General features: G+C 35.5%; 4 protein-coding genes and 1 pseudogene across 12 annotated transcripts; 2 read left to right on the top strand and 3 right to left on the bottom strand.

Moving 5' to 3' along the window:
• Positions 1-3,285: 3,285 nt before the first annotated feature.
• On the bottom strand, positions 3,286-75,845 carry IMPG2 (interphotoreceptor matrix proteoglycan 2). Of its 4 annotated transcripts, none has more exons than XM_087937352.1 (19): positions 75,453-75,845; positions 73,675-73,914; positions 66,536-66,702; positions 60,635-60,666; positions 50,251-50,300; positions 49,821-49,903; positions 48,129-48,290; positions 45,803-45,861; positions 41,598-41,615; positions 40,734-40,972; positions 38,893-38,957; positions 37,433-37,733; positions 35,404-36,362; positions 33,747-33,966; positions 32,664-32,874; positions 32,002-32,190; positions 31,068-31,266; positions 30,728-30,816; positions 3,286-4,662 (listed from the first exon to the last, which is right to left on the bottom strand). In XM_087937352.1, the coding sequence occupies exons 1-18, from the start codon at positions 75,529-75,531 to the stop codon at positions 30,733-30,735; spliced, it is 3,357 nt and encodes a 1,118-aa protein (XP_087793478.1). In that variant the 5' UTR covers positions 75,532-75,845; the 3' UTR covers positions 3,286-4,662; positions 30,728-30,732. The 4 variants fall into 4 exon arrangements, with proteins under 4 accessions (XP_087793478.1, XP_087793479.1, XP_087793477.1 ...); XM_087937351.1 differs by lacking the exon at positions 3,286-4,662 and adding an exon at positions 25,631-25,960; XM_087937353.1 differs by lacking the exon at positions 30,728-30,816.
• A 5,351-nt stretch (positions 75,846-81,196) lies between these two features.
• SENP7 (SUMO specific peptidase 7) lies at positions 81,197-121,522 on the bottom strand. 5 transcript variants are annotated; one of them, XM_087937354.1, is made up of 25 exons: positions 121,456-121,522; positions 116,444-116,490; positions 116,032-116,139; positions 113,812-113,891; positions 109,847-110,044; positions 108,527-108,724; positions 104,276-104,379; positions 102,831-103,000; positions 101,321-101,669; positions 100,709-100,872; positions 97,647-97,784; positions 95,923-95,956; positions 95,162-95,341; positions 94,349-94,407; positions 94,154-94,270; positions 93,485-93,618; positions 91,921-92,037; positions 91,428-91,547; positions 90,519-90,611; positions 89,782-89,999; positions 88,764-88,813; positions 86,461-86,501; positions 85,981-86,049; positions 83,184-83,334; positions 81,197-82,475 (listed from the first exon to the last, which is right to left on the bottom strand). In XM_087937354.1, the coding sequence occupies exons 2-25, from the start codon at positions 116,480-116,482 to the stop codon at positions 82,338-82,340; spliced, it is 3,069 nt and encodes a 1,022-aa protein (XP_087793480.1). In that variant the 5' UTR covers positions 116,483-116,490; positions 121,456-121,522; the 3' UTR covers positions 81,197-82,337. The 5 variants fall into 5 exon arrangements, with proteins under 5 accessions (XP_087793480.1, XP_026556614.1, XP_087793483.1 ...); XM_026700829.2 differs by having other exon boundaries at positions 94,154-94,407; XM_087937357.1 differs by lacking the exon at positions 121,456-121,522 and adding an exon at positions 121,075-121,149 and having other exon boundaries at positions 94,154-94,407.
• A 3,195-nt stretch (positions 121,523-124,717) lies between these two features.
• LOC113436227 (putative protein ARB2BP) lies at positions 124,718-125,841 on the top strand (annotated as a pseudogene).
• A 4,275-nt stretch (positions 125,842-130,116) lies between these two features.
• Positions 130,117-132,632, bottom strand: TXNL4B (thioredoxin like 4B). The gene is made up of 3 exons (XM_026700827.2): positions 132,341-132,632; positions 131,587-131,738; positions 130,117-130,564 (listed from the first exon to the last, which is right to left on the bottom strand). The coding sequence occupies exons 1-3, from the start codon at positions 132,470-132,472 to the stop codon at positions 130,399-130,401; spliced, it is 450 nt and encodes a 149-aa protein (XP_026556612.1). The 5' UTR covers positions 132,473-132,632; the 3' UTR covers positions 130,117-130,398.
• On the top strand, positions 132,501-136,863 carry TRMT10C (tRNA methyltransferase 10C, mitochondrial RNase P subunit). Of its 2 annotated transcripts, XM_026700825.2 has the most exons (2): positions 132,501-132,733; positions 134,978-136,863. In XM_026700825.2, exon 2 carries the CDS (start codon positions 135,022-135,024, stop codon positions 136,264-136,266), a length of 1,245 nt encoding a protein of 414 aa, XP_026556610.1. In that variant the 5' UTR covers positions 132,501-132,733; positions 134,978-135,021; the 3' UTR covers positions 136,267-136,863. The 2 variants fall into 2 exon arrangements, with proteins under 2 accessions (XP_026556610.1, XP_087793484.1); XM_087937358.1 differs by lacking the exon at positions 132,501-132,733 and having other exon boundaries at positions 134,948-136,863.
• The last annotated feature ends 7,316 nt before the right edge of the window (positions 136,864-144,179 follow it).

Raw genomic sequence — 144,179 nt, forward strand, 5'->3', positions numbered from 1 at the left:
TTGCTAACCTTACTGCCTCTTGTACAGTTAATAAGGTGATACTATTTTTTGTCTTCCACTGAAAGAATACCACAAAGCCAGATGTCTTTCTTGTCCTTTTAAGGCTGGCAAACTCAAAAAGCAAGAACCATGGGATTTATAGAATGAATTTCATTGTCAATAGGCAAAGGTAACAGAATCCTTAAAGCCTTCCAAAGCAATTCCTAGATCGGCTTAAAGTGAATTGAAGAAAGCAACATTCCCCGACTCTTTTCCCAAGATTCCTGCCTATAGACTGTCATTGTATTGCATTCCTCTACTGATAGTGGGCATTGGATTGTGTATTTATTTGTTAGATTTCTATGCTACCATTCATTCAGGAGCTCATTGTAGTGTGCTTCCTAATCCCATTTTAGCCCAAGCAGCAACAATGTGACATAGGTTGCGTTGAGAGAATGATGACCAAAAATCACCCAATGAGCATCCATGGTTGACGGTGAACTCAAACTAAGTCTAGTCTTATGTTTTAGCACTACATCATATTGATTGTCATAAATTGTTTCCAGTTTTTAATGTATGTTCTTATTTAGTAACAACATTTTTATCCGTGCTCCTAATCCCCAATTCACAGGGATATTGTGAAGCCTATATTTTCTGTGTAGGGATTCATCTTCCTTCCCCTGTCCTTAACATTTACTATAGAGGGATGATCGAGTGTATCCTGTCATATTGCATTACTGTTTGTTTTGGAAACATTACTGCTTCAGACAGGAAGGCAGTACTGAGAGTGGTGAGGATTGCAGAAAAGATCATTGGCAATTCGCTTCCTTCTATCCAGGACATAACACATAAGTGATCTTGAGCAGAGCATATGTATATGTGTGTTATGTATGTGTTTGATAGCTATACACTTTATCTTGAAAACAGGCAATAGAATTTCATTTTTAATGTGGGCCAATGTGGGCCAATGTGCTTGCAGTAAAACTAAATGACAATAAAAGTTATCTTATTATATTGAAATAAAGATGGGGTATAAATATACTAAACAGAACTTTTTCAGCATTGTTTTGTTCATAGCCGTTTTTTTTAACTGACTTACAGTATTTCTCTTTTAAAGTGGCTATTTCAAAATATAGTTATTTTACTGCTTTTAGCTGATATAAGAAACAAATCTTAACATTATGATTAATCAAAAACATCAAGTAAACTTTATTTCTAAAATACTATAAACTCTTATGAGATTTTTACATGTAGCACAGATTATCCAAATCTAATTGAAACGGCACATTTCCTCAGCTGACGAGGTAAGGTAAAGGTTCTGATCTGTTTGTTCCCTGCATAAAGGACATTCTGTGTTGCTGTGTCAAAGACATGGATGAATACAATTTTGAAATGTCTGGCTTTTGTTACAAACCTATTACACTCTAATAAAAACACGAGAGCTTTTTTCCTTTCCTAGAGAAATGAACATGAAAGACTATTATGAAGAAACAAACATCACTTGAAGGAAAACAATAGGATTTTTGGAATCCTTTATTTCTGAAAATTAAAAAAAAAAAGAATATTCTTCTCACTAAATAAAAATGTGTGTAATTTATAGTCATCACTATTTTTTCTGTTAAATGAATCATTTCTCTCTGTGCCTTCTTTTTGATGTGCCTTTCGATTCTTTATATAAATGTTTCTTCGCATCACTTCAGTTTTTGGTCGATGACATTTAAAGTTCTTTCCATAATAATTCTGTTCTCTTTATGTGTAGTAATCATGTTAGATTGACATTAAAAATACACTGACTAGTTTTCCAGAATTATACTATAACTCCCATGAGTCATCAATAACATAAAGAACATAAACATCAATAATTTAAGGAAATGTATTTATTTATGCATATTTATATTTATTTGTATCTTGCCCATTTTCATGGATTCAGGGGTATAAATAAATAATACAGTTCATGTAGAGCACATCAAAGTAACTAGAAGACCTCCAAGGTCCTTTCCAACTTTGTTATTCTATTCTATTCTAAATCATTATAAACTCTATCTTGCTTGGATTTTTTTCTGAGTTGTTACATTACAACTTAATGACTCCTCATAGACTCACAGACTCTAGACATGTGTCAGAAACCCCATAGCACCTTTAGAATAGCTTGGGGTGTCAGTTGATTGTCAACACATTGATTATGCCTTACTCCAAATTTATTTATTTATTTTAATTTATTTATTTAATTTGTCAATCGCTTACAAGATAATAGATATAGGTATAAACATGAGTAAGAATACAGGAAATAGGTACAAATAAATGGGGACAATAGGACAGGGACGGTAGGCACGTTGGTGCACTTATGTATGCCCCTTATAGACCTCTAAGGAATGGGGTGAGGTCAGTAGTGGTTAGTTTGAGGTTAAAGGAGTGGGGCTTAGAGGATGTAACAACAGAGTCAGGCATTGACACTCTGTTGCTGAAGTCATACTTTCTGCAATCAAGTTTGAAGTGGTTTACACTGAGTTTGCATCTGTTGTGTGCTATTGTATTGTTGTGGTTGAAACTGAAGTAGTCATTGACTGGTAGGATGGATAACCTTCCCCTGTAGATTCACATAAGAAAAATGGCTGGTATCTGTAGACATATATACTGGAACTCAGTCATCCCTCCCTCACATACATTAGTTAGAACCATCCATTTCAGAAAAAGGATAAACATTGCAAAATGGAATTTTCAATATTAAATCTTTTCAAGTGGTTCAGAAGGATCACATCAAGATATCACATAGAAGCAGGAGGCTCTAGGTTGCTATCAGAGGTTATGTACTAGAGCAACTAATGCTGTTTCTGTTCTGAACTTAGGACCAAATTTCAACTAAAAGGTATCATTTCCTCTTCTAGGATGCTCTAAAATTGGAATCCTAACCTCTTTCTTTAGTATCTTATTGAATTATTGAATTCAATTTCAATAACTGTTTAAAAGCTTTAATATTCTGATCAAGAAAGGAAAGATTAGAGATTAGTCATATATTAGCAGTATTTCATCATATAAGTGTAACCATATAAAGTTTTGCTTAAGAGTTTTGTGAAAACACAATAGCTGACCTGTTCGTATTCAATTATCTTAATTTTTGTTAATCTTGTTGTTAATGTTAATTTACATGTTTATTATTTATTGTAAACTGCTCAATTTACTGTCAATTTGGATAGTGAAACTGAGGCCATAAAAATTTAATTAATAAATAAACCTTGTTTTTTCTGTACACAAAAATTATTAAGCATTTTTAAATACCTTGCAGAGAGAAAAAGTGATGTTTGTAACACTGTGGATGAAACATGTGAAGAGAAGGAGAAAAGCATGAAAATATAGTTGTAAATTCCTGTCATCGTACTAGATTCCTCTCATTTATGTAAGCAGCCAAAAATAAAAATGCTGGGTAGTGCAGTGACAGAAGAAAGAAAATAAGCTGGAAATCAGTATGATAACACAATATGTGTGACGGGGCTGCTTCTAGTCCAAATGATACCAGTCATAAACCTAAACCTACATCTTATATGTTTGCAATTTGCCTTTCATCTATCTTTTATCAATAATAATCTTTGTTTTAAAAAATCTGATATATTTTGTACTGTAAAATCTGAAAGCACATTTATGCCAGGTGTCAGCAAATAGGGATGAGTGAACTCTGGCCAAGTGTGGACATCTAAATAAACTTCCCTTGCTGCCCTGTGCAAATGTGAAGCAACCAGGGTGGGATAGAAACATGTCTAGAGATATTTAATTTGGAACCACTGAAAAATAATCTCAGTTTCTTCAAATTTTCCCCACTGAACAAAAGCAAGGGACAGCATAGTTCCATGTCTTTCCTGAGTATCCTCCTCTGACAATATACTGTACATTCATTGATAAGGGAAATTTCTTCTATACTAGGCACAATCTTTTAATCAGGTAGAGTTGGAGACTAGCTCTTTGAACAGTTGAGAATAGTAGGATGAGAATATGTCTTGGGATGGTAGGCTAGATAACCTGGTCAAGTGGACCAAATATCCTTGTAATTGATCTAAAGGGCTGATGTAAAGTAGCAAGAGATTCTTATACTGAATTCTATTTCTTCTGAATTCTATTTCTTCTGCATTGGGAGAGTAATTGTTAGAAATTTTTGTTACACATCAGTGCAAAAAACAAAACAACCACAAGAAAAACAGACTTTGGACCATCTCATAAATCAACTTTAACAAAAATAAAAATATAAGGAAAGTAAAATAATTATGGCATAACTTGCTGGGAAATGCAACGTTGATGTTTTATTTTGATAAGTTTACCAAATCTTGAAGGCTTTATTAGAAAAAAACTTATCTTTGCAATAGACATTTGTAAAACCATATTATAGGTTGACATATTTCATGTTGTTTATTTGCTTACTTGGTGGCTCTTGAATAGCTTATATATTCTAGGTATACAGAATGAATAATGATACAGGAGATAATACCGGAGATGAATAAAACTCTGTATTCATGAATCTCCAGGTTACAGGAAGAAGCAGCAGCAGCACCCACAAGACATGTTGAAAAATTCAGGTTTTTTATGGCTTTTTGAAAACCCAGCAGTTTTGGTGTCTTTCATCCTGTTCCCAGTCTATGTTGTTTCAGCTGTTTCATGTGGATTTGTTCCATAGTACCTTTATTCCTTGTACTTTACCTACAAAAATAATTAAAGCTTAGAAAAATACATACTTGATCTTTTTCATTGCAAGATATCTGTATTTCTGAACATACACTAGGTAACCCCTAAAGTGATGATATATTTACAATGGATTTGGCAGCTTCCCACAAGGAAACTCAGTGGAAAAGCCAGGAAGTTGGAAATAGCCCCTGCTGCTTTTTTACACACCCGTGATTATTCAGTTTAGGTAAGGAAATGTCTCTGAAATGATATTAAAGTGGGTCTAGTAATGATTAAACCTTATTCAGATTGAAGTACAGCACACCTGCAGGGTCAAATGTTGCTGTCCGTGATTTAGAAAAATCCTGATGCTAAAAAAAAACCCAACCCATTCTTCTAGCAGTCCAGCTCTGGAAAGCATCCTATAAACTGAAGCCTTGATAGTGTTAATTTGCTTGTTTCTGAAGCAATATTAGATTGCAATTCCCTCCTCTTGCTTTTCTGTAAGGAAAAATTAGCAAATTTATAATGGAAAATATTCCACACAACTCTTTAGATCATTATGCTGTGATTTAGGTACAAGCTTGATATTTTAAAAAGAATATAGAGGGTGAGTGTTTTCTCTGAAATGACTGTCTGCTTAAGTTTAGTCTTCTTTTGTTTGACAGTCCTGCAAATTATTCTGCCTTTCAAAAGATCTTTTTTCCATAGATAAAAAAGTTTCCCAGATTTTTCAACAAAAACATATTATTCCCATAAAAATTAAATTTAAAATAAATGTATGCTTAAGATTCACCAACTAAGAATGTCATTGCTAGACAATGTTAGCAAGCCCTACATCTCCTTACATGTCTGAAAAGTGTAACATAAAAATTGTCAAGACTGCTTGTCTCCCACAATCCTGAGACTAATAATATTACTTCAGCTTTAATTTAACTCCCTTTTAAAAAATTGAATGGATATTTCTGAGCCTATTTGGCAATGGTCTACTGTCTATTGGCTCTCACTTCCTTTGTGAGTTTCTGTCTGCAAATGTGTCTGTTAATTTATAAATCTACTTACATATGGTAACAGGATAATCTTTTCATCTTCTTTAACCTTATTTGCCTCTATGAGTTCTCCTCCATGATTATTCTTTATCATCCCAACGTTAATTATAAACTTTTTTGTGATTTCTCTGAAGCTCTAAAAGCATTTCTCACTTCCCCTTCTTGGTTTTTTTTATTTGTTGTTGTTTTTATTTTAAAAATTGTTCCTTGTACTTTCTTGCTTGACAACTGAGTTCAGTTGTTGTACATTCTTGTTGCCCAATGTTTCCCCTGGTATTATACTACTAGCTTGCTATATAATCAACATGTCTCTATTAAACTATAATAACATTTTTCTTCTGTTTTCTCATTGTTTCTTTATGACTTAACTTCTTTTAACTCTTCAAATTCACATCTCTAAAAATTATATGTGCGAGATATAATATATATTATATGTGAGATTTTTCTCTTATATTTATCTGAATATATTTTTTCCTGATCAAGTCTTTAATCATGCTTTAATTACTGCCAATCTCTTAAAAGTTCATTTATAATATACAATTTTTCAAAAAATGTTAGTTCGTACAATTAGTTCAATACAGTTGAATACAAGACAGTTCATTAACCAGAATTTATTTATGACCCGATACATATTTTGTTGTATAGATAAATACTCTGGATTTTAACATCTATATCAGCTAAATTATCACTATTAACTGCAATTGTTACAATGGGGTATGACTATTTCAATTAACTTGAACATGGAAGAGCAATTTTTTTGTAAATATTCTTCTTTCTTTTGATCAACTGTAGTAAAACCGATGTGTCAAAAAGCTTATATCCAGCCATTAAAATTGCAGAATATAAAAATTTTGATTCAGGGAAAAATTATATTTATGTCAGCTTTTCTCTTGAGAATCAGTCTAACCATTTTTTTCCAGCAATAATGCTCCTATTAATGTCAAATGTCATATTTCAACCACTCTTTGTCATTACCCTAGTAGAATTCCTGGGAACTATCTCCATTGCCCATGAATATCTGTTAGAAAGGGCTTGCAATGACTGATTAATTTAGTCACTTCATAATAGTGAAAGGGGTTTGGATGTCAAATAAGTGCAATTTTCTTCTGATATCATATCAACTATGGAGGATTCATAATGTTCACAAAACAGACTATTTCTATCTTTAAAATAGTTATCAGAAGAGGTTTCTTTTATCCATATGTGATGTATGCCTGCTTAAAAATGTATTTTGCTGATAGATAATTGTGACATACGCTGTTTAATTTATAGTGTTATTTCTGCCTTATATAAAATGAAAACTTCTATTTTTTAAAATATATTCTTTTATTTTATTCTGGCTAAAAGCAACAACTTTCCAAGGCAGACTACAACTATTTATATATATAAAGAACATAATGGAGCAATCCTGAGGATGTGTCAGTAAATTACATAATCATCCTAATTAGTGGGATAGAATAGAATAGAATAGAATACTTTATTGGCCAAGTGTGATTGGACACACAAGGAATTTGTCTTGGTGGAAATACTCTCAGTATACATAAAGAAAAGATACATTTGTTAAGAATCAATCATCATAACGTACAACACTTAATGATAGTCATAGGGTACAATCAACAATCAAATCATACTAGGAAACAGTCAATATAAATCGTAAGGATACAAGCAAAAAAGTTGCAGTCCTACATCCACAAGTGGGAAGGGTGGGTGATAAGGAGTGATGAGAAGATTAACAGTAATAATAGCTACACTTTGTAAATAGTTGAACAGTGTTGAGGGACTTATTTGTTTAGCAGAATGATGGCTTTCGGGGAAAAATTGTTCTTGTGTCTAGCTCTGGTGTGCAGTGCTCTATAGCGTCATTTTGAGGGAAGAAGTTGAAACAGTTTATGTCTGGGATGTGAGGGGTCTAAATATTTTCACAGCCCTCTTTTTGACTCTTGCAGTATATAGGTCCTCAATTGAAGGCAGGTGGGTAGAATTGTTTTTTCTGCAGTCCTAATTATCCTCTGAAGTCTGTGTCTGTCCGGTTGGGTTGCAGAACCAAACCAGGCAGTTATTGAGGTGCTACATAAGATTAGGTTAACAACTCTTCATGCCTTTTTGGCTATGTAGTTACACTGGGCTCTAGCACTTAGGTCATTTGAGATCCTTGACAGAGTTTGGATCATCAACAAGGTCTTGACTATTCAGCCTGTATTTTATTTTCTGATTTTTTTTACCAATATGTAGGACAGAGCATTTATTGGTTGAGATTTGAAGTTGCCATTTGTTTGACCATTCTGATACATAGTCGTGGTCTTTTAGAAGGGTAGCAGTATTGTCTGTGGTGTTGAATAGCTTTACATCATCAGTGAAAAGAACGCAGTTGCTCTTGATATGATCACAGAGGTCATTTATGTAGAGTATGAAAAGAGTTGGTCCTAGAACACTGCCTTGGCGGACACCACTGTTGACAGGTACAGAATTTAATAGGTGTTCCCAATTTTGACCATTTGTTGTCTATTTGACAGGAATGCTTCTATCCAGTTATGCAAGTGTCCAGAGATACCGTAAGATTTTAATTTTAGGAGTAGTTTGTTGTGTACCACTGAATCAAAGGTTTTACAGAAGTCTATGTAGATTGTGTCAATTGCTTTGCCCTGATTGAGTTGTGTAGTCCATATGTTTTTGCAGTGTAAGAGTTGCAGATTACATGATAGTTTTTTCCTAAAACCAAATTGTTTATTAGAGTGTAAGTTGTTTGTTTCTAAGTGGAGGATGATGGATTGGTTAATAATTGATTCCATGACTTTACAGCTGACTCAGCATAAAGAGATTGGTCTGTAATTTTCAACTAGACTGGGGTCTCCCTTTTTGAAGATGGGGATGACCATGGCTTGTGACCATAGTTTTGGCAAGGAGATGGTCCTGAAAGATTTTTCAAAGATTATGCTGAGAGGTTAGGCTATGGCAGTGGATAGCTTTTTAAAGAAGTAGGCACATATTCCATCCAGTCCAATAGATAGAGACGGTCTTAGATTGCATAGTGCTTTTTCAACATTGTTTTCTGTAAAATCGATATGTATTAGATCACTGTAGTTGTCTGTGATTTGACTAGGAAATATTGGGCATGATCCATTGCTGTTTAGAAATACTGAGCCAGAGAATGTGTTAAAGAGGTTGACTTTAATAGTGTCGTCGTTGCAGTCTTTACCATTAGGTCCTTTCAGGGGTGGGATGGACCTTGAGTCTTTAGTTTGTTGTTTACAAAATTGTAGAAAGTGCGGGTGGAATTGGTGCATAGAAGGTTTTCTTCATGTTTAATGTGATAATTGGTGCATTCAGTCTTTATCTGGTGGCATAAATTTTTGTATCAGCTTTTGAAGTTGGCAATGTGACCAGAATAGTTTTTCCACCAAAGTGATTTTTTTGTTTTGTTTGAAGCTTCCTTATTGTTATGGGTAATTTGTTTTTTCTGGTTTGGGGAGTTGTTATTGGTACATATCGTTTGATGACTCTTTTGACTTCAAGTAAAAATATGTTGTAATGGTCTTCTACAGTATTGCATCCAGTGAATAGAAATTGCCAATCAAGGGATGAGAAATTGTTGTCTATTGCGTAGAAGACTGCTGTTATTCATGTGATGATATAGCAATGGAATGGAACAGCAATAAAAGCAGATAATATTGAGATTAGTGAGTGACTGATAAAATGAAAAATTACATCAAATATGTAGTTAATGCATGTCTATTCTTATGGCAAATATAATCTTAAACCATAGCTGATTTGATTGTTTAAGATGAAAGAGGTTCTGAATGTGGTAAAGAGGGTCTTGACAGTGTCAGAAGTAGATCTTGGCAAAAATAGACATGGGGTGGAGGGAAAGGACAGATGAGAAAGAAACAAAAATAAAAGTAGAGAAAGCATGAATCCTACACTTCAATAGCATTAAAGATGATTTAATCTCCCAAGACAATAAATGGAAAGTAGACTTCAGAAAGAGCATATGGGAACTGCTTATAAAAATAATTACACTATTAACTGCCAAAGAAGTACATAAAATTACACTAATGGGAAATATGTAAACTTGCACTTAATGGAATGACAAAGCAAAAAGATCTAGATGAGAAAATTGCCTGTAAAAAAATAAATGTAAAAAGGAGAATGAGAAAAACTTTTATATATTGCATATTCAGGGGGAAATAGTGGAAAGTAAACAGTGAAAGGAAGAGAAAAGAATTTTGTGGATTAAAGCAAGGATAAAAATGTATACAATAAAAATTGTTTTGGAAATGACTGAAGATTTGCTGCTTGCTGTTTAATTCGGATCGAAAAGAGTGCGTGTTGATTAGAAATAGAAAGTTCTTGGATCCAGAAGGTAAAGATTTGATATTTGTGTGGCATGGATACCTATGGTATGATAAAGCTAAGATAAATGTAGACTTTAAAAACCATTATGTGAGATAAATATCGATTCAGTATTTGCTTTATGGCTTTCAGCATAATTTTATAGGTGAGAAATGACGGTTAACCTATTAAGATGTATTAGAATTTTCTCAAGGGGATTGTGAAGTGAAATCCGGAAAACATTTGATAATGTAAAGATATTCTTGCCAATGGTTTTCTTATGTACAATTGATAGAAAGGTTTAAAATGGGTAAAAGATTTTATAGTTTGAACAAAATAAGTCTAGATTTGAAATATTATTATGTGCTAATAATCAACATGTTATTGCTAAAATCTGAAATATGAGATAGATGAACAAGTGAAAGAAGAAACAAATCTGTACCAGACAAATTATTTGGAATTTATAAAAGTATATTTTATCATGTTTGGTGTACATGTAAAAAACATTTATGAAAATTCAAACATTTTGCATACTGAGTTGCAAATATACAACTCAGAACTGTGTGGTTATATAAATCTGATAAATAAATATGTTGAAATCCACTGCTATCTTCTCAATACCTTATTGCAAAACCAAAACCAAGTCTTTTCTGAACAATAACAATTCAGTAAGTATTACAATAACTCTGTAAATTTAGTTTCATTCTGGTCTGGAAAAAATCTAGTACATGTTCAACATGTTCTCTTGAAAATTGTAAAACATTAGCTGTTGACATAGGGATTAACTTTTCCAAAGACTGCCTTTTCACACAAAGTAGCAACTAATTTTTTTTTTAACTCTGGATGTTTCCAAACCTGTTAAATGTTGACATTATATAGTTCAATAGGTCTGACTTAAAAGTAACTTTTAAAATGCCAGAATCAAGAATTAATTACTTGACCTATTATTTATCGTTTTTCCTCACTGGTAGATCCATATACTTTTATTCAGAATATTTAAATGTCTACATCACTATCATCACTCTAGAATGGTGTTTACTTTTACTTTCCATTTTGTTAACATAATCGAAAGATTTTCACAAGTGATCAGTATATTAATATATGTCACTTGCTTTGTTACACACTGTGCATGTTCCAATCTGTGCTTCTGGCTGTTAGGATTTTTCTTTCCAGACAATCCTCTTTCCTAAATCTTGTTGTATATAATGTGATAATAATATAATATTTTATATTTCATGTCTGGGTCATAGTTCACATCCATTATGTAGAGTAGAAATAATTTAATTTACAACACCTGTCCTGTCAAGCTTCACAGCTAATGCCTCATTCCTAGTTTAAAAAATTGTCTTTGTTCTTCCAAATCCCAAATCATCTATAGTATTACATGGTCTAATGAAAGACAGAAATTGAAATAATATTTATGCTAGAAATGTTAACAAATCTCAAATGAATGTCACATTCATTTGCTTCTCCAAGCAATAGCAATTATCACTCATTCAATGTTGATCCAAACACACATATTTAATCATAAAGAAAAGGGTGTTTCAAACCATTTGGGTTTGATTACACAGCTGGGACCTTTAATGCATATTAAAAAAAATATTACTTCTACCCATTAAAAAAACCAAATAAGGGGACAAATTTTGAATTTGGTGAAGTTTACATTCAATTATCTAAATTAAACCAATTCAACTTAAGAAATTGGTTCAAAACATTATATGGATTGCATCACAGTTCAGTACAGTACTGAACAGAGTATTAAAGTTGATTTATATACCTCTGTATATTAATTTTTTTCTATTCAATCTCAGAAAGTTGGCCTAATTGGTCTCTGTCTAACTGATCTAAAATCTTCTCTATTTCAATGCATAAAAATAGTAATTATATATGAAATGTGATTCCATCTTATGCTACCGTATTTCTAAGATTAATAACACAAATGCACTTTTTGTCTAACATTCCCACTATTTGGAATTAATATGGATATTAAGGACTATAAACTTTTCACACATGGGTTCATGCCACAATTTGTTATAGAGAACTGGTATATTTATTAATTGAAATAATAGATTGTTGATATATGTTACCTGTCAATATCTACCTGAGGAGGAGTATAATGTATACTGATATACTGTAAGGAAAAGGAGGAAGTTTAGTCAATATTTATGGAGTTGTTTTATTTTGCTTTTACATTGTATAATTGACAGTGTGATATATGAATTACTGTAAGTAGAATATTTTAAAAAATGAATGTAAAGGGACACACTATTTTGTCTTTTGGAGAATTATTATTATTATTATTATTATTATTATTATTATTAATAATAATAATAATAATAATAATAATAATAATAATAATAATAATAATAGCTACTATTTTTATTCCTTTTATATCTCCATACCCTCGCAAAATATCCTAAACCATCAAAATTCATTTTTAAAAATCCCACTAAAATTATATGGCAAAATGTTTCAGTTTTTATTTTGGCGATATATAAAACAAAGATGATTGTATGCAACCCATCCAAAATTTCCGCCAAATTTCAGAAATGTGCATGATACCTCACCATTGCAACAGCTCTAAATTTCCTGGAATTCTTGTTAAACAAATCTATTTTTAAAATGCAGCCTTAGAAACAAGAGGGTTGCTGAACTTTAGAATACAGGGATCTCTTTCTCTCTCTCTTTCTCTCTTGTATGTATGTGTGTGTGTTGTATACTTTTCTCATGTATAACTTGCCACATTAAAATTTTTTATTTAGCAGCAACTTTTGATGCAGGGCAACACATTCAACTCTTTATGGCTGCATGAAATTCTGAGCTTTATCTTGGTTAGTCCTGATAAAAGGTGATGAAAAACATACTTACATATTATTCTTGATGATGGTAATACAATATTAAGTAAGATGAATAGGATAGGTTCAATACCTGTCTTCCAATTACAGCACATTCAGTAGTTTTTCTTTGCTTGTTACTGGCATTGAAATATCACTGCTGGAAATTCCCAACCTCCATTTACTTCAGCTATTTTATTATTGGGAAAATATTATAAAGTTATCCCCTTCTCCTTGCTAGTTGTATCAGCGTTAATTCATGCAGATTATTCTTATCCAAATTTATTTGCTATTAGGAATAGAATAAAGGAGGAATATAATGTGATGCTCATTATTGAAATAAAGGCTGAAAACTGCATATAATAGCTTACTGGGAACCAACAATTATCTGCAATAGAATCATGAGTTTTTGATTGAATAATTGATATAAAATTCTATTCTATAGTTAGAATTCTGACCATTCAAAGCATCAAATGCAGTATCATATCTAGTGAACGAATTCCTGATTAAAGTATATTTGCCAAAGTATGTCTGCCAAATGTTTATGCCTGAAGGCTTCCTGCAAAAGAGACCTCATCTCTTCTTTATGGTCAACTTTTCTAAGTAAAAAAAAATCATTGCAGTAATATTGCTTCATCATAAAAATAACGTTAAGAGTTTTTATGACATTTTTATATCTATTCTTCTTAATATTGGAGTAATTTCTCACTGGAACAGCCACATGGGCAGATGTTTTCCCTTGTGCGCTATTCGTGCCATAGTCAGAATAACTGAATCTGAACTATAACTGAAAAGACAAATGTGCACAATCCATTAGCACATGACAAAGTCCTAAACTTTGGATGATCTTTTGGAAAGAAACATAAAATGGTATTTGTTAGTGATGGCTTGTACTGCTCTTTAATGAAGATGAAAGATGTGCTAAAGAAGTGAAGGAAAGTGACATAGATAGACAGGCATGGCTTCTTGTCATTTGTTTTATTTTTTAAAAACAAAATCCTAGATTGCCTATTTTTCTCTCTGTGGATATGTCTGAGAGTATAGAGAAGCACACAATGGCATATGCCTATGTATTAATTAAATGTAGTATGTTTTATTTATAAGCAGTTCTAGACAAAATGACATAAGCAGTTCTTCACAAACTGAAATTTATATTGTACAAGTTAGTAGTTCCCACAAATAGGATTAGTTCTTCCATTGTTTCATCTGCTGTTATGCACAATGGAGAAATAGTTGGTGAAGAAGATGGTAAAATTGACTTGTCTGATTAGGGACAAAACAAGAAACTCACTCATTAGTGGCTGTAAAGGCCTTATGGGCCTTTTGTTGAAGAAAGAAAAATAAAATTTTGGTTTATAAGTTTGATGCTTGATATACTATGGAAATAAGGAAAATACAATGTAATATTATAGAGAAGATAGAATAGAAATGCTACTGTTAAGAAGATCAAAAGTTGCTTCTTTATAATTTGTCTTTTCTTCCCCCCCCTTTTAAAATTTTTTATATCTATTCAGTATTTTTATTTATTTTCCTTATTTCTTCTCTAAAAGGTGTATTGTTTTTAACCTGTTAAAATTTTCTTTAATAAAAACATTATTTCATCTGCAGAACCAGTTTTGCCATCAGGTTAGAAAGCAAAAGACAGAGAGTTCAAGTTCTGCCTTAGACATGAAAGCCAGCTTGGTGACTTTGGGCCGCTCACTCTCTCTCAGCCCAACTCACCTCACAAGGTTGTTATTGTGGGGAAAATAGGAAGAGGAAGGTGTGTTTGATATATTCACCACCTTTGTAAAAAATAATACTAGCATTTAGCAATCAGACTTATATACCACCCCATAGTACTTTATAGCACTCAGTGGGTGATTTACAATTTCAGCATATTTCCCCCAACAATCTGGATCCTCATTTTACCAACCCCAGAAAGATGGAAGGCTGAGTCAACTTTGAATTCCATCAGGCTCAAATTCCTGACTGTAAGCAGAGTTAGCATGCAGTACTGCATTCTAATCACAGCACTACCAGGGCTCAGGAAAATATTTCTACATCATAGCCTAAACTAACTGATATTTGATTTTGTATTCACCTTCTATACTTTTGACGGTCTCTGTAGATTGGAACAATAGTGTTTCAGGTCAAAAAAATCTAATTTGCAATCTCCTCATATATAAGTACTTTCAAAAACATTTCCATTGGTATGTTTTCCCTTTTTTCCTGATCATTAAATTACGCACTAGTGATTATATCATCTTTAGTTAATATTCTCCATCTAGTTTCCTTTTTCCTCTCTTTTTCTCCAGGTATTTTCCCATTATCTTTTGCTACAGGTTAGTGGCTATCTTACATTCCATAAGATTATTTTTTTCTCACATTCTCAATTCTGGTCATATCTTGTCTGGATTACTATAATGCACTCTACATAGGACTACCCTTGAAATCCATTCAGAAGCTTCAGCTGGTGCAAAGCGTGACAGCAATACCAGTCGTTGAGGCGCCTAGATGGCTCCTATTATGCCTCTTTTCCTCAAACTTCATCGGCTACCAGTCTGCTTCTGAGAGCAGTTCAAGGTGTTGGTTATGATCTTTAAAGCCTTTAATAGCAAAGATCCAGGCTACCTGATAAACTTGCTTGTTGGTCTAGGACAAGCCTATCCTACTCAGGCTGGCAGAGTGGTCCTACTATGAATCCCATCAGAACTCCAATTATCAGGATCTGGGAGAAGAGTCTTCTCTGCTGCAGCATCTATCCTTTGGAACAACCTACTTTCTAGGGTAAGATCTGCCCCCAATCTTCTGAAAACCTGGCTCTACCAATCGACCAGGGGACCAAATGGGGGAGTTCCATGCTGGAGCTTGGTGCTGGATTGATTCCAGACTTCAACTCTCCCCCAAGTCACTTTGCATACTATTCTCCACCCATCTATCTTCTTAGTTATAATGTTGTATTTTTGCTGTTTTGTTTTTCATTGTTTCTTTTATTGTTCTATTTTATTTACCTTCAGTTTAAACTCTTTTTCTTTATTTTTTTCCTTTTTATGGTTGAAGCCATCTGAAATAGTCCCACAGTGAGATAGGTGACAAATTTAATAAATGGGTAAATAAATATTTCTAAAAGATGATAGGTTTAAATATTGTAATGTGTATACTTGTAGATATTATCACCTGATATCTAGAAAATTTATGTTTGTTTTTATAAATTTCTTTATTTATTCATCACATTTCTATACCTCCCATCTCATCTAAGTGACTCTGGGCAGCTTACAATAAAAATTTGAAAAAGCTTATTATACTGTCAGATTGTAAAAATCATTGCCTAATTATATGGGAACAACTAAAGAACTTGCTATGATCAAAATAAACTTGACTGAGGGGTTTTTTAAATCATTTATTTGCTAACCTTAAGCCCACCCTTAAGTGCACGTAGACGGAGAAGAAAGATTGCATAACAGTAAGGAATCTAGAACAGTTTCCCTCTTTGTTTTTGTGCTTGGGATGATTTAAGTTAACATTATAATAATTGTATGATTACATAAAAAAGAATAACCACATTCTTATTTAGCACAAGTTAAGACAAAGTAATATGTCCTTAAGTCCCCTTTGCAATCATGTACTCATGTTACTTACTGCAAAACAGTAAAAAGAAATTTGAGTTAAAAGGTTTGACAACACAAGAATTTTCCATTCTATATCTCAAATCCATGAAATGCTTATTGTTTATAATGTGGTGCAATATAGAACATAGATGATAGAAAATAGATTAGATAGATAGACAGACAGACAGATAGATAGATGTAATAGATTGGTAATATCGGGATTCTGGTTATGAACTAGCATTGTCTATTAAAAGTTAATTATGGAATATGCATTTGATAGAGATTGATAACAAACATTTTAATGACAGCAACTGGAAATTTTCTTTAGAGGACAAAGAAAAAAACATACACTTTATAAACTGGGTTATTTTGAAAGAGAAAAGTGGATGTTCAATTTATTTATCTCCTTTTGTAAAAAAAAAAAAAAAGATGTGATGCTGAAAAAAAGATCTGCTTCTAGCACTAAGTCCAAATAAGGCTATAAAAATTTCTCACAGAAATCTATTTTTCTTTTTGGAAAGCTAAAAGTAATCATTTATATTTATAAATATATTCTTAAAAATTAATGGTAGTTCCAAACAATTAAAACATTATTTTTAAACTAAAGAATGGGTAATAATTCGTGGTGTAGACTCATAGTGCTATCTTTTGCAAAGACCAAGAACCAATAATGTAAAAGGATGGTTATGTCATGTGTACATACTGTGTTTCTCCAAAAATACGACCTACCTCCAAAACAAGCCTTAGCCTGATTGACACGCCTGTGCCTAATATAAATCCTAGTCCAAAACAAGCCCTAGTTAAGCCCCACCCTCCAAGTTAGGGCGGGGTGGGTGGGGGGATGGAGCTTCCCCATGCACCCTCATACCTTAGGATCACCACATACAAGCCTCCCACACATCAACACGTCACGAAAGAGGATGGAAAGAATGAAGTGACAAAGTAAGCTCCTATATAAAAAATATGCTTTATGGAACTTGACAATGGAACATATGGAAATTGACCATGAGATCTCTGTACCATAACTGTCAGGCTTATGGCAAAGGAAAATGAAATAGAAAAGAACCCACAAGAAGGAAAAGAAGAATAGACAGTCTGTATTTCCTATCCAGATTCCTTTATTCATTGTGACTGCTTGTTTTCTCTGAGGTAAAATAAATGGCCTTATGGAAGAAGACTGAGATTAGAAATTAATTTATTCTAATTTGTTTGAATCACCTGTTTAGTTTTACAATCTTACTGAAGGAATGGAGCTTAAGTCAGCATATTGTGAGCCTCTTCTGCCACCTAGAGACCATTACATTTTATTTTAAAAGCACTTTCAAGCCCAAATTTATCAAAACTCAAATTACAAATCTTATTAAAATTATCATGATTACAGCATGCAACTTTTTCATATTGTCAATCACAAGGAAGGATGTAACTCACAGAATTTGTCCTGATATAAAATTACATATTTCTTCTCTTTTCCGTACCTTTGCCTGTCTTTTACATCCTTAAAGATTAAACTGCTCAAATATTGTTTAAGATTAAATATGAAATCCTGACTTGGGATTCTCATAATGGCATTTGTTGTTGCTGTTTAATGATGTTATTGATATGGCTGAATGTTTATTATTAGTATTGTTGTTGTTGTTATTATTTTCTATTTCTGACAAACCCCAATGGAATCAGACTGGATTCGTGAAGTGGCTGCTGACATACTGTAGAAGCAGCCTATTTTTAACCTGCTGTTGGTCATCAAAGAGGATAAAGAGTTTCATCTGACTTTGGAAACCTTATAAGATATTTTTTCACAGATATAGAATAGAAGGCTTGGAGAAGAGACTTAGAAATCCTAAGTAACAAATATATGTTTGATTTAATCCACAACTTGATAATTCTTCAATATCTTCTTTGTTTCTTTTAAACTGAAAAAGAAGCAGAATCTCTGTCCCTTGATCTTCACTCTATTATGCTCACTGTTTTAATAGTCACTTAATAAGAGCTTAATCTGTTTAAGCCAAAGATCCCGAATGACCTAATTGTTCAGGATACTTGGTTTGAAACCACTCTTAGTAACATACCGTTGATGTAAAACGACTGGGTCAGAAGGTGAGCGGCAAATCCTTTTACAAGTATTTAATTAAGTCTATTATTCCATACCACAATATGCCACTCAATTTAAAACCATCTGAGCAAAATATAGATATGTTATTTTAAGAAACATTACAATATTCCTTCATGGTATTTACTAATTTCAGGACTAAACTGGGATCTTTTAGATGAAAAAGCTTGCAATGATAACCAAAAGTACTAAAATGTTTGACATCTAAGGTAATTTGTCTGGCAAGTTGGGTGCTGGACGTTGCAGAAACACTGCTGTCATACATTTGGCAATTTTCTCATACTTACTACTGCAGAGTCAGTTTAACCTTCCACCACCCAATCTCTGCTCTTTTGGACATCTTGCATAATGGCAGTCCGTGGAAGTGATTTTGAGGCTACAATAGAGGCTCAGAGCCTTCAGCACTCTCACTCAACCAAAGCTGCTCTCCTCCTCCTTCAGACCCAGAGCTGCTGCCACTGCCAAGACTGCCGTTGTGCAGGGCAGCCAAAACTACAGGAAGAGATGGGGGAGATAGGCTGCGGGGAGATCAACAGTTACTTTATCAAGTCATGAGACTGGTAGGGACCAAGATGTGAATGGCTTGGATCAGGGTGGGTCCTCATCATCAGTTCAAAATTTTTTACTACCGGTTCGGTGGACATGGCTTGGTGGATGTGGCGTGGCTTGGTGGGCATGGCAAGGGAAGTTTACTGCAAATTCCCATTCCTTCCCCGTGCCACTAACCTGCTTTCCAGCTCTGTTCTCCTGTGCAGGGCAACAAAAGAAGACCCATCTGATCAGCAGACAATAGATGGGGGCGGGGCCAGTCAGAGGTGGTTTTTTCTGGTTCTCCAACTACTCAAAATTTCTGCTACCGGTTCTCCAGAACTGGTCAGAACCTGCTGAATACTACCTCTGGTCCTCATCTAATGACCGGTGGGATTGATGGAAAGGATTGTTGTTGCTGAGGGATGCAGCCATATGATCTCATGCTTTACAATTGCATCACTTAGTGACAAATATTCCAGTGTCAATTACTGTTGTAACTCAAGGACAATTTGTATCAAATTACATCCTCGTTGCATTATATTAGAAAACTGTTTTTATTTGTACCCACATCACTACCCACAGTTGGGCATACTTTACTTCACATTTTTTTAAAAAAGAATAGATTATTCCATATTTTATTCCTTTTCATATCAGCAAACACTTTAATGAAAGAGATGATGAAATTAAAATTTATATATCAGTGATGAGTTAGTTAAAACAAAGTCAGCATTTCTAATCTGACATTATAATGACTTTTGTCTGCTAGCCCCATATTATCTGATAGGGCACAGAAAAACAGATGGGGAAAACCAAGTACAGATATGGGTACATATACATCAACCTGCATACAGAAACTAGGATATGATTATTCACCTCTGACCCCTTGCCCTTTTAACCCAACCCAACCTTAATGGTAATTAATCAGATTTACAGCTTGCATTATTCAGTTTCAAGGCCACTGTCAAATTATGTGCCTATGTGTAGTTCTTCTGAAAAACAAATATCAATAAACTATCCAATTAGAGTATCCTTCAAATCAATTGGAGAATAAAGTAAATACAGATAATGACAGCATTAACAATGCTAAACTGAAACAAGGATCAAAGATCTATAGACCTCTAGATCACTATTTTTCTTTAATGGAAAATATCTGTTGAGATTGGGAAAATATATTGAATAATTGTTCTCCAGAACAACAAACATGCAATTAATGAAAATCTCTCCTAGAATTTTGAACTGTTTAAACTTGACATACATAATGCTGTTATAGCTATCTAACCATTCTAAACTGGATGAAAAAGTGCCTTCAGTTTACAACTCTTACCTCCAGTCTTGTGTTTTTAATTAATCGATAAACAGCTGTAGACACTGTATTGGCATAAGTGGATCTGAGCCAGTAATTTGAAGAAAAAAGAGTCTGTACACTAATATTAATCCCTGGAATTTGCAGCATCTAATAGTACCTATTCTTTATAATTAGTTAATCCCTATATAATATCTTATAATATTTCATATTAATCCATATTAATCTTATAATTTGTTGAAAATACCATCAAGAAAATGTGTATGCAAGTATATGTAATGTATATATGAATCTATGTGTGTGTATGTGTATTTGCTGACAATTGAAATTCTGGAAATTTAGTGTCAGAAGTAATATGTTAACAGGTTTTGATCTTTTCTACATGCCTGCTCATTTTACTTTAGATTAATATGTTGCATTACATTTTCCTGTTGATTTTATCTTTTTTCTTATCCTGTTTTTATCTGTCTTATTGCTTTATATTTTATTTTTATTCACTATTATTATTTACTCAATTATATCCTATATTTCAGTTCAGATAGACTGGAATGATGCATTCTTATTATAAATATACTAAACTTTTAGAGATGGTTTGGTTTGGCATCTTTAAGAAAGAAGCAACCTGAGAGGACAGAGCTAGCGTCGTGACGATATGGCATGCGATCTTGGAGGTCTGAGATCTCTGCCAATATCTTTGTTCCTGGACGGTCCTATCGGATCTAAACTGTCCCGAAGAGACAGTGAAAGTGAAGAGCACATCCTGTTGATCCCAGGGATACCACAAAGTCCCTGGTAGATCCGGGAGAAGCTCTTCTTGCCAGCGGCAAAGAGCCAGCCATTAAAGCTGCTGAAGTCGGGACAGCTCTGAAATGGAAAAGAACAGAGAGAGTGTGCCAGTTTGGTGAGAACTTTTTTTTTTACTCTAAGATCTGAAAGGACACCCTAAGGAAAAGAAAGAATCTGTAAAAGTTTTGACAGAAGTGATTAAGTGGCAATTTTAAACAGGAATGTCAAAGTAATGTTTTTTTTTCCTCCTCATTGCTGGATTTTCTATATATAATCTTGTATTTTGAAACTGGACTGTTTTTTTCATTTATATCTATTTTTTTCTTCTCCCTTTTGATTTTGTGATATTTTTGGCTAGAGGCTTCCTTTAGTTATTTCATTTTTAAAAAATATCTTTTTCTTTCTTTTTATTAATTCTTATTATATCCTGCTCAGAAAAGGAGGGGGAAAGTGAGAGCAAAGAAACTTTGTAACACTGCCAACTAGAGGCTTTAAAATATTCTATTTCCCTGTGACCAGACATAGCTGAGAAAGAAAGAACTGAGACTCTTTTTCAAGGACATTGCTATTTGATAAGAGGGAAAGAGCATGGGAGAGTATTATTGCAGGTGCTCTTCTGGGTTTCTATCAACAGCTGGAGTCTGGTGTTGAAACTTAGGGGGGGAAAAGGTGATAAGCCTTTGGAGAAGAGAGCTATAATAAGAGCCTTGGATAATTAAACAAAGTGCAGTGTGCCCTTTTTATTTTTCCTAAGTTGTGCTATCCCTCCTCACCAGCTATATTCTATTTCTTTTTATCTTTTTTTTTGTAATAACTATATGGGTTTTGGGCTTTGTTGGAGCTTGTCTTTGTTTTTCTTTTTTTCTTTGGAAGTCCAATCTCTACATTTGCTTTTTATTTTAAAGGGAAAGCCTTAAAAGCCTTTTTTCTTCCTTTCCTGGTATTTTTGTTTTTTCATCTACCTTTCTGGTTTATTCCTATGTACTTTTTTCTATTTGAGACCTTTCAATTGGATTAAGGTGTTGAAGAATTTTTCCTTTTCCTTTTTTTCTTTTTTTTTTCTTAAGCCTTTTTTTTCATCCAACTATTGATTGGATTAAGGTATACAAGAACCTGAAGAAATTTTGTCCTCCCTTCTTTTTTCTTTTATTATTATTATTGGGCTTCTTTTTTCTACTATTTTTATTTTGAACTATAATTGGTTACTTCACAATTGGATTAAGGTTTAGAAGAACCTGAAGATTTTGAATTGTTTAAAATGAGTAGGAAATTTACAGCTCCTGGTTCTTCAACGTTTACTTCTTGCTCTCCACCATCTGGAGGACAACATTCAATACAGACAATGTTAAAGCAAGAAAAAGAACAAGAAAAAGTGACTCTGCAGATGATTATGCAAGGAATTCAAAATATTCAAGCAAGATCAGAGAATATTGAAAAGAGAATAGAGAACATCAAACAAAGAACAGAGAACATTGAACAAAGAACAGGGAAAACCTATGAAAAAAGTGGAGAACATCCAACAAAGGATGTTGAAGTATGATGAGAGATTCCAAAAAATTGAAGAAGAAGATAAACGAAGAGACAAGAAGATTGGAGATATTGATAATAGATTAACGGTGGTTGAACAAGATAAAAGTGGTACGTTGAGATGGGAGATGCATAGATCAGAATTCTATCTTAGATTCCAAAATGTAGAGGAAGAAAAAGGACAAAACGTAGCTGAGATAATGATAGAAATACTGGCTGAAGCTTTGGAAATAACTCAAGAGAAGATGATGGATGGAATAGATGAGGTTATCGAGTTTTCACAAGATATGTGACTAGAAATAGCTTACCAAGAGAAGTTCACATTAGATTTACAAAGAAAGCCATTAAAACGTAAATATTGCAAGTGGCAAAAGAGAAAACATTGAAATACAAAGACAAGGAGATTGTGGTCTTGAAACAAATACCCAGAAGAGTGAGAGAGATGAGAAGAGATTACCTATTCCTGACTAAAATGCTACTTTAAAAAGAGGTGAATTATAGATGGCTGATTCCAGAAGGTTTAATGTTCACATGGCAAGAACAGAGACATAGAATTGACTCAATTGAGAAAGCGGAATTATTTTATACAGAATTTTTTGGAGGGAAAAAGGAAGAGGCAGAAAAAGAGATCTCACTAACTGAATTCCAAGAGGACTGCCAAATGGCGACTGAAAAAGAAGAAGGTGCAGTAGGTGGAAAGGTGGAAGCCAAAGAACAACGTGAACTAAGATCTACAAGAGCTGCTAAACCTAACTATAAAATATAACCATGGAAGAGAAAAAATTGATTACAATTAATATAAATGGACTTAACTCAGCCGTTAAAAGAAGGAAAACCTTTCATAAATTAGAGAAATTAAAATTTGATATAATTTGCCTACAAGAAGTACATGTTAAAAAACAATATGAACAATTGTTGGTACAGCCAAAATTAGGGAAAATATTTACTTCCTTGACACAATGTAAGAAAAGAGGAGTGGTTTTATATATTAAAGAGACCACCCCAGAAAAATTGATCTATACCAATGATGATGGAAGAATACTAATGGTGGAAATAATGGACAATAATATGAAAACACTCCTGATTGCAATTTATGCTCTGAATGACAAACAAGAAGAATTCTACAAAAAATTACATATGAAAATAATCGAACTGGACTATGCTAATATAGTTATGATGTGAGATTTTAATGGAATTGTAGACAAAAATTGGACTATACAGCACAGAAAGAATGATATATGTACGTTATTCCAGAACATGACAAAACTCATTGAGTTTTTTAATCACTGAATATATATTTATAGTTAAGATTGCCAAAATTCTTATTCAGATTTTGTGTTTTGCTTAACATAAACGGTGTAACCCCAGCCAAGGAGCTAAATGAATATAATTAATGCTTATAATCATGCTACTGCGTAGCGGTGTACATTGCAAATGTACCTTGTTGTTTCCATTGGATCCTCGAAGAGTCAATTAGTAGAGTTCTTCGGAGACATGAAGGTCTTAAAATCATCTGTTCCACAAAAAACAATTTCAGACTTTTCAAAGACCTGGTATGACAGATTTGCAATGCCTTTTGAGGATAAAATTGAATGTTTGTGCTGTTGTAAGGCTGCTGTCAATTTGTTATTGATTGATAAAACCAGTGCATCATCTAATATGAGATCACTTTCAGATTATGAGAATTGATGATATGTACTCTTGGACATATCCGATCTACAACAGGTTTTCTTGATTTCCGTCCATCTTGGCAAATTTGAGATAATCCTGGGGGACTAATTGGGTGTGTTTGGGAAATGATGAATCCATCTACTGTATGTGTAATGGAGTTGGGCTGCCTGCTTTTTGCCAACTATTATCCAGTCACAAATATCCCTTTGGGGGACAATATGCTTGGCAGAGTGGTGCCTCTACAGCTATATATGTTCTTAAAAGATAAAAATTATTTCAACACTGTTAGCTTTGGTCAGGTCTGTTTCTGGGACAGAATCAAGCTGCTTGATCATTCTGTTGGATTATCTTGCACAGCAGTAAAGACACAAAGAAAGGCTGATTTTACTAAGCTTGCATGGATCTTTCAGTACTCTTTCAGTTGGGAGCACCATGTTACTCTATTCCTTGTTAATATTAATATTCTATATTAATTCTATTCTTTTTTTCAGGGATAGTTTAAGTTGGGTGAGTGTACCTCTGGCAGCGCTGCAAAGCAATTTCTATCCTTGATATTATTTAAACTTGATATGAATTTGCTAAAGATGGACATTAGGAGTTTTGAAACTAGATGCCATCAGTATATTGATCATGCTTAGTTATGTCTCTAACATCAGTATCTAAATGCGGTGTTGGAACAGAGGAAGATTAATTAATTGTAATTTAATCCTGACAAGATAGAAATGTTGTGAGTAATAATTCCCTGAGATGGGTATTGAGGAGTATACTCATTTTAAATGAAATGAACTTGTCTCAGGAAAAAACAAAAATCAGGTATGTTGTGAGTTGGCTGCTCCTAGACTTATCACTTTTATTAGAGGTCCAAGTGATCTCTCTGGCTAGAAGTGTACAAATTTGGGGGATGAAGAAAGGAAAGAATCACAAAAGTAATTTCAGATAATTTGAACTTGGATAGTATCCATCTACTGAATCAAATAAATAAAATATTTGAATTTTAATTATAACATAGAATTGTTATAAAAAGAACAAGAAAAAAGTATATTTATAAAAGCTATATCAAAAGTACTGACAGCTTAATTGTTGTCATTTACTCTTTTTTAAAGAAAATTTTTAAGTATATAGAATATTTTAGTTCTATCTAAGGTCATTTTTTTCTATTACACATGTAGAAAACTGGTGCACACCCAACTGACAGAAAAAAAATAACCTCAGATATTTAGTTCTATTTCTATAAATACCTTGGGAACCAATAATAACACTAGTGGAAAATGAGGAAAGTGATCAATATTCTTTATTATATTACAGTATATTCATATAAATGCAAAATGAAGTAACACTGACTTGTGGAACGTAATTCCAGAATAAACACTATGGGCTATGGGACTGTAAATTTGGGACAATTACATCAAATAATAATAGTTATTTCTAATTTTTCCATTCAAAAGAATTCAGGACAATGGAATCAATCCAGGCACATTAAGATCCATACACATCACTTAAAATACCAAAAGAAAGTTTACAACCACTTCTATGCCATCACTGTAGCAACAGTGTTCAGTTTTATCTCCTATGTCCATTGTACTGAATCCAGCTTTTAAAGCAATTTCCTGAAAAAAATAAAGCATCAATTGTTTAAATCCTTGGCAACACTGTGCCATGATCAAAAGAAGGAAAATGAGAAAATTTGATATAAAGGAAACTTTATTAAAACTGAATCCAAATATATGTTGAAGGATATAGTGTATCTTTGTCAGAAGACAGAAATGTATATAAAAAGCATAGTTTTAATACATTAAACGTACAGGATTATAGGGATGAATAGAACACAGATACAATACAAATTAAATAATTTAAATAAGTGAGAATTATGTACAAAGAAAATATAGAGTGAGAAATGGGAATGGGATAGCTACACAAGACAGCATTAAATGAATGATAAACAAATGGATATTGTCAAGCAAAGTGAGATTCTATGTTGCAAACAAATTCATGATGACAGATTAAGTGCTACTTGATTCTCGCACTAAAAGAAAAAAATTATGCAAACTGCCCCCCCAATAAAGCCTAAATTTAAAAATGCAAAGAGTGAAAAAAAAATATGGAATGAGAATATCTGTTCCAAGTCTCACAAACAAGAAACTGAACAAAATACTGAGAATAAGAAGGCATCATGAACTGGCAAGAAGTAGTGTTGTTAAAATGAGAACACAAAACTAATTTCACTCAAATTTGAAAATCATATAAAATTATTTAAAATTCAAAAACACAATACTATTGGAATTGGACAAAACTAAACATAAAAAAGTGAAGGAATACAAAAGCAAATGTAATAACTACATTAGGTTGTTGGAATAACTACAAAACTTCACGGAAAAGAAATCCACAATTATATTGAAAATTTGACAACAACATAAACTGGATACTGTCAAGTAATGAATATAAAGTCCCACGTTAGTCTAATAATGTCAATAAAGTCACAATGGAAGTAGAAAAGCATAGAACTGGATTACAAAAAAAGTGTCACCACCACTTTGACATTGTGTTTAGCAACTCATTCCTATGCTGCTTGTCTTTTAAATACTGTAATGTTTCAGTTGTTTTTCTATTGAAAGAAAATTCATGTTTATGTTCTATAACCAACTAAAAGATATCTTCTTTTGTTACCACATATTTCAGTACAATGATTCACAACAGGTTTTCTTTATCTTGATACTCTATACCGAAATGTAGTTTTATGCCAGACTATACAACATTGAAATAATTTCCAGAAGAATATAACTTGGATATTCTTCTGGAAATTGTTTCAATGTTGTATAGTTTGGGCGTAAAACCACATTCTGGGATAGAGTATCAAGTTAAATGAAGCCTGTTGTGAATCATTGTACTGAAATTTGGTAACAAAAGAAAATGCCCTTTGGTTAGTTATGCAACATTAATCTCTTAACTCTTATTCCAAGAAATTCTTATAAATAAAGCTGAAAATATTTTCTGCAATGCATATTTAAAATACCAAACATATTACAATGAACCATACAGTTGTATTTTGTTCAAGATAAATGTATCTTTCACGTCACTTCAATTTGACATATTGGATGAATCAATAGCCATCATAAAGGTTTTCATTAATCATTTGATAACTCCATTCTGAATGGGCAATTAAGAATGGCCTTATTTTTAAAGGATATTGCATTTTAATATTCATCATATTTCATAAAAGAGATATTTAACTGAATTTGTATTTAACATGAGAACTAACTTGGAATGAATTAAATTATAGCCAAAACTTGTATACTAGTTATAGACCAATATATTAAATTAATCTGAATTCTTTTAATAAATTTCTATCAAAGATACTAAATAGATACTATTGGCACTTGAAACAACCCACTGGAATGATTTGTATACAATTTCCAGTGCTCACAATACTAGTTGTCATATTTTGATTATTGACTGAAAGTTATTTATTTGTTACCTAGATAGAGGACTAATTCATAGGATTTATTTCTGACAGCTTTCAAATTCCTATTTTAAGGGGGAAACTGCTAGTTGTAAATAAGCAAACTGAACAGTCTGTTTGATATCTTATTCTATCTAGCCTTGAATACAGGAGTGGTGGTTAAAGCTGGATATTTATTATATTATTGATTTTGGGGTGATTGTTGTTATAGGTAAATGGGGTTGGAAATAAAGATGGGTTGGCCTGAGGCAGAGATCCCAGGGGAAGATCACACTGCAGTTATGAGGACTGGAGGACATTATTTGTACACTGATGAGCAGGAGTGGCTATGATAGGAAACATGAGGATGGCCCGCCCTCAAGAATGCCAGGAATATTCTTGGAGATAAATCCCAACATCCTGCTCTCACTATTTACTATTAGGATCAGTTTAATGGATCTTTGGCTGCTGCTTCTGAATGCAAAGTTGGTATGTAGTAGATCTGGCCATTATCTAACAATGGATGAGTGTTGGCCTGGTATGCATGTGCCTTGGGGGGTCCTGAGGAAGGTTCACTGTTTGGAATATACCTACCTGGGTTTTGGGTTTTGAATCATCAAGTCCCTCAGGAACGTAGGCGCAACATACATTTTTTATGCCAACCATCATGGAACAAGTGGATGTAATCACAAAGAGGTAGTCCCTCAAATAATCCAGCCTCATGCTATAAAGGACTTTAAAGGTTAAAAACAGCACCTTGAATTGGACAAAGAAGCAAACTGGCAATCACTGCAACTTACAAAATAGAGGTATAACATGTGCTATTCTGTGGCACATCCTGTATCATCTGAAACTTTTAAATATTCTTCAAGGGCAGAGGACAATACAGTAGTCCACGAATCATTATGAGCAGAGCTTCCTAATTCAGGAATGGGCACAATTGGTGCATAATACAAAGCTGGGCAAAGGCCCTTCTAGTCATGATGGTAACCTGCTCTCTGATATTCACTTTGGGTCTAATTGGAGCAGTGCAACTCCATCCAGTATCAAAGATGGCAGAGTCCCAAAATTGGCAGGGCCAAAAACCCAGAGCAATTCAGTCCTTCCAGGATTGAAGCTTTTTGTTCCCCATCCAGATTTTCACCATCTTGAGGCATCAATAAAACATCAGTGGCATCACTTAATTTACCAGTGGCATATATAACACCAATGATTCCCCACCTTATATTGAGCACACCAAAATGCTTCATGTATTAAAGAGAGAAAACCATACCCTCAGCTCCCCACAGAGTAGCAATCAAAGGCAGGATCTTTCCTTCACCCCACCCAACTGGTATTGACCCCAGAGAAAGAAAGACAACCAGCACAATACAATGCCACCTATTCCAATTCCCAGAGCCTATTCAGAAAAGATATCAGGATTGATGGTATCAAAGGCCGCTGAGAAATCAAGCAGGGCTAGGATGGATGGACAACCATCACCCCATGCCTGCTAGAAATCATCTAAAAGTGCAGTCAAGACCAAATTCTGAAAAAAAGGGGTCCAAATAATCCACTTGGACTAAGGTTAGATGTTATTTAGTGATGGGAAATCCCCAGGCTGCCCATTTCTCAAAAATGTTAATTTTTAAATTTAAAATATTGGTAGCTGCTGGAATATATTTGTATCACACAACTTGAGATTTAAAATCTTCCTGCTAGCAGCTTTTTTGTCAATCCAACATACAGGATCTGGTTTTTTGGCCCTCTTCCCTTCCCCTGGTTTTTTTTGGTTTTTTTCTCCTTGTGGCTAAAAGTCCATTTATAACTCATAATTACAATACAATAGACATAAGTATCCCTTGTATCATCTATATACATTTGAATTGTCTTTCAGAAATTCAAATAATTTGACTCTCTGGGCATTGTTTGTATAATGTCCTTGATCATTATCTTTTGGTAGAACTACTACACTAGAGAAGACATAGATATCTATAAATCCCAAACCTCCTGTTTCTTCTCAAGAAAACCTGAACCTACATCTCATTATTTCATAGCCTTATGATTATGATATCATAACACAGATATCAACAACCATTTTTATACCATGCTTTCTGTCGGCTTTTAATAGGATGCACTAGGTCGCATTCTAAAAAATGTAAAGCATTCTAAAGTGTAAAGGGTTTCATTTAAGCAAAAACAGAATAACAATTGAATGAAAATAATTAGATGCAGGTAATATGGTCACATATGAAGTACTGAATATTTCTTTTTTACTCTTAACAATTACAATTCAAGAGCAATAAAGCACTGAATTCTATATAATCAAAGCACTGAAAAGCTGAACTATCTCTAGAATAATAAATTAGCGCTGGACTAGAGAAGAAGCGACTGCCTCATATTTAGATACAAGACACTTGGCTTTCGTTTATTTAAAGATGATAGTTTGTCTTTATTAAATTGTTATTATTAATTTTATATAACTTGCTAATTTTCTGCCCTTTCCTAAATGCTTTGGACAATTCAGTTCTATAAATAATACAGAAACTAAATGAAACAAGACCAGAAGCATAATATAAATTTAAACCGTCAAAAGGCCACAGTGAAATTCAACTTCAGTACATGCAATAGACCAGAATGTCAAACTGGCGGCCCACGGGCCAGATGCGTCACATACAGGCCATATCCACCAAAGCTCCATGAATGGGAAAAACCTAGTGAAACATCACATGACGACAATGTGACTCCGCAAGTTTGACACAGTAGACCAACAGAGAATATGTACAACATAATAGGATGCCTTAGTTGTTAATAAAGTAGCCAACCAACTTCAAACAGAATGATACTCATTTCACTATGTAAAGAAATAAAATTACATTTTACATGCTTTCTTCTGAATCAATCATGCTGCATAATAAGCAGGTTCAAATAAAGAAAATTGTGTGAAGGGGGGAAATACCTAAGTCACATTTGATGTCGTTTTACAAAGTCTGCAAACTGATGATCCTTGGCATACAGTTCTATAATCCTTATTCGGTCCTGAATCTCCTGAAAAAGTAGGGGGGAAAATTATATCAACTATAAATAAAGCCCTATGGTTCAGAGTAGGAGTGTTCTGTACCTATTTCAATATAAAATCACAAAATAGAAAATGCTATATGATGTCCTTTTAAAATTGTTTCATCAAATTTGAACCCCACATTTTGACCAGAAAATATGTATTCAACCAGCATTATTAAATCCTTGGGATGCACAAAGTGAAAAATGAAACAAATATAAGTTGATAAGTAGTTACATACCTCCTTACTTAATTCTCTGTTATCATAAATATGTTTGATCTCTTCACTGCTATATTCAGTGGATGTCTCATTGCTTGTGGAGCTGTATGAAGTTAGCTGTGGACATCTCCGATAATAGTGGCTATATCCAGTGGTATCACTTTCATACATTGGGTTGTATTTTACTGCATATTCAATGGATGAAAGACTATCTCCTTGCCTATAAGAAAACAAATGGAACAAGTGTCAAATGACACTGTTTGTACAGTATAATATTTCCCCAAACAGTTGACAATAGTTATTCCTAGGCAATCAGAAAAAAATGAGTGAGGAGAACAGAAATGATGCTTCTGTTCTTCACCCCAATTTCCATATGTTGACTGGAAAATCTGAAAACAAAGTATAGCTGAATTTGAATGAGCTACATTCCATTTTCCATCTCATAAATAAATTTCCCATGGAAGTCTGTTTTAATTCATTTGGTAAACTTGTTGCATCAATACTGAAAGACTTGAGTGTCAGGGACATGGTACAGTGCAGAGTTCTTCTGTGTTTTTTAAACACCACCTGAAATGAGTTATCTATCATTCTGAGCAATAAATAATCGGTATCTGTGCTGGAAAGGGTTCTACAAATTAGAACTTCATAACAAAGCAAAAAAGAATAAAACAGTGCCCCCAGTATTGTTCAGGATTTTCAGCATATCCAGTAGTGGAGACATAAAGCTGCCCAACTGGAAGACATATATTTTCTCCTTCGTTTATGAACCCACTATTTATAAACAAACTTATTTTTAAGCTTTTGATACTATATAATTTTGTCCAGAGGAACAGTAAGATCCGATCTTAAAAAGGTACTGGTTCACAAATTTATGCAACATTTATGCTCTGTGTACTGTGTGTTTCTTCAGCACCAGTGAGTAAATAACACAAAATAACTTTCAGTTGATACTTACACAAAGGAGTCTTCAATTTCACTTTTTGTATTCTGGTCTCGAAGGGTTCTGGCCAGGAAGAAAGTTACAGTACAGGCTATGAGAAGAAAGACAGCTACTGATGCTATTGCAATTCCCACAACAAGTGGCTCTGAGACATACTCTTCACAGCGCTCTCCTCTATACCACCAGTTTTCACCTACACGGCATCTATCATTTGTTCATGCCAACAGGATAGAGAAAAAGAAAAACAGTGATGAGTTACTTGTTCTACCATCACCATAAATGACAGAATGTCAAATGCTAGTCTGAGCTAATGCAGGATAACAACAGAGCAATTGCTCATATGTTATACAATTATACAATCATAACTAAAGTATTGAGAGCCAGTTTGGGCTAGTGGTTGAGGCACCAGATTAGAAATCAGAAAATTGTGAGTTATAGTCCTGCCTCAGGCATGAAAACTGGCTGAGTCACTTTGGTTTAGTCTTTCTCTCATAGCTCAAACCCTCTCACAGGGTTATTATAGCCAAAATAGCAGAAGGAAGGAGTATTAGGTCTGTTTGTCACCTTCAGTTATTTATAAAAATAATAAATATGAGATAAAAATCAATAAAATTAAAAAGAGTATAATAACTGTGATTTTATTCATTTGAAAGCCAATGGAATGACTATGCACTTACCTACATATTGCTCCTTGCCCTGGGATTATGTCACATTTGCCATCATTTTGACAAAAATTACGTTGCAGAAGACAAATGCTATTACATGGCAATCCGTTAATGCTTAGATAACCAGGATAACAAACACACTCAGCTTCTCCACTCCACTGGTTTACCAAACACTCTGAAAACTCATTGCATGCCTGGAATTTGCAAGGGTCAGCCTGGACTCCTGAAAATGATGAGAGAAAATGAATAAATAGCAGAAGAGTACACAACTTTCCCTGTAGAAGTAGATTTTTAAAAAATATATAAAGATATATATTTTATAAATATATTCCACTGTTCTATTTTGGGACAAACTTTATCCAAAGTGAAAATGAGATTTAAGAAATTAATTATAATTTTATAATTTTAAAAACCAAAAACCAATCTTTAAAATATAGTTATTACCTCAAGGGAACTGACACACTTAAAACATTGGGAACATGAGAAAAAACTGTGGGGGAGGCAAGTATGCAAGTTAGTCAGCATTCTCCTAAGAGGCTCATAAGGTACACCAGTTGTGTCAAACTCATGGCTCATGGGCTGGATACATCACGCATTGGCCATGCCCACCCCTGGTTTAATGAAGGAAAAAAGTTGCGATGTGTCCCATGATGACATGACAATGTGAGTTTGATACCCCTGAGATACACACAAGAGGTCTATAAACAAGGCCTCCTTTGTCACTAGATTCCATGCATCAAATATATAGAAGTAGACTCTCCTATGCTTTGATGTAGAACCAATAATCAAAGCTTCATTGCTACATTGGTTCTGTATATCAAGCCATTATTTATTCTTGTTAAATGGAACAGAATAAAATCTGCACAACAGCAGTTATCTCTAGTCCTGATCTTATTTTGTATCATGAAAAGTCTGAGATCTGAAAAAAATTGACATGGAATGATACTTGCATACAAATGGAGTGAGATAAAAGGGTTTTGATAGCATTCAGTTATTTGAATGCTGTTGTGTTGTTCTTGTGATCTTAAAGTCTGTTTGGCAAAAGTCTTCTGCCTCACTGAAAATAAGCTAATGGAACAAAAATTATTTTAATACCTGATTCAACATCAAGAGAGTACTTATCAATAGCCAAGTTCATAGTCTGATAGGCTGTGTTGCAAAAATCTTCCAGAATCATGTACACAGAATTAGTGACATTGCGAGGCACAGGTCGTGCAAATTTCATTCGGCTGTTGACCACAATACTACCATTCCTGAAGTTCAGAATTTCCAAATTCTGGAAGCCAGTTAGGTTTGATTGTAAATAAGGAACCAGCTTTAAAGCAGAAAAAACAATATATAAATGAAATATAATTAAACAAATATAAATTAAATATAAATATAATTCATATATTTATATTCATTCTAACCCATTGCTCTAAACTATAATGGAGTTAATTAGATCTGCCTTAATATGATGCATGAACTTATCTTATCTTGATTGTACATTATAAATTATGTTTTTATTTAGTATCGTGTGTGAAACAGGCTGCTCAAAAAAAAGGTTGGTCAACAAATCATCAAACACTGACTTAATACAATGTGAGATTAATCCGTGAGCTCTACATGATAATGTATGTATGTACCATATATTTTGTTCCATAAGACACATCTGACCATAAGACACACTTAGATTTAGAGGAGGAAAATGAGAAAAAAAAATCTAAACCGGAGTCTGAGAGGACCACATATAGGTGTTCTCCCATGTGCCAACTCTGCCTATTGACTCCTGCACTGCAGAAAAGAGACAGAAGAGGTGGGCAATGACAAAGACAGAAGAGGCGGGGTTCAGCACTGTAAAAGGACCCCACCATGGTGGCCTGGCTGCTATTCACCAAAGGACTGGCTGCTATTCTCCAAAGGACTGGCTCCATGACTTTGGGATGGGGAGAAGTGCATCTTATGGAGTGAAAAATAAGGTATATTCCTGGTTATATATATATATATATTTAAAATAGTAGTATCAATAACTGTGCCACTTGTGGAAAAAGCTATTTAATGTTATAATCGTGCATATGAATTAATTTTTACTGGTGGCAGATATAGTGACAAATATAAAGTACTTTTCCATTATTTCTAAATAAGACAGATCAGGATATTCTAGGAAAGGGAAGTGATCAACCAGCAGACCTCAAAAGGAACAAAATATCATATTTTTTTAAGAAAGTGGGCAAAAAAGTAAAATTAAACCATACAATGCTGCTATGTTTGTTTATAAATATCATAACCATTCCAAACTTAGTATCTGTTTCTACAGATAGATACAACAATTTTTGCTGAATAAACTTTTTCCTTTATCTGCTAACCCCTTTTACTCATTGTTATACAATGCACATGATGGGCAATGTATGTTGATACTAAACAATAAAGCACATTCCAAAGCTTGAGTTAACTAATACAACAATTAAAATAAGAATATGTCTGTAATTTCAGTTAATTTTAGTTCATTGAATTGCTATAGACAATATTAAGTTGCATATGAAGAAGATAAATCTGATTGTTTGCATTTTTCCTTTTACTTCATAACTGTGTGAATTGTCTGTGAACTGAAATGAGCATAGGAAGTCAAAGTGCAAATTAGTCATTGCATTTCATTAAATTAAATGTTACTGTTTTATAAACTCTCCTTTAAAAACAGAATCAAGTATGCTCCTCCAGTGATCACATATTCTAAAAACAATAGTAACCAGCAAAAATAATAATGATTTCTTACCAGTTCTAGAAATCTTTGCTCCAGGGCTTTATATTCAGGGGAATTTTTGTTAAACAAATCCTCTGAAAAAATCATGTTAGTAACTCGAAGGCTAAAGAATACAACTAAAGCACGTGCAGGGATAGTTACATTGTTGGGATTTTCAGGAGTAATCCCAGATATCCCTACCATTTCAGTAGAATGGGCATGGGTTGGTAATTCTACATGACTGTCAATTCCTTCTTCCTGGTTCATTTCATGGGAATAATAAGTTGTGACTTCATAGGCTCGATCTGTAACTTCCAGTTCTTTTGTAACCAATTCTTTTTCAAGTTCAGGCGATTGGATCACTGGGCTTTCCACAGTAGAATATGCTGATAAAATTATTTCCGGCTTTTCTAATGCTTTTATTGTAATGGTTGTATGTGACTGATTTTTTGATGACTGTTCTGTTAATATTAAGTCATAGATTTCTGTTACTTCAGAAATGATTTTATGCTCCTGAGTGGAATGCTCTAATTTTATTGTGCTGTATGTTTCAATAGATGTCATAACTCTTTCATCTAAGGTGATTTCTGTGTCAATAGATGATTGGGAAATAGTTACAACTTGTATATCCTTTATATCATCCTTTGGAGAATCTGGTGTAAAGTATGTTTCATTATAGTCGTGCATACCAGATCCCTCAGTTTTCAACCAGGTCTCTAAGTTGGCTTGTGGCTGTTGTCCTGAACCAGAACCATAATAATCAGTAGTATCCTTTTCTTTATTTATAGAAGATTGCTGAGTTTCTTCTTTTAAAAAAGTTGTAGGTAATCCTTCATCAGTGCTAGGCTCTATTGCTAAAACAGAAGCTGCTGGTGATGTAACACTGAGAGGAATTGCAGAATCAATTGTAGGTAGAATTTCTTTTGGCACAATGTGAGGGAAAACAGTTGAAGGCACAAGCAAACCTTCCAACTCTTTCTCTTTTTCAAGTCCTGGAAAAAAAATCAATGAATAGTTAAGATTGCATTGGATGCACCTTATGGGATTTTGCTTCTTAAGAAACCTGAGGTTATCCTTTGTTGCTCAGCAAATACTACAATGTCTTTAGGACGTATTCACTCTTGTATCAATGACATAAATTCTTCTGTAGTTGCATTAAAACCAGATCAAAGTAAATGCAAGGATTTTAAAAGTGTATATCCCTTTCATTAAAAAAATGCTTCCAATTTAATTTTAAGAATAAAATATGAAATATACAGATATCTCAATTAATTCTAAAAGCAGCAATCAATAACAAGTCATTGACGTAAAACAGAATGGGCGGGGCAATGAAAAACCAATTGGAATTGTAATAATAAAAGAGCAAAAGCAAAATTTATATGACAAAAGAATTGCAAATCTGTTAACCAAGTTAATTTTAATTTAGCTAGAAACAAGCTAGTAACCTATGCAGATCAATCAAAATTTCTATAATACATCTTGTAAATCCTAACAATTACATTTGCAAACTTCAGTAGGGATTCCCCTCCCCTCAAGACAGACTTATGGAGTACATTACACTAATCTACTTGTTGGAATTTAGAACATGGATGACTGCAGAAGAGTTATATTGAGCAGCTTTAAACATCTAAATAAATAAATGTCAGGATTCAGTGGTGTATTTCCTAACATCACAGTTTCTATTATGTTCTGAGAAATCAAGATTAAAGCAAGGGGATTTGTACAATTCCTAAGAAAATATATTATACTGTATTACTGTATATATTCAAGAAAGATGGGCAGTGAACAATATGAAAAATAAATAAATAAAACATTCCTGCACAAGACCTCAATTATAAATGTGACTCCTCTGTCAATGCAATTAAAATATTTTCCATCATGGTGCCAACATTTGGCAATGTCTGATTGTGAAAAGTGTTCATTTCAATTAATTCTTGGGGATCAATTCTGAAGTAGCCAAACAAGAACTCTGGCAAAAAATGCTCTGTCCATATACACATCTGAAAATATATATTATCCTAAGTCTTATAATTTATACAAACAACAAGTCAAAATAACTTACCAATGTCTAACAAAGACAAATTAGAATGACTTTCCAAGTCTATATGGGAATCAGTTTCAAAGAACAATGGTGTTTCAGGATGTATTTTTTGTTTTTCATCCATAAAAAGCAAATCTTCTGGAGAAATGGTAACATCAGTTTTTGAATTGAGAATACTTTCAGAGTCCATGAACCCATCTGGTTTTATCCACACATTATTATCACTATCAAAGATAAGATCTGTCCCTGGCAAGTCAAAGGGCAAGATGTTGCTTGCAGATGACTTATCAGCAGAAGGCCACTCAGATACTATGGCATGATCCTAAAATATAGAGCCATAATGGTTACAAACAATGATGGTAATAATAGTGCCTCAAATTACCTTTTGGTTCACTCCCACATCCCATTATTTGTACAATTTCCAACAAACCTATGGGCAAATTCAGAACTCTAAATATATCATAGGTTTTGACTGCTGAAATATTTCATCCAAGGCATCTGCAGGAATAGTGGTGGCAAATGACAAAAGCAGTATCACACTGAAGTGACAGTCTTACAGAGTAGACTAGACTAAGAAACCAGTGCCATGTAAATCAGAATTACTCAAAGATTTTCAAATCATTACAAAAATATAATATTTTGGGCATATTTTAGATTCTTTATCAGTGGTGGGTTGCAAAGTAGGTTTGGTGGGCGTGGCGTGGTGGGCGCGCTTTGCGTGCACGCACACACTTTGCGCAGTGCACACCAAATGCACACTCTGCACACACACAGAGGCTTTCCTACTCACCTCCTGCAATCCTGCACTCTCCCTGTAGTTTGACACGCGGCAATCTACTGTGCTGCGCAAAGCAGCTGTGCTTCAAAAGCAGGGAATAAAGGTTAGTATGGGAGCCCGGGATGGCAGTTGGGCCCAATAGTAGCTCCTCAAAGAGAACCTATTCGGTCTCCGCTGAACTTTGGCGCTACTGGTATGCCAGAACCAGGTCTAACCAGTAGAATAGCACCACTATTCTTTATACACACACACACACACACACACACACACACACACACACACATTCATTCATACACATACATGTTAAATATGTATATTTAAAAGGCTATTCTGAAAAAAACAAAATATTTCACAAAATCTTTTGCCAGTAATGCAGCAAATTCAGTAATCTTTATACTGAATTTGTGTCAAATAAATAAACAAAAGAATTAAACATAAAATCTACTTTAAATAATCAAACCTACAGGTTAAAAAAGCACTTGAGAATCTTTGGAATATTGTTGAATTTTATCTTATCTTACACTGAAGCAGTTTGGATGATTGGGTAAATGTATATAATAGTAAGAACTTCTAAAGTATTTTTTTAAAAAACTGAGATATGAAATTTTCTAAATTATGTAAATTGTAATCCAATAGTCCATTGAGCATCCAATTGGGGAACATTGTTCTGGAATAAAATGGCAATACAGAAAAATCAACTTACATCATCAATTGGTTTAGCAGTAATCCATGATGGGATTTCAATCATAGAAGTGGCCACTTCCTTTACTAAGAAGGAAAATATTAAATAGTAATTATGAAACATGTGGGTCATTAAATTGTTTGCAGTCCTATTTCTAATCCTAACTCATTAAGGGAGCATATGCAATTTAACACTGCCAATAAAAATTTATAGATCTAGAACAAATATATATAAAATTCAGTGCTTCATAGAACACAAAGGATGTATTGAGTATATTATACCTATGATCAGAGCAAATAGAGCCACTAAAAATTGAATAGATAGTTTTTCTTTTTTGTGCATGTTATTTAGAATTTCACATGTTCCTCTTAGAGACTATAGAACATAGGAATTATACAGCATTTATAATTGAGCCTCGGTGGTACAGGGGTTAGAGCGCAGTACTGCAGGCTACTTCTACTGACTGTTGGCTGCCTTCTATCCTTCTGAGGTGGCTAAAATGAGATCACAGAGTGTGGGGACAATATGCTGACTCTGTAAACCACTTACACAGGGCTGGAAAGCACTATGAAGCAGTATATAAGTCTAAGTGCTATTGCTATTTCTTAAGCATGCACATAAAGAACTCAAACACAAAGAGGTTACAAATACTGGCAGAAAAAGCTGAGAACAAAAAGAATAGGTATAACAATCAATATAAAAAGAATAAGAAAAGTAGATATAGCATTGTTTGTATGTATTTTATATTATGTTTTCAAAGTTGGTTTAGTGGTTAAGGTACCAGACTAAAAAGCAGGAGACATCAATTCAAGTCCTGTCTTAGCCATGAAAGCCAGCTGGATGACCTTGGGCCAGTCTTATTGCCCAACAAGTAAGACTCTCCTGCTTTCTAATCTGGTGCCTTAATCACTAAATCAGGGGTATCTAACTCATGTCATCACAACGGCATCAAGTGAGGTATCAGGATTTTTTACCCTTTGCTAAACCAGGTGTGGGCATGCCCAGTAAATGACACATCCGACCTGCAGGCAGGGAGTTTGACAACCCCGCACTAGACCAAACAAAACACTAAAGCAATGCTGTACCTACTTTTCTTATTCTCTCTTAGCATAACTGACCTCACAGAGTTGTTGTACAGAAAATAGGAGAAAGAAAGTGTAGTAGATGTGTTTGCTGCCTTGAGTTATTTGTAAAAATAATAAAGGTCGGATACAGATAAAATAATGATAGTCTGTTGGTTGTGTCTGAGGTGTTTTTGATGTATGACGATGCTTTTCAGACCTTGTGCTGCTTGTGCTATAATAGGTTGAATAATCAGGCACTTTTTGGTAAATAAATAAAAGCAGGGGAAATACTAAGAAAGTTGTGGTTGATAAACACATCCAAATAAAACAAAGTTTTAAGAACACCAGGCAAGTGTTATATGAAAATGGTAGTTGCAGGTAAAATTATAGTGTTGATATGAAGTTGTTTCAGCTATATTTCCCTCTTTTCCCAATCTCATGTTTTTTATATTTTTATAATCTTTTTCTCCTTGTCTGCTTTTTGCTTAATGTTGCATCCCTGAAAGGCAAAAATAGTGCAACCCAGATTTTTTAAAGTTATAAATCCTGAATTAATTCCTTTAAATCTTTCTTTTATACTCTTACAGTGGAGGTTCAAATATCATCTAAATCCATAAGCTCTATAACACAGATGCAATAATAAGAACCAGATAGCCAACCATTAAAATAAAATATACTTTTAGAAGAGAAATGAGGGTATTTTTTGGTACTATCATCTATCAAATTCTTAAGAAAAAAATATTTTTGCTTATTTTAAGACTGAAATCATTTGAGTGAAATGAAACAATATTTATATACCATTAATAAGTTGGAGAGAACTAGGATCCAAGGGCAATGAAGCATTTTCAAATAGAATGTTCTTATGGAGGATCTCAGCAATGTAATGTCTGAAGTCACTATCTGTATAAACTGTTGAGTTGTCTTCAATTTCTGAAAAGGAGTTCTGTTCCACTTTGTTCGGCTGGAGGTTAACCCAATCCCAGATAACATTGCTCATAGCTTTCCTGTCAAAAACCACAACATACAGGACTTCTACCCTGTTAAAGGGAGAATTAGAAAGATGAATATTGTCATTTAAACCTTTACAGTTTATGTTTTGTTTACAAGTCATGAAATATATTTCTTTGCATCCCTTCTGATAATGACTAATTTTATGTAATTTAAGCATCAATCTAAATACTATTCTTATTGTCTATGGACAGCAGTTATATCGATTATATTGCTTAAGATGGTTTTTACACATGCACAGATTATTTATATTAACTGTAATTTCTCTGAAAATAACCCTTTCTAATTTGCAATTAGATTCAGAAGAAAGTCCAATTGACATCAATAATTATTAATGGGTTATTTCAATGTATTTAGTAGTATAAACTCTTCTAGTGTCAGGATTTCTGTTAACTTCAAGAATGAGGAACATATTTTTAAAGAACTATTTACAAATCCTTGGTTGATTAGTTGAATTCTATCTCACAACATCTACCATAACATTGAATTTATTATAGAATGCTAAAATTTATTGAAACAGCTTTTTGCTGATTCAAGATATAGGAAATTTTCCTATAAATCCTATAAATTTCCCCAGATATGGACCACATCTGATAAAAAAAGAAACAAGTAACTATCATTATGAAAAAAAAGTATTTAAATTTTTTTCTTTACCTGTTATCCTGAGTTGACCTAAATGTAAAGGTAAGATAGAGAATACCTCTTATAAGTTAGAATCCTCCCATAAACAAGAAAAGAGAAGCTTTAATTAATGGCACATACATTGCTTAGAATTTAAAGTTTAGTGTATTATTCTGAATTCAAAACAGGTCTTTTGAGTTGGAAACAATGCTTTATAATCAATATTGACTGTTTCAATCATTTTGGAAGTAAAGATTGAAACAGTTCATTTCAAACACAACAGCAGCTTTGAACTTGAAACAACTCATTCAAATTCAAAATCAGGGTGTTTTAAATTCAAAATGATATGAATGAAACCATTGGAAACCCCTTTTAATAATGATTCTGATTTCATGCTTGCTGAAGGTTTGAAAAAAATGTAAGTACTATATTATTCAATAAACTTTTTTAAAAACATTAATAAATAAAGCCCAAACATGCTTTCCTTGCTGTATGATAAACTTAGAAAGGTATGAGTTTAGGAGCCCCTTAGATCTTTTCTTTCTTTTCTTTTTTTTGCCTGTTCACATATCAGTTCTGACTTGGCTGTTCCCATGTAGTTGGCTCATTTCAAGGTTGGTTTGGCTTCTAAAATAGAGATCTACTATGCTGGCTTTTCAAAACTAAATCAGATGTAAACTACTTCTTTGCAACATAGGAAAGTATGAGTTGCTTGTTTTTCTACTGCTTTGATCTTGCTCCCTGTGGCTTCCAGCTGTGGCCAAAAGCAAGTTTGTTTGTTTATTTGTTTATTTATTTATTTATTTATTTGGTTTGCCAATTCCTTACAAGATAACAGGTATAAGTAAAAACATAGTTGTGAATACATGGATACATACAAGAAAGAAAGAAAAAGAAACAATAGGACAGGGACAGTAGACATGCTGGTGCGCTTATGCACGCCCCTTACAGACCTCTTAGGAAAGGGGTGAGGTCAATAGTAGACAGTCTAAGGTTAAAGTTTTTGGGGTTTGGGAAAAAAAACATAGAGTCAGGTAGAATATTCCAGACATTGACCACTCTGTTGCTGAAGTCATATTTCCTGCAATTAGGTCTGGTGCGATTAACCTTGAGTTTGTATCTATTATTTGCTCTTGTATTGTTATGGTTGAAGCTGAAGTATTTATTGACAGGTAGGACATTGCAATGTATGATTTTATACACTATACATAGATCAGACCGAAGGCGGCGTAGTTCTAGGTTTTCTAGGTCTAGAATTTTGAGTCTGGTGGCATAAGGTATTCTGCAACGAGTAGAGGAATGGAGAACTCTTCTTGTGAAATATTTCTGGACTTTCTCAACTGTGTTAATATCAGATATGTAATGTGGGTTCCAGACTGATGAGTTGTATTTGAGTATTGGTCTGGCAAATGTTTTGAATGCTCTAGTTAGTAGTGTATTATTACCAGAGAAAAAGCTACATAAGATTAGGTTGACAACTCTTAACACCTTTTTGGCTATGTAGTTACAGTGGACTCTAGCACTTAGATCATTAGAGATGAGTACTCCAAGATCCTTGACAGAGTTTGGATCATCAACAAGGTCTTGACTATTCAGCCTGTATTTTATTTCTGATTTTTTTTTTTCCAATATGTAAGACAGAGCATTTATTTGTTGAGATTTGAAGTTGCCATTTGACCATTCTGATATCTAGTCATGGTCTTTTTGAAGAGTAGCAGTATTGTCTGTGGTGTTAAATAGCTTTACATCATCAGCGAAGAGAACGCAGTTGCTCTTAATATGATCACAGAGGTCATTTATATAGAGTATGAAAAGAGTTGGTCCTAGAACACTGCCTTGGGGGACACCACTGTTGACAAGTACAGAATTTAATAGGACACTCCCAATTTTGACCATTTATTGTCTGTTTGACAGGAATGCTTCTATCCAGTTATGCAGGTGTCCAGAGATCCCGTAAGATTTTAGTTTTAGGAGGAGTTTGTCATGTACCACTGAATCAAAGGCTTTACAGAAGTCTATGTAGATTGCGTCTATTGCTTTGCCCTGATCGAGTTATGTAGTCCATATGTTTTTGCAGTGTAAGAGTTGCAGATTACAGGATAGTTTTTTTCTGAAACCAAATTGTTTATTAGAGAGTAGGGTGTTTGTCTCTAGGTGGAGGATAATGGATTGGTTAATAATTGATTCCATGACTTTACAGGTGATTTTCAACTAGGCTGGGGTCTCCCTTTTTGAAGATGGGGATGACCATAGCTTGTGACCATAGTTTTGGCAAGGAGCTGGTCCTGAAAGATTTTTCAAAGATTATACTTAGAGGTTCGGCTATGGCAGTGAATAGCTTTTTTAAGAAGTAGGCACACATTCTGTCTGGTCCAATAGATAAAGATGGTTTTAGATTATGTAGTGCTTTTTCAACATTGTCTTCTGTAAAATTGATATGTATTAGATTATTGTAGTTGTCTGTGGTTCGACTAGGAAATACTGGGCATGATCCATTGCTGTTTAGAAATACTGAGCCAAATAATGTATTAAAGATGTTGGCTTTAATGGTGTCGTCGTTGCAGTCTTTACCATTAGGTCCTTTCAGGAGTGGGATGGACCTTGAGACTTTAGTTTGTTGTTTACAAAATTGTAGAAAGCGCGGGTAGAATTGGTGTGTAGAATTTTTTCCTCTTGTTTAATGTGATAATTGGTGCATTCATTCTTTATCTGGTGGCATAAATTTTGTATCGGATTTTGAAGTTGGCAATGTGACCAGATTTGTTTTTCCACCAAAGTGATTTCTTTTTGGATTGAAGCTTCCTTATTATTATGGGTAATTTGTTTTTTCTGGTTTGGGGAGTTGTTATTGGTACATATAGTTTGATGACTCTTTTGACTTGAAGTAAAAATATGTTGTAATAGTCTTCTACAGTATTGCATCCAGTGAATAGAAATTGCCAATCAAGGGATGAGAGATTGTTGTTTATAAGATCATAGTTGCCTTTTTTGAAGTTATAATTGGGGATTCCATCGTTGTGATGATTTTTGTGTGGACGTATGTTGAGGCAAAAGTCAATCATGTTGTGTTCACTGTTGGAAAAGGGTTCTTTAATTTGTATTCCATAAATTGAATTCAAACAATTGCAGAAAATGAGATCGAGGCAGTTGTTAAGTCTAGTGCTGTTGGTTACTAGTTATTCGTCCATACCTGTATATAATGTAACTATTCTAGGGAAGAAATATAGATATAGCTTTTCTGTTGGGCTTAAGCTTTCCTTTTATCAAAACCAATTCCACTTGCGCAAGGAGCAGTGTGATGTAGATTGAGATTTGGGGATTTATTCTGGGTCTCCTCATAGCTTTTATTCTGCCTGGTCTTTATCTAGGAGGCTTCTAAGTCTCAGAATCTTGCAACAAACTCTTGTTCTCTCTCATAATATAATGTAGCCTGCTAGGTTCTAGTTTTGCATATTCTGTATTTTCATAAATAAATCTACTAAAATTATAACCTTGCTTGATTAATCCTTGCCCAGATTATACTCCTGCTCTTAGGAATTTGTGCACAGGAATCTACAGTATGGCTTCAACCTTCCTCTGGCTTTAAGCAAGCCACAACCATCCCATGCATAAAAGGCTTTTATATTGCAACCAATGATGATTTCTTAGCCTTAGAACTTTTGTTAAAATATCTTATTGTAAAAATACTTTCTTGCTATCCTTTCAGTTTGATAGCTAGCAGAATATTTTAACAGTACAAAAGAAATTGCACATTTAGATCAGGCTGGCTTTCTCCATAGCAATTTTCATATTTTTACAATATGAAATGTTTTTAATATATTTAAATAGGCATAAATTATGGGACCAAATTATGCATATAATTGTTTTGTGGTCCATGTAATTATTTGAAAACATATGTGGGAAACCAGTATTTAAATAAAACAAAAGAATACTGTCCAACCTATAAAATAGCCTTTAGAGGAGCAAACTAAACCAATTTTGCTTCTTTGATATATTTATATTTCATTACTCATAATCATAGTTATATGATTAATGTAAGTATGGAGCAAAGATACTGTTATTTAGTGTTCATAACATATTTTAAGTTTATCAACTATATTGTATTCCTTAATTATAATAAATTTTGCAACACAAAGAGAGGAGACGGATGTTTTTTAAGCAAGGAGGCAAAATATGAATTTTCATATTGACAATGTTAAGAATAAGATGGTTAATTTTCAAAGCTTAAAAAATTATACCTGAATTCAGTTACATGGATATTCTTGTATCCAGGCAGTCCTTCATATGCATTCTGAATCTACATGAAAGATAGAGACACAAATTCTCAAAACCTTTTATTTTCAGAACTAACTCTCTCTCTCTCTCTCTCTCTCTCTCTCTCTCTCTCTCATCATAATTCAGTATACTCAATTGTTGTGCAGGTTCCAGTTGCATTCCATATAGGAATGCTTTGTCATTGCTTTTCCTTGATCAAACTCCTGGAGGAATGGAATTTATGCACTCAACATGCAAATGTAGCATGAAGTGCAGTTATGAAAACACCATAAACGCTAGTTTAACATAATTGGTAGAACATTAATTTTAGCAGTAGAAAATCCAAATCTGGAATCTGTCAATGTACCAAGAAGTTAGAATAAGATTTATGGAAGAAGAACTGGATAAAATAATAAGGCAAACTATTTTGGATTCTTTGCAATGAGAAGCACCATAGAAATATAATAAATTAATATAGTGAAATGGGTTCACTGGCCACATAATTATAAAGTCACATAACTTGTCCCCCCATGCATACAAAATTTGCAAATTTTTGAAAATCATTAGACTGTGATTTGAAGGCTGGCCATTTGTACTTACTAAATATTCCTTAATAAATACTTCTCTTTTTTTTTCTTCCAAAGGTGACAAATCCAATCTTTTCCGTTTTCTAAAATTCCACAACATTCATTAATTTTTTGCATGTTTTATTTAAAAATTATATTTTTTAAGATGAAAACTACTGTTTCCTCCTTGTCTAAATCACTTGTTTAACTACCATGTGGTTATTTTTACTCTGAATTCAGTGCTCATTAAGTTAAATAAATTATAATGAAGGAATTATGTAATCCACATCACACATCAAGAATGCTTCATTGGCAGAAAAATAATTTGACTATCTCAATATTCCTTTTTTTCTCAATAAAAATCTTGGATGTACTTATACTCTAGCAATAATCAAAACATTCTGCAGTAGGGAAAGATTATCTAAGTACTGTGAGGACATGGCAAGAGATGAAGGGGGAAAACTGTAGCCAAGTTGCCAATCTGATCAGGCATTTATATTATGGCATGGCTACTTGGCTGTACAGTTAGAAAAATGATGCTGACTAGCTTAATCGAGCCCTATAACAGTTGCAATGATTTTTTGTGACTACACTATAGAAATTCTTCTCCATATGAAATGCTGTTGGAATACTAAATATGTCTATTCATGAGCTTGTAAAAATATTGTAACCATTATTCCATAGGTTACTCAGCCCATGTTCTATTAAGTTGAACAATGGCATATATAAATAAACCCAGATTAAAAATTTATCTGACATTCAGATTCAGGCCTGGTATAAAAATCTGTTTAGATCTATTTTTTAAAAGAGGAAAAGCAAGATTTAAAACCACTGCCTTAAGCAGATTATAATATAAATAGTTGCAGCATTATGACCAAGGCCAGAAAATATGAAGAGTCAAGGATTGTTTATAGTTACAGCAAGAATAACACATAGAGGGGGCAAATGCTCTCTTCTCAAATAACTGTGCTAAGCACCTGTGACCATTATTAATTCAAATCTGGTTTAGGAATGCTGGAAAAGCTGGATAAAACATACAGTTAATGTTTCTCTTTTTACTTTTTAAAAACCAAAATATGATAAATACGATTGGTTACCCTGCATTTCTCTGTTGGCATTTAGCATGCTTACTCTGGATAGGAATAAAACAGGAATCCTTTCTTTAACAAGGCATATTTCACAGAGCACTTGAAGCAGATATAATGAAGCTTGAGCAGCAGCAAGAAGCATTAATTGACTAATATTCTTAGATACATTGGGCTGCCATTTTCAGTGTTCAACTATTAGCTAACTTCAATTGAGTTATCATTTTTTTATTAAGACCTGGTAAAAAGATTGCTTAGACAAGCCATTTACTCTTGCATATTATGAGACAACAAATTTCCTGCTGTAATACCAATTAGACAATGATTTCCAATGTTTGTCTTAGCAAGGGCTCAATACCTTAATCTTCACTAATATATAATTTTTTCTTGCTTTTGCCTAAACTAAGCAATTCTCGAGTTAAGTGGGAGAGTTTGAAGGGCCTCATGTCCAAGGATTGCCCACCTCACCACAATCCAGAGTAATTGTTGTCCTTAGAGGAGGATGAATTTTTGATGCTGTAAGTATAGGAACCATTTTAATAAATCTTTATTAATGTTAAGCATCTTGGTTCATTTCCTAATGTTCATCTTTCCTGATCTCCAACCTGCAAAAGCAACTCTTAAAGTATATAGCAAAAATGTATAGGTAGCATAATTACTTCAGAAATAAGTTGTTGAGACAATTGTTGATATTCCTCAGTGGAAGGGTCACTTAGCTCATTGATGTATTTCTCTTCAGGAAGAAGAATACTGAATACAACCAACTGCTCATGAGCAGGCTTCATTAGTTTTGTATAATCTCTTGTTATCTCATTACTGACCTGGAAAAGCAAACAAGCAAAATAATAATTTGATTTAATGAATTCTTAGTCACAAACATCCCAGAACTATATTTCTATGCCAAATAAATTTGTATGCTAGTTTCCTTCATATATTACACATGATACTGAAGTTCTCTGCTGGTTATTGGGCATAATTAATTTTTCTCCTAAATTAAGTGTCTTCTCCAGGGGTGGGATTCCACCAGTATAAATAACCAGTTCAGTGATCGCGTACTTTTTGCTGCATTAAAAGGAAAAAAAACCCAGGGACTGTTTGTATGATGATCTTAGGCAGAGGTGGTATTCAGCAGTTCTGGAGAACTGGTAGCGGAAATTTTGAGTAGTTTGGGAAAACGGCAAATGCCACCTCTGACAGGAGATTTTACAGTATGCCGTGCCCACCAAGCCACGCCCACAGAACCAGTAAAAAAAATTGAATCCCATCACTGATCCTAGGTAATTTGTTGTTAGGCTTCACATTGAAGAAAGAAAGAAAGAAAAAAAGAAAGAAAGGAAGGAAGGAAGGAAGGAAGGAAGGAAGGAAGGAAGGAAGGAAGGAAGGAAGGGCATGATGCACAGCAGCTACGAGACTGTTTCTCCCTCTCCCTCCCTCTCTCTCCTTCCCCCCACTCTGTCTTTGTCTTTGTCTTTGTCTCTGTCTCTCTCTCTCTCTGTCTCTTTCTGTCTGTCTGTCTCTGTCTGTCTGTCTGTCTGTCTCTCTCTCTCTCTCTCTCTTTTATTTTGAAGGACAGCCTCAACTTGCCCCATCAGTTTTGGGAGCAAGAAGATGGGGAAGGTCAGTTGCAGCAGGAGAGTGCAGGTCAGGAGACGCTTGGGATGCAAGGTGCAGCTAGGACTGGGCTATCTGAGGCTTCCTTCTCCTGCCGAGATTGCTAAGTGATGCAGTCAAATTACATTTTTTTATAATTGCATTATTTATAGAAATTTCAGCCTAAATTGTGGTCATAAGTCGAGAATGTAGCAGAAAAACTATTGTGGAAGGAAATGGCTAGGGAGAAAGATAGATTGTAAAGTTGTGTGAGCGTGTGGGTTCACAGCAGGAAAGGAAGAAGAAAATTAATTGGTGAGTTCTATGGAGGAAGGGACATCTCACCCAACATCCAAAATAAGAAGGAAGGAAACAGTTGGTTATGGATATAGCTGAAATCATGGAAGTAGATAGTGACCAGAGAAGAGAACCATGTTTTGTTTTTATTAATGGGTTTTTTTTATACCATTGTATATAAAGTTGGATTTTCAATTCCTTTTAAGAATTTTCTAGCTTACTATTAAATGCAGCAGAAATAAATTCATTTTAAACAAACTTGAAGAATTTTGAATAAAGAAATGTTGAACTAGTAGGCAGAGATATTCAATATTCTTCTAATATTGGTTAGTCTTTGAAGTAAGAAAAATAAAGAACCATTTCTTAAAAAACTTGGATGAAGTTATTATTGCTCCAATACCTCCAGTGTCTATCAGGCAATATGTATAAAGATTAAAACAACTTTATAAAGCACTTTAGCTTACTTCATGATCTTCTATCTTTTCAGTTCTGTCCAAATGACTATCAGTTGAGACCATATCAGGAGGAGGAATACTGGCAACAATATCTAAATAAAATAATAAATGTTATCTTTTTTAAATTAACTATTTTGTTAAATAAGAACAACAAGTATAAAAAGATTATCAAGTCAAAACAAAATAAATCTGACTAAAGTTTTATCCCATTTAACATTGACCCTTTGAAAAATTGGAATCTAAATTATTGCAGAAAAACGAATGTTGACTTGGCCCATCATAGCTGCAGCATTTCTGGGAATAAAAAATGCCATTCCTGTCTAGAGCTAGGGACCCTGAGCTATTTCCCTGCAAAACCATATGTTTCCATGCAAAATCATAATCATCTTGCTCCATCTTTTTCACTAGTTCATAAATTAGACAATTAAGGAGAACAGACCTCTCAAAGTTGTAGTATCACCAACTGGAGATGGAGTTGACATCCTAAAACTGAAAAATAAGAAAAACAAAGGGATGAAGTGTGTCTGTGTGTGAGCGACAAAGAAATTGATTAAATATTTTCTTTCAAAATTAACAGTCCTTATTCCCATGGATCTTTTAGAAAAGAGAGGAAAACGGATAAATAATCCAATGCTATTTGTAGAATGCTTTTACAATAGTTCATGAGTGTTTTTACTGTGATAATCTCACTATTAATGGAAAAAACTTGATCATGTGGAGATCATTAAATCCAGAAAATTATCAATTATATTTTTATTACAATTGAAAGCAATTGTTTGTATTTTCTGTCTCAAATCTAGCCAAGATAATGCTTGATATTTTCTGGATATGACTAGCTTCTTCTTAGTTTATACACAGTACATGGTGCTTAAAATAACATTTCCATCCACCCCCAAATCCTTAATATAACATTTCTATCATGATTTGCAACTAGTTTAAAATGTATATCATTTTCCAATAATAAGAATAAGAATAATAACAGCAGAATAGAAGAGTAAGAACTGAGGATAATAAAATGCAAAGAAATGTAAACAGAAGCAAAAAGAAGAAAAAACAAAGATAGTATTAATAATTAAAGGAATTTTAAGTGCAATCCAAAAGCATCTTAGCATCATTTTAAACTTAAAGCAACTTTGATGTACCTGCATGGGAATAAGGGGGAAGGGAGGGATGAGCCTGTGGCCATCTGATCTCCAGAAGAACAAGATCACAGCACCTTATTACCTTCTCAGCTCGAGATTCTCACAACATCTTTGCACTTTGGGACTGGCCAGTGCAGAGGTGGTATTCAGCAGGTTCTGACCAGTTCTGGAGAACCGGTAGAGGGAATTTTGAGTAGTTCGGAGAACCAGCAAATACCACCTCTGATTGGCTCCACCCCATCTATTCTCTGCCTCCTGAGTCCCAGCTGATCAGCTGGGTCTTCTTTTGTTTCCCTGCACAGGAGAACGGAGCTATAAATCAGGTTAGTGGGGTGGGGAGGGAATGGGATTTTACAATATCCTTCCCCTGGGGTGGGAATGGTCATTTTACAGTATCCTTCCTGTTATGTCCTGAGGACTCAAGGAGTTCTCACTCAGGTCCACTCACTTTGTGTGGGCGTTATTCCCCCATTCCCATTGGTCAGTTCTCCCCAGCAGCCAGCTATAAAAGCAGGCTGCGGGGTCCAACTGGCTGCTGATTGCTGCGAGCCAGTTCCAGGCTTGGCAAGCACGGTCAGCCCTTTATTTGTAAAATAAAGTACTGTTGCACTCATGTTCTGGTTCAGCCTCTCATTGCTCAAACTTAACACTGGCGACGAGGATGGGATGGCTACCAGAAGCACCTTGCAACCGCTGAGTCACTAGCCACCGATCTACAGCCCAGAGAGAGCGATCGGCTGGCAACAAGGGAAACGCTGATCCGCAGCCAGAGAGAGCGGTCAGCTAGCGAAACGAGCGATCAAAAAGAGCAAACGCAGATCCGCAGCCAGAGAAAGCGGTCTGAGTCAAATAGTTAGAAGCGTCTGTAGCCGCTTGTTAGCCTCGCTACGGGGAAAGTGAAGCGCTGCGAGCCGCAGCCGCTCTGCATTTGGCGCGAAATTCAAACGGGTGTCATTTGAATTTCGAGCCAGTAGGAATCACAGCACAGCACTGTAGAGAGTCACTAACGCCCACTTTTTTTTGGCGCGAATCAAGACACCTCCAACGGCTAGCAGCCAACGTGGTAACCCAGAGAGAGAGAAAGAGAGGGTAGCAAAAAACCTCTCCAGAGCTGATATCACTAGTAAACTCACGAGCGTTCGTAGTCCCAGAGAGATTTCTCCCGCAGGTAGCCCAGCCGTTCCAGCACCATGAGTTCCAATCCAGTATTCCCGGCGTTTAAACCAGACGAAGAGAAGTGGGAATCGTATAAGAACCGCTTTCAATCATTACATCGATGCGGTCGGCCTGTCGGATGCGGAGAGCATCGGAAAAATCCTATTTCCTAATCTACTGCGGAGCCACCGCTTATTATACCGCTGCAGCACTCGTGGCGCCGAGAGAATTAAAAACGCCCGTGGTCCGGAAGTTGCTTGAGATCCTCACAAACCACTACGCTCCCAGGCCTTCACAAATCGCCAGGAGGTTCACGTTCCGAATGAGGAAGCAATCAAGTAAGGAGACCATCAACCAATATATGGCCGCCTCAGAACAGCAGCCCTGCACTGCGGGTTTGGAACATACCTGGAGGACATGCTCCTCGATCAATTGGTTTGTGGGGTCAAGGATCTCAACCTACAGAGGCGTCTGCTAGCTAAAAAGACCTCAGCCTCGCGCAAGCGGTAGAGGAGGCCCTAGCAGCCGAGCTAGCAACGAACTCAGCCACCGAAATTCAGGGCCCAAGCGCCAAGCTAGCAGCGTTCCCAGTCCATTCCGAAGAGGTGGAAGCGGAGGAAGGCACAACGATGAGAACGATGTCCATCGCCTCACCAATGACAGACGGTCGCAGGTAGGGGCCAAACAAGAATACACCGTCCACCCAAGCACATCACCCTGTGCCTAGCCTGTGGGGATCACATCAAGGGCCACCTGCAAGTTTAAAGGAGCCGTTTGCAACAACTGCCATAAGAGGGGGCACATTGCGAGAGTCTGCCAAGCCCCCAAAGCGCTGCACAAAGACCCCCGTCCTCGCACTCGGGACCACAGAGGCAAGTATTAAACTGTCGCACGCACCGCCTGGCCAGGCGCACTTGCCACTCTGTTAGTAAAATTTCTCTCTCCGTTTCCCTAGAAGGTAAACCATGCCACATGGAGGTTGACACAGGGTCAGCGCTCTCAATAATCTCGTGGAACACCCTCAAGAGACTCCACCCCAGCCTATCTACTACCCGGCTTCAGAGATGCCAGTTCGGTCTGAAGGACTACCAGGGGAAGGCCATTCCCGTGATCGGCAGAGGCAAGTTCTTTGTCAGTTTTAGAGCTTTTAAAGGCCACCTACCTCTAGTGGTAGTTAACGGCAATCTACCCACCTTATTGGGGCTCGATTGGTTTCCCCACCTCGGCCTAGGGTTAACGGGAGTCCATGCTGTCTCAACCTCAGACACTGACTCCTTATTCGCTGACTACGCAGATGTGTTCAGCGAGGAGCTGGGGTGTTATAATGGAACCCCCATCTCGTTCACCGTTGACCCCCAGGCAGTCCCAATCAGATTAAAACCACGTAGAGTTCCATTTGCTATTCGACCAAAACTAGACGCTGAATTGGATAAACTACTAAAACAAGGGGTCATTGAGCCAACAGATTTCGCCAAGTGGGAGACGCCCATTGTCACACCCTCAAAAAGATGGTAGCCTGAGAATTTGCTCGGACTACAAGACAACAATCAATAAATATTTACAAGTTAGCGCCTACCCCGTGCCCGTCATTCAGCACTTATTGCACACATTCGAACCGGGCAGTATTTTTACTAAATTGGACATGTCTCAAGCATATCAACAGTTCCCTGTTGATAACCAAACAGCGGAACTTCAGACCATCGCCACTCACAGGGGTGCCTTCCGATGCAAGTGTCTCCAATTTGGCGTAAGTGTTGCCCCCGGTATTTTTCAATCCCTCATGGAGCGGATTTTACAGGGCCTCCCTGGTGTAGTACCCTACTGACGACATCTTGGTCTCGGCCAGGGACAGACCCCAACTCTTCCAGAGAGTGCGAGCAGTGTTAGAGAGGTTCAGACAGCATGGCCTCAAGTTAAAAAAGAAAAATGCTCCATTGCCACTAGACAGGTGGACTTTCTGGGTTATAAAATTGACGCCTCTGGCATTCACCCCTGGAGTCCAAGGTCAGGGCGATCCACGAAGCTCCCACACCGACCTCCAAAACGGAGCTACAAGCTTTCTTGGGACTCCTAAACTTTTATGCATCCTTTTGCCCCATAAAGCCTCAGTAGCCGAACCCCTACACAGATTACTAGACAAAAAGTCACCGTGGCACTGGGGGCACAAAGAAGACCAGGCGTTTAACGCCGTCAAATCACTACTTACGTCAGAGGCAGTGCTCATCCAATTCGACCCCAACCTTCCTTTAGTACTAGCAGCAGACGCATCCCCTTTTGGAATTGGGGCGGTCCTTAGTCACCGACTCGCCAATGGCGCCGAGGCCCCCATCGCCTTTTTCTCCAGGACGCTCTCGGCCACGGAGCGAAATTACAGCCAAATAGACAAGGAAGCCCTAGCAGCTGTTGCAGCCGTGAAAAAGTTTCACGAATTCCTTTTTGGCCACTTCTTCGAACTGGTCACCGACCATAAGCCCCTCCTGGGCCTACTGGCCGGCGACAAACAGACACCTCAAGTCCTCTCCCTCGGATGACAAGGTGGACGCTTTTCCTAGCGGCCTACTCATACAAACTTATCCACCGCCCGGGCAAAACTCTATCCCACGCTGACGCACTCAGTCGCTGCCCCTTACCCGCTCCGGCTGAAGACCCAGCTCCTGTCAATGCCATTTTGAAATCACCCAGTTGGACCTGCCCATCACCGCCCTTGACATCGCCGCCAAAACCAAGGCAGACCAAACGCTCGCCCAGGTGCTCGACTGGGTGAGGAGGGGTGGCCGGGAGGCAATGTTGATAACAAATTCGCACTCTTTAAGACTCGCATGCAGGAGCTGTCCAGTTTGCAGGGTTGTCTACTGTGGGGCACTCGAGTGGTCATCCCGACCTCGCTGCGCACCGAGTCCTGGAAGCGTTGCACGAGGGACACCCCGGCATTGTGAGAATGAAGGCGTTGGCACGCAGCTACGTGTGGTGGCCGGGTCTAGACGAGGACATTGTCAATTGGGTAAGTTCCTGCAGCATTTGCCAGGAATCCCGTCCTGCTCCCCCATCGCCACCCCTACCAGATGGGAGAGCGCCAGCGCCCTGGTCTAGAATCCATATCGATCTGGCCGGCCCGTGCATGGAAAGATGTTCCTAGTGGTCGTGGACGCTTATTCCAAGTGGATAGACGTGGCGCAGCTATCCACGACCACCACACTAGCAATCACCAACGTGTTAACGTGCCTGTTCGTTACCCATGGACTACCCGACTCCTTGGTCTCCGATAATGGCCCACAGTTCGCATCAGTAGAATTCAGCCGTTTTGCAGCCAACCTAGGCATTCGCCACATTTTCACAGCCCCATTTCACCCTGCGAGTAATGGGTTGGCTGAAAGGGCCGTCAGGACCACCAAAGAGGCCCTCGCTAGGTTTGGCAGAGATGACTGGCACCACAAACTCTCACGGTTCCTGATGAGCCAGCACTCAACCCCTGTGCAGTCACCAATAAGTCCCCAGCGGAACTTCTGATGGGCCGGCGCCTGAGGACTGTATTAGATAGACTGCACCCACAATACTGCCCTGACTCTCCCCTCGCTTCCACTTCGGGGGTTAGACATTTTATGTTACAGGAGCTGATATTCGCAAGGAATTTCGCTGGGGACCCACTTTGGATTCCGGGCGAGGTCATCGCCGTCACCGGGCCGAGATCATATAGAGTCAGGCTGGAGGATGGTCGCGTCTGGAGGAGACACATAGACCAACTCAGAAGGCGCCTCAGCAACCTCGCAAACAAGAATCCAGAGTCTCCAGTCGAAGGGGAACCGTCCCATCCGCCACCCAGCCACACCGCACCCAGTGACCAGTCTGCGCCAGCGGTCGTTCCGGTCAGCCCAAACTCGGACAACAGCGCCCAGAGAGTTGATCAACCGGATCCAACCCACGAGAGTTTGACTCCAGAAACCAACCCGGTGGTTTCCGAGGATGCCCAGTCCAGAGAGAGTGTTGGCGACACTATGCCAGCTCAACCGTCACAGACTGATACCGAACAGTCAGACAATGTTCCCGAGTTGCGCCGCTCCGGGCGCCAACACAAACCCCCCATCTACCTCAAGGACTATGCGTGTTCGCATCTGGGGGGAAGGGGTGTTATGTCCTGAGGACTCAAGGAGTTCTCACTCAGGTCCACTCACTTTGTGTGGGCGTTATTCCCCCATTCCCATTGGTCAGTTCTCCCCAGCAGCCAGCTATAAAAGCAGGCTGCGGGGTCCAACTGGCTGCTGATTGCTGCGAGCCAGTTCCAGGCTTGGCAAGCACGGTCAGCCCTTTATTTGTAAAATAAAGTACTGTTGCACTCATGTTCTGGTTCAGCCTCTCATTGCTCAAACTTAACACTTCCCCTGCCATGCCCACCAAGCCATGCTCACCAAGCCATACCATGCCCACCAAGCCACGCCCACAGAACCGGTAGTAAAAAAAAATTGAATCCCACCACTGGGCCAGTGCCACCCCAGACAGGTGGGAGGGGTTTCCACAGAACAGCATTTTAACCTAACTGTTATGTGCGGGGAATTTAGATCCTGCCTAGCTTCTCTGCTACCATTAGCTCTCAATAAAGTTCCCTTTGAAATGCTGCCTGCATTCAAGAGTTCTGCATTCTTGAGGCAAGACCTTACATAGCCAGTATTTGATACTATTTAGCAATTTGTTGTATTTAATGTCAAAATTCTTAGAAGAAATCTTAGAGAAATTGAGATAACTAAATGCTATCTATTTATAAATAGATGATTTATTCCAAAATCATAATGGTACCTCAGAACACAAGCTGAATTATTTAACTACCTCAATTTTTCCTTTATGATTTAATACACATTACAATTATAAACCTGAGAAACCTTTGTTTATGGTGATTATCAGTCACCCATAGTTGTCTCAAAGGTGCTTTTTCAAAAGGCAACTAGACTATTTTTCCCCTGAGGAACAAGAAGATGATCCTTTCTTCTTCCTCCTCAAATAAAAATAATTGCCTTTGAAAAATCACCTTTGAAACTGAGAAAGCTTTAACTTTTGTGCAGAATGGATATTTTTATGAAACCCAAGTCAAAACATAGAGACTTGAATATTCCCAATAGTATCCATGCACAAATACATTACGCAGAAATATCTCTGTTTGTTTCAATCTATTTGACCTTTGATCGTAACCATTTATCCACAATTTAACAACAGCAGCAACAACAAAAACTTTCTGTGGAATGATAGACATGATGTTCAAGACATGATGTGCAAGATAGACATATGTGAAAGCAAGTGATTTCGGAGGAGAAAAAAGTTTCAGGAGACTAAGATTAATTAATTCAGTTAAGGTTTAAGTCTAAGAAAACCAAGTGGAATAAAATACAGCTTAAATATTCATCATAACTGAAAGATCAAGTGTGACAAATACTATATATAAGAAACTGTAAACCTGGGATTGGAATATATTCTTTGACTGAAGAGGAAGAAACTCATATCACTGGAGGAAGAAGAACCTATAAAGAAAACCTGCCATTTTATATTTCCTTTGTATAGTGGTTTTCTTTTTAGTAATTTCCCTATTTACCATCTGTTCTGTATGGACATTAGCATTCTTGGAATCCTGCAATCCTGATTGGACAAGCGCACAGCAACCGGATTGGTCGAGCGCGCGGCACTGATTGGCCGTTCTGAATCGACTGCGATTGGCCGAGCCGATCGCGGGCGATTCGAACGGCTGTCATTGGCCGCGGCGCCCGGCGCCAGTTCAATATAAGCCGCCGCATACCCAGCCGGCGGCAGATTTTAAAACCTAAATAAAAAGAGCTAAACCCAGTCACTGCCTCACGTCTTTTGTGATCGTATCGGCCGCTATGACACCATCCCAGTTCATTTTGTTCAAAAAAATCCCAACAAAGTCAGTTTTAAAAATGAGTGTGAAATGAGCTGAAAAGATCCTATATGATTTTCTCTGAAACAAATATAATTCTATGTGACATTTTAAGAGGCAGTTCTAGGCTTTAGGAATTATAATGCTTAAGTTGGCATTAACACATAATGCCATGTCTGTTGGCCAATAACTTTTATTATATATAGGTGCTACAGCACCATTGTTTACAAAGTCTTTACAAAGGCATGTTTTAGCCTGTGCACTAAAATAGTAGTTGACATAGTAGCTGCATATATTAGTAGCTGCATCTATTTTTTTACTGTGTGCATATAGATACTATGAAACAATCTTGGTATAGTGTAAATAAACTGCTATCCCATATATCTAAATGAGAAAAAAGGATGTAGGAATGGGAACAAATGGCATAATAGTTATTTTCTTTTACTGTTTAAATTTTATAACTGCTCTTTGGGAAAAAAAGAACAGTTTTTCCTGTTATGTTTAATAGAAAGTAATATAGTATCTTGACATATAAATACATTCTGAGTTCCCTAATTACTATTCCAGTGCACTGTTTCTCAGTATGTCTCAACTTGGAAAGAACCCCTGCCATTCTTCTATTTCTCTGGGAAGGTAGCATTCAGTTTCAGGACTTGGGGATATATATTTCATGCTTCAAAAAACTTTATAAAAAGCTATTCTAAAATTACTTGAAATTGTTTGTGGCAAATGAACAGTGATCATTTTCAATAAACCTTTGAAATGATCTTATACTTAAGAGACAGGCTACAATTAGCTCCAATTTTTTATGATCAAGACTTAAAACACTGCAGAATTGTTAAGTAAAATGATGCCAAAAAATAGTGAATTGGTTTTAAAATAATAAATGCTAGAGTAAAACTGAAATGATTTTGCAAATATTTGCATTTTGAAATGTGAAACTTATCTTATTTAAACTTTAGTTAGATTACAATTGTTATTTTGCATGTCATTTATATTATAGGCCTGGCCCTGCACATTCTCAGAATTGTAATTGAACAATATTTTCCCAATTAATTTAACTTTAGCTCATATCATTAATATACAAAGTATATTTTACAAATTTTCCCCAAGGATGCTGTGAATCTTACCCACTTGACAAATCACTACAAAAGCTGTTTATATATGTGTAAACTAAAGCAGGAATCTCCCAAAGCTTGAACATTGAAAATATTTTTTAATTTCTCAGTGGATTTTACTGAGTAAGATGAGATGGAAGAAGTTATGAAAACACTTGAAAGAATTACAATAAAAAACAGAAACCTAAAATAAATCAGTTGATGGTAATGTGTCCCTTTCACAATTATGAGTTCCATAAGAATGTAAGGAGTTAATTTCACTTATTTTCAAAAATATCATTGTACATTTGATAATTGTCATGAAATGAAAGCGATTTTGATTATGTAATATTATGGGTCCAGTTGGATAGTTATTATGTGATACCTGTGATAACATGACAAGTGCTTTGTTCTAAATATAGTAGAATCTCTATTACATTTTTTAGCATTGAAAGCACGTAGAAATATTTGATTGGCATTATAAACATGGGTTCTACTTAAGTTATTAATGATACTGTATAAAGATTACAAAAGCAACATACTGTAATTGTTACATCTTTTATTTTAGCTTTTGGAGGATTTATTAAAAGATGATTAAAAATGTAATAAATGCTGCAAATTTCTATCTCAATGATTTAGAAAAGATGAAATTATGGCTGTTGCTATTTATGACAAGTTTGTTTTCCCTAGACTATGAAAATCACTTAATAATAATATCAAGCTTAGGAAAGCTTAATTAATGTTCACACCTGGAATCTGCAGCTTAACTTTTTTTTTGGCTCCAAAATGACGAGCTAGACTTTAATTGTGAATTTTTTAAATAAAAAACTTAATGCATAACCATGAAGTAGCCAAGGACTTTTCCAAACCTTGAGATAGGTGAAAATGCTTTGAACTTTGCATGTTTGACCAATACTACATGTTGAACATTTTGGAAATGGTTTTAGTGCTTATAAAATATGCATTAAATTCTTAATTCTTAAATTCTTAAAAATCTTGAATTCTAACTGAAATAGCTAGGAAGGAAGGATGCTGTGAAAGTTTAACTTACCCACTGGACAAATCACAACAAAAACTGGCAAGAAATCAAAATAATGGAATAAAAATAAATCATGCAAGCAACTGTTCAAAGTTACAACAGTTTCTTACTTCTGAACATACTGGTAATCCTCAATTTACAACCGTATATTGAGCAACTGTTCAAAGTGACGACAGCACTGAGAAAAGTGACTTGTGACTGGTCCTTTCATTTATGACTGTTGCAGCATCCCGATGGTCACATGTTCAAAATTCAGGTGCTTGGCAACTAGCATGAATTTCCAGCGGTTGCAACATCAAGTCTTCCCTCCAACAAAATCAATGGAGGAAACTGGATTTGCTTAATGACGTGATTCACTTAACAGTAATTCACTTAATACAGCAAAAGAGGTCATAAAATCCAGAATACCCTAAACAATTGCTTTGCTTAGCAATGGAAATTGTGGTTCCCAATTGTAATTGTAATTTGAGGGCAACCTGTACTGTAAAATCTCGAACAATACACATACTCACCCATCCATCGCTTCTTTAGTATAGGACAATTTCTAGAAAAATAGAAAACCATATTTTTAATGTGGAACTGCATTTTGTAAATTTATGTTATATTTTATGTTTTATATATGCGCCTCTATTATGTGTCCCAAGCATTTCAAATACTCAAACCCGTTCATTCTTATTTATTCATAAAAACATTCAAAGGAAAGCCCCCAGTGGAAGGCATATATGTTTACAGAAATAAATACATCAATTCAATAGATGCTTACATTTAATAGCCACATTATTGGGGAACAGGCTATGTAAGACTTCAGTGAAAGGTCCAACTCTAACACATAAAAAGGAGTGGGGCTTCAATTGAATTATCATGACAAGATCTTGACTTGTGTTGACATGCCCCCTCATTCACAGATGTCCAGTCACCAGGATTCAAACTTCATTCCCATCAACTAATATTTGTTTTAAAGTTAAAAGGTTTCGGAAAGATGTTTATAACAGAAACCCTAATGGGGTTTCTTAAGGTAGATTCAGACAATGGGATGTAAATACACATTTAAGGGATAGTATACAAACATCACAAAAATTGCAGTGAGAATAGTCAATGTCAGAAATATGTTGCCTATTTATTTCACATTTTAAATAAACAAATATGTAAAATGCAAAAACTTAGAATATCCATTTGTTCATAAGGAAGCCCAGGTGGTCATCACAATACAATCCTTTGTGTTTATCATTTTGTGTGTTTATCATTTTGTAAGCTAACTACTGAATTCCTATTCACCAAATATTAAATATCCACTTGTTTTGCAGCAGTGATTATCTATGGGCTGCACTTCTTTGGATTATAACAGTGTTTTTCTTGACAACTTTAAGAGGTGTGGTCTTAATTATGCAAACAGCCATGTTGAAGTCTTCACCTCTTGAATTTGCCAAAGTTGAGAAATATTGAATTACAGATGTAAACTTGAAATAGTTGGTGGGGCGGGGGCGGGAGAACTCAGTTAGCCCAGGGCACATCTTTAACTCTAAATCACTTAGGCAGATGGTCCGATGAAAACCAGCAGGTTTAAAATAACATTTACTGGAACTGTTTGGGTTATATGGTAAATATAAGTATGATATCACCTTGGATACCATGGGATTAAGCACTCACCCCTAGTGTCTGGTTTCAGGATTTGAGCAGATGACTTTTACAGAGATCACAAAACAACTCAAAGCAATATTGATACTCTATTCTGGGCTTGGAAGTTTTACTATTGCATAATAAGACTGTAAGACTAAATGCAAATGTAGTTTATTATGGCAGAAAAATATAACATTATCTTTAACAGCCTGTTATGGTTCTGATATGTTGAAACAATTCCATCTTAACAAATTCAGATTGCAGAAATGGATTGTAATTTATAACATTTGTAGTATGTCAGACCTTTGTGGGGGGGTTTTAATGTGTGGGTGGATGGAATAAAAAAAAAAACTAAAGTAGTTGGCTTCATTCAATAGGTATGTGTTGATTAAATTCTCCCACATGCTTCTAAACAAAAACTTTAAAGGACACTATTTAAATGGTTTATTTTTTTCTGATTTCATTAAAATATAATCTAAAAACTCATTTAGAAGCCTTTATTAAGACTGTCTTTATTTTTTTAAAGTCAGATGCTACTAGAACAGGGGTAGTCAAACTCGATTTCATTGAGGGTCGCATCAGGGTTGTGTTTGACTTCGGGGTCTGAGGTGGGCATGGCCAGGATGGCCATGGCTAGCTCGACACCACACATGTCGAGGGGCTCTGTTATGGCCTGCATGGTCTGCCAGCTAAAACTGGCTCCCGAACTCCGTTTTCAGCTGCAATGGCCTCCTGCAACACTCTGCCAGCAAAAATGGAGCTCAGGAGCCACATGAGGCCTTCCCGAGATCCATTTTCGCTGGCAGAGGCACCACAGGCCAATCCTTTGCTGTTTCCAGGGTGGCCCTGCGTGCCAGATCTAAGCAGCCCTACCCCTGTATTAGAAGCATATATTATACAGTCATTATATGTGCTTTAGCAAAGATATTAAATTTTTCCAAACTTTTTGTTTAAAAAGAACTATTTTACTTGTAGCTATCACTGCAGCCTTCACAGAAGGTTATCATAAATGTTTCTATATAGTTATATGAAGTTGCTTAAAATAACTAATTCCTTAATTAGGTTTTTAGGTTTGTATAACATTTGGAAAAGAGTAAGTTTACATAGGTATATATTTAACGTCACTTTACAAATGTAGTGATTTCATTTGATATCATACAATTCATGATAAGAGTAATTAATTTATTGAGTTCCACCTTTTGTACATTTTTTGTCACAGAGGAGTAAGAAAAAAATGACTCTAATATTTGTGAACAAGAAAATAAATAAAAGGAATGTCAATATCAGGGCATTGAATCAGTTTTGGAAAATGCAGAAAATAACATTAGAATACAACACTCAATTCAAAGGCTAGAATCAGCAATCCATAATTCACTTAGGCCCAATTGCCCATTGATTAAACAAATATACCAGAACCTCACAGCAGATTTATTATTGAAAACTACAGTAATTAAAAGGCTACATAACATTAGATGATGCCAAGCTAACTTCAATTATTTATTCTTTCTAAATATACAGCTAAATCAAGAATAATTCTACTTTGGTTGACAATCAATTGCTAAGGGTATACAACAAGTCTGAATATATGAGCACCTCTTTGATTCAATTTCAATAAAAATGATATGGCAGACAAGCTGTATTTAGTTTTATGCAAAACTAATGAACAGGTCATATAATATATGTGGGTATGTGGTTATATGCAGGGGTGGGATTCTACCAGTTCACACCTATTTGCTAGAACCAGTTGTTAACATTCTAAGCAGTTTGGAGAACCGGTTGTTAGAAGAAATTACTGGCCTAATCCTGTAAGGAAGGCAGGAAGGAAACATTCTGGTGTTGCTTACAGAAACTGCCTCCCCGTTAGCCCTTATTACATTCTTGGCAGGACTAGACCTCCTGTCTCAGGAACATCTCTGGAGTTTTTTTCTCCTCCTTTGCTGGTATTTTGCTTGTGGAGTGACCATTCAAAGTTACAATGGCACTGAAAAAAGTGACTTATGACCATTTTTCACATTTACGACTGTTGCAGCATCCCCACAGTCATGAGAGGCCAGGCAAGGAGATGCGTGCCTTGATGTGAGTGATATTGAGTTGGCCACACCCAGCCAATATGGCCACCAAGCCACGGCCACCCAGTCACATGACCACCAAGCCACGGCCACCACCTAAGCCATGGCCACAGAACCAGTTGTTAAAACATTGAATCCCACCCCTGGTTATATGGACATTTGTTTGTTTAGTTAAGTTTATGTAATGTATATTGGAGGTGGTGACCCTTTGAGAGGATTCTAATCGGCATACATTAAAATGAAAGTAGTGTACATTTAAATTGTTCATTAGTGTACATTTAAAGTGTAAATTAGTGTACATTTAAAGTGATAAAGTTATTCAAAGTCTCAGGTCAAGAAGGCATATTATGAACAACGTAGGCAAATAAACATTCTGCAGTTGGCAAAGGAATTAGACAAGGACTTATACTCTTCCATTATTTATTCAATCTTTTGGTTGAATATATTTATTCCATTGAAATCTGGATTGGAAGAAGACGAGATTGTTTTCTTTACAACTGGAGGAAGAAACATCAATATCCTGCCCTATGCTAATGATATTTCTTTTGATAGTAAAAATTTAAAAGGTCTGCATGTACCAGTAATAAAAATCTAGCAGCATGGTGGAGGAAAAAAATGGGACAACCTTTAAGTACAAAGACCAAAATAATGACAGCAGACACAATAGCCAGCCTTATGAAATGAAAATATTGAAGTGTTAGATAGGTTCTGACTTTTAGGCTCAATCATCCACTGTAAAGGAGTAAGCCACCAAGAAATACACAACAGACAAGCACTTGGTACCATAGCCATTTTAAAATATTCAAATATCTAGAAGCAAGGTAGATGGGCTTAGTTACAAAGGTAACGTGTAAAATATTGGAAGACTCAAAGGACCTGGGTAGGAACAGACCATTATGAAGCAAAATCTGTTTGAATAGACGCTGACCTGAAAGTACATAGTCAATCAATTAAACCCACTTATAAACCTGATTTGCCATAAACTAAATTGGCCCAAATGTTTGCCTTGATCTATCAACAGCAATGTTATTAAGCTAGTATTATGCTTTAAATACCTGGGCATGGTCCTACAGCTGATGAAATCAAAAGAATTCATTCTAGCCATTAGATAAAATATGAATAAGAGTGCAGCACTTATTCTACTATTCTGGGTGGGGGGGTGTCAATATATGCTGCAGCTATTGCATTGTTTTGCCTCTAGTTAGCACAATTACTATGTAGAAACATGCAGTGTTTAGTTATTCATCATTTGAATAACATAAGATTTACTAATAAAAACATGCTGCAATTTCGGCTTTCTAACATTAATCCAGAGATTACATATTCTGTAGCCAGGTTCTATAGAGCAGCACATAAAATAAGACAGAAAGTAAACATGTCAGTCAGGGGTGTCAAACTCGAGGCCCATGGGCTGGATGCATCATGTGCTGGCCACGTCCACCCCCATTTTAGCAAAGGGGAAAAAAGTTGTGATACATCACATGATGAAAAAGTGATACTGTGAGTTTGACACCCCTGGTGTAGGTTAATCCAGTTGAATATGATTAACAGGTATGATTTATTCTTAGCATTATATTTTTAAAAAAATTCCTCTTGTTCTTTTAGGTGGAATGTGGGCTTTGTTTCATACTTATCTTGTGTCCAGGTGCTTGCCTGGATTGTGGTATAGAGATTTTAGAGCTTTTTCACCTGGACACAAACAGACCCCCCCACCATACCTCCCGCCCAAACATGCCCCAGACAGCTACCCAAATAAAACCTAGCTTCCTAATAAATAATTATAGGCCATTCACAAGAAACCAAGCTGCACTAAGAAACTCCAATGCACAAAACACAATGTTGCCAACTAATCAAGAATACAGCAACTCGAAGACCAATAAACACAGACCTAGACTCCCAGCCAATCAGGATGAGGAAAAAACCATTCAAATAAAGCAGAAAGACAGCACCAAATTCAAACAAAAAATGACTGCCAAGCTTGACACACAATTAAAAAGAACCCAATACACAAGCCTGAGGATGGCAGATGATATTCTGCCAAAACGTCTTTATAATTTTAAAAGCAGAAATATTAAGACGTGGGAAAATCCCCGAAGAAACCTAAATACCGTACATATAAATACCCGCGAAAACATAAGAATATATATATACTCACACTGATGATGTTACCTTATTGGATAATGAAATATCTGCAAATAACCAAGCTCAGAAAAGCACTAAAAACTCTCTCTTTGTTTATAGTTATATTTGCTTTGTGTTTTTTAATGACTATAATAAAAATTAATACAGATTTCTCAACTTTCTTGCGATCAAAGCTGAAATATATTTAAAACTTTTTTTTCTTCACAATCTATTTTCCAACATTTGCTACTTGATATTTGCAAGATGATCTCCAAAGTAATTTTGGGTACATCAAATAAATACTAAAAATATAAAAATGAAAAAGAATAAATTTTAAAAGATATTTCAAATTAGATGTAAGGTGCTAATTTCCCAGTGCCTGACAACTCTGAAATTATTTTCATCATGTCCAGTATGACATAGTAAAAGGTAACTGGCTTAATAGAATAATCAATTAAAATTTAAAAAATAGAATAAAATAACAGAATAATTGAAAAAGCCATTTCAAAAATGCACATCCTTTTCCCATCAAATAGCAATAGTCTTATCTTCACTATAATTGAAACTATGTGCAACTGATATTCTCTTAAACTCCATATCTCTTACCTTTGCTATGAGGCTTTGATATTCTTCAGATTGACTAAAATTGGTGCCCATTTCAAATATATTCACAGTTCCTGCTTCACATTCATTTAGCCACTTTTTGTATTCTTCTTGTCCTGGTAGTCTGTCCAAGAAAATTTTGAAGGCTTCCCAAATAGCTTCTTGGCAGACTGAAAGAAAGAAAGAAAGAAAGAAAGAAAGAAAGAAAGAAAGAAAGAAAGAAAGAAAGAAAGAAAGAAAGAAAGAAAGAAAGAAAGAAAGAAAGAAAGAAAGATCCATTACTGTGAAAGTACAAGTATCACTATTATGTAAAAATTATCCTGTTGTATTAGGACATAAAGAGAGAGATGCACAAACACATAACTAGATACTGTTGTTGCTACTGTACGTGAACGATCGTGCTGGATTAGAATTTAAAAAGAGATACTATATTTAACTGAATGTTAAAATGTACAAAATTTCTAGACATCCAGGTAGAGGGTTATCTGGTCTACAAAAGTCTGGATGGTCATCACCTGGCAGTGAAGAGAGTGGCTTTACTTAAGAGTGAAAAAAGGCACAAATCTTTGTGAGTATAGAGTTTCTGAAAGTGGACATCAGAAGAAATGCAGAGACAAATTCGTATGTTAATATTATATAAAAAGCTATCAAGATTAAAAGTTAAAAAACAATGACAGAAGAATGTTGAAAGTAGGTACAATTTTCTAAAGAAAAGTCTAAAAGAATAGTAAGAAAAGAGAAATAGGGAAATAAAAAATTACTAATTATTTTAAATGATTTCAAATTATTCTATGTGGCAATTGTTAATCTAAAAGTGGCTTAAATTGCACTAAGTTTACTGAGTGTATATATATATTGAGTGTGTGTATATACAGGGGTGGGATCTGACAGGGTTAACTACTGGTTCGATGATTTACGAGGTTTGGTGACTTACGATGTGCTTCCCTGCTTGCTGCACGGGCGAGCCTGTAAATCGTCATCAGCACGCTGCATGCAGAGAAGCAGCCTTTGAAAAAGCCCTTTTTTCCTGCTTTTTTAACTGCAGTTGTGCTTCGCACAGCAGCTGAAGTTGAAAAAGCAGGAAATAAAGGTTAGGTAAGAGCCTGGGTGGGTGGGTGGGCAAAAATATCAGCAGACATAGAACCGGTTCTATGTCTGCTGCTCTTCAGAGCTACCAGTTCTACAGAGGTGTATGTATATGTATGTATGTATGTATATGTGTATGTGTACACACACACACACACACATACACACACAGAGAGAGCTTTGTTTGGGTATTTTCCCACGGCAGTATAGTTGTGCTTTTAAAGTTGTAGTGATGTTTCAGCAGAATCTCATCTGCCATTCTAACACAGCAGTAGGCTAGCACCAAATTTAAAACAGAAACGGCTGTGAAAGCGTGATTCAGAGACGAACACAATACACAAGCCTGATGATGGCAGATGAGATTCTGCCAAAACATCACTACAACTTTAAAAGCACAACTATAATGACATGGGAAAATACCCGAACAAAGCTGAATACCATACATATAAATACCCGCGAAAACTTAAGAAAACATATATATCTTCTAATATCTTCTGTTTTGTAGCTTTTTTTGTCTTGATTGGCTGGCAACATTGTGTTTCCTGTATTGGAGGCTTTTAGTGAAGCTAATTAGAAACACCAATCAAGCAGAACACAGCAAACTCCAAGACCAATAAACACAGACCAAGACTCCCAACCAATCAGGATGAAGAAAGAACCATTCTGGCACAGCATAGGCTAGCACCAAATATAAAACAGAAATGGCTGTGAAAGTCTGACTCACAGAGGAACACTATACAGAAGCCTGATGATGGCAGATGAGATTCTGCCGAAATGTTGCTACAACTTTAAAAGCACAACTATAATGACATGGAAAAATACCCGAACAAAGCTGAATACCATACATGTAAGTACCCGCGAAAACTTAAGTATAGATTTGATAGATAGATAGATAGATAGATAGATAGATAGATAGATAGATACACACACACGCACACACACACACACACACACACACACATACATATATACATATATATACACACACACATATATATATTTCTATTAGCATCTCCATGGATGTATCACAAAATAATTTTGTCAAAATGTAGGCAATGATCTTGTTCAGAGGAATCTCACAGAAGTGACGCCAAGAGCAGATTGACTAAAGTTGAATGCAGAGATTAAAAGGCATGATAGGAACATTATTTTCTTTGGGCAGCTGGAGAACATTGTTTTTGTTAGATTTTTGTCTGAAATAAGTGTCTAGAAATCATCTAAGGCTTTGTGGTATAAAATTTTAACATTCCACTTAGAAATACCTCATTTTGTGTATAATTACATACACCATGTTTTCCTTCCTCTTTCCAAATGATAAAATAGCTTTAAAAATGTATTAAATAAGTTTAAAACATAAAAAATTATATTACAGTCTACTCCAAGTAGGCATTTTTTTCTATAACAAATTGTTTGAGCTAATGTAGCAAATGTATCTGAACAGAATGTAAGATAAATCTGGTCTATCTTAGAAATCAGAATTTCTAAACAATTAATCACCATGAATTTTTCAAATGCTAACACTTGAAACTTGTGTAATTCTCCAGAATATTGTATAATTGGATTGTTTGTTTATTTGTTTAAAATGTCCACCCATCTCATATAGATGATTTCTAAAAAATAATAAAAATTCAATGAATAATTACAAACATAAATGAACTAAAATAATACCTGAGAAACTCACAATGTTCTACAAAGAGCTTCCCCATTACAGCCTTCTGCAATGTATTATCTTCCAGATTTACATTTCACAATTTACATTATTCCTAATTTTTACAGCTTAGATGATCAAATTGGTAAAGGCTGAGTTATTGGTTTGTACAGTATCACTGACACTTGACAATAACATTCAGTATGAGTTCAGTCCCATAAGGGTAGCCTCCATCATTATTTATTTGTTTGTTAAATTTATGTCCCACCTATCTAGTCTAGGGGGTTTACAACAATAAAATTAAAATTAATTTGTGTCTTATGAGGATTCAATGTTAGAACAGTTTTCTTTGGGAATTTTATGATCCATTTAAACTTTGAAATAATCAGTAACATATTGTATGAATCCTCCAATCCTCCAATGAGTCTTCTTCACAAAAAGCTTTAGTCTTTTCAGGAAGTTCCAGTTAATATTACTATTATTGTCCAATGCCTTTTTATCATTACATACAGTAAGATGGTTTAGTCTATTACTTGTCATTCTACAGACAGGGATTTGCTGGGGATCAGCGCCTGACTAGTCCTGATTATTTGCTTGGAGGTTGGGGAGCTTGCTCAGTCATTTATGTAAATGAGCAGTTCTTCAGCTTAATCCAATTATAAACCCATTTGTGTTTCTTAAACATTGAACCATGTACAGTATATTGGCTCAGAAAAACTAAACCTTTTAAACTCAACTCCCAAATGTCCAACAATTTGTTACTCAATATGAAAAAATTAATGAGTTACTGCCTCAAAGAAGCCTTCTCTCTCTGAGAATTTTATACCACTAACAGTATTATTACTAAGTGTATGGCTAAAGAAGCACTTTTAGTCAAGAAAGGTCAACCTAGTTCTAGATATCAATTCATTCTCCTGTTGATAGATAGCCTAGGACGAGAGAAAGAGAAATGTCATGCCAGTTCACAGCTACTTTGACCATCTGGGCTAGAGAATCCTTGTCCATCCTCACAGAAGTCTTTGTGTGTGACAGCCCTTATCGGGGGATCAAACAACCATCTGTTGTAGGTCTTCCTGATCAGAATGGAGCAGTTTTGAAAAATGCAGGATCACATCAAATGGATAACAAATAGGGGCAGTCGAAAAATGAAATATTAGTATAGATTTAATTATATAGTAAACTGCTATTTGGAGTTGAAGAAAGAAATGAAGAGATGACAACACAAGAAAGAAAGAAACATGAGTATGTGAGAATGTATGTTGCAGAAATGGCAAGTTACTCAAGTGAAACAGAAGAGATGAAACATAACCCAGAGAAAGAGAAGGAAATTTAATGGGAGGATATGATATTGGTGAATGGTAATTTGGTACAATGTAGTAAATATTTGTTTAGATTTCTGTGGTGTTAATTTGTGTAAGACCTTTAATATCAGATGTGATGTTAAAATATTACCTAACTTCAATCAACATGTACAGCACTACATCTACCACTTCAACCCTTTGCAGGAACGTACTGGTTTCTAATTTATTTTAAGACAGCATTTAAATGTCCTAAATATAGCACCCATAAATCCCTTTTATTAAGTTGCAATTCTTAACAAGAGCATGGCAAATATAATTAATTGATTATAAGTGTCAAGAAATTTAGAGAGAAGCAGTGACTATGCATAGAAAAAGGGCTGTACAAGTTCTTAGGAATCTAACCAACCTTTTTGGATGTTGAGACATGGAAACTATGGCCAAATTACATAAATTATAGAGGCAAATGTATAATGGAAATGGAAGAGAAGGAATGAAGCTTTTTCTTCTTTATCTCAGAATCACAAGCATTTTAAAAGACTATATTTAGAAGTCTAGAGATACTGCCCATTGTAGGAAAATGATCTGATTCCAAAGAAGATGCTTTGAAGTACTGGTTCTGTGGGTGTGGCTTGGTGGGCGTGATGTGGCTTGGTGAGTGTGGCTTGGTGGGCTGGCAGGGGAAGGTTACTGCAAAATCTCCATTCCCTTCCCACCCCACTAACCTTTGATTTCAGAAAAAAAACTATCCTGTAATCTGCAACTCTTACACTGCAAAAACATATGGACTACACAACTCGATCAGGGCAAAGCAATAGACGCAATCTACATAGACTTCTGTAAAGCCTTTGATTCAGTGGTACACGACAAACTACTCCTAAAACTAAAATCTTATGGTATTTCTGGACAACTGGATAGAAGCATTCCTGTCAAACAGACAACAAATGGTCAAAATTGGTAGTGTCCTATCAAATTCTGTACCTGTCAATCGTGGTGTTCCCCCAAGGCAGTGTTCTAGGACCAACTCTTTTCATACTCTACATAAATGACCTCTGGGATCATATTAAGAGCAACTGTGTTCTCTTCGCTGATGATGTAAAGCTGTTCAATACCACAGACAATACTGCTACCCTTCAAAACGATCTTGACTATGTATCAGAATGGTCAAACAAATGGCAACTTCAAATCTCAACAAATAAATGCTCTGTCTTACATATTGGCAAAAAAAAATCAGAAAATAAAATACAAGCGGAATAGTCAAGACCTTGTTGATGATCTAAACTCTGTCAAGGACCTCAGAATATTCATCTCTAATGATCTAAGTGGTGGAGCCCACTGTAACTACATAGCCAAAAAGGCATTAAGAGTTGTCAACCTAATCCTATGTAGCTTTTTCTCTGGTAATAGAACTACTAACTAGAGCATACAAAACATTTGCTAGACCAATACTCCAATACACCTCATCAGTCTGGAACCCACATTAGTATCTGATATTAACACACTTGAGAAAGTCCAGAAATATTTCACAAGAAGAGTTCTCCACGCTTCTACTTGTTGTAGAATACCTTATGCCACCAGACTTAAAATTCTAGACCTAGAAAAGTTTGAATTACGCCGTCTTCGGTCTGATCTAAGTATGGTATATAAAATCATACATTGCTATGACTTACCTGTCAATGAATACTTCAGCTTCAACCATAACAACACAAGAGCACACAATAGATACAAACTCAAGGTTAACCGCACCAAACTTGATTGCAGGAAAAACAACTTCAGCAACAGAATGGTCAATGTCAGGAATACTCTACCTAACTCTGTGGTTTCTTCCCCAAACCCCAAAAACTTTAACCTTAGACTGTCTACTATTGACCTCACTCCTTTCCTAAGAGGTCTGTAGGGGGCGTGTATAAGCGCACCAACGTACCTACCATCCCTGTCCTATTGTTTCTTTTATTTTTCTTATGTGTACCCATTTCATGTATTCATAACTATGTATATACTTATACCTATTATTTTGTAAGCAGTTGACAAATCAAAATAAATAAAAAAATAAAAAATAAAAACCTGATTTCCAGCTCCATTCTCCTGCGCAGGGCAACAAAAGAAGACCCAGCTGATCAGGTGGGACTCAGGAGGCAGAGAATAGATGGGGGCAGGGCCAGTCAGGGGTGGTATTTGCCGGTTCTCCGAACTACTTAAAATTTCCATTACTGGTTCTCCAGAACTGGTTAGAACCTGCTGAATACAACCTCTGCTTTGAAGCTACCTCTCTGCATCTTCTTATGGCAAGCATGCCTTTTTCTGATCTTGCATAAACTTCATGATCTCTGGAAAATTTATGCCTTTATGGAATTGAATTTGGAGCATTACAAGCCTTATGTTATTCTCATTTGTAATATCCACATAGTCAAGTAAATGATACGTGGGTATATGTGTTTACCTCAAACCTCTAATCTGACTGAACTGACATATTTTTTCATATATCACATAATTTTCTAAGCCTGCCTGCACTGAGAGGCAACATAACTTCTTCAACTAATTACGCTGCCTTCTTCCATTTCTTATGTTAGAGGCTATTATTTGAGGTAAAACAAATAACCTAAGTACTAGTCCTAATACAGTGAGAAGAGAATTTGCTTTGCTAATATTTAGTGAAAAAGTAGCAGAATAATTAAAATAGTGGATTATCATGGGAAAATTTAGGTTCTGGTATCCATGCAGCTTTGAAGCTTTAAGCCAATATTGCTGTAATTTAGTTAGTATATCAGATAGGTCTGTAGGAGTACTATGCATATTGTCTTAAGTTATTGCAGGAAATTCATGATTTAATGTAATAAACTAGTGAAACAAAGCAAGCATCTCAAATAGACAGCTGTCCTTCATTGTCCTATTATTTGCTGTAATTTTTACTTCTGTTGGAGTCATCTCTGCTCCACCTATATCCTTCATTGTTACAACTTTCTGATGAGTAACAGGAAGTCAAGGAAAAGGCAATGGCAATATACCCAACATCAGCCCAACAGTGTTGCTTTTCCGAGTTTTCAACATTCACATAAATCTAGATGTTAACTCTCTCAAGAAACAGCAGTTGTCCTAGACTGCTCACTTACCTCTAAGTTTGAAATATTTAAGATGATTGGCAGTAGACTGTTCAATAGACTCTTCTGGGCATACTTTAATTCCAGTAGGAAATAAATTGGATCTCTTCATTCGAAATAAATGTCTGCTGAACTTCTGTGATTCTTTGAAGTCAAGAAGAGGCTTTGAATCAAGAAACTGAGAATGATTTCTATTTGTTTGCCAAGTATCAGATGAAAAATCCAATGAAATATCCTTAGGTGCTGTGACCTCTGTTGGTAAATAGATTTCATTACAAAGAGATACCTTTAAGTAGCTATGGATGTAATGCTATAGTACTGCACTATCTTATAAGCTTCATTAAGAAATATAATATTTCAGATGTTTCCAGTCTACTTTTCTTATATTCATCTGGTAAAATGGATGTTAACTAAGCAGTGTAGGAGTTAAAACATTGGACTGATCCTAAGGAAATCAATATCCTAGTCCACCATTAATCACCAAAGGTCACTAGGTGACTTTGGGCCAGTCATTCTCTTTCAATCCAACCCAAATAAGAGAGTTGTTGATATGAAGAAAAATAAGGAAAGTAAGTCCTATTTACACTGCCTTCAATTCCTGAACCAAAAGGCCAATATAACTCTAATAAAAACAGTGTATCATAATAATTATAATACCTTTTCCACTAGATAATTATACCTTCTTTGTTGTTATAGTATTGCAAATAATGTCTTAAATATACATCTTTTTTTTTGGAAAGTCATCATGGGATTTTTGTTTGTTTGTTTGTGCAATTAAGGTAGATAATAATCAAGATTTCAAAGGAAAAATGTTTATTATATAAGTTTTGTGCTCCAAAATAAGAAAATTAAACTTTTACAGTTGAACAAGAAGAGCTAGCATTTCTGTTTCCATAGATGTCAAGAAACTGCTACACTATTGTTAAAACATATTTCTGCTCAGGTGATGAGACTAATTTCTATATAGTTTGAATAATATACAAAGACTATAAAGAGTTTCTCATGTGTTCTGCACACATCGTACCATATTTTTCTAACAGATCAAATAGCTTACATATTTTAAACTTCTTAAACATTTTCTATTTGTATCATCATTACTTTGACAAACAACTTAAAACTTTCAAGTACCATTTATGCATCAATATGAATGGGCTAATCTAAATCCCTTAAGGATTGCTATGTTTTAAAGATGGACATGAAGTTAGCTCCTGCTTTATATTTTTAATATGGAAACTAATCAGTTCACATATTAAAAACTAACAAGGAGAATAATAATAACGGTGAGCAATTCACTGACTATATGAATGATAAAGTATTAGCAATGTTTAAAAATGTTATTTGAAATGAAAAAAATAAATATAAACATTACAAGAAGTGTTACATGATATACTTGCTACTGGCTTGAGGACAAATATTAACAATATTAAGATTTTGTTTTCTGGGAAAAACTACTACTGAGTATAGACATATGCTTAGTATTTATTCTTATGATATGCATGTTTCAGTAAAAGCAAACCTTAGGTAATGCTTATTCTTATGTTAGGGTTAGAGACATTGTATCCTATAACTAATTTCTCCTGTCAATTTTAAGATAGTTGCAGATAATCACATTGGATTCTAGTACATAAAGACTGATTCTGACTCCATATAAGTATAACCTATTCCCTCTCATTATGATTAAATGATTTTTTTATTAAATACAAAAGTATGGGATAACTGTTTAACTAGTAATATTAACACAAACTATATTATTAACACAAACTCACAAATTATTAGGTATACTTTCTTACCTGCAAATGTTGGAAAATCCCTTTTAGCCAAAACAAATACGCATATTCCTAAATATATTTTCCAAGGAAAGTCACACATATTTATCTTTTATTCTGTTTTATATTTAAAGTGAAAAAGGAAATAATTAAGTCCCGTTTCCACTGAACTAGCAATCTTGAACGTATTAAGCATCCAATAAGATTCTCTTCGAGGAAAAGCACTGGTGTTGTCTATTATTCCTTCTGATCATTAAAAAAAATACTATAGTTTCCTTAACAAAAGCCCAGCAAAATATCTAAGATTATTTTCTCTAAAATAAATTATTTCATTTTTCATTTTGGGAGTTACAGAAGTGCTAAACGGAGAAGCTTCTTGATATTAGTCATTCCAATGCAGACAGTTGTTTTTTTTTTTTAATTAAGCTGGTCAGCTGAGCCAGCTTTACAGGAGCTTATCATGCCCTTAACTGGCATTCCATACAAGGGCAGCACCATTCTCACTTAACAAAATACAATTTTAATTAACTTCTTGGGGGAAAAGTACTATTTAAGCAATATCTCTTATGTTAACAAGATAAGAGATTTTCATCCTTGGGTGATTTTGCTGCAACTCTGGATGGTAACAACAACACATGCATGATTTCATTTATCACTATGATTCTCCAGACAAGATTAAAGCAGAAATATTTAGGACAACAGAGCAAGAACTATGTTGTTGAACAACCTTTATTTATAGTTTTATAGTTTGTATAATGGTATTGCTATCCCATTTATAAAAATAAACAAACAAACAAAAAATATAGACTTTTATACATACACAATGACATATACATGAAAATAATTTTAAAATTGACATACCTGAAAAACCAGTTCACATTAATGTAATCTTTGACCTTGATTCAAAAGTTGATCCCAAAAAGTTAAAGTTTCAGACCTAGTTAATATCTGGATGTGACTTGATAGGTAATCCTAGGATTTCTGACTAGAACTGAAAAATATTTCCCCAAAGAGGCCAATCTTTTATTTACCCAAAGAGGTGTTTTGCATAACTGGAATAAGGAATAAAGTATCATCAATGATACATAATAAATATGTGGCTTGCATTTGCCTGCTTATTATATTTGAATCTGGTTTTAATGGAGTTTTATTGATATCTGTGGTGGGTTTTTTTAGTGTGGTTGTTTTAACCAGGTAAGCTGCCCAAAGTCGTGAATGTAAGATGGGCTGTTATACAATCAAATAAATGCATCAATAAAAATGGCACAATAACACTACTGGACAAGTAGTGATTAAAAGCTAAATAGATCTAAATATCTACTGGAACTTTATTCTGGGACACATCATCCCACAAGGGCTGATTGCCATCATATTATCATCTGCAAGAAGCTATCTTAACCTTTCTGGTAAACCTCACCCACAGGGCCTTTTGGTAGGCCAGATGCTCCTTGCATGGCCTTCTACATGGCTTTTTCAAAAGCCTCACTGTCCCATTTACAGCTCCAGGACCTCTTTTTAAGTTTTGCCTGCTAAATTATTTATGGTCTTCCAAGTTAAGTCCATTGATGAACCTCTTCAAAGTATTCCTGTGGATAGTTTACCTCAAGTCTTTTCCATCAGAACACACTTAGTGTCTTCCCCATCTTGATGATATAAGGACTGGGGCAGACATGTTTCTGTTCCAGACCTGGCTGTAGCTATTCAGCTCAGAGGAAAAAGCCTTTTCTTGAGAAATATAAATGTGTCCTTCAGCAGCTTCAAACTCTAGTCACCAATCCCACAAGTTTCATACACGCATGAATATAAAAACTCACATATACATATGGACATATACACATCTACACCTACCTACCTAGTTACATATACTTTCTATATCTACCTATATACACCTACATATGTACACACAGAGAGATATACAGTACATACCATTATTGTAAATTCCTACTTTTACCTGCTTATCTCTATCAGTATAAACAGGTGAAGTCATACAAATGAGGGGGGAGGCTTGAAAACATTTCTCTTCTATCAAGTCAGACTCTTTCCTTCCACAATGAGCCATGAAAGTGGAGTTTGCTACTGCTGTGTAGTGAAAGCCATTGGATAGCAGACTAACAAAGGGCAGGCTGTTTTGTGCCTGAATTTGAGAGTACTGACCACAAAGCAGCTTAAACCACAGTTTGTGTAAGCTAATCATCAGCTTACAACCTTTAGAAAGCTGGAATGTTTGAGGAATACAAAAAGTGCCAAACACAATTAAATCAAGAGGATCACCAAGTAAGGCTATTTGGACAGCTACTGCGAATGAGTATACGTAATAGAAATATGTAAATCTTTGTTCTGTGAAATGGCCTAGTAGTTCCTCTTTGCCCTGATTCAATCCCATGAAAGATGAAGAGATAAGTATGATCAGGTTCTATGGTCAAATATATATACTTCTGTCTGATCCATTAAAATGAAAATGTGCGCTGAAGTAGTTTAATTATCATGGGCATGATGCAACCCACTGCAAAAGAAAGAGAGTTTTTTTCCTCTCTCCTGGTTGAAACATGAAAAAAAAAATTGTATGGAGTAAAAAGGCTATGAGTTCTCCATCTAAGTTATTTGTGCATTATGCAAAGAATCTATGACTTAAAAAAAACATAATTCAAAATTACTTTAAAGAAATTTCAAAGAAGTAACAAGCTTTATGCAGTTTAAGAAACATAAGACAGTTATTCAAGTTTGACCAGGCATAGGTTATATATCCAACTTCATGATTTCTGGTTTGTGATCACCAGGATATGGCCTAGTTGGTGATCTCCAGTAAGATTGTCCAAGTGAAAGTATTTATTTAAAAAGTCAACATTCCCATATTCCAATATTTGGGACATTTTATTTTTCAAATACAATGTTGGAACACCATGGACATCTGAGACAAATACATGTTGCTAGAGGTTGTTGCCAATCTGTATCTTAATTTGATCTTCAAAAACTTTTTCTAAATAAAGTTTTATTCAGTTTTCCACATTTTAAAAATATCTTTTTTTAGTGAACAGCATAATTCCAGATTATCCAATTTACATACAAACATGACTTTAATTACATACCCATGTTTCGCATTTCATTTCATATCTTATCATTATCTTACATATTTTCTATCATTTTTCTCAAATACTTTTCTCCAGACTATTTTATCAATTTTCAATTCATTTCTTAACCTATTTCTTAAACTTTAAATAGCTCTCATATCTTCAAATTCCATGTATTTTTATCTGTCAGGTTTATAATTTCATTGCATATTCTTATTTCATCATTTCAAAAATTCCATCTCAATTCAAACATTTCAAAAAAGATAAAATTTCCTCCACAATTACCAATTAGAGTGTACCACCCCATCTTATATATCATTTAATTGTTCCTCCTTTAAATCCCGAAAATCATTTAACTTTAATTATAGCTTAAAAAATTAGTAACAGTAATCTCCTAACAACTACATTACATATATATTGTTTAGGTCAGATTCCGCATGGCATTTTCCCTTTCAATTACATAGAAATTATTTATAATCCCACCCCCAAAAAGAATTACTCTATTTAATCCATCATAAAAACTGATATCAGTCTCATTACAACAATCCTCACATTTCATTTCAACTATATTCTTTAAATTCATTAAACAGTTATTAAGCTTATATTTTTTCTTTTTAAATATTTATTCCATTTATCTCTGTATATAATTTAATAAAAAGCAAACCTTCAAATAGCAGAAAAATCAGTTCCAGTCATTAATTTTAATGATCTCTATTTCCCTACTTTCTAGATAGTTTAATGCTTCTGGTACATTTACACTACACCTCATTACCTTGCAAAATCTCCTTTCTTAATTCTTAATTAACCATCATCTCTATTCTTTTAAATAAACAATTTCTTTTCATCTTTATTCAATTTCCATATTTATTTCCTGGTCCTGTTTCTTATTGTTTCTTTTCCCCTTCAATTGTCCCTTCCCTTTCTTACTCCAATTTTTATCCCCCTCCCTCTTTAAAGCTATCTTCTGCAATTCTCTTTTCTGCTGTTTCCTTTTACTTTGGTTTTCAGAATAGTCCCTTTTCTAGTTACTTTTCAAATCTCCAATTTTTAATTCCTATTCTTTCCTCCGTTCGCTTTAAAATCCATCGTTCCAATTGTCCATTAAAAATAGCCTCTTCTTTAATCAGCTCCTCCTCTTCTGGCTCTGCTTGTTGTTCTTCATATTCAGAAATCGCCATTTCTAAAAATTGTAGAGCAAAGCCAAACAATTTACCTTTTTCTTGTAAGATTTCTTTCATATTTCTAAGTTCCATTTTTAGTTCCAAAAGAGATTCTGTCATTTTCAAACACTTCTGTCCAGTAATTTTAATTCAGTCAATGTCTATAAACTTTCTTTCCAACGATCAGCTTTTATTAGTTCCCCTTTAAGTTTTCCAGATTGCTCAGATAGTCCAATGTCCATAAATGAGTAGTGGGATTCAAATATTTTTGCCACCAGTTGGGTGGGCATGGCTTGGTGGGCGCACTTTGTGTGCATGCATATACTTTGCATGCACATACACACCAAACGTGCACTTTGTGCAGGTGCAGAGGTGTTTGCGCAGGTGCAGAGGCGTTCCAACTCACATCCTGCAAGCCTGCACGATCCCAGTTGCTTCAGCAGCTGCCACACGGCACTATTCTGTGCCGCCAAAGCAGCTGTGTTTCAAATTCAGCAGATAAAAGTGAGTATGGAAGCCCGAGTGGGTGGGTGGGCCCAACAGCAGAGTGGCAGAGAGAACCGGTTCAGTCTTTGCTGCTCATCACTCCTACTGGCTCGCCAGAACCGGGCCGAATCGGTCAAGTACCACCACTGCCATAAATTAAAATTTATCCCAAGATCACCAAACAATCCCAAGATATTCTCTTCCTACTTCTTTCTTAAATGATCAGTTTTCCACTTTCATTTTCCATGGTCTCTATTTTATTTTATCAAAGTTTCACTTTTCAGTGAAAAGTTTAACATATCAGCTGTAGCTGGCCTAGTTGTTTGTGAAAAATTCTGGCTGTCATTTTTCTCCTCCCCCACTAGATCAGGAAAGTCTAGTATCTGCTGTTTTGTCAGATCCCTTTTCAGGTCCTATGAAGAGGGGTAAGTTTTACTTACAGATGTCTTGTCATCAAAGTGCTCCTCAATTCTGGTTGTTTTGCAGTCTTCACTTGTGGGAGAGATCCTGGGCTGGTGCCATGGCACTTCTTTCTTTTTCCCATGCCTTATTAGTCCCCCAAAATCAAAAACTTTTGTCTGTGTTGTGGTCTACACTGTTATCTTCTCCAAAACATATTATTTAAATAAAAAGGATCCAATGGGTGTACTAAAATAAAACAAAATAATATAAAACCAAGAGGAGCTGCTGCAGCACATTCCGGCAATAACCGGCTTCCAGTATCTATCTGGGGAAAAAGAGTGTACTTCTTTTTCACATGACTGTATCAATTTTCCTACACATAACTGATACGCAAAAGGAAAGTGTATAGCCAGGTAAACATTATATATATTTTTATGTAATTAGAATCACAAAAAATATGTAATTAAAATATATATCAGTTACCAACTAGTCAAATAAATAGCATTTGTTTCTTCTCTGTGCAGTATTTATTTCATGTAAGAAAATTTTCATTTGAATTGAATATTTAAAATAATCCTTGATAAAAGGATTCCAGCATCTTTCCAAGAAACAGCACTGATCTGTTGCAAACAACTGTCAAGTCAAACCTTATTTCAACAGAGTAATCATGAGAATTTTATTAAAGAAAAAGAATTCATCAAACATTGTAATAAATAATTTATTCAATAGTAAAATTCCTTCTTTAACATTTAACAGCTCTCTTATTCTTTAGGGTCCTTTAGCCCAGTAGAAATTCTTCTATTAACAGCTTCAATCTCAAGTGTAAATACTTGGGAGAATCATATAGATTCAATTTTTCAATATGTATTTTCAAAAGCGTATCTCTTTTGGCTAAGAAAAGTTTGTTTTATGTCACTTTGAAAAATTGTAAAGTAGTTTACTTGGTGATAGAATTTAATGAGGCTTACTCCTAGATGTTAATATAGGATTTCAATAAAAATGCTTATGAAACACTTCCACTGACTCCACCACCAATAAATAATTGAAATATTAATAAAATCCCACCAGGGTGATACTTTGCCAGATATAAGCTCCAGCTGTACCCAGTACAGTGAAAACCATATAGTCTTGTGTTAAGTGTCTTTTAAATACATAGTATTCATATACAATTTCTGAGCAACAGAAACAGATTAGGTTTTAATCTAGGCTATGTAACCAAATTAACATGGAAAACAAATGACACTTCCATTTTATAACTTTGAAGCATGATTTTACATTGTGTGTGGCATTTTAAAAATACAATGTAGAAAGTGATTGTGCATATGAATAAGAAAACCCAAAATATAGCTAAATTTCAATGGAACAATACCATATCTAGTATATTCAAAAGCAGCTATAGATATATATTTAGTGTTTTGTTTAAATATTGAAATGCTATTTTTAAAAATATTAAATATGCCTTTTAAAATGTATCCATTTTGTGAAGACTTACTTTCCAGCTTTTGAAATGAAAATTATTTACATTTCTTAGGATTAAAGTATTCTTCCATCTTTGCTGTTTGCAATTTTGCTTCTATTTTTCCCATTGAAACAAAATTAGGTGATGTAATGACATTTACCTTAAATTACATAATTGTAATTTATATGCTTTCATTTTCTGCAAATATAGTTCAAATGTAACCCTTAAAATAAATACAGAAATGCAGCTCTTGACAACATTAAAAGAACAGACTAGATTTCTCATACTTCTGGATCTATGCTTTTTAATATTCAAGATCCAGAAGAAAAATCTGCTAGCTTTTGCTGCCACTCTGCTGTTGAAAATGTAGTTGCAAGATCAAGTCTCTAATCTGTTCTCGCTTTCTTCTCACCAGGTGAGGAGGGAACCATTGCTCCAAGTGTACCGGAAGCTCAAAGTTAATAATAGGATTCTGATGATTTAAAGAAAAAGGATTCTGTGTAAGTAAATTTTTAAAACAGTATTGTTTATCTTGCCAGAAATATTTTTGCTACTAGTGTTAATAAAATAAATATGTAATTCATATAATGACATCCTATCAATGAGTTACAGTATATACCCAAAAACATAAGCACAAATCCAAACATGTATTCTATTTAGGCTAGAAACGAGGAGACAGGCACAAAGCCAGCGGTTAACCCTGGGCCAGTCATTTTCTCTCAACTCTAGGAAGGAATTATTAGTAAACCACATCTGAAAAAGCAGCAAGAAAACTGCAGGACTCAACACTGACTCAAAGGCACAAAAATAACTAATGAACTACGTTAGCTAAATAAATAACTAAATCTTGGATCAGCTTTGGAAGATCAGAGCATCTTACAATATGTTATATGATAAACCCCTATTTGTTTGTTAAACGACTTTTCATTAAATTGAAGATCTGAAAGAGCATTTACTACCTCAACTTGGGCACTCTCAAGACACGTGAACATCATTCCCCTGAATTTCTGAGCCAGTCTAGTTGTTTTTGAGAGTTCTGAGAATTGAAATCCATACATAAGGATGGGGCTTGATTGACAAAGGCTATTTCTAGTCATTAACCATGCATTGGAAACAATCTCAAAGTTTATCCAGAAACAAATAAAAGGAAAAGTACAAAGTGCATTGAAATTATTTTTACCTGAAAAAAAGTTTCCACATACTGCAATAAGTATATTCCACAATCACTGTTATTATTTTGTTTGGGGACCCTTGGATAAAAATCTACCATAGTAGATTTGCTGAACTCACGACAAGTTTTGCGTTTAGCTTCCCATTCTACTTCTAGATATCTAAAATTGAAAAAGAGAAGTATATTAAGATGAGTTCATCAAACTACATGATTTGCTTTCCAATGTGATATTTGCTTTTCAATGTGATAACTTGAAAAATTAATTATTGTTTACTTAAGTCTCAATAACCTACCACTGATTTACATGGTTTGAATCCAAACCAACCCTCTGTGGATATATGAAAACAAATAATCACTATTAAAGTGGTTATTGTACACTTGGTATAATATGTGAAGAGAAATTTTTCTACACTTCTCCCCTCAAATATTTCAGCTGCTTTTGACTTGATTTGTATACAGCATAGATGTATACAGTAAAGCCTCTGACAAAGAAAACTGATATATATAAAGCAGTTAAAGGATGTTTCTAGCAAGGTGAGAAGTAACTGAGGTTCAGTTGAATCCCAATTTTTTCTCTTTGTCAAGCTAAGTCCAAGAATGATCTAGAACTATTTAACCACAGTTCAGTTCTATATTTGTTAACATGGACTGTAACAAAAGAAACTTGGCAGACTAAACCCTTACTGCTTCCAGCCTACAGATATACCCTGGGAAATTCTATAGAGTTCTATAGAATTTCTATCTTCTCTTTCTTCTTCTATCTTCTATCCAGATGTGGGCTGTGCTATCTTTGTCTCCCTTCCCTTTTGGGAATGTGCTTCCTCCTTCTTGGGAAACTGCCATTTCACTCTAGTTTATTACTCCAGTTTCCCCTTCGTGTGTACCATCTTTCACAATATCGAACATGGTTTAGCCAAAATGGGAACAATGGGAACATTTATCAATTGTTAGGGTTAGATTTAGGTACTCATTGTTTGGTATATGACAAATGGAACAATGCTATTATGGCACCCATAATATAGAGCAGATAAGGTAAGTGTATACAAATCAGATTTTGCTCTTCAGCTGGTCACTGATATATTGTTTAGCTGAAATATAGGAAAAGCAACTAGGCTCTTATTATGGAATTATTTGTGAGAATATGAATTTAAAGCTGATTGGTGAAGGCAATAAAAGAGGTATCTCATGAAAGTATAATATGCATGAGAATAAATGGAATGCTTAGTGAATTGTTAATCAATGAACAGAAAAAAAGTTAGGGAGGCATCATGTCACTTCAGCTGTTTAATGTACGGTATTTATGGCTAAATATATAAGAAATGCTTGTGGTGACATGTATTTATTTAATTTTGTTTACATTCCACCTTTATTATTTTTATAAGCAACTCAGGGTGGAAAATATAGACATTACTCCTGCCTTCTTCTAGATATCAGCTGGTTCAGGACATGAAGATGCTTGAATCATATTTCATCAATATTACAAAGACAAAATGAGGCAGTATGGATGTAAGCAATGTATCACATGGGAAACTAGCAGCTGCCTTGGAAAGGCAGGAAGAAAATGATCAGAATTTTAACTTGGAAATTAGAATGGTTAAAGGGTATATACTGTATATTTATTGTTTCCTAAGTCTCTGCATGATTTATAGTACATAAACTTCTTGAACCTTGTTGGGGATGTGAAGTGAAAATAGTTTAGACTTGGTATGAAGCCTTGATACTCTAATTATATGGAAATAAAACTTGTATAAATCAGGGGTCTCCAATCCCTAGGCCATGGCCCATTACTGAGCCTTGAGCCTTCTGGAACCGGGCTGCAAAACTGGCAGGGTGAGCATGTGCATGCACGCATATTCCCACTCACTCAAGCAGCCCGAGAGTACATATGTGTGCACTCCATTTGCATGAGCAGTGGGCCCAATTGCCTACTGTGCCCACAGAACCATGCCCTTTCCCCCTCCGACCAGTCCAAAAAGCTGAAAAGGTATAAATACCTTCATACCAAATTCTGGTATAAATTAAATTAGGTGAACTAAATGATTGGAATGGAAAACCATATGTCAATAAGAGATAGGCTCAAGAATAAATGAGTTCTCAATGAATTTGCATTGAATACACAAGGAAGCAACTTATACTAATGAAGTATGTTAAATTAATTTAATCTCAGAAAACCACTGAATGAGAATTGAATTGTATGAAGGCAGTGAATGGGTTGATATGAAAGAAGATGAAGATGAAGAAAGTCACAATTAGACAGAGCTGGCAAGTTCCTCAGAAAGAGTGGTGAGAAGAACAGAAAGCTATTTAAAAACAGTGGAAGACATGAATGGGCATTGTGGAAGCAAGGATGGTTTGAAAATTAGGGTAGTGCATAGATGCACTATTTTAATTTATTACTCTAAATAAAATAGATGTACATATATTTCTTTTTTTTAAATTCTCATTTATTAATTTCTTAGATTTACCATTTATTACTTCTTTTCTGTGCTTTGCATATTTCAAACAGGAATAGCATATTAGATATGAATTCATATACATATGGATACAACCTTGCTCCTATATAACCTTATTTTTATTTTATGTTACATTTCATTCATATTATTAAATATAGATGTTTGCAGATTTAGCAAAATAAATATTGGATGAGAGGAAAATCTGGCAGTGATATCGATTGCCTCACTGAATTTTAAACTGTACAAAAACCACACAAATCTAATATTTAAGTTTGATATGTGTATGTTTTCATTTATATATTATGATGTAATATATAAATGTAAAAATAGAATTGAACTGCAGTGGTACTTACTCTCTCAGGACCTGAACAGTATTTTGTACTGAACTTGCCTTCAGAGAATCTAAGATAAGGATACATGGCCTGTGTAAAAGAAAAAAAAGGTATTATATAAAACATGACTTGATTTTGAGCATTTCAGGGTAAAATTCAATGAAATAACTTTATACTTAACTTATGGAGACAGGATAATAGCTAAATTATACATTAAAGTATGTTTTATTCTAGCGGTTAAGCCACCAGGATAATAACTAGGAGACTGTGAATTCTAGTCCATCTTAGGCATAAAAGCCAGCTGGGTGACTTTGGGCCACTCAATCTATCTCAGTTCAACTCACCTTACAAAGTTATTAGTGTGAGAAAAACAGGAGGTGAAAGCAGTATTAGGTATGTTCACTGCCTTGCAAACACACAAAATACACATATCTATGTATATATGTGTGTGCATGTATGTGTATATATTTTTAAAGAATGAAAATAAATGCACTTGCCTACCTTTTACAAATTTTCTTCATTTTTAAAGTGTCTGAGAATTTCTGAAAGACATTTACAATATCAGAATAAGATAAACCAGAAAAGATAAACCATGTTATAAACTGTGAAATAAACCTGGATTTATACAATGAATTTTAGTCATTAACTTGGAACAGTTCAATAACTTGGCCAAATGCTTAAGACTAAATTTAAAGTCATTTAATTAATATATAATTGATATTCTGAGATTTTTTAAATAACTTATTTACAAACCTTGGCTAACAAAAATATAGATGTTATCATTTTAAATCCTGGCTCAGTATCAGGGGTGTGATTCAACTGGTATTACTACCACTTCAGTGATTACGTTTTGCACGCATGTAATAAACCTTAAGCTGTGCCATCTGGACAGCTGATAAGTGCTGTGCGCAGGTGCGCATTTGAAAAGCCACTTTTTTACTGCTTTTTCAAGCTCAGCTATACCGCGCAAAGCAGCTGAGCTTGAAAAAGCCAGAAATAAAGGACAGGTAAGAGCCTGGGTGGGTGGGTGAACCAAACAGCAGCAAACACAGAACCGGTTCAGTGTCTGCTGCTCTTCAGAGCTACCGGTTCTACAGAGCCGAGCAGTACCGGTAGCATCCCACCCCTGCTCAGTAAGTGTAACTTTTTATTCACCAGGATTCCCATTTTATCATAAACAAGACTGCTACCAATCTTGGATGATACATATTTGTTGTAGATTTTGTCATTCGATTCAAAATTAATCTACCAATATATTCAACTTTGTTATTACTCATCCAGAATTGGCAAATATACAATTTTTATGACTTTGTGATATACTGTTTTAATAGCAAGAAATTCCTTTAATGTAATTGTTTTTTTTAAAAACTGTTAATCCAAGTCAAAAACAAATTTACTTCCCATTATTACAATTATATTACAAAACTACAAAGAAAAGCCTAGAATGTATGATTTTCTTTCTTTAATCATGTCTGATTCTTGAGACTCCCTAGAAAAGTCCCTACAATTTTCTTGGCAAGGTTTTCAGAAATGGTTTGCTATTGACTGCTTCCTAGGACTAAGAGAAAGTGACTGGCTTAAAGCCGCCCAGATGGCTTTGTGCTATGATGGGGCTGAAACTCATGGTCTTTTGATTTCTAGTATGATATCTTAAATACTAGACCAAACTGGCTCTCTAGAATGTATCAATATTTATTTATTATTGTATGGAATTGTATTTATCTTAATTTCTATGTGTATTTTTCAGAATCTTACTGTATATGGATTGTATATAGAAAAGTAATTACAATTCGTATTCATATGTTTTCTAACATATCACATTTTTTTATTAGTACATAATCAGAGTTTGATAGGAATAAGATTGATTAAGGTCAAATATACTCTCCTCTTTTTTGATGGAATACAGGACAGTTGTAAAGTATAATGTATGTGACCTCATTGCTTGATGACAGCAACCCCAAGAGTCCCAATTGCCATCATAACACCAAGACACATGGATTGTTAAGTGGAAAGAAGTGACAATCCTAGGTAAGGATAGTGGGGGGTGCAAGGGACGTTCTGGGGGAATTTGGGAGGCCTGGTGCAGGCTATGAGCACAAGATGACCACATGTGATGTGCAATGCGATGTGAGCACAGGAAGGCCAGGGAGTAAATGGCATGGTGCAAGCACAGGAAAGAGAAGATGGATGGCTCTGTGTGTTACAAACCAGGTAGGCTCTGGGGTGGATGATGTGGTGGGGCAGAAGCGCAAGAAAGCCAGAAGGATTTACCATATTGACTTGCAACCTTCCCTGCTGGCATTAATTTTGCTTATGGGAAGTTGGCAGGGAATATTGCAAATGGTGACCTTGTGATCGTGGGATGCAGCCACCATCATTAAGTGCAAGCCAATTTCCAAGTGCCCAAATTGCAACCATGTGAACACAAGGGTATTGTGATGGACAGAACTTTGGAGGACCAGTAATACCACTTGTTTGGTATTGTCACAACTTTGAACGGTAGTTTTTATTTTTTATTTTTTTATTTCTTTAACTTTGTATGCAACCCATCTCCCTGATAAGGTGACTTGACAGTAAATAATTTTTTTTTCATTTGGATAAAACACTATAAGTAGCTGTTTTGGAATAAGTTAGGATATTAACATTTTGAAATTAGTTAATATCTTGACATCTTCTAAATCAGTTTCTCATGCACAGAGAAACTAATTCCAAGGAGAAGGAGCCTACACATATAAAAACCCATCTTTCAACTGCAAAGCCTACAAGCAGAGATACAATTATACGAATGCAATCAAAATACTTACTTTGGAAACTTTGGAACTTAATTCTGAAGCTATGGTATCTGGTTGAATATCTAAGATAAAACAAAATAGGTTTAAAGAAAAATAATATTGATAGAAGATGGCTTTGTATTTAAAATGGATATTTATACTTTGTATTGATTTTATCTATACTCTTTTCAATAAGGTTCAAGTACACACACACATACCATGCTTTCAGTGTTTGTCATAATGAATAGCACTTCAATTAGAGACCAGGACAGGCACATTTTAGGGATATAGGCCTGGCTGAACATAAAGTTACAGTCACATTAACAGTTCAAAGATGACAACCTAAGATCCCAGGGTGCCATTACCTTCCTATTTTTCTTCTTTTCCACCAACAGAAAGTTGGAAATAAATCATATAAAAATGTGAAATAAGGCCCAGGGTTAACAAAAGGTTGCCTATGCTATATACCCCTACAGATAGCACTTTGACAGAATCATTGCTTATGGGGTACACTGGCACTGGTGACGTAGTGATGTGTAATCCATTAAATCCTGGAAACCACCATTAATTTTTGCAATAGGATAACCCAGGACTTTTTCCAATATATTTTTCTGCAATGTTATCTACTACAGGAAAAAGTCTCAACTGAAAAGGCAAAGGGTAGATTTGTGAGTTGTAGTTTATGAAGAAGCTTACGTATGTTGAGACACTGACTAATACTGGGACAATTTAGGCTTGTATGCAGGGATCAATTGTGCATGAATATGGAACTAGGCTATCAGTGTGAAACATAAAACAAAATGGATAGAAAAATAAACAGGAGCTATGAAACTTTTGGTTGCCACTAGATCATTCCTAATAAGATGCTTGGATTATAATGAGGAGTTAGCAAACATCACTAAACCTTCTAGCTGGTTAAGCAGGCCACAGAGGGAAAAGCATACCAGAAAGATATATAAGAACAGTTTTCATTCATTGATCTACAAGAGTTTTATATATAGGTCTTATTTTCCTTTTTAAAAAATCCAGTACGCAATTCTTAAATCATTACCTTCATTGTGCAGGTTGCTCTTTATATCTTGCTCTTCAGAATCACACCAGATATCACTAAGGAGCAAAACACTTTCTTTTCTAATGGTTCCACTGTTACTTTCTGACTGATGTGGAAATTGCTGGAAGTCAGATTGTGGCAAATGTTGACTTTCACAATCCTTATATGTAACTTTTTCTAACCAAGGGAAGCAAATTACTGCAATATACCAATGAGACCTGAACAAGAAAAGGCAGAGGAAAAATCATATCTGCTTTTCTAAGAGGAATGAACAAATTTTTTTGGAATATGACTGCTTTTCTCTTTTATTTTTATTTCCTCTAAGGCAAGGCTATCCAACTCGTGGCCCATGGTCCAGATGTGTCACATGCTGGCCATACCCACACCCAGTTTAGCAAAGAGAAAAAAAGTTGCAATATGTTACATGATGCTGAGACTACGCAAGTTTGATATCCCTGCTCTAAGGCAAAGTATTTGAAATAAAACAATTACTACGCCATTTTTCTCTATTAATCTTTGTTTCTTTAGATAGCATCTAAATTACCAAGTTATGACTATAAGTTTCATATAAATTTCTAATTTTATTTCTCGCATTTATTAATGATGACTTCCTGCCTTTTTCAGGAATATATGAACTCTACATATACCAAAATGGTCATACGGAATACAAGCTGACACAGAGGTCAATATTATAGCAGAAAGCATGAATTGAGTTCCAAAATATATAGCAAACTTACTCTTCATTTACGGGTACAAAAATGTAATCTTTATTAAAAATGTTTATATATCGAGTCCATCTTTTTACTCTTCGGTGTCTTCTTTGTGCTATTCTGCGTGAATATAAAATAATAATTAATACTGTTAATCGGAATAATAATAAAGATTGATTTTCCTATCTGGAAAAAACCTATAAACTACTTTATATTAATCTTCACCTGACAATAGGTCAATTCGCTTTTTGTGAATCAGCTGGCCAAGACTAGTTGGCCCATCATATTATGTAGCAATACCCATCAGTACAATTATTCAAGTTCCTATCTCCTTCTATATAGGAGTCTGAACTGACAGAGTGACCAACGAAACTATAGCTCCCTTCTCCATTCTGTGCTATGCATATAAAAAATTGAGGCCTAAAATCTTCATAAGAATGGTGGGAATTATAAATTACAATAGTTATTACTATTATTATTCTAAAATGTAAAGGAACTGTGTTAGGAAAAGGTATCATGGTAGAAAGAGCATCATCAACAAAAAAAAATTCATTTAAGGTTTTTGGAGAAATATTGTAGAATATATATATCTATATATATACACACACACACATATATACGATTTTTTATTAAAATGCACTCCCCAAAATTATTGCAATTTTGTGATACTAATATAACTTTTTGGATTACAGTTCCTTACAAATTTGTAATATGTTTCCAAATTCTCTTGATCATATTTAGAATGCAAGAGTTTAGCTGTAGCTGTTCAAGCCTAACTCTAAAATATATGCACTGGTAAATCAACTAAACCTTCCTATGGAAAAGTGCCACATTTTTATCAAAATCCACAACTCTACATCAGGAATATTTTTTTGAAATAGTTCTACTTCCTTTGTTTTAAGAAATACACATGTTACTTATTTAAAATCAGCTTACGACAGTTTTGGATTTTCTTCTGAGTTCTTTTCCGTCCTGGTCAAACATTTGTAGAAGAAGCTGCTAAATATGTGTGACCGATCTGCAAGTTCCTTGGGAGCTTTTTCTAATTGGAGATATCTACCAAACAGACAAAAGAAAAAACAATGTTGTTCTATTTCTTATATGAAAATGTTTTTTGTTATTCATTTATATGCATTTTAGCAACATTTAATGCTTGTGATTTTGCAATAAAGTGATTGGCTATTTATACAACTGATTTCTTGAACACAAAACATTTGAAAGTCATGTTTTTGACATTCTAAAATAATTAGGAGTAAATTTAAATAATTTAATTTCCAACAAAACAAGCTGATATTTAATCAATACAAATGCAGAAAAATCACTTACAGGTTGATTTAGAGGAAGGGGAAACTACTTTCAGCCTTCCAAATTGTCTCTTATGAAGCAATAACTGTCAACTGCAAAGGAACTTATCATCAATTTTACTTACTTAAGATAAAAATCAATGATCACATCATTAAGGAATTCTCCATATTCTAAACACTCCAAATCCTCTTTTGTGACACCAAGTCCTCCTTTTGCAGGTGAAGGAGGATAAACAATCAAGCTGAGAAACAAAAACAAAATGAAATAATTATTGTGAAGTTACTACTGTTAGAATTTAACAATTTGATTTTTATTTCTCGCTAAAAGTAGTTCATTTTTATAAACATAAAATCCAAATTTTATTCTATCTTTGGAATCTTAGTTTGAAAGAAGAGTACAACGTATATGCATATACATATGTAATTATTGAAAAATAGGAAACACCGGTTAGAGACAAGAGGTAGATAGATGAAGAAAGAGCATTATTATGTTCAAGTAAAACATGAACGTTGTTTATAAGTATGCTAATATAATAAATAGGATTACAAATAAGCTAATATAATTATAAATACGGTTAGAATCACCTTGTTGTACTATTACTATTGCTATCAGTCTATGTTACTATTTTTTCCCTTTTTCTTTGCAAAATGGTATGCTGAGACAATACACTATTCAAAAGACTAATATATAAATTAAAAAAAACTTGACTAAAAGAAAAATGAAAAATGGGAAACACTGTGAAAACTTGAAAAAGGTATGCTTATTAAACATTTTAATTCGAATTGGTGTTAAGACTTTTCTATTAAATGTGATCATATTTCAGGAAGATATGACTATATTATGTGATACACAATTATTTAACATGGTCTCCAAATTTCCAGTCCTGACCCAGGATGGCCTATGTTAGTAGAACTGAAGTCAATTGTTGTCCTTTCCCTAATTGAGGAAGATAATTTAAAGCTCAATGAGATAGAAAATACTGTAATGACTAAGATTTCTGAACCAGAATAGATGGCTTTTATTCATATAAGTAAGAATTGCTCATATCCTTTCCCCAGGTTGTAGAAAGCTCATCTGATACTGAATTGCCTGATGAGGCATTTCCACTTTGAGGAAGGAGAGGCAGTAAATGATACAAGGTAAGTAAGGAATATCTCAAATTGTTCCTAATGGCTTATCCCAATGCCATATTGCATTCTGGATGATCATTTGATCTTGACAAGCAACTTCAAGAAAAAGGCTGCAATGGATGGAAAACTGATATATCCTGATTTTGCAAGAATAACTTCATTTTTCATACATTGGATATAAGTTTCCATTTTGGTTGGAATACTATTGAGAATAAAATGTTAAACAACAGAAGCAAAATGATCCTATTGTGAAGGATGATAGCCAGAAAATAAGAACCATATAAATGCAGTATGTTCCTAGAGGGAAACAAATTGAAATAAATGGACCAAAATTTATTCCTACTTTGACTTCTTTGAACAATAAAAATAGCTTTACAGGTCTGAAAGGTAGACACCTACGAATGAAATAACACATTTTAAACTGTAATTTTATTTTTACATGTCATGATATATTCATTTATTAATTTAGTACACAAAAAATAAAGTTGTTAGTACAGTAAGTAGATGGCTGTATCATTAGTAGGTTGTTTCACTATTACATAAAGCTGTCATACACACTTCTTCATAGGTCCGGTGTCCTGCAACTCCTTCCATCCATTTCCTTTCCCAGAAGAAACAGAAAAGGAGTATTGCCCACTACATTGTTTCTGCAGCAAGCTATAATTGGGCTTGATGAGATTTGATTTGCATTCCTGGCAAAAAGAAAATTCTCTATTAGAGCAGATTAAATGTATGATGGGAAAGCAATACCCAAACATTTAAAATGGCTGCAAAAAAAATAGCACATGGTATTGCATTCAGAATTAAAAACCTTTTCATGTTCCTCACTAAATCTATCACTTGGACAGCAATAAAATATGACAAAATCATGTTTACCATTCAGCTGTTCTTAGATCATGATAGATCATTTAAACTTTATTTTATACATTTTCATCTGATCAGGGATGTGTCAATTTAAGTATTGCAAGTAGGAGGAAACAACTTCATTTAAAATAAGTTCTGACAAGAAAATATATTTTTATTCTGCACTTATATTTCCATGTTGAAATTATATACATACTGTAGCAAAATTACAAAAGTACTGTAGCAATAATAAATATTGCAATATTCTATATTGGTTTAGGCACCTCTAATTTTATGACCTTCAGGAAAAAAATTGTTTTGCTTTAAAATTTACAGAGGAATTCAAATTCTACAAATTATTTGTTTCTGAGCAATATATTTTACCTCAAGGGCTTGCTCTGTTGAAACTGAAGTTCTGTTCCTTTCTAAGTGCTTCTGAAATGTTTCATAGCAATAGTGCATGAAAGAATTTTCTTCACATGAGATTTCTTCAATGGCTTGCTGCCAAGGTAAAAAGTTGGTAAGATCTGCAGAATGAATCTTTGTACTTATTTCTGCAATTATCCTATTCAGCATTACCTGCTCTTTTTCTGTGAGCATCTGAGATAGCTGAATAAAAATGAATTTGCTTCCTTCAACTGTAAGAAATAATGGGGGGGAAAACTGTTTGGACAACAAAATTAGCAGCAGCAACCCCCACCCCCAAATTAATTCTAACTTTAAAAACTGAATTAATAATTTAGATTGCAATGTTAAAAATTTACTGAAATATTAAAAAAAATTAAAAATATGAAAATTACAATAGCACCAGCTGATGAAAAAAAAATCATTTTAAAAAACTGCATAAATCAGGGCAACAGGTAGATGGCAGGAAAGCGTATTTCCTGTATACCTACATTTTTGCTACTCAGAAATCCATAAGGCAGATCTGTTCATTATGCCTGAATCTAGTTAAGATAAATGACAACATAGATTGCACTTGTTTTATGACTTCTCTATATTTTCTTGAATTTCTGGTTTACAAGTTTTACATACCAAGGAATTAAAATATTTAAATCTTCCAAAGCTGCATGAAAACCAAAAATTCAAGACTACAAACGTATGTAAAATGCTAATCAGCAGTTTTCAGAATTGATCAGAAATGGCTCTTGTGACAGAGCAGTATCCAGAAGGATCGGGAATGCAAATATTTTTATAAATTAAATTTAATGCATTCAATTACTGCCCAACTTCAAAGTAATTCTGGGCAATCAGAACAGAAGAGACAATGCAATAATTCTAAAATAAATAATAAACCATGCCCACACTCTCAAACAACTGCATTCCTTAGAATTTCCAAGCCATATTTATTTTATTAATCACATTTATATAGCAACCCATATCTACACATACCTTGCTTATTTAATATAATTCTTCCTAGTTGATTTTCAACTTGTTCCATATAATCTATTGACAGCCAAAGAAAAATGATAGCACTATTCCCAAAATCTGATGAATCTTTATTTGTCCAAAGTCCAAATCTTTTTAAGTGCAGGGAATCTATTGAGAGTACAATTTTCTTGTTCATTGCAACTGTGGAGAAAATAATTTAACACACATCAATGAGATAGCTGATCTGTCTGGACCTATGGAAAAAATATGCAGTAGTAACCTTAACAGTCTCAAAACACTTTTTCTAGAAAGGGACAGAGGCAGGCTTTATACTGAGAGATGCAATAGGCTGTTGCGTCTCTGAAAGATATATTTAAGCTCATTATTTATACTTAACTCATATACTTTTTGACAATCATGTTTATAACTGTTTTAAAATGAAAACAGCACTGGCAAGGTAATAATTATTCTGCTTCATATTTGGTCAACTGAAGTCAGAAGGTTTTTTTAAAATCTCAGGTTATCTGTTACTTTAGTAATGTAATATTTTAGAACTATTTTGATAATAGGATCAAAACCATGATTTCAATGAAAAGGTATACATATATAAATTTTTAGAACTGATCAAACAGCTCTTTTTATTGTATAGGAGAGTAATAATACAAAAAAAAGGAAGAAATTAAGTGGGTACTAATTTAGTTATGAAGTCAAATTTGTGTAAGGTTCTTGTAAAGTTTAATCACCTTGCTTAGAAAATATGAGAAAGCAATATAGAATCTTACCTTCAAATGGGATTGTAAAGCAATTGATGGTAAACTTCAAATAAAAAAATAGAAAATTAGACTTTCTTAGTACAAGGTATTAGAAATATAGTCTTAGAATAGAATTTGTATGGTAAAAAAATAGATCACAATATTTCAAACAGTACTTTATCTAGTGTGTTTCCAGAAAGTCTATTGCAGTTTTAAAACTTTAAAATGCTACATTCACCTAAGAATTTTATGACTTGCATTCTTTGTTTAAATTCTTGTCAATTTTCCTTTCCTAAAGTTCCAAAGAGACTTTCAAATAAATTTATGTAAATGGAAATCAAGTTTATTTATTCGTTTATATGGCTAACTACTTAATATATGATTGTTAAATGGCAAGTTTATTTTATAAATAACAAACAAAGGGGGGTGGAGAGCATACTGGTAGGAACTAAATGGAGGATTTAGGAGAATTTGGTGAAAACTGTTGAATAACACTTTATTGTTAAAGGGGTAACAGTATAACGAGGAACAAACTGATTCATTCAAATTCATTCAAATGGATAACAATATTACATATAGTAGAAAGTTTTAATAGAATAGATATAAAATAAAGTTTTTAAAAAGTAGTAATAGTTTTCAAACTGTTCACGTTATTTTTTAAAATGTTACTGTTAAGATTTCCGGAGATTGCCCAAATTAAATCATGACCCTTGAGAAAAGCTTCAAATGAATCCAAAAGATTTATTAGAAGCAACATGTCGGCATTGACCTATATGAAGCCAACTCTGCCACACGTAATTTACAGTCACCTGTGATGCTATTACCCCCTCACCCCTGGGTCTGTCATTATTCTTCAAGGAAGCACGTTCACAGGCTGGGTGTCATCAATCACATTCTCCAATGAAGGATTTTCATGGGCAGAAGATCCGGTGCCTAGGCTACAATCTTTGTAAGATAAGCATGGGATGTACTTCTGTTTTTAATTGCTGTACTGCTCCTTCAGGTCTTGCTTATGGCAACTCGGAAACAGGCATAGGAATGTTTTACGAATTGACAACTACTTCTTTGAAGACTACATTTGAAGTTTATTTTCCTCTTTTTCTAGTTCTCTAGAGAAAGAAGAAAGATGGATCCTTTGTTTGAAAAAGCATTTCTATTCTCAGTTAATCGAAGAATACATTAGGAGGATGGGTTTTCTGAAGGAAATCCAATCCAAAACTAATAATTGATACCATTCTTTCATGTTTACCAATTCTTCCAAATTATTTCTTTTATTTTAACAATTCCTTGAACATTCAGCTGCACATAACAAACCCATGCCAAAATCCTGCGTACTTTAACTGTGCCTACATGTCAGTTATTTCAGTAATTTGAAGTTACGAGTAAGATTATGGTCCTAAAACAAAATAGATTAATCTTTCTCTATTCCTTGGGATTGTGCAGGGGAACTCTAGACTCAAAGGCCAAACTAATTATGAGTGAGTGTAGGCATAAACTTAGCACCTGTCTGGTTGCTCTCTGCAGATGATGCATAGTCCTTGAAAACATATTTTCAGGTTTAATGGCTCTGTGCACCCCTACCTTCACTGTGAATCACCGTGAATCATCATCTGTTTTCATCTGAATCTCTGCAGAGCCAAACTATTCTTCCAGTGTTACAATCACTAATGTATTTAGATTTTTTTAAATTCCATTTTTAAAAGTAGATTTCTGCAAAGGAAGATGCCTAGTTTCAATTAATAACATAAACTTACTCTAGCACACCCTGCTGCCGCTCTTTTATATTTTCCAAAATACAGCCTTTCAAATTTTATATCTAAGGTAAGGGGCACATGTTCACTGATGGGGCTGTAATCTGCAGAGGAATGAAGAACAAGTGGATCAGCTGATACCTATGGAAAAAAAAAATATGCACAAATTAATTAAGCATTCTAACAAACCATTTAGCTAGCTATTTTAAAATAGCTTCTCGAAATTCCAAATGCTTATTATGATTTCAGAATTTTTACTAGCAACCAGGGGTGGGATTCTACTGGTTCTGGCCAGTTCAGGCGAACAGGATGTTAATTGTACATCCAGTTTGGCAAAGCGATGGTTCCCAAGATCAGCTGGCCCCACCCACCCCGCCACTCCCCTCCCAGATGTTGCAATGTACCTGGTTCTGGCTCTCAGGTAAGCGTAGGGAGGCTTGCAAAGCCAAAAACAGGGCGGGGCAGGGAGTGCCCCTCTGCGCTGTTTTGGGCCTTCTAAGGCTCCAGGGAGAGGCAAACTAACACCTAATTGAGCAGCTTGTTTTTAGCATAGCAAGCCTCCCTAGAGCCTCAGGAGACCCAAAATGGCGTGCAGGAGGATGTGGGGGGACATTGCCCCCCCTCCCCCTCCCTCCACATGCTGTTTGGGTCTGCTGAAGCTCCAGGGAGGCTTGCTATGCTAAAAACGGCCTTTTTTTGCTTGGGGGACGTGCAGGAGTGCTGCCTGTCACACACACCCGGCCACACACACCCAGCCGGTGATTAGGGCAGAGAAAGGGCTGCTCAGTTAGGTGGTTAGTTTGCCTCTCTCACACGAGGGCTGCCTGCTCTTCCTCCCACTGGCTGGCATGTAAGGGCTTCATTCAGTTTGATCCTGCCCTCAAACAGTAAGGCAAAGTGCAAAGGTTCTTCAGCAGCTAGGCTTGCAATTGGCTTGCAACAACTGAGTTCCAGGTCCTTCCTCCTGCTGCTCCTTCTACTATGCCTGCTTCTGCCTCTTCCTCCTCTTCTTCCTCCTGCTTCCTGTTTCTCCTGCTACCTCTTCTTCCTTCCTCTGCTTCTTCCCCACTTTCTCCCAGCATTGCAACTGGGCTGGCGTTCCCTTCCTGCACCTCTCCAAGTTTGCAAGACGAACACGCAGCAGCCCAACTTGCAACCAAGTGCTTTCCCAAAGCCTTGTTGGAGGGAAACAAGGTTGGGGGGGGGGGGAATGTCACCTTAAGTGCTGGGTCTCCAAGGGAATCCCTCTCTCATTTGCACCAAGACTGCTGACCGACTCTCTCTCTCTGTGTCTCTGTCTCTGTCTCTCCCCCTCCTTCTCTCTTTTGAATGGTTTTGTCAGCACTTCCTCAATGTGCTGGATCTTCAGTTTGTTTTGCTGGAAGGAGTGAGTAAGAATTGTCTCTTCTCCCCCACACACTTCTTCCCAATTTCTTAGAAGAAAGTCACAGGTCTGGAAGAGAATCACTGTGCTGAACCATTGAAAAGTGCAGATAGTGGTCATTTACCCTCTTTCTACTTTCCCGGGTCTTTGACTAGGGGTTTTCTCTGAAGCAAAAGCAGAGAGCCTCTTCCAGTGAAGATTTCTCTGTGTCTTCTAATTCTCTTCCACAGCAGATCAAAAAAGCCTCTTCCTGTGAAGGCTTTTCCAGTTCTTTATTCTGATTTTATCCAGGAGCAAAATAAACCCCTTTCTAATGAAGTCTTCCCTGTGTGTTTATTATGATTTTCCCCTGGACTGGGGCCAAATCATCCGGTAGCAGGCTTTAAGTAACAATCCCACACTTATTTTACTCCATGTGTGGCCCACCCACTATTTAATTTACCACTTCTGTTTGTGCTTCTTTCCCAAACTGTATACTTCTCTCTCTCTCTCTCTCTCTCTCTCACACACACACACACACACACACACACACAATGCATGGTAAAATTGTCTTCCATGAAACCAGTCCCTGGTGCCAGAAAGGTTGGGAACTTTTGAATTAGACCATGCAGGAGAGCCCTTTTAAGTATTAATAGAAAAGTAACTCTCTTAGGTCTGATCCTAAACCAGGGGTCCTCAAACTTGGCAACTTTAAGACTTGTGGACAAAGTTACCAAGTTTGGGGACCTCTGTCCTAAATGCTAAAGCTGCTGCATATAAAAAACAGAGGAACTCTGATCAACTATCCACAGACACATTTTGGATCTGAGTGGAGGTCCTGGGAAAGGTGTCAGAATAACACTTAGAAGGGACCTTGGGGGGAACCCTATACCATTTTAGAGAAATGGCTGTCCAGTCTTTTTCTTAAAAACTTCCAGTGTTGGAGCACCCAGAACTTGCGGAGACAGGCAGTTCCACTGGTTAATTGTTCTCACGGTCATGAAGTTTCTCCTTACTTTTAGGTTGCTTCTCTCTCTGTTGTTTCTATCCATTGCTTCTTGTTTTGCCTTCTGCTTCTTTGGAAAATACATTGCCCCCCCACACCTTCTTTCTGGCAGCCCCTTAAAGCCTGTTGCCTAGCACCCTCTTGGGCAAAGCATGTGAGCCATTGCCTCCTTTCAGTGATCCATGAAAGTATATCTATAGCACATAGATAATAAAGTCAAAAAAAAAGTGAACAACATTTTTACGGAACTATAGATAAATTGAGGCTGGGTATGACAAGGAATGGCTGGGAGGGGAGGGGCCAGGAGAAACACCCCTTGATATGAATGACATTGAGTTGATCATGCCCAGCCAGTCATGTGACCACCAAGCCATGCCCAGTCATGTGACCACCAAGCCATGCCCACCCAATCACATGAACATTAAGCCACGCCTACAGAACCGATTAAGAAATTTGAATCCCACCGCTGCTAGCAACCATAAACAGAACCGAAGGATAACTCATGTACTGAATACCTAATATACAAGAATCACACAAAGAAGCCATTTATACAATCACTAAGCATTTAGTACCTTTCTGAGTCTCTCTCTCAAATCCATACACACTAAAAGTAGATTGAGTAAATATGATTATAATTAATGTGCTTATTTTTGGTGTGAATTCTAATCAATAATTAATAGAGCAAACATTTATTACTTCTTTCTCTTTGCTTTTAGTCTTGTACTGTGGCGGATCTTCTATTAAATGTAGAAAATTTTCCTGTTCTTTATCATTTTTCTCCACTTCACGGTCTTTCTCAGTCTGGAAATACGTTTCAGGATCCTGTAGCTCAAGTTCTTCTTCATCACTGGAAAGAACAACTGAAATAAAATAAAAGCAAAATAAATATGATGTAAAGCCCGAGTGTTCCCTATAACTCAGCAACCCCCAATCTTTTGGGCACCTGGGGCTGGTTCCATAGAGTGGCTTGTCTACAGACTGAAGGAGGCATGGTTTTGTGTGCTGCCTGCATCCTGCACATGGGGCTTTGTTTGTTTGCATGATCTGGGCATGCTATGGTCCAGTGTCAGTCCACAGACTGGGGGTGAGGGACCCATGGTATAACTGGTGAAATTAGTATAGCTAATATACTAATATTATACACTACAGTATAGCCCTGGTAGTGCAGTGATTTGAGTGCAGAACTGCAGGTGACTTCTGCTGACTGCTGATTGCCAGCGGTTCAAATCCCACCAGCTCAAAGTTGACTCATCCTTCCAAAGTCAGTAAAATGAGAACCCAGATTGTTGGGGGCAATAAAATACATACTTGGTTCTGTTGACTCAGCTGTCTCTTTATTCATTTCAGATTTAGTCAATGGAGTTTTCAATGGCGAAGTTGTATTCACTTTCTCCTTTACAGAAGAGCTGACTACAGACAAAATAGATTTATCCTCGTTAGTGAAAGAATATAGTTTTCTATCAGGAGAAGCATTTGAATTATTTTTACTTGGATAGCACCCAGCAGTGCCCAAATCAGTGGTATTTAGTGTTTCATTAAAATTTGATTCCAAAGGCTGCTGAATATTTTCCTCCTGTAGATTGTTTGTAAGATTCTGGTGGTTTTCACTTGGATTTTGGTTGCCAGATGATTGAACTGATTCTGTCTTGTGTTCTTTCTGTAACAATATTAAGAATTGAAAGTTCTTTCAAGCCTTAGAATAGAAGGTATTTTCATCCTGACTACAAAGTCCTATGTTTTGGGAGGTCTGAGTTTACTACTGTGAATCTGAGTATTGTCACCAATCACATGATTAGCAGCCTATATCTGCTTTCTCTCTCCTTCCTCTAGTGAACAGTTGGAAATGATATACTACCAGAAGGTACAAAGACTTATAAAGACTCATAAATAATGAATTAGCAGTGTATGTTTATAAATATGTCTACCCTGCCCCTGCCCGACCCAGTTTTATTGGCCTCAAATCTTCCATTCACTCCATATCCACAAAACTTTATAAACACAACACACCACACAGCCAACCGCCATGCAAAAACTAACCCTACTGTACAAAAAAGGGATATTGGAAATGACAGCCAGAATCCTCCAGCCCCTGGGAATAACAATAGCCCACAAACCCACAGCCACACTCCGCCAGAAATTATCCAGAACCAAAGACAAAATACAGGCAGATGAAAGAAACAATGTCATCTACAAAATCAACTGTAACCAGTGAAACTAATTCTATGTGGGATAAACATCACATCTATTAAAAATCAGTATTCACAAAAATCAGCTAGCAGTCAAATGCCACAATCCAAAATCCTTAATCTCTACCCACACTGACACCAAACAGCACCAGTTCAACTGGAGCAATGCAAAAATCATTGGCCACGCCACCACATGCCATACTTGTTAGTTTATCAAAGCCTGCTCCACCAGCAATTCCATCAACAGACACATTGACCTACAACCAGCCTACAAACCCCTCAGAATCCCAATCAACTGTATAGTCAATCACAAACAGCACCGACTTTCAACCATCTCATGCAACTTCACCCGCCCCACACAACAGAAGTTCACCTCCAAGTGACCCTGACCTGAGATCACAAGATCTCCTTATCACAAGACCTGTCACAAGACTCACAGATGATTCACACAAGACCTGTCACAAGACCCTCACTTGATACACCCACACCTTAACTTCCCTGAAGATGTTACCCAGGCTGGTAACGAAATGTTCGGAAACGAACACACAAGTTCAGAGAATAAACCTTTATCCTCATCCTACACCTGAGCTACAGATACTTGCCATTATAGCAAGTATATATAATATACTTACCAATAGTGATTTTTTGGGAGAAGCTTCATTCCAGTGGCTACGGAAAACACCTCTTCTTTTTCTGCTTTCATTATTCTGACAGCTTGACTTCCTCAAAGAAGGAGAAAGATTTTTGAAGTCCTCTTGGCTTTTCCCTGCCTTGTATCCATCTTTATTATTGATTCTGCAGTCTTTAAAAATAATGAAATATTGAAGAGTCAAATGGAAATACATTTTTATTAATACTTCCATTCAAGCCTATTTAATTCCAAGAAAACAACCACTTTGTACATGCTAGTCATGGTATGCAAAGAGAAACTGAAAGCTAATATGGCAACAGCAGCTGCTGGATGTTTTGACAAAACTATAATCCTCAACTGCTAGGCTGATGATGTATGAAGTCTAAATATCAAGTTTGCCAATCTCTACATTAACGGTTGGAAGAATACATGAAAGATAACATTTTTAAAACTCAACAATCTAAAACAATTAGTTTTGATATTTCTAGATCGCAACTACTACAACAGGAAATAATTTCATTCCAAATATAATACACTACAAATATTCTTCTTTGTGACCAATTTTCAGATACATCTAAGAAGACTGCAATTTTTTTTCAAGTTTACTGAAACTGTCTGATGCCTCTACATATTACTAATAATTTCAAGTCTGTCAGTGGTGGTATTCTACAAGTTCAGCCCGGTTCAATCAAACCGGTAGCTCTGAGGATCACCTGTGAGCGAACCGGTTCGCTCTGACTATCAGCTGCTGGGCCTGCCCCAGCTCTATTTTTACCTTTATTTCCTGATTTTGAAGCTCAGCTGCTTCATGTGGCACAGCAGATTGCCATGCATCAACTGCTGAACAGGATTGCAGAAGGTCAGTAGCAAACCACCTGGGTGTGCGCAAATTGCGCCCACCAAGCCATGCCAATAGAACTGGTGGTAAAAAAATTGAATCCTACCACTGAAGTCTGTGCTATATTCACTCATTGTGTGTGTGTGTGTTTAATCTGCTTATTTGATGTATTTTTAATTATTTATTTATCATTTCAATTATTAGAAAATGAAAAAATATCCATTCTCTTTCATCCTAAACTATATTATGATAAATGAAGGTAGTCTTGATGTTTGATATCAAGTTCTTTGTATTAAGTTCTATAGCATTTGGTGCAGCATGATTTTCAAATAATTGCTTCAAAAACTTTCATATAGGGTAAGTAGTGCACGTATCTATGAGATGTGATATGCCATGAAAATGACCAGAATGATTTTGTGGATGAAATTATCAATGAAACCAACACTGATTTATATTTTATGATAAAACAATCTGTATAAAACATACTGCAGTAATACAAAAACACAGTGACTGTGCTTGTTGACTTTAGATCAGAGATAACTCTATCCTGGCCAAGGTTATATTTTATCTAAATATTACAATGGATTAAAAATATATTATTTACAAACCTTCTAGCAATACATCACATTTTTTTAATGTCTGCAAAGCATTACTAAGTTCTGTATCTTTAGATTGTTTCTTTTCATGTGATCTTTTTGGATAATTTTCACATCTGGGAAGAAACAAAATTATTAATTAACTTTCTATTTAAAAACAAAACAAAAAACAAGTAAACAACACCCTCCAAAGTGTAAACTTCTGAATTTGGCTTAATTTCTAGTAATTGTCAGGTCATACCCCTGAAGCTTTATTTGCAAGTGTTGAGATAGGTTGCCCTTGCTTTCTTTGGGTTGACTTTTGCTTTCCAATTTTGTCTAAAGATCAAATGAATAATAATAATAACAATATATTCAGATACTAGCCAGGCCCTGCTTAATTCTGCTTTAGTCCTGAGCCAGATCTCAATAAAACTGCCAATATTAATAATAATTCAATATCCACGGAAAACAATCCTCTTTGATAAACCTTACAGCTCTATTGGCTGTAGTTGATCAGAGCACTGTTTATTTTTTATGGCTTATTGTTTTTAAAAATCTTCCCTAATGCTCACAGTATTTGGAAATTAGATCAGTGTTGGCCAAATCATAGGTAGATTTGTAGGCTTGCCACAATAGCAGGAAATGCAAGACCTAGGATTCAGTAAATCATCCTGTCATGCCAACCTTAAGGCATTTTCTGAGATAAAGTTTTCTCAGTGTTCAAATGAGAAAGCTTGGAGCCTAGTGGAGATGTTTAAATAGAATCCAAAGTTAAATTTCCATTTCTAAATTGTCCCAGTCTCACAGGATTATGGACTCTTATAATTACAAGATTACACAATTAGATTCTATCAATCAAAATTTGGTTTAAAAGCATACACACTTTCTTTCCCTCACCACTGATATAAAGAAATCCACAAATCAAACTCTCACTGAAACGATAAACCAGTATCTCAGTTGTTCAAGACCACAAATAGTTCACAGGACTGAAAGCCCTTTGGGGGAAAATCCTAGCCTCAGATCAACTCAGCTCAATAAAAATGGCAATGGTAATTATGATTATGTTGATGCCACCAAGCCTTCCCATTCAGAAAACTAGAAGTGAAAAAATGAATTTGTTGAAGAACAATTTATTTTACTTTACTACTGATACTTGGAAATAAAGAAAACTTCCATTTCTTGGGACTAACAACCTGAAGAAAACCTATAATCATTATCATCATCATCACCATCATATCTAAATGAAAAAATCTCCAATGCAGAACATATCAGATTGCAGCTTAATTTATTTCCATGTCATGCTACTGTAAGCTACTTTATATAAAATTATTTTTGTAAAAAGTTCATAAGTATTGAACTATAAAAAATGTAGTGCTTGGGTATACTGAAAGATATTATTTATTCTATGCAACACAAAGCTAGGCCTATAAACTAATTAAATAATAAAAATGCAACAACTTATTACATTTTTAAAAATAATTTGCTTATTATCCACATCATAGTAAAGGTACTTTTAAGGAAATAAGTTAGCGACATAACTCACAAGAGCTATTTCTTATAATGAGAGAATAAAGATGTTATTAATAATTCTGTAGAAACAAAATTAGAAAAATAGCCTTAAATAAACTTATTAAAACTGACTCTTTACCAATTCAATATTGTTTTATTACATACATTTTATCAGAACTACATGAGACACTGAAACAGTATGAAAACTGTTTGAAATATACATTGAATATACTTGTTTATATTCAAAAATTTTAAAAAATCTAACCCCAAGAAAAGTAAGACATTTTTAAGGTAGTGATACAATTAAAAATAATTCCATTGAATTCAAATCCTTGAACAAGTGTAGATTACTCAGATAATAATTTATTTGAAAATACCTCAACAATTCAATCCATCAGTATTTAGAACCCTCACTAAATATCTTTTATAAGATGAAAAATACAATACCTCTTCTTAAAAGACGAAGAAGTTATAGAGAAAAAATGACAATTAAAATTCTATAGTTTTAATATATTAAGATAAGCTACTTGTTCTTTATCTTCAAAAAATGTTTTGAATTCAAGCCTTATTTTTTTGAATGAAGTTTGAAGATTTCCACTGTATTTCAATGTTAAAACATACATCGATTAGGAACATTAAGTTTGTCAATATGGAAGTTCTCCCAGTAGAATATACACTGCTCAAAAAAATAAAGGGAACACTTAAACAACACAATGTAACTCCAAGTCAAACACACTTCTGTAAAATCAAACTGTCCACTTAGGTAGCAACACTGATTGACAATCAATTTCACATGCTGTTGTGCAAATGGAGTAGATAACAGGTGGAAAGCAATAGGCAGTTAGCAAGACATCCCCAATAAAGGAGTGGTTCTGCAGGTGGTGACCACAGACCACTTCTCAGTTCCTATGCTTTCTGGCTGGTGGTTTAGTCACTTTTGAATGCTGGCGGTGCTTTCACTCTAGTGGTAGCATGAGGTGGAGTCTACAACCCACACAAGTCGCTCAGGTAGTGCAGCTCTTCCAGGATGGCACATCAATGTGGCAAGAAGGTTTGCTGTGTGTCAGCGTAGTGTCCAGAGCATGGAGGCGTGACTAGGAGACAGGCCAGTACATCAGGAGACATGGAGGAGGCCGTAGGAGGGAAACAACCCAGCATCAGGACCGCTACCTCCGCCTTTGTGCAAGGAGGGACAGGAGGAGCACTGCCAGAGCCCTGCAAAATGACCTCCAGCGGGCCACAAATGTGCATGTGGCTGCTCAAATGGTCAGAAACAGACTCCATGAGGGTGGTATGAGGGCCCGATGTCCACAGGTGGGGGTTGTGCTTACAGCCCAACACCATCCAGGACGTTTGGCATTTGCCACAGAACACCAAGATTGTCAAATTCGCTACTGGCGCCCTGTGTTCTTCACAGATAAAAGCAGGTTCACACTGAGCACATGTGACAGACGTGACAGGGTCTGGAGATGCCGTGGAGAACATTCTGCTGCCTGCAACATCCTTCTGCATGACTGGTTTGGCAGTGGGTCAGTAATGGTGTGGGGTGGCATTTCTTTAGGGGGCCGCACAGCATGTGCTCACCAGAGGTAGCCTGGCTGCCATTAGGTACCGAGATGAGATCCTCAGACCCCTTGTGAGACCATATGTTGATGCGGTTGGCCCTGGGTTCCTCCTAATGCACAACAATGCTAGACCTCATGCGGCTGGAGTGTGTCAGCAGTTCCTGCAAGACGAAGGCATTGATGCTATGGACTGGCCCATCCGTTCCACAGACCTGAATCCAAGTGAGCACATCTGGGACATCATGTCTCGCTCCATCCACCAACGCCACGTTGCACCACAGACTATCCAGGAGTTGGGGGATGCTTTAGTCCAGGTGTGGGAGGAGATCCCTCAGGAGACCATCCACTACCTCATCAGGAGCATGCTCAGGTGTTGTAGGGAGGTCATACAGGCACGTGAAGGCCACACACACTACTGAGCTTCATTTTGACTTGTATTAAGGGCATTATATCAAAGTTGGATCAGCCTGTAATGTTTTTTCCCACTTTAATTTTGAGTGTAACTTCAAATCCAGACCTCCATGGGTTGCTAAATTTGATTTCCATTGATAATTTTTGTGTGATTTTGTTGTCAGCACATTCAACTATGTAATGAACAAAGTATTTAATAAGAATATTTCATTCATTCAGATCTAGGATGTCTTATTTTTGTGTTCCCTTTATTTTTTTCAGCAGTGTATTATAATGGAACATTCAGTCCAGAGGTGGTATTCAGCAGGTTCTGACCAGTTCTGGAGAACCGGTAGTGGAAATTTTGAGTAGTTCAGAAAATCAGCAAATACCACCTTTGACTGGACATTTTACAGTATCCTTCCCCTGCCACTCCCACCAAGCCATGCCCACAGAACCAGTAGTAAAAAAATGAGAATCCCACTACTGATTCAGTCTATATAAATTTTTAATCTTTTTAATGATTTCCTATGTCATCCACAGAGCAAATACTCCAATGCATACCTTAATCAAAGCAATAAACTGTGAAAAGAGTTCAATGAGCATACAGATATCCTCAGAAGCACATATGAAGAAAGGCTGCAATATAACTAAAATTATTTTCTACTTAAAGCATACATGAACTTGTTCCATGCGTAATTTGTGTTTTGTTGTTTAACTGTAGCTTCAAATATATATTTATACATGCATTAGTTTGAAACTCTGTTTTTAGTGATAGAGGAAAACAATAATTAAAACACTGTTTTGAATGACATACCTTTTAGGCAAAATACAGCTTTGTTGAGAACTTATTGTTTGACATGATTTTAGGCTGGAAATAGATAAGGAGGGTTGTTCATCTGATTGCAGCTTGTTAGCATCAGATAATTTAGCATCAGATAAAAGTTGCTTTTTCATGTATTTTCTTCCTGTTTTTGTCCTCAGAATATTCGTCAAGATAACTTTAGGTTGCCTGCTATACATATAATAATTAATACTCCTCAATGTATCAAAATGATGAATTATTTTGTAACTGTCTAAATAATGTCAAATTTTCATTCATCATAGCTCCCCCAAAAATGTTCAAAAAATGAAAAGAAAGTAAGTGAAGTATTCCAAAAGAAAAATTCAGATATGATCAGTTAAAAATGCTATTGATGGTTTCACTGACTTTCTGTTGACACTGGTATCAGCATCATTAAAAAATCAGCATGCATTGCAATTCAGTAAATAAAATGAGAAAATCCACTTTGAATAGAGGAAAATATTCATCACAATCAAAGCTTACTCTTAAATGGATGTAAAAGGTCAATAGAAAAATCCTAATTAAATTGCTATCAGTTTAGTAAGCTATTGACTAGTGTTTTGAATTGCAAGAAATATTTGCAACAACAACAAACACACATACAAACACATACTTATTTCTTTCTGAACTCTGTATGTAGAATTATTATCTACAGAAACTATTCCTAAAGAAGAACTCATTTACAATTTGACTGTTTCGTTTAGAATCATATATTATGGTAAAATTACCATGGGAAGGAGAAAGTGGAAGGGAAGGTTTGGGGTATTAAAGGGATCTGTTGCACAATGCCCATGTGCACTAAGACATTTGTTGATCCTCAAAAAGGCATTTGCAGACATTCTGCATTTTCAATGTTTTTTTTTTAAAGTCTTCTGCTGGAATGCTAAAGTTCTATGTAACATCAAGGGATCTACTAAGAAAGAAGCATGCTGCTATTCTATGTCTTCTTCGGAAATAGAATTGAAAACTAGTTTAATGAACACTCAAGAAAAAAGTTAAAGGAAAAACAGCTGTGGAAAGGGGAAGAGGGAAAAGAAAAGGAATTTTCTTCCAGATGTTAAGCTTAAATCAATTCTTCCCAGATATGAACTGTCAAAGAGATGTAACTTTACAAATTCCCTATCAAATGAAACAATTCTAAATGGAAATTACATGGATGCCTCAGGAAGCTTTAGTGAAGATATTAAAAGTGAATAAAATGTACTGTGGAATGCTTATTCATGAGACACAATTGCACACAATTATTTTAATAACAAGTTGTGTTATGTCTAAGGCAGACTTAATAAGACATACCTTTCTGATAAAAAGGGGGATTGGTGAAGAGGATTTAATATGTGCCGTATCTCTAGAGTGTCAACAGATGATGAGGTTTGTTGATTTGACTGCAACTTGATAGTATGAGATAAATGAGCATCAGTTACAAACTGCGTCTTTATATATTTTCTTCCTAATTCCGTCTTCAGGACATTCGTCAAGATAACTTTGGGTTGCCTGTCATACATGTAATAATAATGATAGCAAATAAGCAAGTCGAATTAGGATACATGAATTCAACCAAGTGTCCTTCATAATCCAGCTAAGGATAGTTATTCTACTCTACAGAGAGAAATTGCTTCTACATTTTCCTCTTTGACACAGCTTTATTTGCTATACATTTGCTTGGCTGTTGTAGTCTTCTTTGTCTTTGCATCAGTAATGACTGAAATCTTTACCAAGGTTTGCATTAGAAGCATATTTTATGATAGTATGCGGTCACTGTCATTATGCCTAAATGGCAGAATTGGATGTTTTGTTTGAAAGATTCCAAAATTTCTGTAGGAATATCCATGATTTACTCTACAAGTTGTCAATACAGAAATGGTCACAGAATAACAATGAAAATCTAATAACTAAAACTTGAAAGAGAAGGAACTATCCAAAATCTGAATCAGAATTTCCACTTTATTACAGATGCATCTTCTTGGCACAGTTCTGACATTAGCTTAGTCTTCACTCTGGACTTTTTCAATTACATTCAGAAATTCAGTTGGTTAATTAGGGCTGTTTAGTAATACAGTTGAAATGTCATACATTCAGCAACTTAGAATTGTAATCCAGAGATACATTTCAAACTCTAGAAATTATGAATTTTAGACATAACAAAATCCAAGTCAGTAACTAGACATATCCATGCCCATTGTGATCGTAGCATATTAAGAAGTCCTAGTTAGTTATATGATATAGTTCCACCAAAATCAAAACAGCAAATAGAGAAAGGTTACATGTGATAAAATCAAATTTTTGTTCATATATTCTACACATTTGGGCAAAAGGAAAGCAAAAGCTGGGCATAAAATACATAGTAAAGATTCTTAAGAGTAATTTTTGAAAAAGATGTGCAAGCGTGGAAAAAGATTCATCAACATTAATAATTTAGAAAGATGCTTTGTGTACTGCATATTTTCTTTCAAAGGATTAACACTGTACTAGGGCATATAATTATTGGTATTATTTACAGTAAAGAGCTGCTAGTCCCAAATATTTTCCAGTTTGTCACTCTGTGAAGTCCATCTTGCCAGCAGGCTGAATTGAAGAAGTACATCGTGGGGAAAAATGAAGAAAGTAGATTTCCAAGATTGATTACTGTTAGGGCTCTGCAAAAATTCAGAAAGTAGCTTTGAACGCACTCAACTATGGATATAGATGGGTGTAACTTTCAAAGCAGTTGTATGAATCTTGCAAAAAGTTTCTGGTTTAAGAATCTGAAATATTCACATATATGTTCCTGTACATTGCAAGTTACCTCTTTTGACTGCTTTGTGTAATTCCATTAAAACCAGCTATTGTATATAATATTTCCTTTGTCAGCAGACACTATGCAACCAAGAATGAAATACTAATACTACTCTTATTATTTTCAGCAGTAATTGAAACGTCTAAAATAAAAATATCATTAGTATCCCTGTGCAAAGCTAAACTGCGGTTTAATGAAAGGGTAGATAATTTGAATCACATGGCCATATAGGTTCCTCAAAGCCTAGAATGCAGTTCCCAAGTTCCTCTAAAAATTAATGGAAATGTGACAGAAGATATTGTCTACAACTGAAAAGTTGCTGACTGAGATAAAATTGGAGGTTTAGAACATCTGCTGGTATGCTAACTCAATTTTTATTTTTCATGAGATTCAGATGAAACAGTAGAATTGCTAAACTCCCCATTCATGATAATGGATCAGATGATGTTTAACAAATCTAAGCTGACGTTAGCTGAGGCAGAGATGCTACTAATGGTTCATTCATCTGTCCAGGTGAGTGTTTTGGATGGAACTTCTACTCTTCCTCTACCCTGCCAGATCAGTTTCACAGCTCAGGACTGATTCTGCAACCATTCTTGTCTTTAAATACAAGAATGTTATAGTTGTCCATGCCCTAGTAACCTATTTAAATTACTGCAAGATGTTTAAAAGTTTAAAAACTTGTTAGTAAAAAATGCTGTATCAAGAGAATTGCCTGAAATTGGGTGATAAGCATACCTATTAGTTTGTTATAATCTTCACTGGCTCCAAATTAGATTTGGTTCCAGTTCAAAGTGCTGGTTTTAACCTATAAAACTCTTCATGGCTTGGGACCATCATATATGAACAAATGCTTCTTAAAATGTTCTGATCCACACTGTATGTAACCTTTCAAGGATTTGCTCCATATGCTTCCTCTTACTGAGACTACCCAATAGTGGGTTTTTTTCATAGTACCCCAACATTGCAATTTTCTCCCCAATAACGTGTGCCTGGCATGTCGTTAATATTTTATTAGTACAGAAAATTATTTTTTATTCTCTTAGGACTTTCAATGGTATGTTAATCCTGCTATGGTTTTAATTTTTTATTATTTTGCAGTACATGCTATTAGTAATAGTTGCAAGACCAAATTGCTCATTTTTCCAAAGTATAAGAGAAGGAAAAACATTTATTCCCTTATTTGAGGCTCTCTGTTTCCCTCTCACTTTCTCTCATTTGCTGCTGGAGGCTTCCAGTTTAAAGCAGTATTTTGCAACCATGACAACTTTAAACTATGTGGACTTTAAGTCCCAGAATTCCCCAGCCAGCATTTTTGGAGTTCTGAGAATTGAACTCCATTTCAAAGAAATCATTGTTTAGAAATACTGTATTGTTAACAAAGTGGAAGGTCGTAGTTTACTTATTCTTGTAGATATTAGATCAGAAATGAGGAACAGCTTGCACTACAAAAAGGAGAAAAAAAGTTTAAAAGTTTTGGAGCTGGAAAGACTTCTAGTATTTGCATATCTTTGCTTCAAAAGTTTCAGAAAGTCTCAATTGACAGGGAGTTATAATCTAAACCAACACAGAACTGTCTGAAAATGTTGTAAAACTGATATCACCTACAAACTGGCAGGTGCTAAACACATAAGATTTTAATATACTGCTTTATTACTGATTTCAGTATCTGTTTTGCTACTGTTGTACCTCATTTCAGTATATATAAAAACAACATGCTTTATTTATTTATTAAATGTATTTGCCGTCTAACTCGCCACAAGATTAGACTTCATGGTAATACAAATTTAATAGGAAGCAGCTAAACTAATAGAACAGTTGTCTAAATAGACATACATATACAGCCGATTTAAGTTGCAATCTGATACATATTTTAATCCAATAAAACAATAGTTTTACAGTATACTTCAATATGAATCTGCTCAGGGAAAAATATTTTTTCAGATGATGCATACATGTCAGATCAGGCATTGTTTACCCAACCTTTTTTTAAATGTGAGAGAAAACAGAGATGTTCAGCCTATTTTTGTCAGTGACAGTTATTTTTTTACAATATATCTATTATACTACAAACAAGGCTCAATACTTCATAGGACTTATCCTCTGGAAGTAATGTACATACTGGAAAACAAGCTGAGAATCTTAGGTTGTAAAATACATCCCCAAAACTGGTTTAGGCTTATCCTCAAATGGGCTTATGCAGCACAAGTATATATGGTAATACTTTTTTAAGGTACCTCTATGTACTTGTGAATAAACTTATCCACAGGTTCATCTCACAGTCTAAACTAACTCAAGGATAAGCCAACTGTGAAAATTAAAACACATGAAAATTTCAAGGTCTGGCTTGGCTTATCAATGGTAGCACATTTTTCATAGTATTTTCATTAAAAATATGAGGATCAGATTATCTGCAGATAGGCTTATCCAAGAGAATGTACAGTTACAGATTATGGCATGGATTTATGAAAAATCATCTGCTCACCCCAATACTGATCTTTCATCACCAATGTTTTTCCTTTTCCAGTTTGACTGAATCCTTTTATTCCTTGATCCTGATGCCCACTGAAATAGGGATGGTAAGAGATAATATTTCAAAAAATGTAAAAAATATTTAAGGAAAACTGAGCACAAGATACATTTTTAAAAATCACCAAACATGTAATTGATTGATATACAACATTTTTGTCTAATAAACACGGTGCTGAATAATAATTTGATTGTACAACTATAATTTCCAATGGATTAGTTTCCATCCATTGGAACTAATCCATTGAAAATTATAGTTGTACAATGGATGGAAAACTTGTTTAGTTTCCAATGGATGGAAACTAATCAAGGAATGGATGGGAAACTTCCTAACAGTGAGGACAATTAACCAATGAAACAGCGTGCCTTCAGAAGTTGTGGGTGCTTCATCACTGGAGGTTTTTAAGAAGAGATTGGACAGTCACTTCTTTGGAATGATATAGGGTCTCCTGCTTGAGCAGAGGGTTGGACTAGAAGACCACCAAGGTCCCTTCCAGCTCTATTCTGATTGATTGGTTGACTGACTATAAAACCTGGAGAACTGAATTTGGTATTTTCATTCCCACATTGAATCAGGAAGTTTGAATTACGGTAGTAGAATCACATTCAAACGCAAAGTAAATATCCATCAACAAGCCAGCAGAACATGTTTAGCGGGAACTTTTTTTGCATAACAATATGCCCTTATTCAGTTTTAATCAAGAATGTCTCTAGTAATTAACAACTTGCTCTAAGCAAATCTACCTAACCTCCATTTAAGCTGACAAAATTTTGCCTACAATGAAAGACATCCAATTATCAATAATAAAACTGGCAAGTTACTAATTCTTAGGGACTATAAGTAGACAGACAAAGTTGTCAAATTCAAATTAAATATAGCCATTCCCCTTCTACCAGAGTGCTTAAGGTATCACAATCAATCAAAACCAAAACAGATACACCTGTCACTCTCAGCAGAATTCCCTCTAAATCAATCTTAATATAATGCTGATGTTCAGACCTAATGAAAAGCTATGTGCAACAGAAGTTAAATGCATACGGGTGTGATCAAAATAGATTACTTGAGAGTCCTACTGTGGGGCATGGAGAAGCATTCATGTTGTCAGATGGACTTGCTGACATTCAGTGCATTTCACCTATAGGTTGTACCCTACTTCAGTGAAGAGGAAAGGACACGTTAACGTTTTATTTAATCTTTCCAAGAATGGTACACCATTCAATGGAATAGGACCTTTGTTTTGTCTGCATTGGGATTCAGGATTTTCTCAACTTTCTTGATTATCAGTTGAATGGACAAATGGTGAGTTTAATAAGTACAGGTAGTCCTTGCTTAATGACAATAATTGAAACTGGAATTTCCATCACAAGCAATGCAGTTATAAAGTGTACCACACAGAGGGGGTATTCAGCAGGTTCTGACCAGTTCTGGAGAACCGATAGCAGAAATTTTGAGTAGTTCAGAGAATCGGCAAATATCACCTCTGACTGGCCCAGCCCCTGTCTATTCTCTGCCTCCCGAGTCCCAGCTGATCAGCTGGGTCTTCTTTTGTTGTGCTGCACAGGAGAACGGAGCTGAAAAGCAGCTTAGTGGGGTAGGGAGGGAATGGGATTTTGGAGTAAGCTTCCCCCCAAGAATGGGGAGAGAATGGATATTTTAGAGTATCCTTCCCCTGGAGTGGGGTGGGAATGGAAATTTTACAGTATCCTTTCCTTGCCATGCCCACCAAGCCACACCCACCAAGCCACACCACGCCCACAGGATCAGTAGTAAAATTTTTTGAATCCCACCACTGATACCACACCACAGTACCACACTGTTTAGTAAAAGCAATTCTGGCAGTCCTCATTTGTGAGACCATGTGGTCCATTAAATAAGAACCTCACATGATGATTGAAGGGCATTTACTTGGATATGCTGTTCTAGAACTATGAAGTTAAGGTCAGTTCTAAAACCATGAATTTAAGTTCCAGGTTTATCTGACAATAAGCACCTCAAGTTATTCTCTTGAATAACTGATCTGTTCTTGAATACCAAATATTGCACTCATACAGTTATACAATTATACCTCTTAAGTCATTATAGAATATCTAATTTTAAGAATATGGCTAATAAACTTATCCTAGAGTAGTTCTTAAATTATCCAAAACAGTGGAAAAGGAAAAGGCTATTATTTACCCCTTGAAATGGATTTTGCCATTGGTTAATTACTTCAAATCTTGACAATGGAGATTGAATATGCTCATCATCTGGCTGTGTGTTCGATCCTTTCTTTGGTATTCGATACTGATAAAAAAAATTGCATTCACAGTTGTAGATTGAAAGAATATGTAACAGCACAAGAAGAAAAAAGATTAAAGGACAAACTTGCTGTAAAACATTACATGTAGAGTAATATAACATTTACAAAGTCAATACACATTTCAGAATATTCATTATATATATAATTTTAATTTGCCTTAATCAGTGACATTACAATTCTCCTTGCATTATAATGCAGTAAATAATTCACTGATTTTTATTTATTTTATGTGTATTTATTTTCCATCCTAAGTGATGTATCATATTGCCAAACTCAATGAAAACTTACATTTTGTGGATATGAAGATGATTTTCCAGATTCTTCCATAGTTACAGCTGCATAAGATAGAAAGAAAACAATACCTTTATGTATGTCATAATTAGCACTTCCAAAAAGAACTAATTAAGATTCACACACTAACGTTAAGAGACATTATCTATTTCCCGCATGTTAAAGGATGTGTATCTCTTGTGAATAACTAGCCTTCTCTAATGATTACTTTTTTTCTAAAACAGTTTATAGCTCCTTGGTAACTGCAGATCATGAGGGTGTCAAAATATAATGTAGAGATACTTATTTAAGTTGCACTGATAAGCAAATTTCTTCAATGGTTCTCCTTGTGTTTCCCAGTTCAGATCATCACTTGCCATAACACCAACAATCTAAATCTGCTACATTGTCCCTTGTAAGGCAAATGTGAATTACAGCATGACATTTCTGATGCCATGCCAAGCAAAGGCATTTTTATTCTCCTAGGTCTCATATTATGTACATTTTAACACTCACTCTAACCTTGCTACTTTTTTCTTCTTCCATTCAATTGTGTCTGATTCTTTGCCTGGATAATGCAGGTTTTTTTGGCAAGGTTTTCCAAGAACTAGTATGCCATTGCCTCTTCCTATAGTTGAAACAGTGACTGGCTCAAAGTCACCCAGCTGGCTCCATGTCCAGAGAACTCAGGGTTTCCTAGTTTCTAGCCTGATATCTTATTCATTTCACCAAACTGATTCTAACCTTGCCATAGATACCGTATTTTTAATCAATCTTATTTCTGCTATTTTACTGGTTCAGACTCATTTGTGGTAAATCATGTATTTTACCTGCTTTTTAAAGTTTTTAAACTTGTGACTTCAAATTTGCTTCTGATAAGATATTTTTATAACTTTTTAAAGTTGGAAATTAAAACAAAATGATTTACAAATTCTACAAAAATGGTCATCCAAATGACTTTTCAGAAAGAAGACAACTAAATGAGTGATACTTGTGTTACTCAGTGACCATGACTTTATGTGCCAAGAAGTGACATGCACTGTTTACAAGTTTTTAATCACAGATAAAATGAACATTAATTAGTAGTAGTTAGGAGTGACTTGTATGTAGCATCAAGATCACGATAAGTCATAGTAAGATCATCTGAAGTGATAGATATACCAACCACCACTAGTGAGACCATACTTAAAATACTACATGTAGTTCTAATTACCACTATACAAAAAATGGTGTTGAAACCTTAAAAGTATGCAGACAACAGCAACAAAGATGATAAAAGATCTGGAGGCTATATCATATGAGTTAGGAATGTCCAACCTATCAAAGAGAAAGTATGGTGGCTGTGCCAGATAACAACTCTGATGAGGAGGATGAGCCAGGTAGGGCATCATCAGGAAGGGTGATGTGGGGCATCAGGTGGTTTTGGAGCTCAGTGCTGAAAGGGAGGCATTCCTGGGAAGATCAAATGGGTGACTGATTGGACAAGCAGACGCCCATGCAAGCCGGAAATGGAGATGCATGACTGTCACCAGTCAGCTTGGAAGAGTGATCTTTGACAAGACCAGCTGATAAGGCACAAGATGACTCTGATGAGAAAATTGCCGCCCCGCCTGATCCATGATAAGAGCTGAACACCAAGAAGCACAGCAGAACTCACGAAACTACTCACGAGGAGGCAGCCTTACACCTTCTAATGAGAAGAACCAGTTGGGTTGATTTAAGCAGGTAGAGAAGGTTGGATGGTTGTCAGAAACAATTATTTTGTTTTTTTCAGTGTCACGTCTTCAGCTTCTTGCCTTTCTCCTTTGCTTCATATCTCAGTGCTTTCTTCCTGTGCCATGATTCATGCATTTAATTCAAAGAAAACTTCATTGCCTTGACCTTGTTCCTGGAACTCATGTTTCGACTTGGACTTTCTTGGGTAGACCTGCTCTTTGCTGCATTGTCCTTCAGAACCAGTGAAGCCAAACTGTTGGCAACCTTTTTGATTTGCTTGTTGTCAATTTGCAATCCTTCGCTTCATGCTTGAGCCTTGCTACTTTGTGACCAGCCAACCACCTCATTGTTGCCTCCATTAGCCACACTATATTGGTAAACTCCTTTGTCCTTGTTGGAAGATGTCCAGTCACCGAGGTTGCTACCAATTGTGGGAAATTGACATGGGGTTTTGGACAATGTTATACAGAAGTTAGTTGTGAAATAAACATAATAAATCCCTCTCAAGTGGTACTTATGTGAACTGGGACAGGACAGAAGAATTAAAAAGACAGAATATCTGTCTTCTAGTACTCGAGGGGTTGTCCCAGAAAAGAGATGATTGATTTTCTCTCCATAGCACCAAAGGGCAGGAGAAGAAGTAATGGGTGGAAGTTATTAAAGAGAGATCCAACTTAGAAGAAGAAATTTTCTGATAGCAAGAACAATTAATCAATGGAATTCCTTGCCTCCGTGTTGTGGGTGCTCCATCACTGGGTTTACAAAAATAGACTGGACAATCATTTGACAGGGATAGTATGAGGCTCCTGCCATGAGCAGAGCATTGGACTAGAAGATTTATGAGGTCCCTTCAGCCCTCTGATTCTGTTCTATCGATGTACAGGTGAAACTCGAAAAATTAGAATATCATGCAAAAGTTCATTTATTTCAGTAATGCAACTTAAAAGGTGAAACTAATATATGAGATAGACTCATTACACACAAAGCAAGATAGTTCAAGCTGTGATGTGTCATAATTGAGATGATTATGGCTCACAGCTCATGAAAACCCAAATCCACAATCTCAGAAAATTAGAATATTGTGAACAGGTTCAATATTCTAGGCTCAAAGTGTCCCACTCTAATCAGCTAATGAAGCCATGACACCTGCAAAGGGTTCCTGAGCCTTTAAATGGTCTCTCAGTCTGGTTCAGTAGGAATCACAATCATGGGAAAGACTGCTGATGGGGATTTTCACAAGGAGTGGGCTGAGGCTGGAGTCAGTGCATCAAGAGCCACCACACACAGACGGATCCTGGACATGGGCTTCAAATGTCGTATTCCTCTTGTCAAGCCGCTCCTGAACAACAAACAATGTCAGAAGCGTCTTACCTGGGCTAAAGAAAAACAGACCTGGTCTGTTGCTCAGTGGTCCAAAGTCCTCGTTTCTGATGAGAGCAACTTTTGCATCTCATTTGGAAACCAAGAACCCAGAGTCTGGAGGAAGAATGGAGAGGCACATACTGCAAGATGCTTGAACTCCACTGTGAAGTTTCCACAGTCTTGTATTGATTTGGGGAGCCATGCCATCTGCTGGTGTTGGTCCACTGTGCTTCATTAAGTCCAGGGTCAACACAGCCATCTACCAAGAGATTTTGGAGCACTTCATGCTTTAAGCTTAGCAGATTTAATTAATATGCTATGTCTGAATACATGACAGAACTAAAGCTGAGATGGAATCCAATTTGAAGAAAAAAAAGAGTAATTAAGCTCTCCTTTTACCTTTAGCTTATACATACATGCAAATGGTTTGTTGATTTGATTTAATAAACTAATATTTTATTTAAAAATATTTATAGAGCTATCTTGCATGAGATGGGGAAAGTGTTGAACATTTCAACTACTCACTCAATGTCCTTATTTCATTCCTGCATATCTCAGGATGTTTGTGTGTGTAAAAGAAAGTTGAGATTTCCCTTTTCTTCGATTGGTTTGAATAACAGAACTATGATTAAGGTAATAAATTTTTACAAATCATACTTTTAAACTGAATCAAGAAAGGATTCAGCCTGAATTACTGCTTTATTTTCTGTCTCTGTGTTATGCTAAACCTAATCATACACATAATGTACAAACTTAGGGTCTAAGGCTAGCAGTTGAAAAATAGTTTAAAGTGAGATGCAATTGTCGTCACATTGTAGGAAGATATAGTATATATATTTAGTATATATGTGCGTGTGTATGTATATGTAATGTATGTGTACACATACACAGTACATCACTCCTGACATATGGTTTAATTCTTAAGATCATATTTTATAACTGATGAATAACTGGAGCAAACTTAAGTTATGACAGGTGAAATGTAGCACATCAGAAGCCATGAGCCTGAGAAAGCCTCCCTAAATATATTTAAATATATTTATTAAATGTATGATTCCAAAAAGAACCACTCATTCAGACTTATATCCTCCTTTAATTGTCAACAGAGTGAGTATTCACTTACATATAACAGAAGCAATCTTGAGACACAAGATTAATATTGGTGAATACAATTACCATCCTTAAGTATTGCTAGAGGACCATTTAGCATATAACAAATGAATATCTGCTATACACAATATTTGCACCTCTACAGGCATTAAAATGCATGCAGTTGCTACTTAACTCAATGTGAAACTTGCACAGAACCACCAGAGTGTATAGTTCCTGCATTTCATGACCCATGGCCCAACGTCAGTATTTTGGTCTACCCTTTTATTTAGTGCCAGCTGGGGGATAATATTATCCACGCATCAAAAACACAAGGTCTAACTCACACCAACTGTTAACAGAGTAAAGAACCTGTCAAAAATTCTGCGTTTCACTGCAGCAACTTACATGAAGTCCCTTATAAAAAAGCCTGAATCACCTAAGGAAACGAACAGGACAAGACTAACGGCAGCAACGCATACCTATAATGTAATAAAACCGTACACTTGTATTCCTCGGGATGTGCGTTTCTTTCTGAATATAGAAATTGCACAAACATCTGAACTGTGGGATCCGGAAGGAATAGTATCGGATTAATGCTCATCAAAACACGGCAGTAACCGCACTGTATCTATCCACCAAGGGACAGGCATTATTAGCCTGCCCACCTCGCCATTTAAGGGCGTACCATATTGCCCTGCCAAGGGCTTTAAAGCCCTCCGCAGAGCTTCCTCCAAGGCTCCCCCCGCAGAATCCACCTTCCTCCCGAAGGAAGGCCCGCGATTCTTGTTCCAGGCAAAACAAACCCTGAAACAGCTCTAACTACGATCGATCAGCCTGTCGAGGTTTCTTTTTCCTCTCACCTGATCCGATGAAACCCCGCTACCCCTCCAACTGCGATCGCCTTTGTTGATTCGGATCGCTACGGGCAGATTATTGCGCCGCCTCGCGTAGCATTTCGCGGCCACTTCCGGTAGAGGCACCGCCCTTCGGAACAATGTTGCTGTGAAAATCTTAGGCGAGAATTTGAAAGCCGTCGCTAGAGGCTGCTGGCCAGTCGGGCTTCGTCCAGATGGGTCCTGGGGTATCTACGGCCAGAGTTGCCGCAGAGATGTTTTTTGTTTCAGAGCGCTTAGGATACGCGCTCGCTCTCTGCCATCTAAGTACGTCGTGTGAGCCTTCCAAAAGAAGGCGTCCTTTTGCACTTCGTCAAAACTGGAACTCAATTCTGGCATACAAAGGAAGTTAGAAAAATAGCTGGAAAATAGTTGGAAAAGCCCGCATGAGCTATGGAGTAGAAAATAACATCTTCAGCAATGCCGGTCTAAAAACCAAGCGGTTTTGTATGGCGTGAATTTGGAGAAGAGGTGTTTAGTAAATGGGTCGTGAGGGGCTTGTCAACTTGAGAGTAAATTATTTTTAGTGCACTAGACTTTAGAGATGTGTATAGAATTGTAGTTCAAATATTGAGTTACTCTTACAAAATAGTTGAGCCTAAGAATTAGCTATTGCTCTTCCTTTGAGAATATTAATTATCACGTTCAACCCAGTATCTATCATTGCTAACAGGAAAAAGGAAAACAGGAAGGAAAAATATAAGAAATAAATTAGAAATGGAAAACCTGTAAATGGAAGACGACCTTTTTGGGTTTGCATTCTTCCCTTCGTGAGCCAAAGCAATTATAAAATAAATTAACCCATAAAAGCACTCTACTTTCCTCAAACTTTTAAAATCCCACTATTGTAAGTTATTTTTCCAGATTTAATAATTTATTATCACTGAAGTGATTTGGTTGCACTTTTCAGCTAGTTGTGCAGTCTCTTGTGGCTGGCTCTGATTTTTTTTCCCCATTGCCTTTCTTTGTCCTGGAAGGTATAATTTTCTTAGCAATTATAATAAATCTAAATTGTGCATGTGCATTCTTGAAATAATATCCATATCTTTCCTAGATAGATGTGTTTAGATCAGAGGTCTCCAAACTTGGCAACTTTAATATTTCTGGACTTCAATTCCCAGAATTCTCCAGCCAGCTACAAATCTTAAAGTTGCCAAGTTTGGGGACCCCTGGTTTAGAGACATAGATTTATACCCCTTAATTCAGAAGTACCCATGAAATGCTCTATGTAAAATATACCAAAGATGTTTTTAAAGAAGCACTGTTGAACGCAGGTGCAGGCTGTTGGCGATGAATCTGTGTTGTCTCCATCTCAAACTGAAGCATAAATAATTCCTATAGTCCGCAATTTTTCTGGAAATCCGTTCATACTCCTGCACCATTTATGAGTGTTCATTCCAAAGCTAAATGTCTGTGGAGATTCTTAGTTATCCAGGTTGTTCCAAAGGAATTTTTCTTCAAAGACATTTCGCTTCTCATCCAAGAATGCAAATGACCAGCTATCTGCAAGGAATATAAATCCTTTCATTTCCTACCATCCAATCAGAGCTGAAGAAGCTTCTTCGATCAGAAGCCAAACATCTTCAAAGAAAAACAAGAAAGTCCTGTTGCTTCTTGAAAAAGCACCTTTGGGACAACCATGACATGGATGACTGAGAATCTCCACAGACATCTACATAAAATACATTAAAAATAATAGATAAATGTAGGCAAGAGTTTACATTTTTATGAATTATTAAAGTACATGTTTGTATTTTAACAAAGCTGACAAATACAATAGTTGAGTTCACAAAGGAGTGGTGCAAAAATTTACACCACAATTATTATATTTTAAATATGAGGCAGATAAAAATAATCGTTGTCTCAATACAACAATTTTAACAAGTTTTAAATCTACAGTACTTCAATGTAACACTATTTTCAAGCGTAAGCATATACAGATCTAACAAATGTATTTTGATTTTAAAAAAGAACACCAGTGTAAAAAAACTATAATAGCTTCTGTCACTACAGCCAAACTAATATTGGAAAACAACAGAGTTTCACAACTCATCACTTTGCCTGGGTCTATTTAAAGAAGCTCCTGAAACATAGTAGACGAAAAGTATCCAGAGGTCTTTGCATTATTCAAGCAAGATGAGTGTAAGTATGATTTGCACATACATTCAAGTTTATGCAGATTGTGTATGTCTTGGAGCAGAATATATGTATTTTCTACAATGTATTTTCTAACCTTAAATAATAATAGCTATTTACATACTCTGAAGAAATATTGCTAGCTGGTACAATGTATCTTTTTACATTCTGATTCTGCAGACAGTCTATGTTTCCTGAGCCCATCTTTGCATGTAGTTAAGCAAACTCCAGTGAAATATTAATAAAGTGATGAGTAGAGAGCAGGTGAGGAGTCAATGAGAAATTAATAACATGCCAAATTATATTCAGGCATCCTGAAAAAGATCTCCCATCTATATTTACATACATTTAATTCATAATATAGTTTTACATCATTTGGGCATAGTGTGATAATTGTTGCAGCCTATCGTGTGTAAATGATGCTATAATAATTTGTCTAAACAGTTAAAAATACTGAATATCAAAAGCAATAATAACTTCTTGCTTAAGAAAGATAAAAATTAATGCTACAGTTTTAGGATTTGATAATCAGATTTGTTATGATTATAGAAATATTGGATGTATTGGATATTCTATTTTGGATACTTTTAAGGTTTGTATTTAAATTTAAAATGTTACTTTGTTATATAATTTTAGTGTTTCCTGGATTGTTTAGTATGTACATTGTTTATATGTTGTTTTTGATTTAATTTAGAGTTAGATATTTTATTATTCTCTCCTTGCTTGATTATTTTCTTGTAGGCATTTCATTACCCACAAGGAAACATCTTCAGTGTGATAACACTAGTAATATCTGATGTGACATCTGAAACTAATGCATTTTGGTCTGGCCAACTGAAAGTATCTCTGCATTGAGTTTCTTGAAGTAAAAGGGCAGAAATAAACAGCAGGTCTAGCCAAATATATGTATTTCTGAGTCATGCTGATTTCAGTGGAAGATGAAAGACAAGTTCTTGCTTAACTCCTCCCCTTGGGTCAATAAGATTGAAGTATCACTTTTCAGATGTTTCATAATCATATTCCTAGAGCTTATAATTCTAATACAATTTCACTGCTTTATGACAATATATGAAAAACAATATTGTGTTTTTAATAAAAGTAAGTTTTTTATAGAATTGTTAGAGAAACTTGAAAACTGTTAAGTAGTAAAATAGGTCTTAACACAATTTCTGTATTTATAGTGGCTACAAATGATTGAAGATGTGAGCTTCAGGAAACTAATAAATAATTCAGAGTGCCCAGAAAAACTTAAATACGACTTTAACAAAAATGGTAAGCCTAAGCATGTAGATACTAATGTTTTTAATTATCAGAATTCATATAATCACAAACCAAATTCTTGGACAGTTAATAACTCAGTATGTTTTTGAGCTCCTTAAAAAAGTTTGTAGTCTGCAGAAGATTTACATCCCAACATGCATGGCAGACAGTAAAATTTGTAGTTTCTTTTTCATGAGTAAGAATGCATTGACAAATAGGTCAACTTTACTTGTCCTTCATGATCAGAGGACATTTTGTGCAGGCCAGTGGGCACAGAGATTCAACATGGATCTCAAATACCTTTCATTACAACAGCTCTAAAGTGCTCTTGGGGAGTGATTGTTTTAAATCCTTATGACAATTTTGTAGATTTGAAAGTAGAACCAGAATATTTAAGCCTTTTAGAGAATGATGCTATTTGCCCTCTAAATTTATTATGGGCAGTCCCAAAAAGAAACAGTAGTAACCACAAAGAACATACAACCTGTTTGGGATCACTTCATTTCAAAGACTTCATCTACAAATGTGGCCTTTATTGCCCATGGCTATGAGGGATTGATTTTTATCAACTTACTCATGCAAAGAACTTTGGAAGTAATGAATAAAGTGTATGCTGTTGCACTTATTGACTCTAAGCATTATATGAAGCATCAGACACAAGGCAATTCCGAGGAACAAACATGGATTTGGAAGCACTGTCAAGAGTGGGTATTAAATAGTAAGCCTATAGATAAGTCAGTAGGCTACCTTGTGAAAATGGATTGTCCTATAGTCTCCACCAGATCTGAAAAGTACAATATGGCTCCATCCTCTAGCCTGCAGTCCATCTTCAAGTATCTAAAGAATGCACTGAAAGGTACTAAAGACAATTTCAGTTGATCACCTGTTGCAACAAGGAGCAAAAATTCCATGAAAAAAATGTTTTCATTTTTTAACATTAAGAAATGTTTTTCATAGTTTCCTCTGTCAGAAAAAAAATTGTATTTGATGCAAATGCCTAGGCACATTCTTAAGGTAAATTATTTTATTTAATATATTATTTCTTTTTTTTCCCTTTGGCTAAAGCTGATATTATGTAGGGTGCAATTTTGAATTCCATGGTCAGGCTTTATTTTAGTTGTTGAAAGGATATTTCATACAAATTTGTAATTTAGTGAGTTTTTTTCTTTCAATGTCTTACAAATAAATTCTTTGACAAAACTTTTTTAAAACTGTCATTTAATCTGAACCATTAGTAAAACAATGAAAATGTAAATAGGATAAACATATTAGAAATAGGTTTAAAATCTTGTTTGAAATATTAGTCAATTATTTCTACTTCACATTAGCATAATTCTGAATGTTTTAACCTTGGAGTACATTTATAGTATATATTCAAATATGCAAAGAAATGGTGAACATTTCACAAAAATTACTGTTTAAAATTGTATTTATTTGAGAGTGTCACATCATATTAGATCAATCTACAGCTAATAATAAGACTAATTTTTTAAAAAGTTGTACTTTTAAAAATACCTTTTCTCTAGTTTATTATCTACATTTTCAGTTCCACTTTACTTGAATACTGTTCTTTTTAAATGGTTCAGGTTGATTTAAATTACAATTTCAGTCATGAACTAACATTAAAATAAAGTAACAGATTAAAATAAACATAAATCTCATATTAAAATTTCAACTTTCCAAAAAGCATGAAAATCCAGATTGAAAAGATAGGACCTTAAGGCGTTTTTGCAGGACGGTAAAAAATGTAGACTGAATATCAACAGAAAATGCATTCTACAACCTAGAGATGACAGAATAGAAAAAATCCCAAATCATCACCAGGTGACTGATACATTGAAAAATGGACTATCTGGTAATCTTAGAAGTGAGAATCATGCATATACTCAGACAACTTGAATCTAGATGATTTATGATTACTGATAACAATCAGCATGTTATATGTCCTCTAGGAACTGGCAGACAGTATAGCCAATTCCCAGAGTAACAGACAAAATGCTACCCTCCAAATAATTCTTGAACAATCTTCTGCTGCATTTTGAACATGCAGAAGTTTCTAACCTAATTACTATAAAGCAGGGGTGTCAAACTCATCTTGTCACAGCGTCACATGATGTATCGGAAATCCCCCCCCTTCGCTAAACCGGGCATGGACATGGCCAGTGCGTGACGCATCTGGCCCACAGGCTGGAAGTTTGACAGCCCTGCTATTAAGCAATCCAATATAGAATACATTGAACTAGTGTAGTCTGAAAGTTACCACATAATACACTACAATGTGATTTTATTTTTTAAGGAACAGATGGAGCTGCTCTTTTGGTTGATGAAAAGCACTATTGGTCCAAGCTTTAACCTGAGAAAACAGGATGTGACCAGGACCTAGGAGGGTTCTCAAACTATTATTTTTTTCTGAAGAATATAGCTCAGTCCTCTAGAATCTAGATCATGATCCTTCATAATAAACACCTCCACTTTGTCTGATTTTAATTTCACTTTATTATCCTGCATCAAGCTTACTTTATTATCCTCTATGGATATACATTTCAAAAAATATTGCTCCTTCTTGTGACTGAAATAGAGAAAAAGGTTTGGGTACCACCAACTCTTCTTCAATGTCTAGCACCAAACTTTAGAACTAACAGTCTGTTAGTCTTACAGAAATGACTGATAAATCATCTATTAGACTAAGGCTGTCTTCAAATTAGTTTGAAATATATCTAGATAATCTTTCTTGAAATTGGTTAGCCACAACTTCTTTATACCTTTTCCCAAATACAGGAGGCTAATCTACAATTTAAGAGATATACAGTAGATTTATTAAGGTCTAAAACAAGGCATTCTGTCCTTTCTCAATTGAGTATTATGTTAGCTAAGCCACAGTGAACACATTGGGCAAGAATCTAAATAGGCAGTGAACTGTACCATTCCAAGCAGCTTTCCCATATCCCCCCAAACCACAAATTTATCCAATATTAAACTTACAAATTACGGACAATACATTACTGTAACTGACTCTAGAATTTGAGTTTTCACAACTGCAAAGGCTTTTTGCAAAGATCCCATTAAAAATATCACAGTAAGTCATAGTTTCTTAGAGCAAATTTGAAACAGCTGTAACTACCTGGGAAAATTTTGTTGGATAGAAGCTGGGTGTGCCTAAAGCACAGAATAAAAATGCATATTTGTTGTACATATAGTTGCAGCATAGTACCAGATTGCTGTACCTTAGTAGTTTATGAATCATCTTCTGTGTTCTAATTATCTACCTTATCTGTATACTATAAACTAATTTTGAAGAGAACTAGAGAGCTGTTCAGGAGTGATTCTGTCTTTCACTCTGAAGAGTTCCCTACTCCAAGGGTGATTAACAAAATCACCTTCATAAGCAACTGTAAAACACAAAAACTCTAATGGCCACCACCCTTGTGCTTTGAGCAAAAGATCAGACCCAGCATGAAAACAGCAATGTGACTCAGCACTGGAATAAATAGGATAGCATTATATTCGTTTTGGCAGCTATGAATTCCTGGAATGCATCAAATAGCACCAGAAATGTATTGTGGGATTTGGCACCAAGATTTGAATCTACATGAAATATCTTGGACAGATAACTTGTTGCTTAAGGGTATAGTTTCACCAATATAATATCCAGTTATACAGATTTGCCACAGGCTCAGTGGAAGATACTGTAAAGTTCCCATGTTGGTGCCTGAAAGCTGTCAAGGAAAAACACACTCAAACTTCATTCTGTATTACAGAATGGTTGTTATATCATAATCCTTCTGATTCCAGGATTCTATCATCCTTGACTCTTTACTGGGTTGTGCTCTCTGTAATGCAAATTTGAAACCTGGGATCTTTTTGAACAATCAGCTTCTACACATAAGAGTGACCAGGAGGGCCTTTGTCTGATAAACCAGTTGCAACTTATCTGGAATATAATACTTGTACTGGTTGGAGTCCATTTCCCAGTGAACTGGTCAGCAGCTTTAAAGCCCTATGTGCCTTGAGTATTTAAGACACTTGTCTTTTCCAAATATACTCTGTGTTATTTAGATGACCAGTCTACAAAGAATCCTGACCAGGGGTTTCAATCGTTGTGGCAGAAGGGTGGCCTTATATCATGTATTCTCAACCTCAGCTCTCCACTTATGGAATAGTTTGTCTACTGAGCTGAATATGTTCCTTCTTCTGGCAACCTTGGAGGATAGTAACAGCATGGTTTTTAAGGTAGCTTTTGGGGATTGATTCTAGAGCTATAGGTTTCTATAGTATATGTCTATGTATAAAAGATCTGTGCACTTTTTCTTACTGATATTTTAAAATGGAATTGCACAAATAGATAAACTAGAGACTCCATAATCAGTCATACTATTTTATGAAATCTATTACTCAGAGGACCATACACAAATAAAATTCTTACCTTATCCTGGAGTTCTGAAGAAAAGGAAAGAGGAATAAAAATCTATTCTCTCCAGGCATCCTGGTAAAAATAACCTATTTTTAGGAACCATAGCTATAATCTGTTCTCCCAATATTCTGGAACCCACTTCACAATAGAAAGAGAAGATAGAGTTCATCTATTCCCCTAGCCAGGTTTCAATTTTATACACCATAATCAAATCATATTTTTATTTTTTTCTCTAAAATGACCTGCACCTAACAGAAAAGATTAAATTATCCATTTAAAATTCTTATCTTATCTTGCCATCAGTTCCATTCCTCACAACTAGAATCACTGCTCCTACTTTATGGAACAATTCTGCTATTCCTCCCTCAACCATCCTATAATAAGTCTGTTTAAAACCATGAAAACAGGCATTAAACAGCTCCCCCCAAAGAACTCAGGTAGTAAGTTTAGAGGCGGACAGGAGGCAGGCTATCTACTGGTAGCTGCATCCATGGCATTATTTTATCTTTAAAAGTCAAAGATTTTATCACTACATCTCTCACATGGGCTCCAAATTCTGGCTGATAGAATGGTTTTAGAGCTAAAGCTTAACAGGACAGGCAGGATAAAGGCAAAAATATTTACAGCATTTTTTCTCACTATCTCTAGGTCAAAAAGGAAAGGGAAAACAAACTCTTAAATGATTTCTATGGCTAGGTTCATGCATGCTAAGTCATTATTTAATTGTAACTTATTTCATGTTAAGCTACAAAATGATTTATTTGGTTTTGCCTTTCTATCTTGTGTGAAAAAGTTTCTATTTTTGTTTATAGTCCAAGGCATTTATTTACTTGTTTGCTTTAGAGCAGATTCCTTTATTTAATAATTTAAGAGTAAGATGTAGGCTATAAGCTAATAACTAAAAGTCAGCAATTGTTGACATACATAACTTTAAGGAAAATAATGACAGAAAATCTGTCTGTTTTGATGTTGACCAATATGATCGTGCAAAGATTAAGAATACTTTTTGCTGGCTTAGTTGGGACACATGTTCAAATAAGCCATGGCATAATCAGTTTTAGGATGTGCCCATTCCAACTTTCATTTATTTCCAGAAAGGGCATTTAAATGTCCTTGTAGAGAAGTTCATACTTGGGAATATTTTTCGGATCAATTGGGCTTCGTACAATGAGTTTTCCACGCATCGCTCCACGATAGATCACTTCAATCAAATCTATGAAGTCTTGTTTTGTTTTGAAACTTCCCACAAATTTGGTATGATCTGGAGATCTGTTTAGGAAAAATAATAATATAAAGCCAATTTTAAACAATGTTAAAGTTGAAATTCAAATATACAAGTAGTTCAAAATCTGAATCTACCAAGCTCCTCATTTTCACAAATATATTTAGCATTTTATATAACCTTGCAAGTCAAAAGTTTATCCAGTCTAGTGTATTTCTCAAGAATAATCATAAATGGGTAATGAAACTTATAGCTTCAGGACCTATGACCAGGGGTTTCAATTTAGACATTATGGCTAACAATCAATGACAAATTAATACCTATTTCTGATATAAAGCTGATTTACAAGATGTGCTTCACAATATAAAATTAACCACAACTGTATTTTATGATAGAACTATTTAGATACAGATTCATTATGTTTGGTAATATGTTTCATCATTTGTAATAGGACTCCATTTTCAAAAATCCAACTTGGGAATCTAAAATCCATGAAGTCTTCAGGATTAACTTTTGTGGATTGATATCATTCATCAATATAATAAACATTATGTGAATGTTTGAATTAATGCACTCTCTTATGCCATAGTTTGCTGAATACAATTGCATGCAAAAGTTTAGACTCCTCTGGTTGAACTGTATGTTTCTAACTAAACCGAAGCTATCACAATCACTATATGATACAGGTTAAAAATATTAAATTTTGGCAACTCTTAATGAACTTCATTTAGCCATTTCACCAACTTCCCATCTCCATACACCTTGTGATATAAATCATGCCAACCCTTCTCTGTAACATTCAACTCATTCCTTGCACATTCTGCATACAAATCCTACCTATCCAAATTAATAGGGAAAAGTATGTCAGAAAATACTTCCTGGTTTCCTGCATTTTTGTTTGATTTTGCCTTGGCATATTCTGTGACCTAATTAAATCACAGTCATTCAAGCCAAAATCAAACTATGCAAAATAAACAGGCTTTGCAAAATAAACAGACTAAGTCACAGAATAATAAAATTAATACCAACAAGCATTGATCACACATAGGCTACATGCGAACCAACTTACCCATAATCCACTTTTATGTGTTGCCCATTGAAAAAGAAGACAGTTGATGGAATATAACTAATATCAAAATACTGGGTGTACACTGGAACCTTGCTCACGTCCACTAAATAAATTGCAGCCATTTTACTCAAATCATGAGATGTTTTTGCAAGCTGTCAAGAAACCAAATTTATGTGATATACTGGATACGTGAAGGAGTTAAAGCTTTTAATAATAGCAATAAAACAATAATTTAAACCTCAATATACTGATATCCTTCGTGATTGAAAAGACATAAAAGTTGGATTATAATTACATGTACTTTTCAAAATACTAGCAATAATTGTAGCTTGGATAGCAAGGATAACAAGAATACTATTAAACAATCCGTCCATTTAAATTATTAAGAGAGGCCTTGCTGCAGATTCTGCTAGCATCAGATGTATGTCTGATAAAAAATATAGGTGACAGTTTTGTTCACTATGAAATATGCCAGTTTAGGAAATCTATCTGACCTCCTTTGGCACCAAATGAAAATACAGGTTCGGGGTGCTTGATGCTCTCCGACCTTGGTTATTTTCTTGCAGACGTTTCATTTCCCAAAGTAGGTAAAATCATGAGTGCCAATCTAGTCGTGTTTAGTTAATGAAAAATTATGCAAGATAACAACTGAGCTACAAATATTCTCGTTTAGTTTAGGATCAGCAGACGATTTGCGACGTACGCCGCGTAGATTCGGGGACTGCAAATAAATAAAAAACAAACGCCGGCTTACAATGTTATCCAACTGCAGGCAGACATTATCTTCATCTCTACCAAAGCGAAGAACCAGGACTTTCTCTGCCACAATCTTAATCGCTTCATCCACTTCCTTTTTGCTGTTTAACTGAGGCAGCAAGAAACTCATGCCGACTGACAAGACAGGATAGAGCCTCGCGATAGCAAACACGCACGCGCGTAAACTTGTTTTTGCTGGAGGAGGGGGGAGAGGAAATTTTCAACGAGGCCCAGTGAATGACAAGGACCTTCTCCAATCAATGGCAACTACCGCTACAGAGCTTGTTTTCGCTGACGGAACCATCCGACAGAGTCTTAGTTCTAGGGTTTCCGACGGGAAATGTTTAGGGACGGACCCATTCCGGCCAGGCATGCTTAGATGTGCGTGTTGGTAAGTATGCGAGATAGTAACAAAGTAAGATTGTTCATTAAAACAACGTGAAGCCTCATGAATTCAGTCCATTTCATCACCTAAGAAAATGGACTCTCTCCTATAATAGATTTGGTTTTGCAAAATCAATATTCTTCAATAGATGGTATTCATTTTAAATATGGGAAGGAGGTGGTGGCTGTTGTAATGTTGCCGCGTTTGTCCGTGGATGAAATAGAAAAAGAAGAATGAATGAAGAAACGCGTTGTATTATTTCCGATGCTAATTAGGCATACTTACAGTGAAAGTTGTGTTTGTCTATCAGAAGGAAGTTCCACTGAAATCAATGTGATTTTTTCTTATGTCACCCAGCTAGCCAGTCTTAGCTGATCTCGGAAAACTATAGCAGTGAAGCTTTAGCATTTAGATTAGAAATCACCAGAAATATCTGCGTGGTAGATTAGACTAAGAAAATAGTGAAAACACAGAGGAAAGAGGTAGCAAATAGATATTATTGCCAAGAGAATTGTGTGCTGGTGTAGTCACCAATAGTTGGTGAGTCTTTAACAAATGGTCCCACTGAAAATAATTGGTTTACTGTAATAGACCTTCTGGGAGGTGGCCATTTTTCAGTACTAAATAATGTGTGGATTTCATGTATGTATAGGAGTATATATATTACAATTCTAATATTAAAATCAGATTTTTCTACACATAGCTAAAAAAATATTAAAACTCTTTGGACATGCTTCACAGTAAGGAGAAAAGTAATAAGAAGCTCATTGTCTGTTTTTCATAATGTTTTGTCCATGGTTTCATTAGCTTCCCTGTTTTGGGAAGGGATAAGGATAAGCCTTTTTTCTGTATGTGACCTCATCTTTTTTTTAATAATACTTTTATTAAACATTACAATTAAAAATACTACTAAAAATGAAAAGTGCAGAAAGAAGGAAAAGATAGAAAACATCTTGCTTACTTTTCAGTCAATTTCAGACAGAAACAACATTTTTGCCCTTATTCTGGATTGACTCGGATTGGGGGAAGGCTGCATGATGTTGTGCTGCTTTGGCTTCTTTCTCCAGGATTGGTTTCAATTGGGGATTGGGGAAGGGATTCCACTACTGGCCCCTACAGCTCATCTATTGCCATAGAATGTGATATCATCCTTATGCTGATGATACCCAATTATACACTGTATATCTTTCCCTTAGCAAAATAAATGCCTAGATTAAGATGTGAGAGTCTGAGATATTAATGCTTTAACTGAAATCAAGCAGGAACTAGTTTTACGTTTCTTAAAGCTGTTTGTCTTCTCTAGAACTTCAGAGGTGTGTTACTATACAAATATATCAAGTGATCAAATATTTAAAAAATAAAAGTTAATATAATTTTGTAAAATACATTTTTCCGTACCTGTATCTCTGTGTACCTCCATTCATTCTTCATTCACTTTACTTTTTTATTTCTCCTGACATTCTCAGCTTATACTGCCATACAGAAAAGTTGCCTGAAGCATATATTAACATAGTTTATTTCAATATTAATTTCTTGCAACAAACCTATATATTAAACAACTCATGCGGCCATCCCATAAGCAAACTCCATATCTTAAGATACATATAGATCAAAACTACTGTTTCCATAGTTTTGCAGTAGTCATTCTTATATTTCCTTTTTTATTGACAGTTTCTTTTACTTTCATTCTAAGCATCTTTTTAATATGGTACTACTTTTTCATGTAACTCCATATCCTTCTGTCCATACCCTTCTTTAACATAGTTCTTTTGCCTTTGTTTCTAACAGCTTCCATATAATTTTCCTTGCATGTACTTAAACTTGCTATACTATTTCTTACTCTCTTTGGCATCGTTTATGTCTGTCTTTTCCCTTAAATAGATAGATAACAAGAAATTCCAGTATTCCATGACTCCTGAATATAAACAGGCTTGACTACTGTCTATTTTGCATTACTGCCTTGCTCAGTAGGAACCTGAACTTCTAAAAAATATGATTGAAATCACAAAAAGGCTACTTTTTTCAGTTTAAAATGTCTTCTATCTCTCTCTGATCTTAGTACTTTTATTTTCAGCACTTATGTGTCACTTCACTATTTTGCAATCTATTCGGAATCATAAGAATTGGGTAGAATAAAAATGTAATAAATAAAATCGGTTGGTGTTACTGATGGTTATAATTATGGTGAAAAACAATTTCAGGTTTGTTTTTCTAAACTAGCTTTTCTTTTCTGTATATGTGTGACTGCAGGTATCTATTGGACATCACAACTCTCAATTTTGATCTTTTTCAACATGCATTTATTGAATTTGATTAGACCTTCCTTCAAATTGATTGCACCGAAAATAACAAAATATGGGTTATTTTTAACAATGCCCAGCAAAATCAGTACTTGTGGAACATTGAGGATGATTTATTTGAACAAAAATATTTCAAAAAATGCTGATAACATAGATCTAGATGAATGGAAATTGGTTGTGCTTTCTGGCTTGGAAAAAGAAGCATTTGAAAAAGCATCGCCTGAGGAAGAGCCTAATATAGCAGCTATTAAGGAATACATTGACATGTCTAGGCGTTTAGGTAAAGCTGCTCCAGAAAATATTACTGAAGAACAGTTAAAGAGGTTGATTGAATATCCTTCTGTTTCTTCAAGAAATAGATATTTGGCCTTTCTGGCTTCAAAAGAAATGAGAAAGAATGCCGAAAAAGAAAAAAAGAAAAAACAACAGGAAGAAAGGGATGCACTTAGGAAAACAATAGACAATGAAGAGCTAATACCAAAAAGTAGATTGTTTCGGGCCATCTGGGAGTCCTCAATGGATGTTGTCTACAATTGGAAAGCTGCTCAGGCTATGAGTTTTGGTCAGCCTCTGGTATTTGACATGGATTTCAACGATATGTCAGAGAGAGAGATGCAGAATACAGTGAATCAAATGATGGAATGTGAAGGAGCCAATCGTAAAGCTGTAGAACCATTCCATTTATATTACTGTAATTTGAAAGAAGATGGTCCATACCACAAAGAATTCCTCAAGCGTTATGGAGATACATGGGACAATTTGTTTGTGACAGTGACAGAAAAGTCTTATGTTGAATTATTTCCAAGAGATCAGATTGTCTACTTAACTGCTGATTCTCCCAATGTAATGGAAACATTTGACCATAATAAAATCTATATAATTGGATGCCTAGTTGATAAGTCAATAAGGAAGGGAGTCTCTCTTGCTCGTGCAAAGCGCTTGAACTTGGCAACAGCACAACTTCCTCTAGAAAGATACTTTCATTGGAAAACTGGAGCCAAAGTTCTTACTTTGGATCAAATGATAATGATCTTAATAACTCTGAAAAATACTGGAAATTGGAAGGAAGCTTTAGAGTTTGTTCCAAAAAGAAAGCACCAAGGTTTTTTAGATCCATCTTTGCAACATTTTATTCATAGGCAAAAGAATAGAAAAATCTCTCAGCAAAACTTCAAAAAAAAGCTATTGGTAGAGGAGCTCTCCAAGAAACGTTTGTGGAATGGATTGTGGGAAGAGTAGTGTGTAAAACACTACTAACTATGACTGGTATAAATTTCATGTAAAATAACATTTGTCCTCCGAAAGCTTTCAACTTCTACAAACTAAAGAATCCAATAATGCTAAAACATATAGTTTTACCACAGGAAAACTTATTTACAAATATATAGGAAGCATCACTTCTGACTGCTGAGAAAGATTCTGTAATAAACAATAGGGCTGAAAAACAGGTTAAAGACAATAACTAATTGTTAATGCGTGTCTGTCACTAACCCCAATGTAGTATGGTATATGCTTTTTCTCTGCTTCCCATTGCATTGCCTCATACAACAAAGTTATGTAAACATAGTTTCCTAATTTTGATACAGGGGAATTTGTAGTTACTGTGAATTTTGCTAAACAACAAGGAGTTCAAATTATTGTAAATGTTCTGATTGTATGCAGGAATTAATACTATATGAGGAATGTAACTATTAAAAAAAGTGAATTGTGTGTTTTATCTTTTTATTTTACAGGAAAAAAGTTGAATAATACTCAATTGTTTCAATTGCCAAGATATTATTTAAAAAGTTGTATTTGTTAAATATAAAGGGCTACTTACTAAAACATGTTTTAAATATTTTTGATCTAATTATTTTATAATTTTATATACCTTGTCTTTTGATCAAATGATCTAAAAGGAAAAGGTGATTTGCCACAGTTTTAAACACATCAAATATACAGTGCAAAAATGTTAACAATGTTTAATATATAGTAAGATTGTGAATATTCCATCCAAGCTTCCCATCTGCAAAAGTTAAGCTTCCTTTGATGTTTCTGTATTGACCAGATAAAAAGGGTCTGTGCAAAAGAGAGAAATGCAAAACATTCAACGAGTGGACCATTCTCCACCACGCTGCTTGGAGAGTCCAGCACTGGATATGACTCCACCCTCTGATGTCATCGAGCTGAGTCTGCCACTATAAAAAGCCAGCCTCTGCTGAGAGCCCCAGCTTTTTGACTCAGCTCTTTGACATTAAGAGCTAGTGTCTCTGGAAGTCTTTACGGCTTGGTTACAGCAATGTTCTACTAATCATCGATCAAAAACATTAAAAAGAGAAAATATACCATCAGCACAGCTCTCGGGGCTCCCTGAATCTGCAGGGAGAGCAGGGGGTCTGCGCTCCTGCGCCGATCAGCTGTCCCAGCAAGGCGCTGACAAATCATAAGTGCAGCCTGGGAAGGAGCCGTGAAGCCTCCCACAGCATTTCCTTGGGGCGAGCTCATTTAAGAGCATTTGGACTGGAAGACCTACACGGTTTTCTGTGGCACGTGTCTTCCGGCAGGCTAATTTTCAGCCCTCAGGCTACAAGTAAAACGGCTGGCCTCCCACACAGCCCCCCAGCAGAGCTAGTCCCAATGTCGATCATGCCTCCCAGCTGGTGTTTGGGGCCTAGCGCAAGGCCTTCCCCTGTTCGGATGCAGTGTTACACCTCAGCTAATTAGCCAAAGACAGTAAAATACTCCTTAGAGCGAGGTACCAGGACTTTAGGCCGCCTAACCAGGTTTCCTCAGAAAACCTCGAGCCTTGTGGCTGGCAGCCATTTTGGGATCGAGTTCTTTTGGGTGCCATTTTATTGAGGCCTCAAAGCAGGGATCTGATCTGTCTGGCCCACATCTCGGAAGATACCCCTTGTGAGGAGCTGACAGCACCTCCAGTGTTCTTCCTAGAGAAATGGAGAGTGACTGGGCCCAACCTGGAACATCAAACATGGAGGCCACTCTAGGCTCTGAGGTATCAAGAAGGCCTCTCAAGAGTCCTTTCAGCCAATAGGGAGGCAGCAACGAAGATCAGGGCCAAAGCCTTGGCCCCTAGAAAACTTCAAAATCAGAACTTAGAGCTGAAAGGAGGAGGCATGCTGCACTAGAAAAACAGTTTGCCAAAAACTCCCAACAATTAAAGGAACAGGGCCTTTCTCAGGGGAGCCTCAGGCCTATACAGATCAGGTCCCCATATTAGGTGCATCAGAAGGTAGTTTAGCAAGTCATCTTCAGGCATGGTCCCCAGAGAGGCCTGATGAGGCCTCTGTGATGACCCAAAGTGTAACACAAACGTAACGAAGTCCAAAACGTAAATAAATGTCCTTTAATGCCTCCAACTTGGCTCCACTGTTCAATAATTCTCAGTTGGAGATAAAATATATTCAAAAATAGTCTTCAAAAGAAAGCAAAACAGTCTGAACTTAATGAGCAGATGGGTGAAATAAAAAACTAAAATAAACTACAATGAAGCAATTTCCACAACAGACCAGGATAAGTAATTACCAACTTCAAGGAGATAACAAGGTACGGTCTGTTGGAAGGACGCCAACCAAGATAACCAGCCCAAAATAACACACACTTTGCTTCTGGCAACGCTGTGTTTTAACCATCTCTTTTATATACTATTTTCCCCAGCTGCAACCAATGAGGGGGATCATGGCCACTTCCTCTCTCATAAGCAAAATTGTTTCCTTCTCTGCTCCTCCCTGCATGTCCTATGATGAAGAGGGGGTGGATGTGGTTCTTCCTCTGACTGCCCAGTCGGCCTCTGCCTTTCCCCAGCCTCCTCCACAACCTCTGGAGCCACACCTCCACTCCCTGTCAGCTGTTCCTCCTGTCCCTCAGAGTCTCACTCTAACAAGGGCATGACATCTCCCTTCCCCAAGACCTGATCAGGTCTGGGCCTTGCTTCAGGCCAGTTAATTGGGATACTGGTATTTACAATCCTCAGGGATTTTTGCCCCAAGGGGGACATAGGCCCAGGGCAGAGACCTCCTTCACCCCCACCATGGCTGGGTTTCGCCGAGGGAAAAACCCCTATGCAGAGGGAGATCTCTAAGCCCCCCGATTTTCCTCTATCCCTTACTGGGGAGAGCAGGAGAACAGTTTCCTTATATCCCGCTGAACACAGCAGATCCTCTATGTCAGAGAAGGAGGAAGGGAAGCTCAGGGATTCCAATCTCTCTGATGAGGCGGAGCCTAGGCCAGAGCAGCCCACCGCTGCGGCTGTCTTCACACCTTTACTATTCAGGCCCTTACTCCATAAGGCTTTAGGTCCTGCGCAACTGAGTCCTGAGGAGGTGGCACCAGAATCACAGCTGGACCTCATGGTCCAAGGGGACTCATTATTTTCTAAACCTGCGGTCCAAAATGAGGTGTTCCCCTCCCCATTATTATTCTTGGACTTGGTGCTGCTCCTCTGTCTGAGCCTCACCCCTCATCCCAGGATAAGAGATATTTTAATGTGGGACCCTCTCTAGCCGATAATCTAACAGTACCAACAGTAGATGCTCCAGTGATAGCTACCTTTGCATCATCTGGAACCCCAATGGAACCAGAGGATGTCTTGAGGCCTAATGACAAAAGATCAGAGCAAACTCTGAAATGCACAAATCAGGCTGCAGCTTGGGCAGTGAAAGCTTCCACTGCGGCCTCGTTCTTCACGATGTCAGCAATACGTTGGTCACACCAATTCCAAAATCAGTTGCCAAGCAACAATGCCAGGTCCCACCAAGTCATAAATAATAGCCGCAGCAGAGTTCACGGCTGAGACCACACTAAGCTCCTCCAGATTTGCGTCTAAAGCAATGGCTTCCTCTGTGGCTGTGAGGCACGTTCTCTGGATGCACAACTGGCAGATTGACTCCTGGTGCAAGTGGAAGCTGGCAGCTGCTCCATGCTCCGGAGAAACCCTGTTCAGAATGGCCTTGGAACCGTACCTGGTGGAGACCAGGGATAAAAGAAAGGTGCTGTCGTCTACAAATAAAAGATCAGAATTCCAGCAGATGCCATACTCCAGGCCTCCCACCTTCCATCCTGAAGTCAACCCTCAGTTCCCTCAGGCCCAGAGACACACTAGGAACAACACCCGGACCAGGCAAGCAGACCACAACAGTTCTCTGGTAAGCAGCCCTTTCGAGGGGGAGGAGGTCATTCATTCTGACGTTCTAAGTAACTGCATCCACTCCCCTCCCATCAGAAGTTGTCTGACCTTTTTTGCGTCAAGATGGGAGGAGTCAATAATGCCTGGGTTCTCAGGACTGTATCATCTGGCCTTCACCTCGAGTTTCTCTCCCTTCCTTCAAGGTTTTTTGTTTGCTGTCCAATTTCACGGAACAGGTCCAGATGGGCTCTTATGGATCGGCCATCCAACATCTGATGGACATTAGAGCCATCGAGACGGTTCCTGTGGATCAGCGGAGGTTGGGATTCTATTCCCGCTGCTTTGTAATTCCAAAGACCTTGGGCGGGTGGAGAGCAATCCTTGATCTCAAGTCCCTGAACAGATTCATTCTCTACAGGTGCTTCAAGATGCAGATGTTACACTCTATATTACACTCAATATTTAGTGGCAGAGGCTTGCTTTACATTAGAATTCTTTGTTACTTTTTGCCTTCTTTTTTACTTCCCCTCTAGTTGGTTTTTTTTTTTTGATTTTTCAAACCAGGAACTAGAATATAAACTTTTTATTTTTGCCTTTTTGTTTCTTTTTATTAAGAGAAATACATAGACTATTTTTTTCTCTTTTTTACTTTTATTTTTCCTTCTCCTATCCTCTTTTTCTTTAAAAGAAAAATCCTTTTTATCCCCTTTTCCATATTTTCTCTTGCTTTTTTTATTTTTTATTTTGTATATACTATTGCAACTAATTGGATTAAGGTATACAAATGCCTGAAGATTTTTCTCCCTTTTTCTTTTTGGAGTGGCAACTGTTTGCCTTCGTTCTTTTTTTTTTTCTCCTTTTTCCTTTTTCCTCTTTTCTCTCTCTTTCTTCACAGATAAGCATTACAAGATGAGTAGAAAGATAACAGCCCCAGCTTCCTCGATACCAGCTCCTCACCATCTGGAGGACAACGATCTATACAGGATGTTACAACAGGAGAAAGAGAAAGAGAAGGAAGTGACATTGCAGATGATCATACAAGGAATCCAGAAGATTGAGCAAAAAATTGAAAAGACAGATGAGAAAGTGGAAAATATTCAACAGCTGATGATGAAATATGAAGACAGATTTAAAAAAACGAAGAAGAAGATATACAAAGAGATAAAAAAATTGGAGATATTGATACTTGATTGAGCGATGTTGAGAAAGGCAGGAGTGAACCATTGGGATGGGAAATCGATAGATCAGAATTTTATTTGAGATTTCAAAATGTGGAAGAAGGAAAAGGTGAAAATCTTGCTGAAATAATGACAGAAATACTGGCAGAACCATTAGAGATAACCAAAGAGAAGATGATGGATGGGATGGATGAAGTGTTCCATGTCTATACAAGATATGCAGTGAGAAACAAGTTACCAAGAGAAGTACATATTAGATTTACCAAGAAGATAATCAAAACACAGATACTACAGGTGGCAAGAGATAAGACATTAAAGTATAAAGATAAAGAAATTGTGGTGCTGAAACAAGTACCAAGAAGAGTAAGAGAGATGAGAAGAGAATATACATTTTTGACTAAAGAGTTACTTAAAAGAGGAATAAACTATAGATGGTTGATGCCAGAAGGCCTCTTGTTCACTTGGCAGGAACAAAGACACAGAATTGATACAGTTGGAAAAGCGGAGTTATTCTACTTAGAATGTTTTAGAGGAAAGGAGGAAGAAGAAAGAAAAGAAGAGTCACTAATTGAATTTCAAGAGGAGTGTATAGCAGTAATTGGAAAAGAAAAAGGTGCAGTAGGTTGTGTACCCAGAGAGCAATGAGAATTAAGATCTACTAGAGCAATAAAACCCTCTTATAAAGCTTAACATGGATGAAAGGAAATTGATTATGATTAACATAAATGGACTTAATTTGGCTACTAAAAGAAGGAAAGTATTTCACAAATTAGAAAAATTAAAATTTGACATAATCTGCTTACAAGAGGTACATATTAAAAAAACAACATGAATATATATTGAAACAAAAAAAAAAATAGGGAAATTATTCACATCGCTGACACAATCCAAAAAAAGAGGTGTGGTCTTATATATTAGAGATACAATTGTGACAGAATTAATTTATACAGATGACGCTGGAAGGATTTTGATGGTGGAAATAATGGACAATAACGTTAAAACACTTTTAATTACAATTTATGCCCCAAATGATAATCAAGAAGAATTTTACAGGAAATTACATATGAAAATAAGTGAATTGGACTACGTTAATATTTGTATGATGGGAGACCTTAATGGAATAATTAATGATTGGTTGGACTATAAAACGCAGAAATCAACAAAGAAAGCTACAAAGATATTACCAAAATCTTTCTTTCGAATGATAGAAGAATTAAACTTAAAAGATACACGAAGAGAGAGAAATGTGGAAAGTAAGCAATATACTTTTTACTCAAACAGACATGCATCATGGTCTAGAATAGATATGATGTCAGAGGAACTACTTACCAATGTATGAGAAATTGAAATAGAACCAAGCACTTGGGCAGACCACAATCCAATGACAGTTATTTGGAAAGGATATAAGAGGAGATCTAGATGGACTTTAAATAACATGATATTAAAGGAAAAAGACTTTAAACAGAAAATAGAGAAAGAATTGGTTTTCTTTTTTAAAGAAAATAGAAAAGAGGATACTTCTTTACAGAATCTCTGGGACATGATGAAGGCCTACACAAGAAGTTTGATAATTGACTATACAAGAAAAAGAAATGTAAAACAGAAGAAGACTTTTAAAACTTTGGAGCATGACTATAAAAGACTGGAAAAAGAGTTACAGAAATTCCTGCAAAAATTAAGAATAAAATGGATATAATTAAACATAAAAAGGGATTAATAGAAAAAGAGGAACTAGGACAAAAAAATTAAAAATGCTAAACAGAATTACTTTGAAGATGCAAACAAACCAGGCAGATGGTTAGCCTATAAATTGAGAAAGGAAAGAGAATCAAGAAGGATTAATCAGTTAATAAATGAAGAAGGACATGATGATGGAACTAACAGAAGCCTTGAAAAAACAGAATGTTGGAAAAGCACCAGGTCCAGATGGACTGCCAGCGGAATTTTACAAGACTTTCCAGGAAATACTGAATCTCCATCTGTTAGAAGTTATGAATGAAGTTATGTTAAAGAAAAGAATACCCACAACATGGATAGAAGCATATATTACACTTATATTGAAGGAGGATACAGACTTGTAACAAGTTAAAAATTATAGACCTATATCCCTATTAAATTTAGATTATAAAACCTTTGGTTCAATTTTGGCAGAAAGACTGAAAAGATACTTAAATAACTTTATACATGTTGACCAAAATGGATTTCTGCCAAAGAGACAAATTAAAAACAATATGAGAATAATTCTGGACACTGTAGAATATTATGAGGCACATCCGGAAAAGCAAATGGCTTTGATGTTTCTAGATGCACAAAAAGCCTTTGACAATGTGAGTTGCCAATTTATGTTATTGCAATTGGAACAAATGGGCTTTGGTAAAAAATTTATTCAAGCCATTGAAACAATATATTATGAACAAAATGCAAAGATCATGGTAAGAATTAACAGAATCCATAGATATAAGAAAAGGGACAAGACAAGGTTGTCCACTGTCGCCTCTGCTGTTTGTGTTAACTTTGGAAGTGTTGAACAGGAATATTAGAGAAGATGGAGAAATAAAAGGAATGAAAATTGAAAAGGAAGAGTATAAATTGCAATCTTTTGCAGATGATCTGGTATTTATCCTAGAGGATCAATTGGAAACAGCACCTAAATTAACAGAAAATATAGAAGAATATGGAAAAGTAGCAGGTTTGAAAATAAACAAAGATAAAACAAAGATATTAACAAAAAATATGTTAGCAAGACGAAAGAAAGAGTTGGAAGAAGTTTTAGAAATACAGGTCACAAATAAGGTTAAGTATTTAGGGATACACATTACACCAAGATGTACTACACTGAAGGAGGACAATTA

The sequence above is a fragment of the Pseudonaja textilis genome, chromosome 7 (genome assembly GCF_049901715.1).
Source record: "Pseudonaja textilis isolate UNSWEBS1 chromosome 7, rPseTex1.2, whole genome shotgun sequence".
Classification (NCBI taxonomy): domain Eukaryota; kingdom Metazoa; phylum Chordata; class Lepidosauria; order Squamata; family Elapidae; genus Pseudonaja; species Pseudonaja textilis.

What these genes read in the sequence shown, in the direction of transcription:
- IMPG2 (XM_087937352.1), bottom strand. Translation starts at nt 75,531, where the DNA reads ATGTGTGACTTTCCTTGGAAAATATATTTAGGAATATGCGTATTTGTT. An exon ending in TAAATATTTCAAACTTAGAG is followed by an intron (nt 66,703 to 73,674) that starts GTAAGTGAGCAG and finishes TCTTTCTTTCAG; the next exon opens with TCTGCCAAGAAGCTATTTGG. An exon ending in GAAATTGAAGACTCCTTTGT is followed by an intron (nt 31,267 to 32,001) that starts GTAAGTATCAAC and finishes GTTTTCTTATAG; the next exon opens with GCAAGGAGATAGTCTTTCAT.
- SENP7 (XM_026700829.2), bottom strand. Translation starts at nt 116,482, where the DNA reads ATGGAAGAATCTGGAAAATCATCTTCATATCCACAAAAT. An exon ending in CATCTTCATATCCACAAAAT is followed by an intron (nt 116,140 to 116,443) that starts GTAAGTTTTCAT and finishes TTTTTTTATCAG; the next exon opens with TATCGAATACCAAAGAAAGG. An exon ending in ACTGTTCAGGTCCTGAGAGA is followed by an intron (nt 83,335 to 85,980) that starts GTAAGTACCACT and finishes TTTCAATTTTAG; the next exon opens with ATATCTAGAAGTAGAATGGG.
- TRMT10C (XM_026700825.2), top strand. Translation starts at nt 135,022, where the DNA reads ATGCATTTATTGAATTTGATTAGACCTTCCTTCAAATTGATTGCACCG.
- TXNL4B (XM_026700827.2), bottom strand. Translation starts at nt 132,472, where the DNA reads ATGAGTTTCTTGCTGCCTCAGTTAAACAGCAAAAAGGAAGTGGATGAA. An exon ending in GCCTGCAGTTGGATAACATT is followed by an intron (nt 131,739 to 132,340) that starts GTAAGCCGGCGT and finishes GTTTCTTGACAG; the next exon opens with CTTGCAAAAACATCTCATGA. An exon ending in CACATAAAAGTGGATTATGG is followed by an intron (nt 130,565 to 131,586) that starts GTAAGTTGGTTC and finishes TTTCCTAAACAG; the next exon opens with ATCTCCAGATCATACCAAAT.